This window comes from Elephas maximus, chromosome 3, assembly GCF_024166365.1.
Source record: "Elephas maximus indicus isolate mEleMax1 chromosome 3, mEleMax1 primary haplotype, whole genome shotgun sequence".
NCBI classification, from domain to species: Eukaryota; Metazoa; Chordata; class Mammalia; order Proboscidea; family Elephantidae; genus Elephas; species Elephas maximus.
In genome coordinates, this window is record NC_064821.1 from 102,738,087 (window position 1) to 102,882,265 (window position 144,179).

The window sequence follows — 144,179 nt, forward strand, 5'->3', positions numbered from 1 at the left end:
GCTCCAAACTTACCCTTGTAAATTGTCATTGGAAGTGGGTTGAGAGGGAAGGAGAAGTGGCATGTGGTGGTGATGCAGCAGGTGCCAAGCAAACACTGAGCCAGGCACCTACACGTATAAGCCCGTTACCTTCTCACGGACATTCTCTGGCACAGGTATTACTGATTAGTTGATAGGAGAGGAAGCAGTCCCAGGAAAGTGAAGTCATTTGTCTAAGATCTACCTGATTTGATATTTTCTCATATCACACAGTATTTTCATGCGTTATAAACTAACTAGCCAGCTAAAGAGCCAACCTACAAACACCTAACACCTCCAAGTGGTGTTAAGCCTGAGGCCCGCAAGCTCCAAAATGTGAGGTAGTCTGACCTGTGAAGTCTGGATCAAGTCACTTAGGCTCTCTGGGCTCCAATTTCTTCATTCATAAATGAACTAGGACAAGCATATTCGCTAACAGAATGTTGTAGGAATCACATCAGCTACTGCATGTCAAGGGCTTATAAGAGGTCGCAGTAACGAATAGGGGCTATTATTATTGCTCCTGTTACTGCCCTTTTTGTTAGTGGCTTGATCTTACTGAGCTGTAACAACCTCATCTCCAGAACCATCCAACTGGAGTGCCCTCTGCAGAGTAAGTCTGAGCGCTGCTAAGCAGGTCTGCCCAAGGCTGGCTTGTCTCCCCAGCCTGCATTTCCTTCACCTGGGCTTCCGTCAGATTTCTGTGTTCGGATGAGGCCGTCCAGCGTTACTCTGCAATCTGTTCTGAATATTAAATAAACTTCTCCTGCTCCCGGATGAGCTGTCACGTGTGGAAATACCACTTTATGCCTGGACTATTTTTTTTTTATGGGTGGCTAGTAGGGTCACTCCAGACCCAGATCCTATGAATCACAGGTAACAGGTTCAAACTGTGAGGCTGCTCTGGGGACTGATCGTGTGGAATGATCAGCTGTTGTACTTGGACGTGTTTATGGCCACTCTGAGCACCACACAGGATCAGCTTCCAGGTCATCATCATTGGGCAGGGGGGACAGCACTATGAAGGGACAATGAGCAACATGTGAACAATACTACGGTTTACAAAGCCCACTTCTACCTGATGGTTGGCTCATTACATCCTCAAAACAACCCTAAAAGGTAAGGATTATTAAAAATATTTGCCGTGAGACCACGGGCAAGTGACTTCACCTCTCTGAACTTTAGTTTCTTCAATCTGTAAAATGGGGATGTTGTGGGGATTCAATAAAAAGGAGAAAGGGGAAAAGGAGGAGAAAAAAAGGAAGATTGATAGTTAACTGTCATAGTATGAGCTTCCCCCAACAGCAGGCTCTGAGAGAGGGACTAGTGTACAGGTAGTTTGCTTGGGAGGTGATTATGGGAAGCACAAGTGAGGGAGTGGAGAAAGTGAGACTGGGAAGAGACAAAAGCCACATAAAGCATGCATTAACGGGTGGGTTACAGCAATGGCCAACTGGGACTTGGTCCTACAGGGGACTCTCTGAGAAAACTATGGAACACACCCCAGAATCATTCCATCGGAGGATGGGGAAGCAGATGTACTGTGTGCACTGTCCGTGCTATCTGTGTGAGTGTGGGCAAGTTACACAGTCCTGTGAGTCCCCATTTCCTTGTCTATAAACTGGGGAGAATAACCTATGCCTCATGGAGCTGCTGTGAGGATTAAGAGACTAAGAAAGGTTGTGAAATCTTGCCTTAATATGGCTCAATAAACATTAGTTCCCATTCTCCCAGCTCGTCATCTGGAGAATGGGTTGGTGATTCCAGTTCAAGGCTGGTACTATTTCTCTAGACTTAAGTATCAGAATATAGAAATGATAGAAATAAGGAATTCTCTCTAGACCAGGGTCATAATGCCATATGCTTCAATTAGATAATAACACACACACATACACTCATAAGTCAGACCAAAACATGCTCCAAATAAAAGTTTCCCTTTTTCTCACACTTGAGAGAAAACAAATCATCCTCAGTTCTGGGTTGTATCAGATCAGGCAAATCACTCTTTTAGGAAATAACCTCTCTTTAATAATCTTATAGTCCAGACTAAGACGATGCTAAAATATAAGAATCAACATGGGTACAGCATTTTGGACGCTCTACAAAGCATATTCATGCTACTTTATCTAAAAGCCACAGTAACCCTTGGATGTAGGCAGTGTAAATATTATTATCCCATCTTCTCAAAGAGAAAATAAGACTAGTGATGTTGTTCTACAACATCACAGGGGAACAGTCATGGAAAAAATTAAAATCAACGTGTTTGTTTCTGTACAAAACCATTTTACTTTAAAAAATATATTTCCATCAACAGAATCCTTAAATAGAACACTCATCATCTCCAACCTACAAAAACATGATTATGCTTCATATACTGGTCAAAATTAATAAGTGGTTTTACTTTCTTTATATCCTTAAAAAAAAAAGGAAATTTGATTTTAGACTAGTGCTGCCCAAGGATGATGTCCCAGGCCCCTTGGAGTCTGTGAAGATGGCACTGGGAGTCCACCAACAATACTATTTCAAAGAGCAAAACTAAAACTTTTCTATTTTCTCTCACATAATAAGGCCATCCAGACTAATTAAAATCACAAATTACTTTTATTTTGGCAATGCCAGAAATCACATGATGATCAGAGGCCCTGATTGGTCTTTGATGATATCACAGAAATTCTGAGACCTGGAAACAGGACCACACTGACTTAGACCCAGGCCCGGCGATCCCAACCCCTAAGCAGCCAGCACAGAGATGGACCCTGATTGTGAGTGAAGAGACACTCCAGCTTGAAGACAGAGAGAACTTTGTTGTGTAAAACTCCTTGTGCACAGACCCAGGTAGTGTGAAAGGAGTCCTCGGTGATGTAATGGCTGGGAATCACTGGCCTAATTTTGAAGGTTATGGTTTTCTGATGGAAGTTAAGGGGCAAGGTGTAAAGGGGGTAGAAAAAACACAGATAGGGTTTTCTTTCCAGTAATGAAGTGAGAGGTATTTCTCACCACAGATTAAATAACTCTCTGTTGTTGTTATTGTTAGTTGTCAAGGAGTCGATTCTGACTCATGGCGACCCCATATGTGCCGAGTAGAACTACTCCAAAGGACTTTCAAGGCTATGACCTCTCAGAAGCAGATAGCCAGGCCTGTCTTCTGAGTCACCTCTGGGTGGATTTGAACCACCGTCCTTTCAGCTAGTAGCCCAATGCTTAACAGTTTGCTCCACCCAAAAATATACTTTGAGGTGATTAACAGGAATTTTATTCTTCACGTGTGTGAATATGCTTAAAATGCTTTTAAATAAGGAAAAAGAGGGCATTGGGTTTGCCGTTCACAAGTGAGGGGTGAGGGGAAATCAGTACTTCTCATTTCCTTTATGAGACTTGTCAACTGAAATGGCGGTAAACAGATGAAGAGCACAGGCTTTGGAGTTAAAAGACGAGGGTTTGAATTCAGTTCTGCCATTAAGAGGTCAGCTGCGCTGGACACACATGTAATATCTTTAAGCTTCCATTTCCAGATAAAAAATGGAGATAATATCTCTCCCTCTCCAAACAATCTGCTATTGCAGAAAGAGCACTAAATTACAAATCAATAAATCCTTCAGTTCTAATCCCAGTTCAGCCAGTTGCTTGAAGTGCATACTTGGGTAACTTGCCTAATTCCTCCAAGCTTTAGTTTTCTCCCCTATGAGTAACACCACTTGCCAATCTCTAGGTTGGTTTTGAGGATACGAGATTCATTCAAGTTAAAAAATACCTTATAAATGATAAAGCAATGATGTTAATGGAAATTTAGTATCACACCAACTTAAAACTTATGCTATATTATTTTTGCTCAAATGAAGCCTCATTTCCGATCATATCTTCAAGGAATTATCTTGTTTCTTTGCCCACTGAAAGAGGGTAAATGTAATGAGTTTTAATTCCAGGTCTGCTACTTATTGTGATAGACCCTCCCATCATGCGGTAGCCATCCTCGCTTATGCTGGGTCCTGAGAAGTCCAAGCCAATCAAGATCTTTCCATCCCCTGTCATAGTGTTGCTTCAAGGGTACTCATTACATGGTACAATTAGTGTTGAGGGTTCAATAGTTGTGAGGTAAGTCACTTTTCCCACCTGGATGTGGATCAAGTAACATGTAACTCACAAGCTACTGGCTGCCTTCTCAGTATCATCAGGGAAGAGGGAAGCCAGAGCTAAGAAAATTACAGAGGAAAGGAGCCATTGCTCTGATGATAACCACGATCCTTTGGATTAAATTATACCCTAAGCTAACACAATTTTCTCTTAGGTGGGGCCATTAAGTTCTCTTGACTGAGTTTGGGGTTTTCTGTTCTTCCAAGCGAAACAATCTTAATAAACATACTGTGTAATCTTGGGCAAGTTTCATTGCCCTTCTAAACTTCAGTTCCTGATCTATAATATGGAGATAACAATACCTATCATATTACAGGGCTGCAGTGAGGTTCGATAACACTAGAAAAATGCTTAGCATAGTGCCTGGTACAAAGTAAGCATTCAATAAATGGTAGCTAATTTTGTTGTTTGGAGCTCTAGACATTGTGCTAAATGCTTTAAATATATCATTTTACTTAATCATTGCATCAAACTCTGAGGTAGAATTTGTTACCACTTTACAAAGGAAAAAATGAGGGTTAGAGAATTTAAGTGACTTTTCTAAGGTCCTACAGCTATCAAGAAGCAGAAATTTCATAAAGTATGATCGTCTTTTTGTTTGATCCTTTGACCAGATGATTGATGTTGAGTGTGGGATGTCAGTAAAATATTAATTGAATGCCTACAGTGTGCCAAGAACTGCTAGATGCTAGGGATATAGCAATAAATACACACAGTCCCTACTCTCTTTGAGCTTAGTTTGAGTATACAGTCTTACAATTATCTGGATTATAGAAGAGATTAGATTGAGTTTCTGCCTTGTCTTTATTACTACATGCTCGTAACAACTGAGCCCAGCCAACATCTAAATCTTACCGGCACAGAGAAAAACTGACAATACAGAACATACAGAGAGGTTGTTTCCATATAAGATGTAAATATATGTATATGTACTGCTTTGGAACTGCCATTTCATTTCTAAAACCTTGCGCTGAAATGTAACATTTCTTTTGGTGTTATTGATTCCATGGGTTAAGGAAAAAAATCACCACCACCACCCAAAAAAACAACAAAAAAACTTTTTCATACCTACTATAAAGATATTATTTCTGTATTATCTCTGCTCTTTCTGACATGATGTCAACTTGTATGTTTTCCAGTAAGTCTCAACAACACAATTAGATGTGACAATGGGATGGAAGGGAAAATAGACTAGGGTTTCCACTTTGCCATTTTACTAGGAAATCTGCAGGGAAGTCTAACGGTGCATTTTACTGTTTACCTCCAGGTGACATTCTCAAAGTGTCTTTACATGTTGTCGAGTGCCTCTTACAAAACTCGTCACTAGGAGTGTAAAGAATGACTGTGTGGAGAACAGTTAATCTGAACCTTCTCCTTCCAAGTGTTGTCTTGCACACCGATCAAGAAATACCTTACAAGCAATCTATGTAGTAAGTCCTGAAATACGGCTCTGAACCCATCTTCTTAACAACTAGGTAAATATTTTGTCTAAGGAAATTCAACAGTGCCAGGACACATTCCAGATGAGAGCTCACAGGCTCTCACAGGTAGGGAGAGACTCTAACCCTGCCTGGCCCCAGGTTTTTCATGTCAATTTTGATAGAAGCATTGGAGCGAGAAGGGGCCCTAGAAAATCATCCTCAGGGATGGATTACCCAGGAAGCAAGGTAAGCACATGCTTAGGGCATCAACAAAACAGGGGCACCAGTTGTCCAAGCGAAGAACCCGAGATGCCAAGCAGACAGGACACAAGGAAAAGCAAGCACACAACAATGATTCAAGAGGCTCCATTCATTATCCTTATAATGCGTGGAAGTAGATATTGTTTGGCAGCTTGTGATGACATCATTGAAAAATTTGTAAGAGCACAGAATAAAAAGAAATGTTTTTAATTATAACATGTTAAAGATGAAAGATCTAAAAATAATTTATTGTAATATTTGTTTTCTGATGATTAAATTTTCTTTTATGACATCTTCTCATTTGCAATTATAGCATTTATTACAAAACAAGCATCGAAATTGAAGTATGAGCTATTTAAAGCAAAATTGGTAAAGTCAATTTTTCATTGCAGGAGATCAACAGAATTTTACACTGATTGTTGAAACAGTTCAGTTCACGGACTCATTTTCTTTGCTGTAGAATATGTGGAACATTCTTTTTATAGAAAATGTGGTATATAGTAAAAAATCTTAGTACCTCATAACCACTAAAAAATTTATAATCCAGTTCATCTCATTCCGCTAACATGGCATACACCACTTTTGAGTTCAATCGCTAATATTATAGTTGCATTTAAAAAGAAGTTACATCATGGGTAGCTAAGACACACCCTACACCAATCCTGCCTCATCAATATGTAGAGGTCAGAATTCACAACACACAAAATGGAGGACAACCTAACAATAATGCGAATCACGGCTTAGACAAATTGACACACAACCCCAACCATCACAGGTTCCATATACCTTCTCTGCACAGTCTCACTCAATCATTGTGTGTGAGTCACAAAGACCATGGCTAGAAGGGCCACATTAAGGAATTCATTACACTGAACCTGCCTTAACCTGGAACTGATCATCCTGCAGACAACACAAGTGGTCTCCAATTTTATGAGACTTCTACTTGTATTGAAGCCATACATGAAGAAGCTAACAAATAGTTGATAAGCCTTTGTTCCTTTTGATAGCTTAGACTTAGATACGTGACAGTAATGAAAAACGGGCAGCTTCGTAGTCTAATAGACCTCACATTGCTCTTTCTAAGAGACCCTGGGTATATTATTTAACCGCTCTAAGTCTGTTTCTCATTGCAAAATGAGAATAACACCTATCTCATAAGGTTGTGGGATAAATGAAACCAACACAGGGTCCAGCTTATAGTAGCAACTCTATAAAAGGTAGTTTCCTTCCTGTTTAATTCTCTAAGAAAATATTTACTTAATGTAATGGTTTCAAGAAAAGCGTCCCTCTTAGGAATGTAGCCTAAACATCACTAGGCCTCACCAGTTTTGGAATACAAATATTATTACTATACATAACACAGTAGTAATTTCTGGATGTCCCTGGGAATGTTCCCTGTGCCACTTCTCTCATCTTCCTCCTGCTCCTCTGCTGATGTCTGCTGCTCAAGGAGAACATGGGGGCAGCATCTTGCCCCTGCCTCTCTGGTGGTACTCTCGACAAAAACAGGGTGTTTTCTTCCATGAGAATCCCTGAGATTTCCAAACTGCAAAAAACCTTGAAGAAGCCAAGATGACCCGGCCTTCTGTTAAGAGTTCACTACACCAGAACCATACTGTGTTTACATGGAAATGCCCGTCCCCCTATTTTCTTACTTTGTCACTTGGGCCACAAACAGCACTACTTGTGCTTCCCCATGAAAACAACTTCTTCAGCTTCTACCTGTCACATTTTTCCTTCATAATCCATGGGTGAGGACTGGGGAATTCTCTATCCCAAGGGCCCCCTTTCACAGAACCCCACCCAATGCAAACCAAATCCTGCAGATGCCTTCAGACTGTCGGTTTCCCAGTTCATCGTAGCCACCTAGACTCTGAAAAGCAGTTTAGATGGGACCATCTCTACAATGATAATTACTGTACCTTCTTATTTCTCATCCACTAGGGGCTGTCTTCCAAATCAAAAGTATGAGACAGAGTAAAATGTATAATATAAATTTATTCTGTGATATTTTCCTCATTGAAGATATTTTAAAACATTAAAATACATCAATATTTCATGGAAAAATACATAGTAAAAGAATTAAGATAATATCTATAATATACATGATTTGACCCTGAGTATCTTTTTTTTTTTTTCATTTCAAACACCATTTTTTAAAAAGTAACATAACATGACAAGGATTGCTGCATTCTTCATATACCCTGTGTCTCATAAAATGTAATTCAGTTGCTAGTTCTTTTCTCAACTATGTGTGTCAATGGTATTTGCTCCTGCTTTTCAACGGGAAGAGTATTCATTTTCTGTTTCTTAACAGTGATATTTAAGTCTTCTTTCTGTGATTCTTCAAGAAAATGCTTCATGCTGAGTCTGAATAGTAATCGAGGGTCTGGTTCAGAAAGTGGTGGGCAATTACAGATCTCTCTAATTTTAAGAACCTATAAAGAATACAATTTAAAAAATACAAATGTGTTAAGATTATTTCAGTAATTCATAATATGGTCTATGTAAAACAAATATAACACAATCTGTGGTTTTAAAATACATGGTACCTTAGTTACAACACATAAAAGAGAACCAGAGACAAATTCATGGTAAATAATTATATTTTCATGATTTGCTCACATATATTTAAAAAACAACAAGCATATCTGCAGTGACTGCCCAAATACTCTGCTGGGGATAAACAAGCCTTCTTGCAGATCCTGCCATGGTTTCAAACTCAAGCAGAACCTGAGAACCACCATCCACATTAGAAAAGATCTGAAGATTCTGTGAGATATTTTTTCAAGAAAAGCAAAACAATGGAATATAGATATCTGAGCTCACTAAAAGAAGACACACATAATAACTGGGACGGTTTGAGGCGGACCTTACGCAAATAACCTAGAAGGGTAAACAAATCAAAACCATGATAATTTTTACCTCCAGGTAAAAGAAAGTGCTGCATGGAAAGAAAAAGTAATCACAGTAGACTACATGGCTCGGTTGTGACTAGTGTTTACGGCTCTGAAAACAATGCATCCTGTAACGAAAATCACAACTATATTCGGAAGGGGGATAGCAAGATGTGTGTGCGTAAGTTGTGATAGTGATGAGAGAGCTTAGTTCTCATCCTCTACAATGGAAGATAGATAATGCCTAAGACTGAAAACCTGAAAAGCAGTAATGTAAGCACATTATGTAGACAGAGTAGGAAATACCAAAAGAGTCATGTAAAAGAGTTGAAAATGGTTATCTCTGGGAAGTAGGAAAATAGAGGGCAGGGTAGGAAGACTGATACTTTAATATCAGTCTTAAATAACAATGGAGAGCAGCTGTCAGGAAGGCCTACCAGATCTTCCGTCGCCCAAAGTTCGGAGACACGCACCCCAGCTAGGTACACATTGATCAGTAGCCAGGGTCCCTGCCCCCGTGCAATTTACTTTTGTATTTCCCTATTATTGGGTATTTGAATTGCTTCCATAGCTTTGTTTTATTTGGCTTTTATAAATTACCCTACTGTGAAAATCTTTGTCTAAAATAAAAAGATCTTAATTTTTAACTTCTGTTTGGTTTACCTGAAGTATATTCTCTAAAATGAATGACCTAACCAAAGAGTAAGAACAGGTGTATAATTTTTATTACATAGAAACAGACTGCTTACTACCTGAAAAGGCTTTACCAATTTATATGGCCATCAGCAATACAGACATACCTGAGTTATTCACAACCAGGTAAAACAAGATTTCATAATTTTTATCGAGACAACCACAGAATTTCAAAGCTCAGACTCCACAGAAATCATCAGCTGAAATTTACAGATGAGGAAATTGAGCCCAAGAGAGGTTAAGTGACTGGCAGAGTACAAAGAGCTGTCTCGGACATCAAAAAGCTGGGATTAGAAACCGCATTTGTTAATGCTTTCTGCACAACATGCCTTCTGCTCTAATGATTTTTCGCACCACATGATACGGTTCTGGGATAAATCTTTTACTATATAAATGTACTTTGGAAATGTTTGAGCTATGTTTCTTTACTTGTTAGAAAAACTATACTTTCTTCATGAAGGGTTTCTATCAATATTTCTTCATATGTAAACTGTTTCTCTCCTTTATCTAGCAAGAGGAATCCCGTTACAAGTCATATGTGTTTCTATCAAAGGTTCACCTATTTTGCCCAGTAAGCTTTTATTAAATATCCTGGTTAAATTTTTTTTTCTGCTTTTTTGCTTAACTTTCCATATTGATTTTGTTACATTTTAGGGTGCCAACGTGTTTTTATTTTTATAAATTCAAGCCTATCTTACTGAACGTATCTTCACTGAACAAAAGCAAAATTTTTCTATTGTACAGCTAGAGTACACCTTTCCATTTCCTTTGACTTTCCTATTAAACTTTGTGCACTGCACATAATAGGCACTGAGTAAATGCATGCTGAATTTTAAACAAATATTTATAGAATAGCTATGAATAAATCATTACGGTAAATGTCACTGGAAAAACACTCTTAAGAGTTTACAGTCTAATAGAAAGCAGGCACGCACTCTCAACAGCAAGAATATGTGGTTCTGAGAATCCAAAGGAAGATTTGGGGTTAAATATGGAATTTGCCAGCCACGTAGCATGTAACAATTCCAAAGGATTCCAACTAGAAGTGAAAGGAACTAACATGTACTGTTCACTTTCTACGTGCCTTGTTCTGGGCCAGGTATTTTACGTGTTATCTAAAGTTATGATGTGAACCACTTTTGAAATTCTGAGCCTGGTATAGAATTTTTACCATTAAAGTGTCTCACAAGAAAAGGAAGGAAAGAAAGAAGAGAGGGAGGTAAGGAGGGAAGGGCGGGAAGGCAGGTGAGGGAAGGAGAAAGGATTGATTTTACTCACACAAATACATAAAACACCTAGGAGATATTAACCAGTTGCTGTCAAGTCAGTTTTGACTCATGGCAACTCCATGTGTGTCCGAGTAGAATTGTACCACATAGGGTTTTCGATCGCTGATTTTTTGGAAGTAGATCCCCAAGACTTTCTTCCAAGGCATCTCTGGGTAGGCTTGAACTTCCAACCTTTCAGTTAGCAGCTGAGTGTTAACCATTTGTACCACCCAGGGACTCCCAGGAGATATCACCATCTCAAGTATCCCAATTTTACAGATGAAGAAAAGTGAAGGTTAGATTAGGCGAATTCCTCAAAATTAAGTGCCTGGGTAAAAATTAGAATCCAAGACTCCTAACTAACCCCCTGCTGTTTTTACGATACTACTGCCTATGGGCATCCCTTTCCCGTTATCAATTGATAACGCGCTAAATATCTGTAAGGGAGTAGGATTGCTATCCAACTTCATTGCCCAATTCCTCTATTTTTAACCCAGTATTACCTTACTTACCTTTCCTATTATTACACATCATGCAATTATTTAACTAATATTCACTAAGCATCTCAGTAACTGTCATAGTCCCTAGGCATACAGCAGTGAACAAGGTCCTTATATTCTAGGGGAGCAGAGAGACAATAAGATACCTAGTTAAGTACATGAAGAAACTAAACAGTAAACTGTTAGAGAATGGCGGCATGGAATGAAGCCTATATGATTCTGGGGGATCAGAGAAAACCTCCTAAGGGAGGTGATATTTGTGTAAAGAACTGACTAAAGAACATTCCAGGAAAAGAAACCAGCAAGAAGAGGAAATGTAAAGAGGAAACAAGCTCAACATGAAAGACCAACAGACAGCCTGTATGGTTGGACCCAATGAAAACCAGGGGAGAGTGATACATTATAAAGTCGAAGAGGTAGGCAGTAGCGAAATTATGTGACTTCTTACGGCTGCTAACCAAGAGGTCGGCAGTTCGAATCCACCAGGCGCTCCTTGGAAACTCAATGGGGCAGCTCTACTCTGTCCTATAGGGTTGCTATGAGTTGGAATCGACTCAACGGCAGTAGGTTTGGTTTGATTTTTGGAAGATCATAGTAAGGAGTTTGGGTTTTTAATCTAAGTTAGTTAAGCAATCACTGGAAGTTTTAAGCAAAGGAACGACCTTAAAAAGGTCATTCTGGCTACTGTACTGAAAATGGACTGAGAGGGTTTGAGGTAAAAAATGAAAGCAGGAAGATTAAAACAGGAAATGACTACAGTAATCTAGGGGAGAGATGATGATGACTTTTACTAGGGTAGTCACAGTGGTGATAGGAGAAGCGAGCAGATTCCTAGTGCACTGTGGAGACACCTGACAGTATTTCTCATGGGTAGAATATGGAGGGAATAGAAAGAGGAATTAGAGTTGTAAATTTCCTCATCTATTACTTTTGTTATGCTACCCATGCACCTGAGGATAAGGTACCTGCTCATAGTGAATGATTACTGTAAAGTAGTATTGTACTGTTTACTGGTTAATGACCCCGGTCTGTAAGTTCTTTTAAAGGTGTTGCTCTTATCAAACTGTCAAGACAAAATCATTTATGTTCATAAAATGAATTATATAATTAACAATGTCCCTTTCTATATTTTGAACCTAGAATTAATTTTTCACTGAACAACTGATTTTTGAACTTTTGAAAAAAATTCTCTGCAGTAGATCCCCATCGGGGCTAGATGTCTTTTTCTTTGCTAATTTGTTATGACCCTTTGGGTTTCTAACAGCGTTGTTTTCATTTATTTACATCTTACCTCTTTCCAAAATAAATCTGAGGAGGTTCCTTCTAGTTATAATTTCTACTTCTAGCTGGAGCCACTTTGGCAATTCACAAATACAAGCACGCTTTAAGTACTTCTCATTCTGACCTGGACTACTGTTGTTGGGTGCCATCGAGTCGATTCTAACTCACAGCAACCCCATGGAACAATGTAGAAGTGCCCCATAGGGTTTTGTTGGTGGTGATCTTTATGGAAGCAGATTGCCAAGTCTTTCTCCCATGGAGCTGCTGCCTGAGTTTGAACCGCCAATGCTCCAGATAGCAGCCAAGTGCTTAACCACTGCACCATCAGGGCTCCTTTAACACCATCTAATTAAAAATAACATTCTTGCAAGTATTTTGGTTTTCTTGTAAGTTAGTTATTGTAGTTCTTCTGCTGATCCTATTTCCATTTTATTCTTTGTGTTATTAACTGATCCAATGATCATCACTTTGACTAAATTTCCCAAAGAATCAACTATTGTCATTTTGCTTATTTCTACTTAGTTTTATTATTTATATTTTCCCTGTTCGGGGCACTTGTTATACTTCTCTAATTTCTTTTCTCATTTTCCTTTTAGACAATTAAATTGATAAAATTTGCTTTAAGTATAGGCGTGGCAGGAACTCATGAAAATATAACTATTATAAAATTTACTGATTTTTAAGATATTTTCTTATTGTTTATAGATTTCTCTCTTGCCTTATATGTACAGAATTTACTTTTCACGTGGCTGACCATCTTTTAATTTTTGTTATATTAATTTTACTGTGTTCTGACAACTTGAACTACATTTTTATTTTTGTCCAAGTTTTATGACCAATATTTTTATGAGATGCTTATGTGCATTTTAAATGAAAATATACACTTTTTTCCTAGTGTTTCATTTTGATGTCAGTTAAATTTTATTTTTCATTTTATTCATCTCTGTTTTTTGTTAATTTCTTACTTGATCTGTGGTTTTCTAAGAACGGCACAGTGCAAGCTATAATTCACAAATATATACGAACAACTAACTATCCATTTTATGTAATTCCTGATCTCCAATGGCTTTTGGCTACTGAGTACTTCACTGACAAACTGTTCTATGTGTTCCATTTATTAAGGGATCTTTCCATCTTAAAAGAAAAAAAAGTTGATTTGACTAGATACCATACAGATACCATACCTAAGAATATTTGTTCCATTGTTTTTCAATTTGTTTGGTTTCTTTCCCCCTAAACTCTTACACTTCTCCCAAGTTCGAAAAGGTCCAAAATCATTTTTATTCTTGTGTTCTTTAAATTTTCTCTTTTAACCCTGGCAACTTGTAAGAACCTGTTTTTGCAAAGAAGATTAAACGTGATAAATTTAAATATCCAGGTATCACCATTTCAGGGCTTCTCATGCAGGATGCTCTGGGAATCTTCTTAAGAAATCCATCTTGAAATTTGTCATCTAAACGAAAAAACTTCATAAAAAAACCATCGTCAAGGAAATGAAGATTATGAATAAATAAGCGAAGTTACTGGTCTTATCACTGTCACATGCAGCTTTATTTCCCTTTATCTCTTCAATAGTCTTCCATTTTTTAGACTGTATTTTGTTGTGGAGTATTTTAATCTGGCTATGCTATGTTCTCTATCTTCAGCATCAATGAGCCTTTGCTTTTTATGGCCTCCACTGAAAGTTTTACTGCGTCTCTGTGTATTTACAAGTTTAGCAATTTTCCAAAATGGATATTTTTACATTTTTAAAGTCATTCTTTTTTCTTTTACCACTTTCAGTGTAGTTAAATCAGACTAATCATGCAAGCTTCAGGTGGCACTATTTCAGTACAAGTTCTTGCCAGCTAGGCTGTCCTTATCAATGAAATAAAACTTATAAATTAGACCTCAGATTTGAGATTTTTTTTTAAGCCTTTTCTACTTTTTAAAGTCTATTTTACTGGGAGACAATGAGCATTTCAGAGGCTCTGTTTTTGATTCTTATTGTTGAATTTAGTTTGGATGAGGGTTGTTGGGCTGTTACTAATTAAGGACAGCGCCCAGAACACAGGAGTCAATAAACCTTTTTAATAAAATTACTAGCATCTTTCTTTTCAGCTCTTTTTCCAACTCTTGTATACTTATATCATTCTGATTTTTAAAAATTCTCTTACCTACCTCTTAAATCTACTCATGAATAGGAGAAAAATCTGGCTGTAATGTCTTTTACTCCAGTAGGGTTGATTTGGCTGCTCTGAGCTCCTTCTTCATAGTTCTATATATGTTCCTCATATGATGCACATTCAGGTTAGCTTTTTGAGACAGAGGAAGACAGTCCCTCGATCAAAACAAGTTCTCAGGTTGCTGAACTGAGTATTTGCAAGGTGCTAAATTACCACCCCATTATCATTTGGTGGCCATAAAAGGGAAAGCCACCTCTACAAAGGAGTCAGATTGTCACCACCTGAACCCACTGATCGACTCTGGCATCACTAAATGTGAAGCAACCAGATATTCAGAGCATCCTGAAGCAAAGCAGTATGAAGCATAGTTGCACAACCTGGAAAATACTCTTGACAAAATTTCAGTTCTGTCAAAGAACATAATTGTACTGGATAATCTTACAACATGCAAGGACAACGTGTATTCAAAGGACTCCTGTACAGGAAAAGAAAGGACTAACAGAAGGGAGTAACACATGAAAGAGATCAGCTCCTATTCTGCTAAGACAAAGGACTGAGCTTTTTAAAGGAAAGTTAAGGGGGGCTGGTTATCGGGATGGGTAAGTGATTTACCAGGTTTGTGATTTAGGGCCATTTTGTTCAGAATGTTTTCTTTTCTTACAATAAGGCCACATGGATCCTTGAAGACCCAGAGGGAGACAAAAGGTTGGGTACCCAGAGATTGTAAAGAATGAGGGAGAAAAAGCTTGGGGAGATGAGGGAAACACTTAATACTCAGATAAACAGATAATTAAGTCCATCGAATCAGTGGTTTACAGTAAGCCTCCAGATACACACGAGTGAGGGGTTTCTTTAAGAAAGGGCTCAGTAAAATTCAACTTTGTCAGTTCGATTTACAGGAATAAAACAAGTTAGAGGACACCACAAAGAAGCAATCAGATAAATTCAAAATGTGGAACCAGATTTGTTCAGCAAGACAAAGACAAGTGCAAAAACAGATAAAACAAAGGAAAGGGGGCACTGTTCTGAGGTCAAACGTAACAACTGACCAAATGACATGCACATGTGGATCTTGATGGATCCTGATTTGAACAAATCAATCATAAAAATATACTTTGAGACAGGGAAATTTGAATACGGACAGAATATTTAATTTTATTAAGGAATTACTACAAATTTTCTTAGGCATGATAATGGTATGATCATGGAAGAAAATGGCACTACTTTCAGAAATGTTTACAGATGGGGTGAAATGCCTGATGTCTGGGATTTGCATTAAAATACTTCTTTAAAAAAAAAAAGGGACAGATGAAGCAAGTGTGACAAAAGTGTTGACACTGCGAATGTGAATGAGTGGGAAATGGAGGTTCATTAAATCACTCTCCACCTTTGCATGTGTTTAAAAACACTCATAATAAAAAATCAAATGTAAAGAAAAACTCTTCCTCCGTGTTCCCTTTTCCTGTCATTTTTGAATTTCCATGATTTTACCCTTGATTTTACATTTATGTCTTTAATTCTAAATACCAATGGCTCACGAGAGATCTAAGTATTTCCTAAAAATGAAACTAATTCCTATATCATGCAGTCTATTTCCAATTCCCTCCATCTAAATTTCTATAGGCAAGCATATACTTTCCAAAAAAGCCTAAGGATTTTAGCATCACTAATCTCAATGCAGAAACTCACTAGCAAAAAATTTAACAGAAATGAATGAAAATAGTAGGATGCTACTTTAAGAGACAGACTAGAAATACAACAAAAATAGTGCTTATGTGACTACTTAACAATAACAAAACAAAACACTTACGTTTATATATTAACTTGATAGGATGATTTTATTTGGTATTTTTCTCTTCAAAGACGAATGATAACAGAAATAAAAACAAGAAAAATTGTGCAACACTTTGAAATTGCAAAAAGTGTACCATTTGGGGTTATTGCTGCATTTCATGCTCTTTGAGCTACTTTAACCGAAAAAATTTACAACTCTGTAAATTATGGAAAACTGATGGTAATGCAGATGATACTTACCCATGGAAGTGAACTGTGTTTGCTGGAATGTAACTGACTACTGCCATATGAATAGATCAGCTTTGCATCTATTTATAGATTAATTTCAGCATTCCTTATTGCCAATACACGTAGTCCCCAGGTTACGAATGAGTTCCATTCCTAAATTTGTCTTTAAATCGAATTTATTCACAAGTCAAAACAGTTAAGTATGGTTCCTATGTAATGTTAACCAAATATTTGTCTTAGTGTATAGCATACAATGTACCTTTCTATGCATAAAAACCAGTAAAGAAACGCTTCCAAACACACCTTTAACATAATAATACAGTAATAATAATAATAATGTTTTGATGCATGTTGCAAAGTAGTGCCCATTTGTTATTACAAACCATTGTACATACCTCACATTTTTAATATAATAGGCTTTACGGGGATTGGTTTGTAACTGAGGGTTGACTGTAAGTCAGGTGTTTGTAACCTGAGGACTGGCTGCATACTTGCGGCTCTTCGAATTCTGTGAACTCGTCGTAACATACCATTGATCCCCTAATCAATTAATGAGGTAAATAAAATTTTAGATGCGTTCATTTTATATTTGTAGGGGTCATAATTTTACCTTAAAAAATTTTATCCTTTATCGCATTTCTTTTCAAAAACTGCAATGGAAATTAGAGTCTGGCTAATTTCTGAAGTGGTCTAAAGTAAACATACATAAATAATTGAAAATTTAAATACATATAAATAATTTAAAAATTAAGCCCACTTTTACACAGCTCAATTGTTCTCTGGATTGATAAGGTAGTACAGAAAGGTTTTCAAACAAAAAAACATTTTATAATCAACCATTCCTAACGTATGAGAATGATGCATTAAAAAATGGCTATATTATTCCCAGTAACAACAAATGTATTTATTAAACAACGCTCACATACATCAGGATTCTATGCACTATGCACTGAGTATAACAGCAATTACTTATTCATAAAAAATAAACTATAATAACATTTAAAAAACAAAAGGAAGGAAAAAAAAACCTAATGCCTGAGAGGCTTTGTGATTGAATTAGAAGCTTCCTTTGAAAATAGAAACCAAGACATTTCAAGGGGAAAAAAATCACCTCCATTTTTTTTAACGTGCTTTTCTAAAAATATCATTACTTTTTTCCCCTTTCCCCCCAAAAGCAATTTTTTCTAATAGCCCATTCATTTCAACCTCAAGTATACACATCACATGCACCATAATGTTTTGTTAAGGTTTTAGACAACGTTACTGTCAGGCTTTCTGGCTTTATATGATTCAGAGGCCAATTCGATTACAGCAGCTGCTATGATATTTGCCTTTTCCTCAACACTCTCCATGTCAGACAAAATGAAATTCTGTAAGGTGAACAGTGTATGTCTGTGTACACTGGCCAACGACATTTCACTTCAATGTTAAACACAAGCATTATTTTCTACTCATGAGATGTCTAATATTAATGATTTATGAATTTACTTTGTCCAATTATAAATGCGTAAGGAATGATTTACACATAAGTTCAAACCCTCAGCTTCCTGAGAGTTTAAAGGACTCGGATTAAAATGCAAGCATTTACAGCCTCCCACTGAGTTATCCTGATAATCTAAAAACTGAATGTAGTAAATCTGAGCACTGAGATTTTTAAGTTTACAAAGAAAGCTGGCATTGAGAGTTCTAAGAACATTAAAAATGAATCCTATTCAAAATTATAATTATAATAACATACCCCCAAACAACTGATAAATCCAAATTAAATGTTTTTCCTATATAGTCTATCATCCTCCATCCCTCTTATCCCTCATGGAGGGGAGGGACAGCAGAGAGAGGGACCTGGGGAGAGAAAACCAAAAAACCAAACTCGTTGCCATTGTGTCGATTTCGACTCATAGCGACCCTATAGTTCAGATTAGAACTGCCCCATAAGTTTCCAAGAAGTAGACTGCCACATTTTTCTCCCACAGAGCTGCTGGTAGGTTTGAACCACTAACCTTTGGGTTAGCAGCTGAGCACTTAACCATTTAATCTAAATGCTTGCCATTTTAAATAAATCTTTCAAGTAAGTTTCAACCCTGGGTTATATACAATTTTCCTTATTCATATTTATCCATATTGTATAAAAATTCTTATAGGAAAAAAAGTTAAATACGGTATCTCTTTGAAGGACAAATTATGGCAAAATATATAAATGTAAAGTCTGAAGAGTGTAACTACAGAGTATAATTTTAAAACCGTCATACTATTAAACATCAACAGGTTGATACAACATCTGTTCTTCAATTTTTTCACCCAAGTTGTTATGGTAACCAAAATATGTGGTATATGTGTTTCCTAAATTTACCCAATTATTTCAAGTAAATAAAATTATAACATACCAGCTTATTAACTACAAATATTATTATTACTACAAACTTATATTATCCTTTTTAAATATTAATAGATGATATTATACTTAGGATTATATTTAACTAGGTACTTATACATGCTTTATCTTGGAATCCACATTAAAAAAACAGCAAGGGTATATATTCTAATTTGGGGGTGTTTTCTTGATTTAGAAACGGAACAAAAACGGAAGTAGTATATTTTCTGAACAATATACACCTACTCCTCACTATCAACATGGTTAGGTTCCAAAAACCATGTCGTTACGTGAAAACTGGTGTTACATGAAAATGGAGGATGACCAGATCAGATCACGAAATGGAGGATAACTATATCATTATATTACTGTCAAATTACATCATTACATTACTGCTAAATTACATCATTACATAATTGCCAAGCCACTGAGAATTACTGCCCATACAAGTTGACACATAACCTTAACCATCACAGCCAGAATTACTCTTGCCTCACACCTGGGTGTTCGTTACTGCCAGATGTATGCCATTAATGAGCAAAATAGTCGGATAGCAGATTTTTTACTATTGTCATAAATGGGAAATGTCAGATAACGAGACAGTCGATAAGTGAGGAGTAGGTGTACTATATTAAACACTCCAAAATTATATGACTGTACTGCTTTGTAGGAGCTGTCAATCATGTTCTTTTAAAACATAAGTCAGATCCTGTCACTCTACCCCTCTGTTCAAAACCCTCACTGGCAACCCATTCCCGAGCAAAAGCCAAAGTCCTTAGAGTGGCTATGAGGTCTCCCTTGCTCCCCTCCCCCTATGCTCCTCTTGCTCACCCCACTCTAGCCACTAGGATTTCCTTGCTGTTCCTTTAATATGCCAGGTTCACTCCTACCATAGGGTCTTGTACTTAATATTCCCTCTGTCTGGAAGGCTCTTTCTTCAGATAGCCATATAGCTTATGCCTTCATTTATTTCAAGTCTTTGTTCAAATATCATTTTCTCAGTGAAATCTTCTCTGACCAACCCTATTTTAAACTGCTATTCTGGCACCCCTTCCCCATCTTTGCTTGCACATTACCTGTCCTTCTTAGCTCCTCCTTTTTCTCCCTAATACTTATTACTTACTATTACACTATATATTAGTGATCTATTCTGTATATTACTAATTTATTGTAATTATTGTCTGTCTCCCTTTCAGAGTAAGCTCCAGGAGGGCAAAGGTTTCCTCTATTTTGTTCATGGCACCTACAACACCTGCAACCTAACACAGAACAGGTGATCAATAAGTATTTGTTGAATGCATAAAGTGTAAATGAAAAACATCTTAAGTGTTGACATGCTATGGTAATAAAGAATGTATTTTGTGATGACAGTCAAGGAATCCAGTGAGAAGTAAAGATATGCAATCTTCGTAAGTCAAATTAAAACGTTGAATTTATCAAAATTTGTGTTCTTATCATAGAACCACAGAATCTTCATTTTTTGGTTCTCCTATGAACCTGATTCACTTACAGGCTCTGTCTTTCTCGTATCAATTAAATGTGGAAACCAACTAATACTGTTACGCTGTCCTGGATCGAGTTCTGTACTATTTCCTGGGTAAATGCACCCGCTCTCATCTTATTACCTCTTTTTGAGTAACTCTGAAATCCTCATCTCTGGCCTAGACTTTTTTGTGCTCTGGTGCTATATTTCCGACTACCTTTGTGATATACATCACTTCGGGCATATTGTCAAGGCAGTCAAAGAACAAGAGCCTTAGGTGGAATATAACATTGTACTCTTTTCAGTTTAAAAAAAAAAAATTAGTCTTTAGTAGTAAAAAGACTCCCACAATTCTATATATTGCCTAAGGACTCACTTTCTTTCATTATAGAAAGTAGACCTATGATAGGGAATTCCAATCTCTGAGTTATGACTATGTATTCTAATTAACAATATCAGTTTCACTTCAACCACTGAATTATTCCCAATATTGTAATAGAGTTTTATCACTTTCAAATTGAATTTAATCACTTGGGGGGAGAAATGTAAGGAATTATATGAGGTTTTGAAATTAAGTTTTTGAACTAGTAAACTTTATTTTTAGAAGAAAAATATCTTCAATAATTTTCATCAACTCCCAAATAACATGTTTCTCCAATCATTTTTCTTCATACTCACTAATCAATTATTATTTTAAAGACTTCCTGAAAGAACTTTTTTTTTTTTAAACCTCCTGAAGAGTCTCAGTAACTTGATGATGAAATGACAATTCAGAATTTAGGAAAGACTTCTGATGAAAGTTGGCTAGTGGAATTTATTATTCAGTTTAAACAAACCGCATACTTTTAGAATTTCACTGAGCAAAAATAAAAAGAAAGAGGATTCCAAGAGAAAAATGTGTGATTATTATTAAAGCCTCCCAGGGTGATGAAAAGGTCCCTGGGCCTTGGGTCACACTAACGCATACAAATCAGTTACTGATTAAACACATAATGTCCTAGTCCTATATTGCTCTTTTAAGAAGAATGATTACTATACATTTTATCAAGTAAATGTCACTGCTATTTCTTTCTCAAATATTTTTTTCCTTCAAATTAAGAGTACAAGTGAAATATACTTAGGAGAGGTATTAAGAACTCATATCCGGCTGTCTGTAATGCAGACGAAAGAAACAAAGAATACCCAATTTACTCCTCTGCTCAAAACCTTCTACTAGCTTCGCATGCTACCTTAAGTAGAATTCGTCATTATAATAGCTTAGAAGATCCTTCATGGTCTGGTTCCTCTACACCGCTTGGAGTTCATCTTGAACATTCTCTTCCTCTCCTACTCCTTTCAGACTCAATGTCTACCTTCCTAATCCCTGAACACACCAAACATACTCACTTAGGTCCTGTGTACTTGCTGCTTTCTCAGCCTGAAAGGCTCTTCCTCCAGATATACACATGACTTGCTCCTCTGCTTTCTTCCAGATTCTGCTCTGTGAGGCTTTGACAATGCTACAGAGTACAGCATCCCTTCTCTACTGCCCAGCTTCCTCAGCTCCCTGCTTATTTTTCCCAACGTGCTCATTATCATTTGACATACTACATATTTACTTGTTTATTATTTGCATTACCTAGAGTGTTATCTGCATTATCCAAGAAAGCAGAGATGTTTTGTTCCTTGCTTAACCACAAGCAATAAAACACAAAAATAGGACAATATCAATGAATATCAATAAACATTGATCAAACGAATGAATGAATGACTCTTGTGCTTGTTTCTTATCCCAAACTAAATGTAGACTAGACTCGTCCTTCAAACCACACACTACTATATTTCTATTTCCCTTATGATAAATTATATTCCTTATTGTATTAATGATTATTTTGTACTTAACACCCTGCTGGTATCAAGAACCATGACTTATTTGAAGTTATACTGAATGATACTTCTACAAATACACCTGGACATGTTGTATACTCCTTTACCAAAGAGCCCAGTACCGATTTTTAAATTGCTAACGAATGTCGTGGTTTCATAACCAAAAGTGAGACAAAAGAGCACATGTAGTATGACTTGGATATGTCTGACATTCATTTTGCATTCAGGTGGAAACCACAGAAAAAGTTTTGAATGATGTTAACAAATCAAAAGATTTTCAGCAGATTTAAAACTGCTTAGGAGAAAGCTGTCTCAGCTTAATGTATTAATGAATTTCTACAAAAAGAGCCAGAGAGCATACATTCCACTATATCTTCATGAAGAAATAAAAAGCCATAAAGCCAACTGATATGAAGGGATACTTCCTAAGAAAATAAATTCAAGCATCACTACAGGGATTAATATCCAGTTGACCCATATCTTTGACACAGCTCATTGACTGATATTTTTTAACAATAAGCTTAATCACTAAGAAAAGATTAAATTATGATCAATACGTTTAAAAAAAAAAAACCAATATGCCTTCCTTGTTTAAGAAGGGAAGGCAAAGAAGAGTTTTAGGCTTTCATCAAATCAGCTAAAATTAAAGGTATGATACTAAAAGGGTTAAACCTTCGCCATCAAGAAAAGTTACAGAGCAATTTCTTCCCCAAGACTGGTAGACAAGGTTTTATTTTTCAGTCAAATCCTTTGAAAGCTCGTGATTAATAATTACAATAATCAACATAGTTGACAGACTAGAACTCTTTCTAGCATAAGAAATAGTAGAATTAAAATAAATGATACAGTAAACACAATTTCTTGCCTTCTATAGCGTTAGCTCACCTGAGGTATAAGTCTATCCAAGTGCTCAGCTCGATTTTCATGAGAAGGATGTGTGGATAACCATTCTGGCAACTTGGGGAGACCTGAGAGTCTATCTACGAACTCCATCTGCTGCCAAAATACTGAACTGGCTCTGACATCCACACAAGCCTAAAACCGAAGTTAATAAAGGCACAAAATGAGTTTAAGTTATGAGGACATTTTTTAAAGTTTACCCACATGTCACTAAAACGAGACCAGTTGCTGTTGAGTAGATTCTGACTCAGGGTGACCCCTGTGTGTCAGAGTAGAACTAGGCTCCATAGGGTTTTCAGTACCTAATTTTTTGGAAGTAGATTGCCAGACCTTCCTTCTGAGGCAACTCTGGGTGGACTTGAAACTCTAATCTTTTGGTTAGCAGTTGAGCATGTTAACCATTCACACCACCCAGAGACTCCTTTATGTCACTACAGATTTTTTTCATTATTTTAATAAAAGTAGAATTTTCTCATTGCTTACAAGGAAAAAAAAAAAAAAACCCTCAATATATGGCATTGTAGAATGAAAATAGAGAACGTTCACCTCCCTACCTCTTCCTCCTCCTACAGAACATATACAATAATCCCCCTCCCCAAACATAACCAACTATGTTCAGTTTTGATGGATATTAAGAACATGTACATGTACTAAGGGCAAAAATCTTCCACACAAATTAAAATTTTCTGTTTTCATAAGGTTTTAAAAGTCTAATCTGTTATCAAACTGCACTGAGGAAATTTTATTCCTAATCTACACCATCAGAATAATTAGGTAGAAGACTTCAAATAAAAATGCATAAAAAATAGACAGCTATGTTTTAATATATACATCAATTTATTCCCTTTTCTTCAATGTACATGCTAAAAAATGTATTTTAAAGTGATTCAAAATACCTTATAAAAGTATTAACTTTTAAAAAAAATTGAATAGCTATGTCTGTGTATGTGCACATACAATTCCATATACACACTCGTGCACATGCCCACACTCATATACTTGCACATGAATACAACATTTCTGGAATGCTATTCAATAAACTGTTAATAGTGACTGTCCTAAGAGTGTAACTAGGGTGTTTGATGAGGGAGAAGGAGCAAGACTTTCACCTCTGAAAAAAGTAAAACATACATTTTTATAATAAAAATTATTTGAAAATCCTACATAAAATGATTTCATAAATATTATTATAACCATGTTTAATTTACTCACATATTTTACCTTAGTCTAATTTCTATAAGAAGTGACTGGCATTTTATTTCCCATCTATTTTGCTTTTGATTAAAACTATTAAGAAAAAGATACACTGTACTGAAATAAAATGTTTTCTCAAAAAGCCTTAAAACAGTACAATCGTGACACTCAAAAAGGCAAATGTAGGACACTACATGCTGATAGAGCTAGGCAGCATCCATGCTACATCTTTTTTTAATAAACACCATTAAAACATTTCCAAATGTTGGGAAAATGAAAAAGAAAAAATGATATGAAATTGAAGTAAGTTTTAGCCAACATCTAAAGCAATATAATTCTTTAACAGCTCTATGTACTCCAAGTTGAAAAGGAACCAAAGCTCTTTGTCCTATTGTACATATATGTATACACATTTACAGATGCATACGAACAGAAATAAAAGATAAAGGTACATAACAAATATACAAGTGTGTGATCCATGTATACACACACACACACGACGGTCCATATATGTGTAAGATATGTATGCAATATATTTGTGTGCTTACGTGTGAAACATGTGTAACACAGAACACGGACATCATACACAGAAATGATTATTTGATGCTGAATTCTAAACACCCACAGGAAGGAATACATCCCTTATTAGCAGGTTGAAAACATTCACAATATAAATACAAATTAAGTATTCTTGTAAAATAATGCATCGAAAAAAAAAGAATTCTAACCAAAATCATAAGGTATTTTTAAAACACCACCCATGTAGCAGAGTTAAAAAAAAAAAACTCTGATAATCGAAAACTAAATATTTCAATAAATACAAATTCATGAATTATGTCATAATATACTTAACAAAAACATATTTATCCGAAATTTCTTTAGCCTAAAAGTGTTAATCAAAAGACAAAATATTTCCCTGTTCAATCTCTAAGAAACACAGCTGAAGGCAATCTTTAAAGCAACATTTGATATGCAGAAATAGATGAAGAAATTAAACTTCCCAACAGACAAAATGTATTCATATTAAGATAAAGGTGTCTTTGTCTATACTTCCTAAATTCAGTTTAAAGATCCAGTAAAGTCAGATAGTTTTGTTTTAAAAATGAATGTTTAATTTATATTGTTCCAACTTCTGAAAAATACATAACAATCATAGACCAAACATGAAAATATTTTTAGAATACATACTCAGCAAATCACAAGCCTAAATTACTTGTCTCAATAAAAAAATATGGCGAAGTAAGAACTATGTGTTTATCAAGTATCTGGAAGTACACAAAGGATGGAAGGACAAAATTCTTTCTAGATAATCTTTCCTTCTTAAATTAGAACCCAAAATAGCCACAGATGGCTAGGGAATATAAGAAAATACGTGTTAATAAAATATATTGGTCCTGGAATACTTTCTGAGGCAGTATACAGGGATAATGGAAAGAGCAACAGGCTTTAGAACTAGGAACTTGTTATACTAACTCATTTAATCCTCATAACAATCTCATGAGGTAAGTACGATTATTAGCTTCATTTTACAGATCAGGAAACCAAGGCCCAGAAAGGTTAAGAAATCTACCGAACATCGCATAGCTAGTAAGTCACGGAGCCAGGATCTGAACCTAGGATTTGAATCTGCCTCTGAAGTCTGTGACACTGGGCCAATAATTCAGTTTCCCTGAGTTTCAGATCCCTTATCTGTGAAAATGAAACTAAGGCACTGGGCCATCAGGATTAAATGTGATACCTTTTGTAAAGCAGCAAGGCTAGAACCCAATACATAGGACACTATTTCTACTCTTCCTTTCCCCTGGAGAGCAACCAGAAACCCAGGATTATTGTAGGACGCTATATTTGGTCGTAAGTGATGATGTCATGATTTTACAAGCAAAGAAAGATTTTGCTTTATTCAGCCTGTAATATCAGTATGCATGAATATGCATTAAGGGACATACTAATTGACAAAGAATTTGCTACTATTCAAATCAGAAACTCAGTGGGATGTGACTATCATAAAGAGTACGGTAGTATAAACTAGCATCCAAAAGCTTTTCTTATAATTTGAACATTTCCCAAAGCTAAAACTACAGAAAAATTTAGAAATCAATCTTGTTGTTGTTTGTTAGGTGCTGCTGAGTCGAGTCCAACTCATAGCGACCCTACGTACAACAAAATGAAAACACTGCAAGTATATCCTACCTGTAGCCAAAACTTTCATTAGAAATGCAAAGATAAAAAAGTATCTCTGAATTTTGCGTTTCTATTTGGTTTTTATTCACTTAGACTCTCCAACAGAGCTCCTGCCAGCCGTCACCCCCTCCAAGAGGTAAATTCTGACATTACCAGTTTGAAATCTTTTTTTTGGAATGGCATTAACACCCTACACTTGTCCCAGTCATTTTGGCATCCTCTCCTGTATTCTACAGAGACATGTGGTAGGTAAAATAATTATCTGAGACAGTACTATGAACACCTGTTTCAAGAGGGTAGCTGGACTCCTAGAGCTAGAATACACTGAGGCTACTATAAGATGAGGTTTAAATGGATCAAAGCAGATGTCAAAATGCTAAGGTCAATTACCCTAGAGTCAATACTATAGAAGACCAGAATTATATCCAGTAAGTTAAAATACAATAGAAAGTTTCATTTCAGAAATGAATGCATCTCTATCTTGGGAGGGGAAACCATAATATCTGTGAGACCTTTGACAAGTTACTTATTTCTCCATCAATTTTTTTTATCTATAAAATGAGGATAATAATGGTACCTTTATCTCGCAGGGTTGCTGTGAAGATTAAAAGAATTAGCACATGTAGAACACTTGGAACAGTACCTAACAGGTAAAAAAATTATTAGCCATCATTATGGCCATTGCTGTCGATATCGGCATCAGTGTTATCAGCACTACTGTCATCATTATCAACATCATCTACCCAGAAACTGGCTTATTTCAGTTTCACAAACTGCCGATGGCATGCGTCATTCATTAAAACTCTATTTTGTAACCCACTTCTTACCTAAACATTTTTCTAGTCAATACTTAGAAATTTCTCCTTTCCAACTGAATGTGACATAGTTTCAAGATGGTTTCAGCTAAATCATCCTCAACATATGCCAATCTCTCACAAAGCAATAACAATAAAAAAAAAAAACACAACAACAAAAAAAACTCTTGACTTACCAAAAATAGTTTATGTGCACCAATATAGAAGAGAAAAGGAAGACTTACATTATTTTGTAGGTTTGATTTTTTTTTTGCACAAGATTTTACATCTTTTGATTGCCAGCATGTCAACTCATCAATCAATATAATAAATTAAGTTTCAAATAATTTTTCATATATTTTCTCTTAGATGATGTTTTATCACAAGACTCAACACTTAGCCCTCATATGATAGCAACTAAAAAACAAAATGAAGACTCTGGGTGACACAATTAGGCCAAAGTAAGACGTTATTCATAATCTATACATTATGAAAGTTTACTTTTTAACACACATATTAAAATGAGATATTTCTTCTTTTACTGTTTTTACCTTCTTAAACAAATCTCTAAGCAAAAAATCTAAGGCATTAACCCAAATAAAATACAAAGGTTGTCTGCTTGCTATGATGAAAGCTCAGAACACTAACCTGGAAGACTTTTGAAACCTGGGTTCTATGCCAGGCTCTGCTACTAACTATATGTTATTGGACAAATCACCTCACCTCTTTGGACCTTAGTTTCCTTCTCTGTAAAAGGAGAAAACGGATTAAGTTATCTCCAATTTTCCTCCCTGTTACAAAATTCTGTGATTCTATAATCTACTATTTTACAAAAAGTTTTAGAACTTTCTTGTCTCTGTGGTACAAGTAGATTTTGCGTATTACCTAATTCTCTCACTAGATGGTGCTATCTACATAGTTATCTGATGCTACTTGCCAAAACCAGCTCGCAGTGTTTCTCAACGGGGGTACTTACAGGCTTTGGGGGCTAGACAATTCATCCCTAGGGAGGGCTGTCCAGGCCACTACAAGGTATTTACTATCTCCTGTTAAGTATCAGTAATCCTCTGCCTTCACAATCACTTTGACAAAACCAATCATACATAATGCCATTCTAGGAGAGTAACATGGCCTGAAGTTTAGAACCACTAAAAGAAAATTAAAATGGTGGAGCAAGATGCCAAAGTTAGTAGACATTCCCATTTACTCCCCCAGCAACTCACTCACCAAACAATGAATAAAAACAAGCACAGACTGAGGTCTCAGAACTCCGGACAACAGCTAAGGTGTTAGAGAGTCAGAGTGAGTCGTGAAGCAGGGAAGAGGAGGAGCTGGGACAGCACAGAAGCTGGAAGAAACTGCCTGCTACCATCTGGACCACTCATCACAACCATTCTGGGAACACAGAAAGGCAGCTAATTTGAGAAAGCTGTAGCCCAATTTTTTAAGGTGGCACAGACTGCTGGCCACACAACTGGGAGAGGGCAACGGGAGACCATGGCATTGCAAGAAAGTGCTTTTGAATCTTGCTGACACCTGAGATGAATGGGCACTAGGACTGGGAGGAACTGCAAGGACAGGAGGGTAAGGGGAATACTTTGGACAGCTACCTGCTCACAGTGAGACACCATTGGAAAGCATGAGCAGGGGTGCCCATGAGAGAAAGACAGAGAGCCCCCCACCTTCACCACAGGAAAGTTGAGCCCCACCACTTACATCAGCATCTGCAACCAGATAAAACTCCTCCTGAGCATATGTACTGAATTCCAGATATCAGACAACCAGAACTCCTATATCAGCATTGAAAAAAAACCTAAGGGTAAGAGTGCCCTCCAGTGGTTCTCAGGAGAAAATACTAGGCCCACTGCTTCTGGACTGATTCTGACTTATGGAGACCCTGTAGGGCAGAGCAGAGATGCCTTGTGGGGTTTCCATGGCTGGGAGCCTTTGCGGAGGCAGCCTGCCAAGCCTCCTCCTGTAGAGTGGCTGGTGGATGCAGATGCTAGCCTTTTTGGTTGGCAGCTGGAAACCTGGCTGCTGGGTCACCAGGGCGCCAATCAGAAAATTTTCCAATAAAAATTGGAATAAAAAATTTAAAGTTAAAAAAAATGGTCCAAGTTCAACAAAAAATATTAAAAAAAAAATCACATGAGAAGATGGACCAATAAAGAGCAAAACATGTTGAAGAGGAAATTTCTCCTAGGGAGCCCAGACTAATGGAATGAATTGAAATTTCTCAGACTATAGTGCTAAATATGTTTAAAGAAAGCAAAACGCACACAGAAAACTAGCAAAACAAACAGAGAAACAAAATGAGAGACTCAACAAGGATATTAAAAAAAAAAAGAAAAGAAAAGACAACAACTGGAACTGAAGAAAAAAGGAACTGAATTAGAAAAAGCAAGAGAAATATTCAATAGAATCAAATAGACCAAAGACAGAATAAACGAACTAGAAGGCAAAATAACTGAACTTATCAAGTCTCAAGAGAAAAGAACAAAGAAAAGTAAACAAGCTCAAATGGAAATATGAGGCTCAATTAAGAAATCCAGCATTAAAACTATTGGAATCCCAGAGTAACATGGTAACAATAAAGACACAGAAAAAATTTTCCAGAAGATAATCAGAAAATTTCCCAGACCTGTACACAGAACCAAGGCCACAAATACAGAGAGCTACACAAACCCCAATTGGGAGAAACACATAAAAAGTTTACACCATATTCTAATAAAATTCTTGAAAACCAAAGACAAGGAGAGAATTCTGAAAGCAACAAGAGAAAAGTGCAATATAACATATGAAGATTTTCATAAGAAATACTGCACATTTCTCCCCAGAAACTCTAGAGGCCATAAGACAATGGAGCAACAAATATAAAATATTAAATGAAAGCAATTACCACCAAGAATTCTTCACCCAGAAAAGCTGTCATTCAAAAACTAAGGGCAAATCAAGACATTCTGAAACAAACAGAAGCTCAGGAAATTTGCCACTACCAGACCACCTTTGCAAGTATTATTCAAGGGAATACTTCAAACGGAAAGGCAAGAGCATTAAGTACATACTCCTATCTACACCTGGGGAAAAAAATTAATTAAAAAATGACAGAGAGATCTCAAAGAAAACCCAACAACATGGGCAATCATAAGGACCAAGTGTCTTAGTTATCCAGTGCTGCTATAACAGAAACAGCAAAAGTGGAGCTTTAACAAAGATATATTTATTCTCTCAGTCTAGGGGGCTAGAAGTCCAAATTCATGAGGCCAGCTCCAAGGAAAGGCTTTCTTTTTCTGTTGGCTCTGCGGGAAGGTCCTTGTCATCACTTTTCCCTGGTCTAGGAGCTTCTCATCACAGGTAAGCCAAGTCCAAAGGATGTGCTCCCTTCCTGGTTTTTCATTCTTGGTGGCATGAGGTCCCCCTGTCTCTCTGCTCACTTCTCTCTTTTATTATGTGAAAAGAAGCTGACTCAACATACAACCTAATCTTGCAGATTGAGACCTGCTTGATTAACATAACTGCTTCTAATCCTGCCTCATTAACATCATAGAGATAGGATTTGCAACACATAGGAAAATCACATCAGATGACAAAATGGTGGACAATCACAAAATACTGGGAATCATGGCCTAGCCAAGTTGACATGAATTTTGGGGGGACACAATTCAATCCATAACATTCCATCCTCTGGCTTCCCAAAATTCATGTCCTTGCCACATGTAAAACATATTATTCACCCCATCATATCACAGCAAAAGTCTTAATTCAACTCCAAGTCCAAAATCCAAAAATTCCTTTTCATCTATGAAACCTAGAATACGAGTTATCTGCTTCCAAAGTACAAAGGCAGAGCAAGCACAAGCTAGACATTTCCATTACAAATGGGAGAAGCTGGAGGGAAAGAAGGGATAACAGGCACCAAGCAAGTCAGCAGACCACACTACCTTAACTCTCGAGGGCTGAAAATAATCCTCTACTCTGAGACCATTTAGGCAACAGTCCTGCTCTCCAAACTCTGAATGTTGACCACTCTCCAGATTTTGGGAGGAGGTCCTTCAGCCCTGGGCTTTAGCAATGCCTTCCAGGCCCACTGGGACAGCAACTCTGCTCCCTCTGATTTGGGCAGCCCCATTCTCCTAGTCCATCTGAGTGGCAACCCTACCCCTTTGGCCATGGCAGGCTCCTTCTTCTATCCTTTGGGCATGGCAGCCCTGTCCCCTCAGCTATGGGCAGCAGATCTGGCCCCAACCCGCTGGCACTCGCGAACGGCAGCCCTGCATTCCAAAACTCAGTCGGTAAAGATATGACTGTTTGAAACCTAGGAGGCTGTGGCCCCACTCTTTGAAACCCCAGCCCTACCCTTTGAGACTGAGGCAGTTCTGCTTCCTGGTTTCTTGGCCTCTCGGCCCCTCAGGCCTTTTCACCTGCATCTGCCCTGCTGGGGAAAGCGTTGCAAAGCTCTCTAGCTCTACCGATAAGTGCCTAGGGGTACCCCACTCCACCAGTAAACCTCAGCCAAAAGGTACTCAGCTCTCTTGCTCCATGGGTCGGCAAAGCTAGCTCCACCGATAAGTGCCCAGAGGCACCCCACTCTGTCAGGAAGCCTCCTGCAAAAGGCACTCAAGCTCTCTTGCTCCAACAGTTGGCTCCTACGCTGTCTGGTTCTGCTGCTGTCGTTTCTCTGCTGATGCTTCATCTGCAGTGTCTTCAGTGCTACAGCTCTCCTACTTCCTTCTGAGTCCTCGCCAGAATTGTCTCTGATATCCGTAATTCTACCAACAGTCTGTTCAAGGCAATCTAGGCTTTTAATATTAGGTACTTTAAAACTCTACCAGCCTCTACTCATTCACAGTTTCAAAACCACTGCCACACTTTAGGTATCTGTTAGAGCAGCACCCCACTGTTCTGGTACCAAATTCTACCTTAGTTATCTAGTGCTGCTGTAACAGAAATACCACCAGTGGATGGCTTTAACAAAGAGAAATTTATTCTCTCACAATCTAGGAGGCTAGAAGTCCAAATTCAGGGTGCCAGCTCCAGGGGAAGGCTTTCTCTCTCTGTTGGCTCTGGGGGAAGGTACCTGTCACCTATCTTCCCCTGGTCTAGGAGTTTCTAACTGCAGGAATCCTGGGTCCAATGAACACAGGCCCCTCCCAGTTCTTCATTCTTGGTGGCATGAGGTTCCCCTGTCTCTCTGCTGGCTTCTCTTTTAATATCTCAAAAGATACTGACTCAAAATACAACCTAATCTTGTAGTTTGAGTCCTGCCTCATTAACATACCTGCCTCTAATCCTGACTCATTAACATCATAACCAAAACCAAAAAACCAAACCCACTGCCATCAAGTTGATTCCAGCTCATAGCGAATTTACAGGACAGAGTACAACTGCCCCATAGGGGTTTCAAGGAGTGGCTGGTGGATTCAAACTGCCAACCTTTTGGTTAGCAGCCAAGTTCTTAACGACTGTGCCACCAGGGTTCTAATAACATCATACAGGTAGGATTTACAGCATATAGGAAAATCACATCAGATGACAAAAAGGTGGACAATCACACAATACTAGGAGTCATGGCCTAGCCAAGCTGATGTAAGTTTTGGGGGAGCACAATTCAATCCATAACACCAAGTATATGATATTTTCAGGGAACAGATTCAGTAATTAAATTCTGCAAACAATACAGCATCAAGTTTGTAAGAAATAAGTACAAAGCAAACATACCAAAAACAGATTGCATATTTATGTTAATGGAGACACACCAACAGAAATGGGTAAGGGAAGAGCATATCAGGAATAGATTTATTATCTTAAGGTTGTATGTTAACTGTTGTTCATATGTTAAATGTTCTTGCAAATGTAAGTTCTGTAAGGTAGCATATGTGGTAACCACTAAGAAATTACCAAGAAAAAACATTCAGAAGAAAAGAAGAAAGCAAAAAAGGCTCATCACCAGAAAACAGCCAAATACAAACAAAAACAGAAAAGTCAGAATAAAAAAGCAAAGAAGACACAAAACACTCAAAAAACAAATAGCAAAATGAGTAAAACAGACACTTCATTTTCAGTAATAACCTTAAATGTAAATGGTCTAAATACCCCACGCAAAAGGCAGAGAGTGGCAGAATGGATTAAAAAAAAAAATATGATCTGTTCTTTTACTGTCTACAAGAAACATACCTGAGACAAAAGGACACAAACAGACTGAAAATAAAAACATGGAGAAAAATATTCCATGCAACCAGTCAATGAAAAAGAGCAGGGGCGGCCATACTGATATCATATAAAGTAGACTTTAAATCAAAACCTAGTACAAGAGATAAAGGACATTATATAATAATAAATGGGTCAATTCAGCAAGAAGACATAACAATTATAAATATATATTTACCTAACAGCAATGGGAGCCCTGGTGGCACAGTGGTTAAGATCTCATCTGCTAACCAAAAGGTCGGCAGTATGAATTCACCAGCTGCTCCTTGGAAACCATATGGGGCAGTTCTACTCTGTCCTATAGGGGCGTTATGAATTGGAATCAACTAAACAGCAATTTTTTGTTGTTGTTGTTGTTTGTTGCTTTTAAAATCAATGCTCCAAAATATATGAAACAGATATCGAGTAATATGAAAGGACAAATAGACAACTCCAAGATAATAGTAGGGGACTTCAACACACCACTTTCAATCACAGACAGAACATCTAAAAAGAGGATCACGAAGGACACTGAGAACTTAAATAAAACCACGAACCATATGGATCTGATGGACATATACAGAACACACCATTCAGCATCACAATAATGCACATTCTTCCCCAGTACACATGGATCACTTTCCAGAACAGGCCATATGCTAGTAAACAAAACAAGTCTCAACAGATTTAAAAAGACTGAAATCATACAAAGCGTCTTACTCTTATCACAACAGTATAAAGGTAGAAATAAAAAAACAGAAGAATTCAAAAGTGAAATTAAAAAATTCCTAGAGTCAAATGAAAATGAAAACACAGCATAACAAAACCTTTAGGACTAAAGAAGTAATTTCTTTTATGAGGGTCAGCACAAAGCTGGTTCCTATAATGTGGAGGTTAAAGATGTCCCAAATGTCCAACTTTTCTAAACTGCTGTACCACTCCATCATCTCTAACATCAATAACCTCTCCTCCACATAGCACTTTCCCTCCTAACTTTGGGTTCCATAATTTTCACCGCAATGTCTCATAGAACTCACAAACTGTCAAGCAAATGGAAGTTGTGGAGGCTGGCAAGTCCCAAATTCATGAGCCAGGCCTTAGGCTAGAGGTTTCTCCCAACTCACGTGGTTGCAGGGGCTGATGAACCCAAATCGGCAAGTCAGACAACACGCTGCTGGCTCACAAAAACTGCGGAAGCTAGTGAATCAGGTCAGATGATAGGCTACTGACTCAAGTTTCAAAAACTGGAGGTCAGATGATGATGAGCTGTATGCAGGATCCAGAGCAAAGAGAGAACTTTGCCAGAGCATTCATATATATTGGATGCAGACCACTGGAAACTCCCCTTCTTTGAGCAAGGCAGTGCAAGGGTGTGACTTGAACAAGGGAGGAAAGGGGGAAGTGTGGTGACCCGAGTCACACCCGCCAATAAGGCAGTGATCAATATATATCCCAACCAAATCTTGCCTCATTGGGCATCTCACCCCCAAATGGGATCATAACCACAGGGATGGAGGCTAGGAGTTACAACACATTACAAAATGGAGGCTAATTACATCAGATCACAAAATGGAGGACAATTGTATCAGAGGATAACTACATCATTATATAACTGCCAAATTATATCATTACATAACTACCAAATCACCGAAAATCATGGATCAACCAGTTGACAAATAACCTTAACCATCACAGAATAGGTTCCATACACCTTAGCTGCATTAGCAGCAAGCTGTCCAATCTGCCTGGTGGGTCACAAGTACCTTATTTGCATAGTCTCACCCAATCATTGTGTAGGAGTCACAAACACTATGTCTAGAAGGGCCATAATAAGTAATTTACTGGACTGCAGGGACACAGCAAAAGCAGTACTCAGAAGGAAATTCATAGCAATAAATGCCAACATTTTAAAAAAGTAAAGATTCAAATTCTTTAACTTAAACTGACAACTTAAATGAATAGAAAAGGAAGTGCAAAAGAAGCCAAAAGCTACCAGAAGAAAGAAAATGATAAAGATCAAGACAGAAATAAACAAAATAGAAAAACAATAGAAAGAATCAACAAAACCAGAAGTTGGCTCTTTGAAAGGATTAATAGACAAACCACTGGCTAGACTTATCAAAAAGAAAAAATAGAAGAGGAAAATAACCAAATTAAGAAATGAAATTGGTGATATTACAACCAATCCAACAGAGATAAGGAAGATCACAACTGATTATTATGAAAAACTGTACTCCAACAAATTTGAAAACCTAGATGAAATGGACAAATTCCTCGAAACACACTACCTACCCAAACTAACACAAACAGAAGTATAAAATTTAAACAAACCCATTACAAAAGAAGAGACTGAAGATGTCATTAAAAAAAAAAAAAAAAAGCCAAGGACCAGATGGCTACACTGGAGAATTCTACCAAACATTCAAAGAAGAGATGACACCAATCTTACCCAATCTCTTCAAAAACATACAAGAGGAAGCAACATTACCAAACTCTTTCTACCAGCATAACCCTGATACCTAAAGCAGGCAAAGGCATTTAAAAAAACAAAAGAAAGTTACAGATCAGTATCCCTTACAAACACAGAAGCAAGTTTTTCAACAAAATTCTATCCAACAGACTTCAGTGACATATCCAAAAGAAATCATATGGTATGATCAAGTGGGATTCATACCAGGAGTAAAAGGGTGATTCAACATTAGAAAATTAATCAATGTACTCTACCACATACATAAAACAGGAAAAGAATCATATGATCACATCAATAGATACAGAAATGGCATTCGATAAAATCTAACACCCTTTCCTGAAAAAAAACTCTCAGCAAAATAGGAATAGATGGGAAATTCTTCAACATAATTAGTAACATATAAGCAAAACCAACAGCTAACATTATACTCAACAGAGAAAGGCTGATAGGCTTCCGTTTGAGAATGGGAACAAGACTAGGATGCCTATTATCACCACTCTTAGTCAACATTATACTGAAAGTCCTAGCCAGAGCAATAAGACAAGAAAGAAAAATAAAAGGTAGCCAAATAGGAAAGGAAGAAGTAAAACTATCTCTATTTGCAGATGACATGATACTACACATAGCTGCTGTTGTTAAGTGCTGTCAGGTTGGTTCCGGCTCATAGCAACCCCATAGAACAGAGTAGAACTGCCCCATAGGATTCCCAAGGTGCAGCTGGTGAATTTGAACTGCTGACCTTTTGGTTAGCGGCCGAACTCTTAATCACTATACCACCAGGGCTCCTTCAAAAATTCCACAAGAAAACTGCTGGAACTAATAGTAGAATTTAGCAATGCTGCAGGGTACAAGATCAACACAGAAAAATCAGTTGGGTTCCTCTACATTATCAAAAAGTACTCCAAAAAAGAAATCAAGAAAATATCATTTACCAAAACTAAAAACCAAACCCAACCCAGTACCGTCGAGTCAATTCTGACTCACAGCGACCCTAGAGGACAGAGTAGGAGCGCCTGGCGGATTTGAACTGCTGACCCTTTGGTTAGCAGCCGTAGCACTTAACCACTACACCATCAGCGTTTCCAATATCATTTACAGCAGCCCCCAAATCGATAAAATTCCTAGGAATTAATCTAACCAGGGAGATAAAAGACTTACACAATGAAAATTATAAACCACTACAAGAATTCCACAAAAATGGAAAGATATCCTGTGCTCATGGATTAAAAACCAAAAAAACCCAAACCCGCTGCCGTCAAGTTGATTCCGACTCATAGCGACCCTATAGGACAGAGCAGAACTGCCCCATAGAGTTTCCAAGGAGCACCTGGTGGATTTGAACTGTTGACCTTTTGGTTAGCAGCCACAGTGCTTTACCACTACGCCACCAGGGTTTCCGCTCATGGATTAGAAGACTTAATATAGTGAAATGTCAATTCTACCTAAAGCGATCCAGAGATACAATGAAATTCCGGTACAAATACCAACAACATTCTCTACCGAAATGGAAAAACTAATGACCAACTTTATACGGAAAGGAAAGAAACCCCAAATAGCCAAAGCAATACTGAAGAAAAAGAACAAGGCAGGGGGCCTCACATTCCTCACACTGATATTAAAACATACTATACAAAAAAAAAAAAAAAATACTGTACAGCCACTGTAATCAAAACAGCCTGGTACTGGTTCAATGATAGACACATAGACCAATGGAAAAGAACTGAGAACTCAGAATTAAACCAAGCCATCTATGGACAATTGATTTTTGACAAGGAGTCAAAGTCCAATCAGTGGGGCAGAAACTGTTTTTTCAATAAATGGTGCTGACAAAACTGGATATCCACCGGCAGAAAAATGAAACAGGGCTTACCTCACACCCAACACAAAAACTAACTCAAAATAGATCAAAGACCTAAATGTTAAACCTAAAACCGTAAGATTCCTAGAAGAAAACATGGGGAGAAAACTATGGGACCTAATCTTTTGTAAAAATAGGATAACAAATGTCATGAATTGACATGGATTGTGCCCCCCAGAAATATCTGTCAACTTGGCTAGGTCATGATTTCCAGTATTGTATGACTGTCTACCATTTTGTCATCTGATATGATTTCCCTATGTGTTGTAAATCCTATTGCTATGATGTCAATGAGATGGATTAACAGCAGTTATACTGATGAGATCTACAAGGTTAAAAAAAGGGTAGATAGTATATTAAGCCAATCTCTTTTGAGATATAAAAGAGAGAAGGGAGCAGAGAGACAGGGGGACCACATACCACCAAGAAAGCAGTGCCGGCAGCACCCCGTGTCTTTTGCACCCGGGTTCCTGTGTGGAGAAGCTCCTAGTCCACAGAAAGATTGATGACAAGTACCCTCCCCCAGAGCTGGCAGAGAAAGCCTCACCCTGGAGCTAATGCCCTGAATTTAGACTTCTAGCCTACTACACTGTGAGAGACTAAATTTCTCTTTGTTAAAGCCATTCCTTTGTGGTATTTCTGTCATAGCAGCACTAGATGACTAAGACAACAAATATTACAAGTGCACGAATAGAATAAGACAAAATAAATAAATAAGACTGCATAAAAATTAAAAACCTATGCTCAATTAAAGACTTTATTAAAAGAGTAAACAGGCAAACTACAGACTGGGAATAAATCTTTGGAAACCCTGTAAGTGTCTAATCTCTAAAATCTACAGAAAACTGCAACAACTCTACAACAAAAAGACAAACAACCCAATCACAAAATAGGCAAAGGACACGAACAGAATCTTTACCAAGAGGACATCCAAGCAACCAACAAACATATGAAAAGATGTTTATAATCATTAGCCATTAGAGAAATGCAAATCAAAACTACAATGAGATACCATCTTATCTCCAGTTAAAATAGCACTGATTAAAAAAAAAACGAAAACAGGTAACAAACGTTGGGGAGGATATGGCGTGACTGGAACTCTTATCCACTGCTGGTGGGACTGTAAAATGATATAACCACTATGGAAAACAGTATGGTGCTTTTTCAAAAAACTAGAACTACCCCTATGATCCAGCAATCCCACTCCTAGGTATATACCTTAAACCAAAAAACCAAACCCATTGCCATCAAATGGATTTTGGCTCATAGCGACCCTACAGGACACAGTAGAGCTGCACCATAGAATTTCCAAGGAGCATCAGGTGGATTCGAACTACTGAACTCTTGTTAGCAGCCATAGCTCTTAACCACTACATCAGCAGGGTTTTCCAGGTATACACCTTGAACCAACCAAAAAACCAAGCCCATTGCCATCGAGTTGATTCCGACTCATAGGGGCCCCATAGGACAAGGCAGAACTACCCCATAGAGTTTCCAAGCAGTGCCTGGTAGGTATGAACTGCCGACCTTTTGGTGAGCAACCATAGCACTGAACCACTATGCCACCAGGGATTCCAGAATATACCTTATAGACCTAAAAATAATGACACAAACAGACATATGCACACTTATGTTCACTGCTGCTTTATTAGCAATAGCAAATGAATGGAAACAAGAAAAGTGCCCATCAACAGATGAATGAATAAGCAACCTGTGGTACATACATACAGTGAAATACTACGCAACCATAAAGGACAATGATGACTCCCCACAAAACATAACATGGATGGACCTGAAGGACATAATGCTAAGTGAAATAAGTATGTAAGGACAAATATTGTATGATCCTGCTTTTATAAGAAGACAAGAATAGATAAACAGAGACCAATGTTCATTATGGTTATCAGTGAGAGAAGGGGAAAGTATGCTTTAGATCATAGAGACTTGTTATTTTTGGTGATAGGAAAAGTGACTCCAAATATGGATGTAGTGAGCACAACACAACCAAAGTAAAAATTGAGTGTTTGAGCACATATGGATGGGTACAGGCATACTGGTATATAGGTAGGAAGAGGTGTATACATAGGTGAGATAGAAATATCTATAGATACGTTTAAATACAAACATGGGGGCACAGGCACATATTCATTGAACACACAAATACAGATACTCCTCAGACATAACCAAACACCTTTCAAGATTGGTTTTCTGAGTTTGACAGCTTAGGACCATAGTTTCATGAAACAACTCAGTCAATTGATAACATAGTTCACAAAAATCATGATCTGCATCCTAGTGAAGTGTGAGTAGGATCTGGGGGTCTTAAAAGCTTGCAAGCAGCCATCTAAGATACAACTATGGGTCTCTATTCACCAGGAGCAAAACCAGTAAGAAGATAACCAAAAGCTCAGAGAAGAAACATGAGCCATGGCCCTATCTACCCTGAGACCAGAAGAACTACACGGTGCCTGCTACCATCACTGACCATTCTGACTGAGGTCACAATTGATGGTCCTACATAGAATAGGAGAAAAACGTGCAGCAGAGCTCAAATTCTTAAAAAAAAAAAAAAAAGGCCAGACAAACTGAAATAGCAGAGAACAGAGGATTTCCCTGAGACTATCACCCAGAGACGCTCTTTAAACCTAGAACCAAGCCTATCCTGAGATTGCCTTTTAGTGAAATAGCAGAGTGGCATACAAAATAAGGGTTATTACCCTTAAGCTCGGTACACTACCGTAAGTCCCGGGTTATAAACGTTTGACTTACAGACAACTTGTACTTGCCCTTTAACATTATGTAAATTTGCCCTCACTTTCCAACAACTGAACCAACCCCCACTAGCAACAAATTCTTTATCACAATCACCTTCACTTGCTGCACGTGCAGCTTTGAAATCATTGCACTCAAACCAAACCAAACCCATTTCTGTCAAGTCGATTCTGACTCTTAGCGGCCCTATAGGAGAGAGTAGAACTGCCCCATAGGGTTTCTAAGAAGCACCTGGTGGATTCAAACTCCCAACCTTGTGGTTAGCAGCTGAACTCTTAACCACTACACCACCACAGGTTCCCGCTGCAATAAAGGCAGGCTAAATAAGAACTGTATGCACCTGTTCCAACTCACCTACAAATTCTTAGACATATGAACAGATCTCGTTTTTAACCCAGGGACTGCCTGTACTTAAAAACCACCCGTATGAGACCAAAAGGTCAATAATAACTCAAAAGCAAAGATGAGAAGATAAGTGGGCAGGGAAACTAGAGTACTGGAAATGGAACAAAGAGAACACAAAGAGAATGGTGACACATTGTGAAAACGTAACTAATGTCACTAAATTTTTTGCAGAAATTGTCAAACGGGAGCTTAACTTGCTATGTAAACTTTCACCAAAAACTCCATATTACTGGGAAAAAAAAGATAATTGGTTTCCTTTTCATATTTAACTTAAGAAACAGATACTCCAAAAAAAACCGGGGGGGGGGGTCGTTGCTTGTGAAATTAAATGTGCAAAAGTCATTTCTGTAAACGGCCGTGAAGTGCCAAAGCCTTTCAGCGACAAATGAATATGCACGCCCAGCAAAATCGGATACTTAACAGGACATCTTTTGCAGCTGATAAATGGACAAGGACGGTTCGTAATTCTGTGCATAAATACACACCTCACTCCTACCATTGTTATACTACCCTATATAAAAATCTGATAATTTATATAATGATAATATAAGTACCTTGGTTCTACATGAAAAATTAAAATAAGCACAAAAGTATAACTATACAAAGGAAACATGCTCCCAGCCAATGGGAGGGTAGAAGGAGAGAGCACCCTAGGGAAAGCGTGTTTTGAAAAAGGCCTTATGAGAAAATTGATTTTAGTAAATTTTCCATAGTCTAAGTTTGACTACCCGGCTTTAAAAGCTTAGAAATCTAATGGAGTAGCACAGGACCAACAGATTCATCTCTTAGGAATAGCTCCCACTAAACAAGCTCACAAGACTGATATAAAATCAGAATGCCAACTTATTAATTTACAGTGATAACACTAACTGCCAAAACTACCAAGGGCACTGGACATCTGTGTCCTCAAGTCAGTACATACTCTCCATTCTAGGCATACTACAAGGGAAGCAAGGCGACGATCAGAAGGCTGCCGAGTAAGGAAAAGGAGAATTATGTTACATGATTTGAATATTAAATGGCAAGGTGGCAAGAGAGTCTGACAGATTAAAAAAAAAAAGACACAACCACAAATAAAAATCAAGCCTAAGATGTCCAAAATAACTCTGTGGTAGGTGCTGTAATTATTTCCGTCTTTCAGAACAGAAAACAGATGTGAAGAGGTTAAGTGATTTGCCTAAGGTCACGTGGAGGACAGGAGTACAAATACAGATCTGTCTGACTCTGGAACCCAAAGTCATAACCATTACGTGAAATAAAGTTTAACCTCCTTAAAATTGTTAACAAAGTAGTCCCTGACTATCCTTTGAGTTTTATCTCTTACTATTGGCCCTCTTGAACTTCGGCTACATTTTAGCCATACCGAATTTTCAGTCCTGGAGTAAGTCACTGTTCCTCTTGACTGTGAACGTGCTGCCTGCCACGGCAAAGTCTACCCCCACCAACACCTTCACCAGGATAACTCTATTTTTCTTTCAGATTTCCACTATAATTTCTTTCTCAGGGAATAACCCTCTTATCCCAAGACTAAGTTAAATGACTTTTCATGATCCCTAGAAAAGGTTTTATGTATGTATCTCTGCTTTATACCTCCCATGAAACCTTTGATATCATTATCATAATACTGCAAAACTTTGTTAAAATTATTTACTTAATGTCTCTTTCTTACTTGGAGCCCTGGTGGGACAGTGGTTAAGAGCTCTGCTGCTAAACAAAAGGTCGGCAGTTAACATCCACCAGCCGCTCCTTGGGACCCCTATATGGGGCAGTTCTGCTCTGCCCTGTACGGTCACTATGAGTCAAAATCAGCTCCAGGGCAATGGGTTTTCAAACTTAAATTGTGGCCTCCATGAAAGTATTGTGTATCTCTACATCCTGGTAGATGCCAGGCACACAGTAAATTATCTGCTGAATTGATAAATTAAAATCAAAATAACAGATCAGAAAAGAGCTATGTGTATCCATGTAAAGAAAGAACAGCACTTAGTTCTCTAAGATTTGTCTTCTGATTGACTGTAGTAACAAACATGAAAAAAGCTGTGTCAATTAGAAGCCGGGGGTTAGTCAGGCAGAAACTGCAAAGTCTGGAGGCCAAATTGTGCCTGCTGTCCTTTTAAGTCTTGCCTTAAGAAAGTGGATATACTGGCTTACTGGATCTGATTCAGATTTGTGGCAAGGTAGAGGATGGAACACGGGGCATATGATTGGAGTCAAGGAAACCGATGATGAGGATGGTGCAGGAAGGCCAGGTAAAAGATGCCTGCCTTAGAGATGAAAAAATATGGAGGTACGTTTCACAGACAGAACTGCCAGGACTCGGTGAAAAACTGGATGTAAACGATAAAGGAGAGGAAAAAACGGAGGATGACTTCAGGCTTTCTTCCAAAAGCAACTGAATAGAAGGTGATATATTTACTTGGAAAAGGAAGACTACACTAGAAACAGGTGTAGGAGAAATCAAAGAATATTGAACATATTAGGTTTGAAGTAGGAAAGGAGAAATAACAGGCACACATTTGGATACAAAAGATTAAAAGACGAGAGCTCTAAAGACTGAACTCTATAAGTCCTATTACTGTTCCTGTCCCACAGATAAGAAAACTGAGGAACAGAAAGGATAAATAACTTGCCCGAGATCATACAACTAGTATTCTCTCTGGCACAGGAGTTCTCGAACTTAGGTAATCTATTTCTAGCGCTCACACTCATTACCTGCATATTCTATTGCTTCTCTGATAGTTAATTGATACCCCTATAGTACAGGGACCACAGAAAGGTTCAGTACTTGGTACTCAGGAAAGATTGAGGTATGCGGTTCATAACAGAGAATTAAGTGACCATCTCAAAAATGAATGGAAAAAAATTTCCATCTCACTCCTCCCTCCCAGCCCCAAAACAATGACAGCCATCTTTACAGGATTTTTCTGCAGGTACTTAAATGGCCACAGAGAAAAGGCTTATATATACATTCCATTTGAAAGTTCTCCCAAAGAAAAAGCTAGCTCACTACCCTAATAATCTTATAGTGAAGCCCATTATCCAGACCTATGCACACAAAGCTGCTTAGTTGCTTCTCATAAAATATAGACAGACAATTTGGATTACGGTACCAGAGCAACCGGTATTGGGCTTGCTCCCCCACCATAAATAACTAAAAAACTAGACAAAATATATGAGGCAAATATTTTCTGGTACTGGACAATAAGCAGGACAAGACTGTGATCCATGAGAGAAAAGAAACACGTAAGGCTATCCCGACATTTGTCCCTGCTTTCTGCCTGGGGCAGTTTCTAATCACAACACAGCAAAGTAGAGCTGAAGCAGAGCACAGCAGTGCTAGCTGAGCAATGGAGCTAGGAAACAGGAGTTTAGGGGTACAGAAGTGGTTGGAATTTGTGGGGTACGGTATCAGATATAAGTAGGCCACCCCAGAAATTGGTATAGAAGTTCTTCGGAGGTCCTTGGTTGAGGGCTAAGCTGCACATGCAGCAGAATGAAACTCTGCTAAGCCAAACACAGAGTGGTACTAAGAGCTAAATAAATATGCCACATATCACACAGGGATAAGAAATACTGGAGTTGAGCCTAGCCAGAATAGAAACCTCACTGAGCACCTCAGGCAATCAGTTAAGACCAGTAAAGGGTATGACTTAGGACTAAAAACCACATGCTAGAATACAGACATGCCCTATATATATAAGGGGTAACAAAAAAGAAAAAAAACAGGTGAGAAAGAGGTCAGCTCTAGCAAAGAAAGAAACCAAGACTGGGTCAAAAGGACCTACTGTCTGTCAAAACAAAACTCAACACTTTTTAAAGGAAGATAAGTCTCCCCACAGCATGTCATCCACAATGTGTAGCATAAAATGAAAAAATCCTAAATATGCAAAAAACAAAACATGTTCTATGAGCAAGAAAAAAGGAAATCAATGGAGAAAGCCTTTGAGATAACCCGGATGTTATAATTATCAGACAAACCAAAACCAAATTCATCCATTTCAACTCCTGGCGACCCTACAGGACAGAGCAGAGCTGCCCCACAGGGTTGCCAAGGAGTAGCTGGCAGATTTGAGCTGCTGGTCTTTCGATTAGCCATGGAGCTCTTAACCATTTTGTCACCACGCTCCAATTATCAGACAAGAACTTCTAAAAAACTATTACAAATATATTCAATATTTAAAGAACATAAGAGGAGATGGACATACATGAATGTACTTAGTCTCTGAATTATGGCGTATTTGAGTTATGATGAACCGCACTTACAACCATCTGTGTGTTTTTTTTTGGGGGGGGGAGCCGTACATCTGACATGTAGAGATAAATGAAAAAAAAAAAAAGGGTGAAAGAGGGAAAGGTAAGTATACTGTTATAAGGTTGTTATAGGTGAATCGTTATAAAACTGAGATTAAAAATGCGAAAATAACACTAGATCATTAAATGAATTTTTACAAAGGCACAGCTAATATGTCATAGAATACTAAAAAGTAATCACTTCATCCCAAAGAATGCCAGAAAATAAGAAAAAAGGAACAAAGAACATATGGGACAAATAAAAGTCAAACAGAATGACAGATTTACACAGAACCATATAAATAATTACATTATGTAAATGGACTAACACTCAGGAAGACCTAACTATATAACGTTTATAAAAGAACTCTAGTAAATATTAAAGAAAAGATAGGTTAAAAGCAGAATGATGGAAAAATATACTGTGCAAACACTAATCATAAGAAAATAGGAGTTGAAATATTAATATCAACATGGACTTAAAGACAAGCAGTATTACCAGAAATAAAGAGTATTTTATAATGATAAAAAGATCAATATTCATCGAAAAGATAAAACAATCTTAAAAAGGTGTGTAACTAAAAAACAAGTATCAATGTATATGAACCAAAAACCTACAGAACTAAAATGAAAAACAGACAAGTCCACAATTAAAGATTTCAACACTCTCCTCTCAGTAATTAACAGATTAATAAGAATGTCAGTAAGGAAAAAAAAATTTCCCCAATTTTAAAAAAGGCATCTAGGAAAAATCTATGGCGAACTTCACGTTCAGTGTCGACATTATTCCCCCTAGGATCAGAAACTAGGCAAAATGTCTGCCCATACCACTTCTAGTTAACACTGTACATATTGTTAGCCAGTGAAATAAGGCAAGAAAAAATATAAGGTATACAGATTTTTTTTTAGGAACAAATAAAACTGTCCTTATTTACAAATGATATGTTAATATAGAAAACCTTAAGAAACCTTTAAAAAAAACCTAGAAATAATAAGTGAATTTGGCAAAGTTGCAGGGTGCTTGGTCAATACAGAAACATATCCTATAAAAATTAATTGTATTTCTATATACTAGTACCAAACAATTAAAAAATCAAGTCACAATACTATTTATATTAGCATCAAAAACACAATACTTAACAACAAATTTAGTAAAATATATGTAAGACTATAAGCTGGAAGATATCAAACATGGCTGAGAGAAATAAAAGACCAAAATGACTGAAACGATACACCAGGTTCATGGATTAAAATACTCTATTTTAAGATGTCAATTCTCAAATTGATTCACAGATTTAATCAAAGTTCCATCAGACTTTTATTATAGAAATTAATGAGCTGATTCTAAAATTCATATATAAATGCAAAGGATCTAGAACAGCTAAAACAATTGTGAAAAAAGAACTGGAGGGCTCCTCCTACTTTTGGGTTTCAGGCATTACTATAAACCTACACTACTCAAGAGAGTGCGGTGCTGATATAACATTAGACAAAAATAACGATAAATCAAAATAAAATTCAGAAATATACCCACAGATATACAGCCAACTGATTTACAAAAACAGCACCAAAGGAATTCAGTGAGGTAAATAAAGTCTTTTTAATAAATCATGCTAGATAAATATATTTAAAAACGAACCTTGTCCCCTATTTAAAACCATACCAAAATAATTGAGATATATCATAGATATGAAATTCAAAGCTAAAACTAGAAAGATTCAAGAAGGTAACACAGAGTACCTTCACAACCTGGGAATACGCGGAGAGTTCTTGTTGTTAGTTGTCACCGAGTCGGTCCGTGACTCATGGGAACCCCGTGCACAATACAGTGAAATGCTGCCTGGTCCTGTACTATCCCCATGATCGGTTGTGGATAAAAGTCTTGTGATCCACAGGGTTTTCACAGGCTGATTTTCAGAAGTAGATCACCAGGCTTTTCTTGCTAGTTCACCTTAGTCTAGAAGCTCTGCTGAAGCCTATTTGGCATTATAGCAACACACAGACAAGTGGTGACTGCTTATGAGGTACACTGGCCAAGAACTAAACCTGGGTCTCCCACACGGAAAGTGAGAATTTCTAACACTGCCCTCAGAGAGTTCTTAGGACAAAAAAGTACTACACATCAAAGAAAAAAAATAAACTGGACTTGTTAGTTACCGTTGAGTCAATTCCAATTCATGGCTACTCCATGTGTGCAAGGCAGAACGGCTCCATAGGGTTTCAAAGCAGTGACTTTTTGGAAGCAGATCACCAAGTCTGTCTTCCTCTGGGTGGATTTGAATTGCCAACCTTTCGGCTAGTAGTCGAGAGTTTAACGGTTTGCGCCACCCAGGAGCCAACAAGATAGACCTAAAATTAAAAACTTCTGCTCATCCAAAGGACATCACTAATAAAATGAAGAGGCACGCCATAGACTTATCTGACAAAGAACTTATACCTAAAATACATAAATAACTCCAATAATTCAATAATAAAAAGACAACCTAATTTTTAAAAATAGCAAAGGATTTATCTGGGTACCTCACAAAAGAAGATACACAACTGGCCAATAAGCACATAAAAAAATGCTCAACACCATTAGTTATCAGAGAAATCATAAAAAAAGCCACAATAAAATACCACTTCATATGCTAAAAGGATAAAATCAAAAATACCTGGAGGCAGAGCCAACATGGCACCTGGACAGATGCACCATGCCATCCTCTGCAGCAAAGACCTGAAAAACTAAATAAAACAGATACAAACATCAATACTGGAACCCAAAGCATCAAATAAAGAATAAAGATCTAGATCAAATGCCAAATGCAAGAAGAAACTAATGGAAAACGGAGAACAAGAGAGAAACGGAGTGGAGATCCCTGCCAACTAACATGGTACAGTGTCTCCATCTTGGAACACAGCCAGCAAACACCCCGGACAGGGAGCATGGAAAGGCAACTTCACAGAGCTCCCAACAGAAGACAGAGCACCCAGTAACCAGACAAACACAGTTTCCCATCCCTCAGCCTTCTGCCCCATCCGTCACCTTCCCATCACTGCCAGGCCCTGCTGTACCTCCACAGCTAGAGCGTCCAAACCAAAAAAAAAACCAAACCCGTTGCCATCAACTCCAACTCATAGCAACCCTACAGGACAGGGTAGAACTGTCCCAGAGGGTTTCCAAGGAGCGCCTGGTGCATTCAAACTGCTGACCTCTTGGTTAGCAGCCACAGCATTTAACCACTACGTCGCCAGGGTTTCCCTAGAGCATCCAGTTGTGAGAATTTTTTATTTCTTTATGTTGAGGTGTAATCCATACTGAAGGCTGTAATCTCTGATCTTCATCAGTAAGTGCCTCGAGTCCTGTTTGATTTCAGCAAGGTTGTGTCATTTGTGTATTACAGTTGTTAATGAATCTTCCTCCAATCCTGATGCTACATTCTTCTTCATATAGTTTGGCTGTTCAGCCTACACACTGAATAAGCATGGTGAAAGGATACAATCCTGACGCATCCTTTTCCTGATTTTACACCACGCAGTGCCCCCTGTTCTGTTTGAACCATTGTCTCTTGATCTATGTACAGGTTTCTCATGAGCACAATTAAGTGTTCTAGAATTCCCATTCTTTGCAATATTTTCCATAATTTGTTATGATCCACATAGTTGAATGCCTTTGCATAGTCAATAAAACAAAGGTAAACATCTTTCTGGTATTCTCTACTTTCAGCCAAGATCCATCTGATATCAGCAATGATATTCTTTGTTCCATGTCCTCTTATGAATCCAGCTTGGATTTCTGGCACCTCCCCATCGATGGTACTGCTGTAACCGTTTTTGCATTATCTTCAGCAAAATTTTACTTGCATATTATATTAATGACATTGTTTGATAGTTTCCGAGTACCAAGCATATAATAAGTAACACATAATAAATATTAAATAGTGGCAGAATGGATGGAACTGAATTACGGTGTAGCGAAGAATATTGAATATACCAGAGACTGCCAGAAAAACGAACAAATCTTTTTTGGAAGAAGTACAGTCAGAACGCTCCTTAGAAGCGAGGATGGCAACTTCGTCTCACATACTTTGGACATGTTATCAGGAGGGATAAGTCCCTGGAGAAGGACACCATGTTTGGTAGAGTATGAGTGAAAAAGAGGAAGACCTTCAAAGAGATGGACTGACATAGGGGCTGCAACAATGGGCTCAAACATAGCAAAGATTGTGAGGATGATGCAAGACCAGGCAGAGTTTTGTTCTGTCGTACACAGAGTCACTAGGAGTCAGAACCGACTAGACAGCAACTGACACAACGATGTTGTTAGTATCCAAAAAAGTGACAACACAGAAAAATGGTACAAATATAATAGTTGAGGTTTTTTTTTTTCCTCTTTTCACAGGAATTAAATACTTGTATTTCAGAGATGGCATTTTTGTATCGTAACTGCATCACAACAAAGATAATACCTATATCACTATGTGTTCATGACTTAATATCTGTAGCAATCTCCTTCTCCTTTGAACTATATAAGGCGTAAAATCACAACCAGCAAAAGGTCACCTAGTCTGCAACACAATTCTATTTGCTGTGCTTTAGAAAATCAAATCATAGCTTTATCTTCCCAGACACATTCTTTAAAAAAATATACGGTTTGTATAATAGAAATAATTAAAGGAATATGGATATTTCTTTACTAACTGATCTAATTTCAATCTTACTTTTTAAATAAAACAGAAAATATATTTTCCATTTTAAATAAAACAGAAAATTTTGGGATAGCTTATCGAGTCACCCAAAAACACAAAAATGGCACTTGATTACTCAAACCAGTAATTCCCAAATCTCCCTGTGTATCAGAATCACTTGGCAACTCCGAAACACATTTAGATTCTGAGCTTCATCATAAATCTACTGATTCAGAATTTCTAAGTGTGGAGCCTAGAATACATATATATATATATATATTTAAAGCTACCCAGAAAAAAACATAACAGAAGGCAATCAACAAAAGAGGAAATAAGATAGCTAATAAAAAGAAACAATATACTCACCCTTACACTAAGCTAAGAAAATATAAAATTTAAAAGCCATGAGTTAATATTTTTGCCCAAATTAACAAAAACTTAAAAGACTGAAAACAGTGAAGTATATACAATAATAAAGGCATTCCCATATGTTGTTCGTGAGATTTGCTACTAATGTTTTAAAATAATTATGGGGCATCTTTTAAAAATGAAAACACCAGCAACACTACTTACAGAAATCTATTCTACAGAAATAAAAAGTCTGAGGAGCATAAGGATATACACAGAAGGATGCTTATTTCAGAATTATTTGTAATAACAACAGTGAATAAACTAGAAATAACTCAAATGTTCATTAATAAGGAAATCATTGAATCAATTAGAACTATCCATATTATAGAATATTACGTAGCTATAAAAAAAAAAAATTTTTTTTTTTTTTTTATTTAAGACTGTCCCCCTCATGTCTGTCAGTTTGTCGTACTGTGGGGGCTTGCGTGTTGCTGTGATGCTGGAAGCTATGTCACCGGTGTTCAGATACCAGCAGGGTCACACATGGAGGACAGGTTTCAGCTGAGCTTCCAGACTAAGACAGACCAGGAAGAAGGACCCAGCAGTCTACTTCTGAAAAGCATTAGCCAGTGAAAACCTTATGAATAGCAGTGGGACATTGTCTGTTATAGTGCTGGAAGATGAGCCCCCCAGGTTGGAAGGAACTCAAAAGATGACTGGGTAGAGTCGATTTTAATGACATGGATGGAGTAAAGCTTTCGAGACCTTCATTTGCTGATGTGGCACAACACAAAATGAGAAGAAACAGCTGCAAACATCCATTAATAATCGGAACCGGGAACGTACAAAGTATGAATCTAGGAAAACTGGAAATCGTCAAAAATGAAATGGAACACATAAACATTGATATCCTAGGCATTAGTGAGCTGAAATGGACTGGTATTGGCCATTTTGAATGGGACAATCATATAGTCTACAATGCTGGGAATGGCAACTCAAAGAGGAATGGTGTTGCATTCATTGTCAAAAAGAACATTTCAAGATCTATCCTGAAGTACAACGCTACCAGTGACAGGATAATATCCATACACCTACAAGGAAGACCAGTTAATACGACTATTATTCAAATTTACCCACCAACCACTAGGGCCAAAGATGAAGAAATAGAAGATTTTTACCAGCTGCTACAGTCTGAAATTGATCGAACATGCAACCAAGATGCATTGATAATTACTGGTGATTGGAATGTGAAAGTTGGAAACAAAGAAGAAGGATCAGTAGTTGGAAAATGCGGCATTGGTGACAGAAACAATACCAGAGATAGAATGAGAGAATTTTGCAAGACCAACGACTTCTTCATTGCAAATACCTTCTTTACCAAAATAAACGGCGACGATACACATGGACCTCGCCAGATGGAACACACAGAAATCAAATTGACTACATCTATGGAAAGAGACAATGGAAAAGCTCAAAATCATCAGTCAGAACAAGGCCAGGGGCCGACTGTGGAACAGACCATCAATCACTCATATGCAAGTTCAAGCTGAAACTGAAGAAAATCAGAGCAAGTTCATGAGAGCCAAAATATGACTTTGAGTATATCCCACCTGAATTTAGAGACCATCTCAAGAATAGATTTGACACATTGAACACTAATGACCACAGACCAGACGAGTTGTGGAATGACATCAAGAACATCATCCGTGAAGAAAGCAAGAGGTCACTAAAAAGACAGGAAAGATGGAAAAGACCAAGATGGACGTCAGAGGAGACTTTGAAACTTGCTCTTGAGCGTCGAGCAGCTAAAGCAAAAGGAAGAATTGATGAAGTAAAAGAACTGAACAGAAGATTTCACAGGGCCTCTCGAGAAGACAAAGTAAAGTATTATAATGACATGTGCAAAGAGCTGGAGATGGAAAACCAAAAGGGAAGAACATGCTCGGCGTTTCTCAAGCTGAAAGAACTGAAGAAAAAATTCAAGCCTCGAGTTGTAACAGTTAAGGATTCTATGGGGAAAATATTAAACAACGTAGGCAGCATCAAAAGAAGACGGAAAGAATACAGAGTCATTACACCAAAAAGAATTAGTCGATATTCAACTATATCAAGAGGTGGCATATGATCAAGAACTGATGATACTGAAGGAAGAAGTTCAAACTGCTCTGAAAGCAATGGCAAAAAACAGGGCTCCAGGAATTGATGGAATATCAATTGAGATGTTTCAACAAACAGATGCAGCACTGAAGGTGCTCACTCGTCTACGCCAAGAAATATGGAAGACAGCTTCCTGGCCAACTGACTGGAAGAAATCTATATTTATGCCTATTCCCAAGAAAGGTGATCCCACCGAATGTGGAAATTATAGAACAATTATCATTAATATCACACGCAAGCAAAATTTTGCTGAAGATCATTCAAAAATGGCTGCAGCAATATATCGACAGAGAACTGCCAAAAGTTCACGGTGGTTTCAGAAGAGGACGTGGAACCAGGGATATCATTGCTGACGTCAGATGGATCCTGGCTGAAAGCAGAGAATACCAGAATGATGTTTACCTGTGTTTTATTGACTATGCAAAGGCATTCAACTGTGTGGATCATAACAAACTATGGATAACACTGTGAAGAATGGGAATTCCAGAACACTTAACTGTGCTCGTGAGGAACCTGTACATAGATGAAGAAGCAGGTGTTCGGCCAGAACAAGGGGATACTGATTGGTTTAAAGTCAGGAAAGGTGTGCATCAGGGTTGTATTCTTTCACCATACCTATTTAATCTGTGTGCTGAACAAATAATACAAGAAGCTGGACTGTATGAAGAAGAACATGGCATCAGGACTGGAGGAAGACTCATTTACAACCTGCGTTATGCAGATGACACAACCTTGCTTGCTGAAAGTGAAGAGGACTTGAAGCACTTGCTAATGAAGATCAAAGACCACAGCCTTCAGTATGGATTATGCCTCAACATAAAGAAAACAAAAATCCTCACAAGTGGACCAATGAGCAACATCATGATAAATGGAGAAAAGATTGAAGTTGTCAAGGATTTCATTTTACTTGGATCCACAATCAACAGCCACGGAAGCAGCAGTCAAGAAATCAAAAGACACACTGCATTGGGCAAATCTGCCGCAAAGGAGCTCTTTAAAGTGTTGAAGAGCAAAAATGTCACCGTGAAGACTAAGGTGCACCTGACTGAAGCCATGGTATTTTCAATCACATCATATGCATGTGAAAGCTGGACAATGAATAAGGAAGAGTGAACAAAAGTTGACGCGTTTGAATTGTGATGTTGGCAAAGAATATTGAATATACCATGGAATGTCAGAAGAACGAACAAATCTGTCTTGGAAGAAGTACAGCCAGAACGCTCCTTAGAGGCAAGGATGGTGAGACTGCGTCTTACATACTTCGGACATGTTGTCAGAAGAGATCAGTCCCTGGAGAAGACATCATGCTTGGCAGAGTACAGGGTTAGCAGAAAAGAGGAAGACCCTCAACAAGGTGGATTGACACAGTGGCTGCAACAATGAGCTCAAGCATAACAACGACTGAAAGGATGGCTCAGGGCCGGGCAGTGTTTCGTTCTGTTGTGCATAGGGTCGCTATGAGTCAGAACCGACTCGACAGCACCTAATAACAACACAACAACCAATTAAAGACTGTATGGATTACACCTCAATACTGTATGGATTATACCTCAATTAAAGAAAACAAATTCTTTACAACTGGACTAATAAGCAACATCATGATATATGGAGAAAATACTGAAGTTGTCAAAGATTTCATTTTACTTGGAGCCACAATCAATGCCCATGGAAGCTGTAGTCAAGAAAATCAAACAGCATACTGCGCTGGGCAAGTATGCTGCAAAAGACCTCTTTCAAGTATTAAAAAGCAAATATGTCACTTTGAGGACTAAGATGTGCCCTACCAAAGCCATGGTATTCTCAATTGCCTCATATGCATGTGAAAGCTGGACAATGAATAAGGAAGACTGAAGAAGAACTGATGCCTTTGAATTATGGTGTTGGCAAAGAATACTGAATATACCATGGACTGTTTTTGCCAGAAGGATAAACAAATCTGTCTTGTAAGATGTACACTCAGAATGCTCCTTAGAAGCAAGGATGGCGAGGCTTCATCTCACGTACACTGGACATGTTGTTAAGAGGGATCAGTCCCTGGTGAAGGACATCGTGCTTATCAGAGGGTCAGCAAAAGAGAGGAAGACCCTCAATGAGATAGACCGACAGAGTGGTTCCAACAATGGGCTCAAACAGAGCAAGGATTGTGAGGACAGTGTTTCATTCTGTTGTACACAGGGTCACTATGAATCTGAACTGACTTGACTGCACCTAACAACAACAACATTTACAATTTTAAAGAACTCTGGTGGTGCAACAGCTAAGCGTTTTGTTGCTAATGGGAGAGAGCTCCACCAGCAGCTCCACGAGAGAAAAATCTGCAATCTGCTCCCTTAAAGATTACAGCCTAGGAAATCCTATGGGGCTGCTATGGGTTTGAATCAACTCAATGGCACACAACAATAACATTAAAAAGATTAAGTTAGGAACTTCCTCTTCTAAGGGCGATGGAGTAGCTTGTAGCAGACTAATGTTCCTGCCAAAAACAATTGGAAAATCTGGATAGCCATAGTCTTTTAACTCCCACCAAATGACTAGGTGGGCCTATGCCAATGAGGCGCTTGTGGCCCACCAAGAGGATTGGATAGCTTGCTAATAGTGTAAATATGATGCATGACACCCTTATGTGGGTGGGTCCATGCAAGTAAGGTGTATGGAATCCTAACAAGGGGTGCTCAGTTTTGTCATCCTACTAGGCTTAAAAGAGAGGGAATCCCAGAGCAGAGGTGAACCTGACTACCACCAAGAAGAAGAGACGGGGACGGAATACGTCCTTTGGATCGAGGATCCCTACACTGAGGCCCTCCTAGACCCAGGAGACAGAGAGAGAGCTGTTACACCAGAAAAGACAAGATGGCAAGAAGCAGCAGCAGAGAATTGGAGGGCAGCAGATGCAGCAGACCCAGAAGATTGGCAGAAGTCAGCAGGGTGAGCTTCCCAGCCCATTGAGAAAGAGAGTTAAGGGCCTTCATGCATGAGGCTTGCTGGCAGAGTGGGTACCTCTGGGCACTTATTGGCAGAGCTAAAGAGCTTTGTAACATTTGCCCCAGCAGGGCGGAGGCTGGCTAAGGGGCCAAGGGCCAGAGAGAGGCCTGTCTGCAGGCACGGCTAAGAAAACACTGTCCTGACCGAAGAACTGTATCCTGAGTCATTTATGATCCTGAATTGTAACCTGTTACTTCCCTAATAAACCCCATAATCATGAATATTATCTGTGAGTTCTGTGTGGCCACTGCAATGAATTACTAGACCTCACAGAGAAATAGAGAGTGCTGCGGGAAGGATGGTTGGCAGTCAGAATTGGTAAGAAAGTAGGAGCGAGAGGCATGTCTGACCTCCACTTCACAGGAATCAGCCTTGGGGTGTCAGTGTTGATGTTGATAATGATTCTCCCTCCCCCGTGTAAAGTTGAAGGAGGTCAAACACCACCACGCCACCATTTTTACATCAAGACTCAGCTCAGGCTTGGCCCTGCCTGATTAAAGAGATCTGTTCTACTCTAGTTGCTACCAGACTACAGGGAGAACACCCTCTGAGGGAAGAAAATATCATTCAGGGCAACTACAACTGTGTCAGTTTCCCAGTGCTCCATAACACAAATACCACCAGTGATGGCTTTAAAGAACAGAAATTTACTTTCTCACAGTTCAGGAGGCTCAAAGTATTGAATTTAGACCATCAGCTCTAGAGGAAGGTCATTCTTTATTTCTTTCAGCTTCTGGTAAAAACCAAACCAGTTGATGCTGAGTCATTTCCAACACAAGGAGACCCCATGTGTCTCAGAGTAGAACTGAACTCCATAGGGTTTTCAATGGCTGGTTTTTTGGAAGGAAATCACCAGGCCTTTCTTCTGAGGCACCTCTGAGTAGACTCAAACCTCCGACCCTTTGGTAAGCAGCTAAGCATGTTAACCATCTGCACCACCCAGGGATGCCTCTGCTTCAAGTAGCTGCCAGCAATCCGTGGAGTTCCTGGAATTACAGATTCATCTGCTTCCACGTTCAGGTGGCATCTCCCCCTATGTCTGAACTTCCCTTTATAAGACAACACTCAGAAGGGTTTAGATTTAGGACCTACTCTACTCCAATATGACCTCATTAACATAACAAAAGAAAAACCCTATTTCCAAACAGGAGCACATTCACAGCATGGGAGGGGGGCTTGCTTAGGATTTCAACATCTCTTTTTTTTTTTGGAGACATAATTCAATCCATAACAAACTTTATATGTAACGTCTGACATTCAGTCAAAAATGAACATGCCAAAAAAAAAAAAAAAAAGACCAAGGCAAATATAAACAATACAAACAGACTCAGAGATAATCCAAATATTGGAATTAACAAACATGAACATTAAAAAAAAAAAAAAAACTGTGACTAACATAGTCAAGAAAATACATGACAAAATGAAGAGTTTCACCAGAGAACTGGAATCTATAAAAGAAAATCCAATGAAACTATCAGAATGGAAAAATACAATAACTAGAATTCAAAATTCAAAGATGAATTTAATGGCAGAATGGACATAACTGAAAATAAGATTAGTAAATCGTAAGACAAATCAGTACAAATGTACATGATAAAACATGGAGAGATAAGGACAAAAAACATAAAAAAGAATGTAAGAGACATATGAACGTCTAACAATAACAAGAGAAAAAAATGGAGCAAAACAAGAACCAATTATATGCTGTCTACAAGAGATACGCTTTCAATATAAAAACTCATTCTTCAATCAAATACATGAGACCAAATGGGCATCTCCTGGCCAAAAGCAAGATGAAAAGCAGGAAGGGACAGCAACCGAACAAATGGGCACAGGGAACCCAGGGTGGAAAGGGAAGTGTGCTGTCACACTGTGGGCATTACAACAATATCATAAACCAGTATGTGTATAAATTTTTTAATGAGAAATTAACATAAGCTGTAAACTTTCACCTAAAGCACAAGAACAACTATCTATCTATCTATAAATATGTATATACCCATAAACTTAAACAGTTTGAAAGTAATGAGCAGAAAAAGATCTACTGAGCAAACAGTAACACATGGGAAAACCGGTGTGCCTAAATTAAGGCCAAACAAAACATACTTCAAGGAGAATTATTAGAAATAAAAAGTTATACCTCATAATGATAAGAAGAGGATATAATATAATCCTAAATGTGTATGCACCTATTACAAAGCTTCAAAATACATGGGAAAAAACCTAACATGACCAAAAGGAAAAACAGAAAAACCCACAATTATAGTTGGAGAGTTCAAAAACTTTTCTCTCGGTAACAAGTAGACCAAAAAAAAAAAAAATCAGAATATACAAAATCTTTGTAACACTATAAACCACATTAACCTAATTGCTGTTTATAAAATATACACCCAACAACTACAAAATACACATTTTGTCTAAGTGCAATGGAACAGGCACCAAGATAGACCAAGTGCTGTGCCAGAAAACAAGTCTCAATTGATTTTAAAAGACTGAAATCTTACAAAGTATTTTCTCTGACCACAAAGGAATTAAACTAGAAATTAGCAACAACAAAACATCTAGACAAGCCACAAGTATCTGGATATTAAATCTTCACTTCTGAACAACCTACAGATCAAATAAGAAATCACAGAAGAAATTACAAAATATTCTGACCTACATAATAGTGATAATACAACATATCAAAATTTGTTAGATGGAGCTAAAGTAGTGGATAGTAGGAAATTTATACTTTTAAATGCTTATATTAAATAAGAATGTCTAAAATCGATGATTTTAAGTTGTCACCTTAGAAAACTGGAAAAAGATTCAATTCAACCCCAAGTAGAAAAATTGGATTTCATAAAATTCAAAACTTTTCTCTTCAAAACGCACCCTCAGAAAAACTAAAAAGCAAGACACAGAATGAGAAAAAAAATACTTGCAATACACGTATCTGACAAAGGACTTGGATCTGTATATATGTAAAGAATTCTCACAACAAGAAACAAACCTAATTAAAAAATGGGCAAGATATCTGACCAGAAAATTCACAATGGACAACAAATGGCCAACGAGCAGATGAGAAATGTGTGCTACGGCATTAGTCCTCGAGGAAACACAAAAATGTAGAAGGCAAAGATTTTTTTTTTTTTTTAAAAAAGCAAAAGCTCTATGTTGCTTACAAGAAGCATACACATAGGGAAACAGAAAGTTTGAAAATAAATACCACCAATAGAAAGTTGCCATAACAATATTCATAAAAGAAAAAGTAGACTTTAGGTAAGGAACATTACTAGAGATAAAGCCAGAATTCATAATGAAAAAAGATCTATCCACCAAGAACATCTAATAATCTTAGGTATGCATGCTAAAAACAGCTTTAAAATATATTAGGCAAAAATTCATAGAATTAAAACGAGAAACAGAAAAACATACAACCATATGGAAAACTAACAAACCTCTCTTTATAACTGGAAAAAAAGCAGAGAAAAAAGTTCACCAAGAAAATAGAAGCTCTGAATAACAAAATTAACAACTTGACAAAATCGACTTATATAGAACAGCGGACTCACAATGCAGAATTCACTTTTAAGTGTACACCATTTTAAAAAAATGTAATCATTACATCCTGGGCCATAAAGCAAGACCCACCAAATTTCAAAGGTTTCAAACCACTCAGTCCATTCTCTGACCAAAGTGCAATTAAGCTAGAAATCAAAAACAAATTTCAGAAACTAAGCAATACACTTTTAAGTAAGCCAGGAGTCAAAGAAGACCTCACAATAAAAACAAGAAAATATTTTAAACTGAAGAAAAATACAACAAATCAACACTTGGGAGATGACAAGTAAAGACACTCTTAGAGGAAAATGAATAGCCTTAAGGGTCAACATTAGAAAAGAAAAAGGGCTTAAAATCAATGATGTAAGTGTCTATCTTAAGAAGTCAGGAAAATGAAAACCAGGGAAAGGAGGCACAGGAAATAATACAGATAAGAGTAACTGATACAGAAAAAAAAAAAAAAAAAACCATAGAATAGAGAAAAAAGCAGAGCCAAAATATGGTTTTTTTTTTTTAAAGATTAACTGAAAGTCTAACAAAAAAGACAAGGTACAAATCAAATATATCAGAAACAAAAGGGACATTTAAAAGATATCTGTAGGATGCAGATATCCTCCAGACGTTAAAAATATAATGATACCCATTGCCGCTGAGTTGATTCCGAGTCATAGCGACCCTATAGGACAGAGCACAACTGCCCCACTGGGTTTCCAAAGAGCACCTGGTGGATTTGAACTGCTGACCTTTTGATTAGCAGCGGTAGCTCTTAACCACTACACCACCAGGGTTTCCAAAAATATAATGAGTATATTAAAAACTTCCTACTGATAATTTTGGAAATTAAAAATGAAACAGTTAAGTTTCTTGAAAAACAAAAATTATAAAACTGAAACAACAAACAGAAAAATTTGAATAATCCTACATCCACGAAAGTGATTGAATGCATAATTAAAAATTATCCAGTGAAACCTATAGGCCCAGACGGTTTTACCCAGGAATTCTCCAAACATGCAAGAAACCAGGAGGCAGAAACTGAAGAGACAAGGAACACAAGAAGCAGAGCTGCCACAGTCTCAAAGGATATGGCCATGACCTCTGGGGTTTCAAAGGGTGGAGCCATGGCCTCTGGTGTTTCTAATGGTGGAGCTGTCACTCAGATGGCTTTAGGAGAATGCTACCCCTAAAGCCCAGGGGGCAGAGTTGCTACCCATGCGGGCCTGGAAGGTGGAGCTGAAGCCCAGGGCCAACAGACTGCCACCTAGAATCTGCACAGTATGGCCAATACCTAGAGTCTGGAGGGCAGGGCCACTGTGTAAATGGTCTCAGAGAACAGGGGGTTATTTTCAAGACATGGGGGCTACTGTAATGTGTTCTGCTGACTTGCCTGGTGCCTGTTATGCCTTCTTTCCCTTCAATTTCTCCCATCTGTAATGGAAATGTCTAGCTTGTAGGAGTTCCACCATTATACTTTGGAAGCAGATAACTTGTATTCTAGATTTCACAGATGAGGAGGAACTTTAGATTTTGGACCTGAAGTTGAATTAAGATGTTTCCTATGATATGATGGGGTGAATGTTTTACATACGGCTAGGACATGAATTTTGGGGGGCCAAAAGGTAGAAGATTATGGATTGAATTCTATCCCCCCAAAATATCTGTCAACTTAGCTAGGCCATGATTCCCAGTATTGTGCAAACTGTCCACCAATTTGTCATCTGATTTGATTTTCCTGTATGTTATAAATCCTATCTCCATGATGTGTCAATATGGGATAAGTGGCAGTTACGTTAATGGGGCAGGACTCACTACGAGACTGGACTGTGTCTTAAACCAAACTCTTTTGAGATATAAAACAGAGAAGTGAGCAGAGAGACAAGGTGACCTCAAACCACCAAGAAACAAGAGCCAGGAGAATAGTGTGTCCTTTGGACCCACAGTCTTTGCGCAGAGAATCTCCTCAACAAGGGCAGATTGATGAAAAGGACCTTCCCCCAGAGCCGACGGAGGGAAAGCCTTCCCCTGGAGCTGGCACCCTGAATTCAGACTTCTAACCTCCTAAACTGTGAAAGAATAAGTTTCTCCTCATTAAAGACATTCATTTACGGTATTTCTGTTATAGCAGCACTAGATGACTAAGACAGGGTCCAAGGCTATAAATCTTCAAGGAAGCAGACTGTCCCATCTTTCTTCCACAGAACACATCATTCTCCCTCAGACTGGCTGTTGGGTTCAAACCACCAACCTTACAGTGAGAAGTCAAGCACTTTTAACAACTGCACCACCAGGGTTCCTTGACAAAATTAGGTTTATTTCAAAAACAAAAAGTTGACTTTACATTACAAGAAGAATCGATGACACGATCCATCTATATGCTGCCTACAAGAGACACACCTTAGACTTAGAGGCACAAACAAACTAAAACTCTAAGGATGGGAAAAAATATATCAAGCAATCAACAATCAAAAAAAGCAGGAGTAGCAATACTAATTTCTGACAAAATAGACTTTAAATTCAAATCTACCACAAAGGATAAGGAAGGACACTATGTATTGATTAAGGGACTATATACTAGGATACAACCATATTAAATTATTTATGCATCCACTGACAGAACTGCAAGATACATAAAACAAACTCTAACAGCATTGAAAAGTGAGATAGGCGGTGCCACAATTATAGTAGGAGACTTCAACACACCACTTTCAGTGATGGGCAGAACATCCAGAAAGAAGCTCAATAAAGACACAGAAGATCTAAACGCCACAATCAACCAACCTGACCTCATAGACATATACAGAACACTCCACCCAACAGCAGCCAAGTATACTTTCTTTTCCAATGCACATGGAACATTCTCCAGAATAGACCACATATTAGGTCACGAAGCAAGCCTTAGCAGAATCCAAAACATCAAAATATTACAAAGCATCTTCTCTGACAATAAGGCCATAAAAGTAGAAATCAATAACAGAAAAACCAGGGAAAAGAAACCAAACACTTAGAAACTGAACAATACCCTGCTCAAAAATGACTGGGTTATAGAAGACATCAAGGATGGAATAAAGAAATTCATAGAATCCAAAGAGAATGAATACACTTCCTATAAGAACCTTTGGGACACAGCAAAAGCAGTGCTCACAGGTCAATTTATATCAATAAATGCATACATACAAAAAGAAGAAAGAGCCAAAAGCTAAGAATTATCCCTACAACTTGAACAACTAGAAAGGGAGAAACAAACTCTCAGGCACAAGAAGAAAGCAAATAATAAAAATTGGAGCAGAATTAAATGAAATAGGAAGCAGAAAAACAATTGAAAGAGTTAATACGAAAAGCTGGTTCTTTGAAAAAACTAACAAAATTGATAAACCATTGACCAAACTGACAAAACAAAAACAGGAGAGGAAGCAATAACCCAAATAAGAAATGAAATGGGCAATATTACAACAGACCCAACTGAAATAAAAAGAATCATATCAGATTATTACAAAAAACTGTACTCTAGAAGAAATGGATGAATTTCTAGAAACACTCTACCTACCTAAACTAACAAAAACAAGTAGAACAACTAAATAAACCCATAACAAAAGAAGAGATTGAAAACGTAATTGAAAAACTGCCAACAAAGAAAAAATCCCTGCAGAGTTCTACCAAACCTTCAGAGAAGAGTTAACACCACTACTACTAAAGGTATTTCAGAGCATGGAAAAGGACAGAATACTCCAAACTCAGTCTATGAAGCCAGCATATCCCTGATACTAAAACCAGGAAAAGACACTACAAAAAAAGAAAACGACAGACCTATATCCCTCACGAACCTAGATGCAAAAATGCTCAACAAAATTCTAGCCAATAGAATACAACAACATATCAAAAAAATAACTCACCAGGACCATGTGGGATTCATTCCAGGTATGCAGGGATGGTTCAACATTAGAAAAACAATTAATGTAATCCATTACATAAATAAAACAAAAGACAAGAACCACATGATCTTATCAGTTGATGCAGAAAAGACATTTGACAAAGTTCAACACCCATTCATGACAAAAAGTCTCAGCAAAAATAGGAATAGAAGGAAAATTCCTCAACATAATAAAGGACATTCATACAAAGCCAACAGCCAATATCATCCTAAATGGACAGAGTCTGAAAGCACTCCCCTTGACATCGGGAACCAGACAAGGATGCCTTTATCACTGCTCTTACCGAACACTGTACTGGAGGTCCTAGATAGAGCAATTGGGCTAGGTAAAGAAATAAAGGGCATCCAGATCGGTAAGGAAGAAATATCTCTATTTGCAGATCTCATACACAGAAAACCCTAAAGAATCCTCAAGAAAACTACTGAAACTAATGGAAGACTTTAGCAGAGTGTCAGCATAGAAGATAAACATACAAAAATCAGTTAGATTCCTCTACACCAACAAAAAGAACATTGAAGAGGAAATCACCAAATCAATACCATTTACAATAGTCCCCAAGAAGATAAAATATTAGGGATAAATCTTACCAGAGACGTAAAAGACTTATACACAGAAAACTACAAGACACTACTGCAAGAAACCAAAAGAGACTTACATAAGTGGAAAAACATACCTTGCTCATGGATAGGAAGACTTAACATTCTAAAAATGTCTATTCCACAAAAGCCATCTGTAGATACGACACAATTCCGATTCAAATTCCAACAACATTTTTTAATGAGATGGTGAAACATCGCCAACTTCATATGGAAGGGAAAGACATCCAGATAAGTAAACCATTACTGAAAAAGAACAACAAAGTGGGAGGCCTCACTCTACCTGATTTTAGAACTCATTATACTCCCACAGTAGTCAAAACAGCCTGGTACTGGTACAACAACAGATACATAGAGCAATGGAACAGAATTGAAAATCCAGACATAAATCCATCCACATATGAGCAGCTGATATTTGACAAAGGCCCAAAGTCAGTTAAATGGGGAAAAGACAGTCACTTTAACAAATGGTGCTGGCATAACTAGATATCCATCTGCAAAAAAATGAAACAAGACCCATACCTCATACCATGCACAAAAATGAACTCAAAATGGACCAAAGACCTAAATATAAAATTTAAAATGTAAAGACCATGGAAGAAAAAACAGGACAACGCTAGGAGCCCTAATACATGGCATAAACAGTATACAAAACATTATTAACAATGCAGAAGAGAAAGTAGATAACTGGGAGCTCCTAAAAATCAAACACCTATGCTCATCCAAAGACTTCACCAAAAGAGTAAAAAGATTACCTACAGACTGGGAAAAAGTTTTTAGCTATGACATTTCTGATCAGCATCTGATCTCTAAAATCTACATGATACTGCAAAACCTCAACGACAAAAAGACAGATAACCCAATTAAAAAAATGGGCACGGGATATGAACAGACACTTCACTAAAGAAGACATTCAGGTAGCTAACACATACACGAGGAAATGCTTACAATGATTAGCCATTAAAAAAACAAAAAACCAAACCCAGTGCCGTCGAGTCGATTCCAACTCATAGTAGAAATGCAAATCAAAACTACAATGAGATTCCATCTCACCCCAACAAGGCTAGCACTGGTCCAAAAAACACAAAATAATAAATGTTGGAGAAGTTATGGAGAGACTGGAACACTTATACACCGGTGGTCGGAATGTAAAATGGTACAACCACTTTGGAAAACGATGTGGTGCTTCCTTAAAAAGCTACAAATAGAATGACCATACAATCCAGCAATCCCACTCCTTGGAATATATCCTAGAGAAATAAGAGCCTTTACATGAACAGATATATGCACACCTATGTTCACTGCAGCACTGTTTACAACAGCAGGAAGTTGGAAGCAACCAAGGTGCCCATCAATGAATGAATGGATAAATAATGGTATATTCATACAATGGAATAGTACACATCAATAAAGAACAATGATGAATCTATGAAACATTTCATAACATGGAGGAATCTGGAAGGCATTATGCTGAGTGAAATTAGTCAGTTGCAAAAGGACAAGTATGTATGAGACCACTATCATAAGAGCTTGAAAAATAGTTTAAACAGAGAAGAAAATATTCTTTGATGGTTACGAGAGTGGGGAGGGAGGGAGGGAGGGAGGGAAAAGTGTTTTCACTAATTAAATAGTAGATAAGAACTATTTTAGGTGAAGGGAAAGACAACACACAATACAGGAGAGGTCAGCACAACTGGACTAAACTAAAAGCAAAGAAGTTTCCTGAATAAACTGAACGCTTCAAAGGCCAGCGTAGCAGGGCCAGGGGTTTGGGGACCACGGTTTCAGGGGACATCTAAGTCAACTGCCACAACAAAATTTATTAAGAAAACATTCTGCATCCCACTTTGGAGAGTGGCATCTGGGGTCTTAAATGCTAGCAAGTGGCCATCTAAGACACATCAATGGGTCTCAACCCACCTAGAGCAAAGGCAAATGAAGAACACCAAAGACAGAAGGTAATTATGAGCCCAAGAGACAGAAAAGGCCACATAAACCAGAGACTACATCATCCTGAGACCAGAAGAACTAGATGGTGCCCAGCTACAACTGATGACTGCCCTGACAGGGAACACAACAGAGAACCCCTGAGGAAGCAGAACAGCAGTGGGATGCAGACCTCAAATTACTGTAAAAAAGACTAGGCTTAATGGTCTGACTGAGACTAGAAGGACCCCGGAGGTCATGGTCCCCAGACCTTCTGTTTGCCCAAGACACGAACCATTCCCAAAGGCAACTCTTCAGACGGGAACTAGACTGGACAATGGGATAGAAAATGATACTGGTGAAGAGTAAGCGTCTTGAATCAAGTAGACACTTGACACTATGTGGGCAGCTCCTGTCTGGAGAAGAGAGTAGAGGGCAGAGCAGGTCAGAAACTGGCCAAATGGACATGAAAACAGAGTGGAGGGAAGCAGTGTGCTGTCTTATTAGAGGGAGAGCAACTAGGAGTATGTATCAAGGTGTATAAGTTTTTGTATGAGAGATTGACTTGGTTTGTAGGCTTTCACTTAAAACACAACAACAACAAAAAGAATCATTATAATTCACCACATTACAGATTAAAGGAGAAAAATCATAAAACCATCTCAATAACTGAAGAAAATGTATTTGATAAAACTTAATAATTGTGATTTTTAAAAATCTCTTAGGATATTACAAATGGAAGGGAAAATCTTCCACCTGATAAAAAGTATGTATAAAAAAACCTATAACACAATACATAGGTGTTAACTTTGATGAAGTGTAAGATAGTACACAATTCTGGGGAAGCCAGCACAACTTGTCAAGGTAAGGACATGGAAGCTCCACAGATACACGCAAACTCCCTGTGGGACTGAATCACTGGGCTGAGGGCTGTGGGGACCATGGTCTCGGGGAACTTCTAGTTCAACTGGCATAACGTAGTTTATGAAGAAAATATTCTACGTTCTACTTTGGTGACTAGCATTTGGGGTCTTGAAAGCCTGTGAGCAGCCATCTAAGATACTCCACTGATCTCACCCCTTCAGGAGCAAGGGAGAATGAAGAAAACTAAAGATACAAAGGAAAGATCGGTTCAAAGGACTAATGGACCACATCTACGATGGCCTCTGCCAGACTGAGTCCAGTACAACTAGGTGGTGCCCAGCTACCATCACTGACTGCTCCGACAGGAATCACAATAGAGGATCCTGGATACAGATGGAGAAAAACATAGAACAAAGCTCTAACTTAGAATAAAAGACCAGACTTACTGGCCTGACAGAGATGGAGAAACCCCAAGAGAATGGCCCCTGGACACCCTTTTAGCTCAGTAATGAAGTCATTCCTGAGGTTTATCCCTCATCCAAAGATTAGACAGGCTCATAAAACAGAGACTAAAGGGTCACACCAGCCCACAGGCAAGGACAATAAGGCAGGAGAGAACAGGAAAGCTGGTCATAGGGAACCCAAGATCAAGAAGGGAAAGTGTTGACATGTCGTGGGGTTGTTAACCAATGTCATAAAACAGTATGTGTACTGTTTACTGAGAAGCTAGTTTATTCTGTAAACCTCATCTAAAGTATAAGAAATAAAAAAGCCTATAACATAAATCATAATTAATGGCGAAACATTAAATTGCTATCCCCTAAGATAAGGAAAAACACGAAGAAGCCCACCATTAATGTGGTACTGAAGTTTCTGGCCATTGCAATAAGGCAAAAAAATATATACAGTAAAACCTGCGGAAGCTAGAACCTGTGTAAGGTAGAAACCTGTCAGAGAATGAAAATTCAAGTATTTTCCACTAAACAGACAGCAACGAAAAAGTTCAAAAGCAAAAAACTGTGAGACCTGGGAAAACAAGGCAGTCCCATCGAGTTCCAGCTCTCACAGTTTCACTTGTATATATAAGGACTGGAAAGGAAGAAATAAAGCTGTCATTATGCACAGATAATATGACTGTGTATATATACAAAATCTTAAACCATCTACATAGAAACTATTAGAATTAAGTGAAATTAGGAAGGTTGCTGAATACAAGGTAAATTATAAAAATCAATTGTATTTCTAACAAATTTATTTTTAAAATGATACTCTATATAACACCAAAAAAAAAAAAAACCCAACACTTAGCAGTAAATCCAACAAAAGATGTATAAGTTCTACACATAAAATACTTCAAAATATTATTGATAGAAGATAAAGAACATCTAAATAAATGGACAAATTTATCAAGTTCATGAATTCAAAGACTCAAGAGTGTAGACACTAGTCAACTGTTCCCAGATTGATACATAAATTCAGTGCACTCACAATCACAATCACAACCCCATGCCTGTTTTTCCATATATATGTAAACTGACAGACTGACTCTAAAATTTATACGGACATGCAAAGAACCAAGAACAGCCAAGCCAATCTTGTAGATCGACAACATCAGAAGACAGAAACTATCATATATTGAGACTTATTACAAAGGTATAGTGATTCAGACAATGTGGTATTGGCTAAAAGATAAGACAGTCCAAAAGAACAGAATGAACAGACCCCCACATGGACCTTTATGACAAGCGACATTGAAGCATAGTGAGGAAGAGATGACTCCCTTCAAAAAACGGTGCTTAGTCAAAGATAATACATATAGGAAAAAAATTATTTTGAATATGATAAATTAAAAAGTAGTACAATGAATATTCTCAATAATATAATATAAATAATAATTTACTGACACAGGAAAAAGAATTCTTAACCAGAAGACATAAACCAAACATCATAAAGAAGCATTCTGGTAATTTGTAACATATCAAAATTAGGAAATTCTTCATCATGGCCCATTATTTGGGAACTCTTACTCTATTTTTTTTTTTTTTTTTTTCCATCATGGCCCATTATTTGGGAACTCTTACTCTATACAGTGATAATTCACTTAATCCTATTTACATAGCATTCAAAAAACTGCTTTTGCTTTTGTGAATGAGTACTATTTCAATTAATGAAATTAAATTAATAGAACTTATGAAAGGTTCAAAAAATAATGATTTTTAATAATTTTTAATTACTGAGAGCTCAATAAAGAATCAAATAAAACAAAGATTTTGAATTTAACATTTAAAATAGCACTGTTTATATTCACATTTGAAAATGCAGTTTTATTTCTAACATTAAATCCTACTAACAATACTCACTTACCATTGGTGGTTAAAAACAGCAGCCAGTCATGAAGTACCCTGTCAAGTCAGCATAAACAAAGCCAGCTAAAATAAGAGTAATGGCCAAGAGCTGCTCTCTGAGGCTAATAATAAGCCATCTGCTGCAGAAAAAATAAACTGAAAAATATACAGTAATAACCCTGTTCTTCCATACACAGTAAAAATTCTGTTCTACCATTTATTTTTCCACCACTAGTCTGTCAGTTTATCATATGTTGGTGGCATGTGTCTTGCTCTGATGCTGGAAGCTCTGCCACCTGTATTTCAAATACCAACAGAGTTGCCCACAGTGGACAGGTTTCAGCACAGCCTCTAGACTGAGAAAGATGAGGAAGAAAGGTCTAGCAACTGACTTCCAAAAATTAACCAAGGAAAATCCTATGGATCACAAGAGAAAATTGTCCGATATAGTGCTGGAAGATGAGATCCCTAGGTTGGAAGGCACTTAAAATATACAGTGGCTGCAACAGTGGACTCAAGCATACCAACAATTGTAAAGATGGCGCTGGACCAGGTAACATTTTGCTATGTTGTACATGGGGTTGCCATGAGTTGGGGCTGACTCAACAGCCACTAACAACTGTAACAACCACCATTTAAACAGTAAAAACTCAGTTTGTTCAGCCAATTTTCTCCAACTGGGGAAAAACAGCTACACATACATCATTTTATTTACTCAAAAAGCCTCCTTAGATCAAAGAAACAGGGGACAGGAGTGAAATAAAGATAGCATTAGCTTTCCAGAGAGCACACGTTAAAAAAAGGAAAGGGGATTAAATATCTATATTTTTAAAATCCAATTTATGTATTTCATGTCTGTAATTTAAAAAATTATATACGTAAAAAATTATTTCCAGTAAAAGATTAAGACTTTTTAATATAAGCTGAGAATTACTACAATTGTATGTACTTCTGTCTACAGCACAATCCGACCTCATATGTAGAAGGGAGTTAAATGCGTATCTTTAGTCATGCATTCTTTCAAGATTCATATCTTTAAACTTCTACAGACTAATGAAAATTGTACAAAGGGTCAACACAGTCCAACTCTCATTCTCTGCCCATGTCAAACACCAAGACAACAGAAACGTATCTTTAACTTACTATGTAGAGGACAATGTGTATTCTAAACTATTAAAGCACTTTACCTTTGCAGCAAGTAGTAGTCCAATTTTGTCAGCCTCAGCCTCCAGTGTTCTACTGTATGGTCTAGCAAACATAAACTAAGAAGAAAAAGGAGAGAAAAGCTCCATTAAGGCAGTTTATTTCATCAGAAAAGGGGTAACAAAATGAGATTTGTTTTTACTAATTTCATGGATATCTAGGATAAAGTTTTTATATTCTCTATTGTTAACATTTAAAGAACTCCATGGTATAAAACGAAGTACAGCCTTTATTTCCTCCATCAGAGATTAATACTTTAAAAAGATGGAAAAAACATGCCCACAAACTTTTGGACAATCTGTAGTATCATAAACAGTTTATTTCCATTTTCCCAATTATAATCTCCACCTACTACGTAGAGGTCTTCCTAACAAATTTTATTGATGCAGACTTTTAATACAGCCAACGAACATTTTGATCTTTTAAAAGATAATTGAAAATTAGAGGTATGTAATAACACTACTAGAGGATTCATTTTAGTTAAAAAATTAACCATACACCAGAATGTTATTTCTTTGATAAATTATCTTAATTTCCTCTTTTTTTCCTACTAACTATTGACTAGTTAGGAAAATGAGATTTTCTTCTGATTTCAATGAAAAAATTACAAACATATATTCTAACTTTAATTTTTCTAATAAGTTCTATTTATGTGAATGCTTTCCAGTTAAACTCTAATTTTCAATAAGTACTAATACTTTGTAGTACATGGATCAATAGGCAGGATCTCTGACAGAAGAGTTATTAATTGGGGTGGCAATTTTTCAAAGGTAGCTACATGTCACCGATAGCTAGAAATAATATAATCAATCTGAACCGCAATATACGAGCATTAGATATTACCTTCTTCCTTCTTAATCACATCTGGTTTAGATTAATGAAGTATACTATAAAGTGTGTGCGCTCCCCATGGGCAGTGTGCAGGTGTCCTATTAAGTCTTCTGATAATATTCTGACTTAAAAACAGGCTTTAGAAGAAGAGAAACTTGACCATAGTCTGTTGGGATAACTCAGTCAACTGGCGTAACACAGTTCATAAAGATAACATTCCACATCCTAGTTTGATAAGCAGTGTCTGGGGTTTTAAAAGCTTGGTCTCTACTCATCTGGAGCAAGAGAATGAAGGAAACCAAAGACTCAAAGAAGAAACAGTCCATACGAACCACGGCCTCTTCTATCCTGAAACCAGAAGTAGATAGTACCTGGCTACCACTACCAACAATTCCAACCAGGGATACAATACAAGGTCCAGGGTAGAATGCAAAAAAATATAGAACAAAATTAAAATAGAACAAAATTTAAATCCTAAAAGAGGCCAGACTTACTGCACCAATAGACTAGAGGAACCCCCAAGACTATCGTCCGAAGACACTTTGAACAGGGATCTGAAGCCACTCCCAGGGGTCACCTTTCAGCCAAATAATAGACTGTCTTACAAAATAAACAATATCACCCATGAGTAATGCGCTCCCTTCAACAATCAACTATATGAGACCAAAAGTCAACATTTACCCAAAAGCAAAGATGAGAAGGCAAGTGGGGGCAGGGATGCTAGATTAATGGAAACAGAACAAGCTGAATGGAAATAATGAGAGTACGGACACATTGTGAAAATTATAACTAATGTCACTGGACAATTTATATAAAAATTGTTAAATGGGAATCTAATTTCCTGTGTAAACTTTGACCTAAAATACGATCTAAAATGTTAAAGAAAAAAAAAAAGAGAAACTTAGGTTTGAGTCCAAACACTGACACTTTTTAACTATTAACCTTGAGCTAACTGCTTAAACCCTCTAAGCCCCATTAGCCTCATACATAAAATGGGACTAATAACAGTATCAACCTTCTAGGTTTGCAGAGAGGATTAAATGAGCAAATAATAGTAATAACTCATATGACTTAATTTGTGCGAGGTACCGTACTGTGCTAAATGCTTTAAATCAGTGGCTCTCAACCGGGTGTACTTTTGTCTTCCACAGAACTTCTGGAAATATTTGGAGACATTTTTGATTGTCACAACTGGGGGAGGGAGGGCTACTGGTATCTAGTGGGTAGAAGCCAGGGATACTACTAAACACTCTACAAGAAAATGATATCCCCTCCAAGCAAAGAATATCCAGTCTAAAATACCAAAAAGTGCTAAGGTTGAGAACCCATAAGCCTGCTTTAAATGTATCATTTAATACTTACAAGACTTTGAGTTAGCCAGTGTTTTTATCCCAATTTTACAGATGAAGAAAACAAGGCCTATAGAGGTGAAGTAAACTGCCCAAGTTTTGCAAAATTTTGGTCTAATAGAGCCTAAACTCAAACACAGGTCCATCTGATCAGGACTGTATTCTTAACGTCTGTATGTAATAAACCTATGGTGTTTATCCCAGTATTTGGCACATGGTAAGCACTCGATAAATATTACCTACTAAACGTTAGCTATTACTAGTAGCTCTCAAAACCTTACCAGTTGGAGCTCTATGAGGGCTACTACACTATACCCAAATCTTTAAGATTACAAAAATGACAACCTGCAATGGTGAAGTAAGGGTCCCTAGCTGTTGTACTCTCTTCCTTCCTCTGACAAATGACTGTAAGCAATTCTCTTCTCTATTGTCTTCACAGTTAGCATTCCCTTCCGCCATCCAATTACAGTGAGCAAGGCTTTCTAGACAGAAAAACAGCTCCTTGTCACCAAAATTATGGGGGGGGCGGAGAGAGGGGGGAAGGCTTGATTTCTGCGAAGAGTTCCAACGTGTAATTCCTACTTTACTTTCAGTATTATTAAATTGAATAATTATACCAAAGTAGCAGGGTTCATCAAGTATTTCGAGAATGAAAAAGAACTACAAGTTATCTTTCTCATAACCAAATCTGATTCTATTACAGAAAAAGCAATCTATTTATAGGTAGGGAAAAGACTATGTTAAGCCCTTTGACTGCTCAGTGGGTCCGTGGCAGAAAAAAAATTCAAAACATGAAATCCTATAACCTATGCAGGAGCCTTGGTGGTAAAGTGGTTAAACGCTCCGCTGCTAACCAAAAGGTTGGTGGTTCAAACCCACCAGCTGCTCCAAACCCACCAGCTGCTCTGAGGTGGAAAGACAAGGCAGCCTGCTTCCATAAAGATTACAGCCTTGGAAACCCTATGGGGCAGTTTTACTCTGTTCTATAGGGTCGCTATGAGTCAGAACAGACTCTACAGCACTGGGTTTTGGTTATAATGTAAGCAATAATCATTCTTTCTTTTTCCTTTTAAGAACCTTTACTTCAACATAAATGAAGCCAAACTGAATAAAAGACAGTTATCCGATTTCAAAAGCAATTTGTCTGAAAGAATTTTGCACACTAGATTTAAACAGCACCCAGATGGCACTCTGATGGGTGCTCCACAAATCATTAAATAAACAAATAACAGATTGTTCCTAAATAACCAAACCTCCCAGGACAAGAAGAAATATTTGAAGAAAAGTACAAAATAAAATAATTACTCATGGTTAACAAAGCAACTATCAAGACGACAATACTTACATTCAGTAGTACAGTGTTTTGAGCAAACTGAGAGACTCAATAGATTGTAGGGGATGATTATCATTACACATTTGCACTATAAACAAAAGCTAACAAAAACCTGGTAAGATGGCCCTCTCAATATTTTCCACGCACTGTTTAACTGGGAGTAAGAAAGAGGGAAGAGTGTTACAGCAGCTTCAGCCAGCCATGTACCCACAAAAGTTTACAGGTTATAATGGTTCCCTGTCAAAATAAAAATACTTACTATAAGTATTTCAGGGAAGGAGGGCTCATTCAGTTAGTACACCACAGTCACTATAAGAAACAGAAGTGGAAAGTAGGACGGTAAAATGACAGAAGGAAAGGAAGGATTGGTGACTGGGTTTTCTCTCTGAAAGACTGATAACTATACACACACACACACACACACAAATTATAAAAAGCTGCAAGCCCTTCTAACACATCTATATCTACTATTTGAGAGATGTAGTATTTTGTAACTTGAATGTTGATATATAAGAATATCTCCTAAAAATGAGAAAACATAAGACACTAAAATTAGTGCCAGTATTTCATGATAAAATGTGAAAACATCTCTGGTTATTTGTTGTTTCAGAGTAACATTAAAACATCTTTACCACTCAAGTTATTATCTTCAACTTACCTCCTGCAATTTAGACTGCATCCACTGGCCCAAAACTGCCAAACTATCCCGAGGACAAATGGCCCAAATCATTGTAAGAAAAATCAGACCTAGGAAATCCAATAAATGAACAAAGCTAGCCTTTTCTGCCTGAGAAGAGTAAAAATAATGAAAATTAAATTTAATGAATGTAGACAGTTTATGCTTACACTTTTTAGTTCATCAAGTGTAATCACAATAAACAATTACATGCATTTCGCTGACCTTGACCAACTAAGATTGCAAGCTCTCTTTTTTCCTGTATGTTTTATCCTTTCATGGTCTATCTTCCCTTGCTTACATGCTTATATATACACACATTCATTTAACTAACATTAATGAGCCACTTAGTATGAGTCAAATACAACAGGTTCATTAACCTACAGTTTCTTATATTAACAAACATAACAATCTTGTGAAATAAGTACAATTATCCCTATTTTAGAGATAATGAAACTGAGATGGATAGAAGTTAAGAGAGTCACCCAAGTTCACACAGCTATTAGTAAAAGGCCCAGGAATCAAATTCAAGCAGTTTGTTTCTAATATAGTTGTTATATCTTCATTAAAATAAAATAAACATGCTTATTATACTCATGTTTATTTATTATTTATTTTTATTATTATACTCATACTTTTGGATAAAAACTAAACACTACCCAACATATAAAGTAGTTAAAACATCGAACAACTTCCAGATTCCATGTACCCCTCCATTCAGAGAAAGAATGGAATTTTATTTTAAATAAATGTCTTTTGATCATTAAAAAAAAAAAAAATTTTTTTTTTTTTTTATTGATTTTGATCTTAGTGACCCAATAAATGGAGTATGATCCATTTTATGCAAGTCCGCGTTTTACAAGTCTGGTGTTTCACACCAGAGAACCAGGACCTATGAATTTTTGTATTCACTTATAGCAGTAACCAAAAAACTTTTATTTAAAATAATCATTTTGAGTAGTAATATATAAGTTTAATTCATTGATTTGTTGTTTATCATTAAAGTTAATTAATAAACAATGTAATGCTGATACTGATATATAGCAGCTATTACATGAATGTATGAAATATGGCTGAATTTTAAAAAAATCTAGACCACTTTTAACAACATAATCTGCTCACAAAACATATTTTGCTATATAAGAACTGCATGTCATGAAAAACAATTATGGTATTATTTTAGCTTGAAAGACTGAAGCTAAAACAATGAAATCATTATAGAAGAGCAAACCCTTGTTAGTATCTGTTAGAGAATATAATTGCTATTACACAGTTTTAGAAATTAGAAATAAACACTCAAAAAAATCTGTATGTGTGGAAAAGATAAAGAAAATTACATAAAAGACAAAGTGATTAAATAAAAATTGAGACTCCAACAAGAGAAAATATTATGTTGATAATGTCTAACACCTCTGCCAAAGAAATATTAATACTATCTTCTATTTTTTAGACTGTTATTTTCTTTTTATATCTCATTTGGTTATTGATCTTATACTGACGAGATGAGAACAATAAGCTGAATATGAGGTACAGAATTAAATGCCAGAAAAACAAATGTATGGAATAATAACACTTTATATGCTGATATTAATTGACTTTGCAGTTATGAAGCCATTATTTGAAATTAGAGTACATATAATGACATTATCTTAACTGCTTAGAAGATCTGTTCTTGTATAAGTTTAAGAAAAATATATTTTAAATTTTCTTGAAACTCAAGAAATGAAGGGGATAATAACTATTTGTGCTTGGGAAAAACACAACTTTGGCCCACCTCATCTTATTAATACTCTAAGGAACAGGTAGAATTTGAGATGACTTTTAGGAGGGATTATTAACACCATCACTTCCATTTAAAGTTAATATTATTTGCATTTCCAATTTAGTATCTTGCAATCTCTTCATTATTTACCGTCATGTTTTCAGTTAAAGAAATAAACTTCTCCCTAATTATGTGGATGTAAGAGCCAGTCGTATTTTTAATGAACAATAATAATCTAGTCAGAAATTTAATTATAAGAATGCGATATTACTATTTAAGTGAGCAAATTAGTTTTCTTGCTAAACAAATACATGTTGCTTTCCTGGACCCCTACCAAGTCAAACAGACGTGTATTCACAGGGGCATAAACCAACCTGTATTCCATGACCTATAAGAAAAGCGCTGCCAACAATCAGGTAAACGTGGTAAAAGAAACGCAGGACTCGTATACAGAAGAGCTGGGTTGAGGTCCCAATTCTGCCACTATGTCACATTGGTCATGTTACTTAAAGCCTTTTTAAACATCATTTTCCTCACATATAAAATAGGGATAAGAAATACATACCTCATGAGGTCGGGATTAAAATTATGAATGTGAGTGTACATATTACAAAGCTCAGCAAACTGTAAAATGGCACGATATCATTATTATTACTCTGCATTAATTATATATGGCAAGTCATTCTAGACATTCTTAAAGAAGCTCCAACCTATCCTTTGAGAATGAATAAAAAGGCAGGAAAACTGATTTACTATTTAAATAGTAATATCACCTCCTTACAATTAATTTTCTGACTAGATTACAAGTATGTTATTAATTATGGAAAGTTTAAAATCTAATTTGAAATAATTAGAGGTTGAGAATAATTACTTTTTAAGCAAGAGACAGGTGATAAAAATGGTATTTAAGGGAAACACATTATTCAGTATCAAGCACTAAAACTCATAAAAATTCCCAAAATTGGCCAAGGACATTATTTTAGGTAACAGGATAATGCAATTCCTAAAAACTAAATTTCCATCATTTAAAAGAAAAAAAGAAAACTGAAAAGACTCAGTTCTTCAAAAGATTTAACTTGCTAACTTCAAACATTATTTCAATAACTGAACATTTTAGGTACTCACAGCATGCTCAAGTACTGCATGAGCTATTTCATGGCCCAGAAGGAAGGAAAGTTGATGAGTATCAGTTACACTATTTAGAAGCCCAGTGAAAACAAACACTTGTCCATTCTGCACCATAAAGAAAACAACGTAAGCAATTAGAACACCATAAAAAACAAAGATATTAAATTTAACACTAAAATTAGTTTGAGAACATTTACTTACTGGAAGCACAAATGCATCTGTACCTGGCTTATCAACCACATGAATAACCCAGTTGATCTCAGAGATCCCCGGGATATCTCCATTGCATTCAATCAGATGACAAAACACTTCTTTAACAGTCAGGTATCTTATGTCCTTCTCAGTTAGCATATTATTTTTAAATTCTTCCATACACTGAAAGGGTAAAAAGAAAAGAGTTCTTTATTTTAAAAGCATTATAGCTCTATGAAATTGTTTACTTTGCTTCATGGAGAGTTATACAGCTACTTAGTACTGAACATTTTAATTAATTAACTAAACACTTTAATTTCTCAAATTTGAATTATTCACACAAGGACAATGTGGTTTCTCATAAATGGAATAAATTCAAATAACTAAGATTATCCAAACAGACTGGTTGAAATAAAAATTTAATTCATCTTTTCCATTAGCCTATAAACAAATAAAATACTTTAATATTCTTTCTACTTTATTACATACTTTATAAAACAAAACAACACTGTCTAGAGAACATAGAAGATTCCACATAAGTAAAATAAGAAAATTATTTTCATAACCTGATGAATAGAAAAACACCCTACACTTAAGAAGATTAACTTTTAGAAAAGATGTTTCATTAATTTTAAAGTGTTTTATTCATACAGATTGAAATCACTGACATTTCAGAACTAATGAGGTATTATTTTTTCTACTTGATGCTGATCAAGACTAGCCACCGTATGTTGTTGTTAGGTACTGCTGAGTTGGTTTTGCTCACAGTGGCTCTACGTACAACAGCCACCATAAGAAGACATTTTTTCTCAAGAAAGAGAGGTCTTTTCTAGTATACTGAGAAAATTAAAGATGTTCTGGAAAGGTTACTTTAATTTTCATAAACTATATTTCTTCCACATACAAATCAACAAGTTTGTAACCTTCTTCCTTGAAATGTATTAAAAATACGTGATTTTGTAGAGCATGGATTTGAAATAGTCTTTGTATCAATTAACATTTTTAAAAGCAGTCACCAATATAAAACTACCTGAAACAAAAAATTATTATTAACCCTTCTGAAGCATGTAAGATAAGGTTACATATAATTATGGTACTTTATAATATCCCCATAAGAACATGTATTTAACTTTTCATATTAAGCAGGTTTTATACACTTGTAGGTTAAAAAATAAAAATATATATATATACATTTATGTGTGTGTATACACACATACACAATTTAAACTCCTTATAAGATAAATGAATTTAACATTAGGCCTATCTCAACCTTTCCAAAATACTTTCCTCGAACTTGCCTTTGACTAGGCAATACTCTAAGAAACACTTCCAGTCTTTTTACAGACTCCACTGGGACGGACTGGTCTTATCTTCATTAAAAACAATCTTTTTAGTGAAAAACCATCATAATTTCTTTAATGTTAACTTTCCATTTGGAATGAAAAGATGTATCTAATGGTGCCAAAGCTGTCAAATGAGACTATGAGATGTCATTCAACAAATATTAACTGAACACATTTTATATGTGCTTGCACTGGAGACAGGATGATGACCTCTGTTCTCAAGAACTCCCTTAGTGGTACAAAATGTTTAACTATCCGTGGAGTTAAGGCTTTTGAACTCTAATTTTATTTTATCTTCAAAAAGCATAAAAAATTGCCAAAATTGATGCCGGGCAAAAAAATACCTTATTTGGCAATATTACTTTCAAGGCATAAAAATTCAAACTACTGATCTATTTATTCAACAAATATATAATAAGCACCCACTAGGTGCACTGTGGAATGCCTCAGTGGTGCAAATGGTCAAAGCACTCAGCTGCTAACCGAAAGGTTAGAGGTCTGAGTCCACCCAGAGGTACCTCTGAAGAAAGGCCTGGTGATCTGCTTCTGAAAAATCAGCCACTGAAAACCCTACGGAGCACAGTTTCTACTGTGGCACACACAGGGTCGCCAAAAGTTGAGATCGACTTGATGGCAACTGGTGTTTTACATGTGCACTGCGCTAGTACTTCAGAGAAAATGATCAATCAGACAAGGTTCCTGCCCCCATGGAGCTTAGTCTAACAAGGCAGACAGACCAGCAAATGATAAGTATACAAATAATTATTATGTTACCCTCATGATAAGTACCTTGAGGGAAAAATATAGAATGCAAGGGAAAATATAACAAAGAGTTCTAACTCGTCTAGCCAAGCACTGGGTGCCATCGCAGATGAGCTGATTCACAGTTAAATCTGTATGAAGGAGAGCCTAATGCTGCAGCCCAAACTAGGCAGATAATCAAGGAAGACTTTCCTGAGAAAGTGATATTTAAACTAACATATGAAAAGCAGGAGTCAGCTGGGTGAAAGGAAGGGAAAGCAATGTAGGCAGTGGGAATACTGTGTGTGAAAGGTCCAAAGCCTACTGGAAAAAAAAAATGCTGAAGGCTAAAATAAAAAAGCAGTGCATCTTTCACATTTAAGAAACTTTCCTGTGTTGAATCTATTATTCAGTAATCTAACTAAAAACAATTCTTACTTACTGCTTCATATTCCAGTTCTGATAAATATCTGAAATGTTCTTTCCCCAATAGACGCAGCTTGCTCCTTCCTGTGATTGGACTCACTTCCAGGTGAGTAAAATAAAACATTACGAATAGCAATCCAAAAGTACTCAAACCAAGGAATAACTTCCACTTATTCCTCCTCACACTTTCTTTAAATAGTTCCTTCTTGTTAGGAGGAAGTGCCTGCCACCATTTCCTTATGCCCCTAGAGCAAAAAGAAAATTCCAAGTTCTGTTAATAGCATCAACACATATTACCAAACTGAAATGCTTACGTTAGAATTTTGTCATCAAATACCTTGAATTTTTGTATCTATCTGCAGAAATGGCATTTTCAATTTATAAAATTCTTAGCTAAACAATGAAAAACTAATCAACCACATAGAGCTACAGGTAAAAATTCTAAACACTTATTTGAATTTTCTTCAACTATCTTAAAAGTAAACACTATGTGAAGAGCTACTTTATGATGACTGCAATTACTTCTAGTTAACATTTATTGACTGTTTACTTGCAAAGTACTTTTCTAATTGCTATACGCATGTCCTCTCATTTAATCCTCATGATAACCCTACTATAAATGAGGAAAATGAGACACAGAGAAGTTGGGCAAATTTATCCGAGGTCACACAGGTACTAAGGGAACAATCAATTGAAGGCCAATTCATTCCAGACTTTGAGCACTTAACCACTACTTGCTTAGAAGGGATGAACTGCCCACATAAACATCTGAGGGGGTTTTCAATAAACCTATACCTTTAGTGACTAGTCTTCCCACTGTTCAACAGACTGCTAGCACAATGTGCCAATGCTTCAACAAGATACGAGGGAAACCACCTCAGCACTGATTTAGAAATAAATATTGCTCACTAGCAGAAGCTCCACCATCTTCTCTAGAACACGAAAAAGGAGAGGTGGTAAGAACATGAGCACTATAAATAAGGAAATGGAGGATTTTAGCTTCTTAAAATATATTAATTTTGTTAGGTGACACATCTGAAATGTCTTTAGGGAATGTTTCAACCTAGAACAATATGAACTAAGATATGAAATGTACTTACTTCCTTTTTTAAATTTTTATATGATTTATTATTATTTATTTAAAATGTATATAAACCACATTCTAAAAAGAAATTGTAGGTAACTGACAATATTAACAACAAAAAAAGAGTAAAAATAAGTAAATAATTAAATGGGATGAAGGAGCCCTGATGGTACAGCAGTTTAGCGCTCAGCTGTTAAAGGTAGGGTGATTCGAACTCACCAAACATTCCATGTGAGAAAGAACCCATTAGAAATCAGAAAGAGCTATTGTACCAAGAAACTAGGATGAGTTAATTACTTAAATTGGAAATAATGTAGCTGTATATTTTCTAGGTGCCAAAGCCAAATCATAAACAAGAACACTGTAAATTACAAAGGAGAAGTTCCTGATTTTTGCTAAAAAGTAAATTGGACTGGCTAGTATGGAAGTTAAGAAGGGTCCTGATAGTCATCAAACACAAAAAAGCTGTATGAGAAGACAATAATTAGCATTCCTCAAGGATCAAATAAGACAACACAGGATTAACTGTAGAGGAGCAGGGAGCTAAGTTAAATATAAAGTACTATTTAGCTGTAAAAATACTAGTTTTATAAAGGACTACCAAGAGAAAATAACAAAGATTTGTTGGAAATAGAACTGAAAAAAATAGTATTAATGGTTTAAGGGCTAGCTTGGTTAGGAGTGACCCTCTTCTTAAATGAGCACCGTAATATCCTCCATTTTGTGATTTGCTGCCTCAAATTTCAAACTAAAAAGGACTGCTTGTAAGTAACGTTCTCCTACATGAGTTACAACCAACATTTCTGATTCTTCTTATAGTCATAAACATAATATCAATTTTTCTTCTATAAACTATACATAAGAATAAATTTTTAAAGATCACATTTCTACACTATAAAGAATATGCAGTAAATTCTCAAGATTATTAAATCATATGTAACAAAATTGGGTAGAATCTACTGTTTAGAAACTTAATTTTGAGCGAAATGTTGCGGGGGGGAACTAACAAGTCTTCTTTCAAAGTACAGCTTTACAAATAGCTTTTCATAAAAAGTTTCTTTTTTTAAATGTACCTTACCTGCCTACAATGATCGCAAATAGTTTCTGCACAGGCTTAAGAATGATCAACAAGAGAGGGACTGGAGCAGCTTGAAAACATGGCGAAGTGTGGAAACTTCTGATCTCTCTCGTGGGAAAACAGTTTAGAGGGTGCAATACTGAAAAGGCCGGAAGTACTGCAACTTCATTTAGCAGTACCCGTCTTGGGGAAGAGTTATTCCAAGCAGGACATTTGCAGGTAATCCTCCAACTGTCCATACTTCTGGTACTCTTGAGGAATCCTGTTCTTTTGTTATTAAAAGTCCTACAGAAATGAAAGTTTCCAGGCAGAAAAGTAAAACTATCACACTGATTTACTCTCAGCCCCTGATACTTATTTACTATATAGTTCATTTGTACTCGATGACAGCCCGGTGAGCTCACACTTAATGTGTTACATTTTCTCCAATTGGCCAGTGAACTAAGTCTAAAGAAAACATAATTTCTCGTAGCAGACTGCAGTCCACAGATGAACGCCATCTTTCTTTTGCTTGGTTATCTGTAATGCAAAAAAAAAAAAACTATAAATATCTGTGGAAAATATTTATTTACCAAACTTGGAAAACAACTTATAAAATGGTATGTCAGCTGTTCTTCCTTTAACACATCTCAGACTAAATTACCTTATATTCCTCCTCATCTCCCATAAGCAATGCTTTTCAGCAATACAAACCAAAGGGCAGTATATATAACCATTACCTCTACTCTACAATGGAAAATTTTGAAACTTCACAGTTTTTTATTTTTAGTTGGGAGCAGTCTTTTTATTTTAACAGCTAAATTATCTGAGAAATAAGAAAGGGATTACATAAAAACAACAGTAAAATTTTATCCATTGGCAGTAACTGGGGAAACAGGTATATAATGAAATGATAAAATCTATCTTATGAAATATATTTTCTTAAATACAAATTTATTCCTTTCAAATATAAACCTGGGACTTCTGACTAAGCTCAAGATGGAGTAACAAGAGAGGAGGGGCCAAGATGGCAGAGTAGCCAGATGCTCCCTGTGGTCCCTCTTATGACACAGACCTGAAAAAACAGGTGAATCGATTATATATAACAATCTAGGAGCCCTGAACATCAAAGGCAAAGATGAGGAATTGGATTGAGTGGCAGGGGGAGGGAGGGTCAATTCAGAAGCAGCACGGAGTTGAAAGACCTGACCCAGCGGGAATTGGCACCTTGCAGGCTGGATCGGCTGCCATGCACCGTGAGGCAAGCAGTGGTGCTTGGGACACGTTTTCACATGAAGAGATACTGAGTGGAGGAGAGTCTGCTCAACCCTCCAGAATCAGCAAGAAGCAGCACTCAATCGCCAAAAGGCAAGTACATACATCTAATCTACTGTGAGGTTCAAAAAACACCCCCTTTGGTAAGAAACTCTCACCCGTGTAACCGCCTCTCCCTACTCTGCACCGGGTCCTGGGCCAGCTTCACCTCACTAGGAGCAAGGAAGAATGAAGAAAACCAAAGACACAGGGAAAGATTAGTCCACAGGATTAATGGACCGTAACTACCATAGCCTCTACCAGACTGAGTTCAGCACAACTGGATGGTGCCTGGCTACCATCAATGACTGCTCTGACAGGGATCACAATAGACGGTCCTGGACAGAGCTGGAGAAAAATGTAGAACAAAATTCTAACTCACAAATAAAGACCACGCTTACTGGCCTGACAGAAACTGGAGAAACCCGCAGAGTGTGGCCCCCAGACACCCTTTTAGCTCAGTAACGAAGTCACTCCTGAGGTTCACCCTTCAGCCAAAGATTAGACAGACCCATAAAACAAAATGAGATTAAAGGGGCACACCAGCCCAGGAGTAAGGATTAGAAGGCAGGAGGAGATAGGAAATCTGGTAATAGGGAACCCAAGGTCAAGAAGGAAAAGTGCTGACATGTCATGGGGTTGGTAACCAATGTCACAAAACAATACGTATACTAAGTGTTTAATGAGGAGCTAGTTTGTCCCGTAAACCTTCATCTAAAGTACAATAAAAAAGAGAGGGAAAAAAAAACCTAACGGCATTCTTTAACCAGATGGAAACACTAATCATTAACTTTATATGGAAAGGAAAGAGGTCCCAGATAAGTAGCGCATTATTGAAGAAAAAGAATAAAGTAGGAGGACACGCACTACCAAGGCACAGAACCTACTATACAGCTACAGTATACTCAAAACAGCCCAGTGCTGGTACAACCACGGACACACTGACCAATGAAACAGAATGGAGAAACCAGATATATGTACAGATGTTATCCAATCATTGACAGTGCTGTACTACAGGACACATTTTGAAATGTTCTTTTTGGAGACAAATGGTATGCCATTTCAACTTGTCATTCCCGGAATAGTAGACCATATCATTGTCTGATTTAAATGGCCAATACCAGCCCATTTCAGCTCACTGGTATTGTTAGGTGCTGTCACTCATAGGGACCCTAGGGATAAAAGGAAGAAACACTGCCCAGTCCTGCGCCATCCTCACAATCATTGTTATGCTTGAGCCCATCGTTGCAGCCACCATGTCAGTCCATCTCGTTGAGGGTCTTCCTCTTTTTTGCTGATCCTCTACCAAGCATCACGTTCTTCTCCAAAGACTGATCCTGATCCCTCCTGATAACGTGACCAAAGTATGTGAGGCGTAGTCTTGCCATCCTTGCTTCTAAGGAACATTCTGGTTATACTTCTTCCACGACAGATTTGTTTGTTCTTTTGGCAGTCCAAGGTATATTCAATATTCTTCGCCAACACCACAATTCAAAGGCATCAATTTTTCTTCGGTCTTCCTTATTCATTGTCCAGCTTTCGCATGCATATGAGGCAACTGAAAACACCATGCCTTGGGTCAGGCACACCTTAGTCCTCAAGGTGACATCTTTGCTTTTCAACACTTTAAAGAGGTCCGCTGCAGATCTGCCCAGTGCAATGCGTCTTTTGATTTCTTGACTGCTGCTTCCATGGGTGTTGACTGTGGATTCAAATAAAATGAAATCCTTGACAACCTTAACCTTTTCTCTGTTCATCAAGACGTTGCTTATTGGTCCAGTTGTGAGGATTTTTGTTTTATGTTGAGGTGTAATCCATACTGAAGGCTGTGGTCTTTGATCTTCATCAGTAATTACTTTAAGTCCTCTTCACTTTCAGCAAGCAAGGCTGTGTCAACTGCATATCACAGGTTGCTAATGAGTCTTCCTCCAATCCTGATGCTCTGTTCTTCTTCATATAGTCCAGCTTCTCAAATTATTTACTCAGCATACAGATTAAATAGGTATGATGAAAGGATAAAACCCTGAGGGACACCTTTCCTGAGTTTAAACAATGTACTATCCCCTTGTTCTGCTGGAACGACTGCTTCTTGATCTATGTACAGGTTCCTCATGAGCATAATTATTCTGAATTCCCATTCTTCTCAGTGTAATCCATAATTTGTTATGATTCACACAGTTGAATTCCTCTGCATAGTCAATAAAACACAGGAAAACAACTTACTGATATTCTCTGCTTTCAGCCAAGATTAATCTGACATCAGCAATGATATCCCTGGTTCCACATCCTCTTCCAAATCTGGCTTGAATTTGACAGTTCCCTGTTGATGTACTGCTGCAGCTGGTTTTGAATGATCTTCAACAATATTTTACTTGCGTGTGGTATTTATGATATTCTTCGATAATTTCTGCATTCGGTTAGATCACCCTTCTTTGGAATAGGCATATATATGGGTCTCTTCCAGTTGGTTGTCCAGGTAGCTGCTTCCAAATTTCTTGGCATAGATGAGTGAACACTTCCAGCGCTGCATCTGTTTGTTGAAACATCTCAGTTGGTATTCCGTCAATTCCAGGAGCCTTGTTTTTTGGCCAACGCCTTCAGTGCAACTTGGACCTCTTCTTTCAGCACTATCGGTTCCTGATCATATGCTACCTCCTGAAATATCTAAACATTGACCAGTTCTTTTTGGTACAGTGACTCTGTGCATTCCTTCAATCTTCTTTTGATGCTTCCTGCCTCGCTCAATATTTTGTCCACAGAATCCTTCAATATTCCAACTCGAGGCTTGAATTTTTTCTTTTAGTTTTTTCAGCTTAAGAAATGCCGAGCATGTTTTTCCCCTTTGGTTTTCTACATCCAGGTCTTTGTATATGTCATTATAATAGTTTACTCTGTCTTCTCAAGCCACCCTTTGAAATCTTCTGTTCAGCTCTTTTACTTCAACATTTCTTCCTTTTGCTTTAGCTACTCTATATTCAAGACCAAGTTTCAGAGTCTCTTCCAACATCCATTTTGGTCTTTTCATTCTTTCCTGTCTTTTTAATGACCTCTTGCTTTCTTCAGGTATGATATGTCCTTGATGTCATTCCACAACTCATCTGCTCTTTGGTTATCAGTGCTCAACTCGTCAAATCTATTCTCGAGTTGGTCTCTAAATTCAGGTGGGAAACACTCAAGGTCATACTTTGGCTCTCATGGACCTGTTCTAATTTTCTTCAGTTTCAACTTGAACTTGCATGTGAGTAGTTGATGGTCTGTTCTGCAGTCGGGCCTTGGCCTTGTTCTGACTGATGATATTAAGGTTTCCCATATCCTCTTTCCACAGATGTAGTTGATTTGATTCCTGTGTATTCCATCTGGCAAGGTCCATGTGTACAGCTGTCATTTATGCTGGTGAAAAAAGGTATTTATAATGAATAAGTCATTGGTCTCGAAAAATTCTATCACACAATCTCCTGGCATCTTTTCCACCACCAAGGCCATATTCAAGCTGTCATTCTTGACACAGTAAACCATATGACTATCCGATTCAAAATGGCCAATATCAGTCCAGTTCAGCTCATTAATGCCTAGGATATTGATGTTAATGTACTCCATTTCATTTTTAATGATTTCCAATTTTCCTAGATTCATACTTCGTACATTCCACGTTCCAATTATTAATACATTTTTCAGCTATTTCTTCTCATTCTGAGTCGTGCCACATTAGCAAATGAAGGTCCCAAAAGCTTGATTCTATCCAAGTCATTAAGGTCAACTCTACCTTGAGGAAGCAGCTCTTAAGCAGTCGTCTTTTGACTGTCTTCCAACCTATGGGGCTCATCTTCTGGCACTACATCAGACAATGTTCCGCTGCTATTCACAAGTTTTTCACTGGCTAATTCTTTTCAGGAGTAGGCCACCGGGTTCTTCTTCCTACTCTGTCTTAGTCTGGAAGCTCAGCTGAGACCTGTCCGCCATGGGTGACCCTGCTGATGTTTGAATACTAGTGGCATAGCTTCCAGTACACAGCAACACACAAGCCACCACACTACAACAAACTGACAGATGTGTGGTGGCAACAAGACATACATACATAAATAGGCATCCAGATTAAAACGAACTAAAACTGTATTTATTCCTAGATAGCATAAAAATGTATACGGGAGACAGGATGGAATCTACAAAAAAGTTACTAGAATTAATAATTGACTTTAGCAGGGTGGCAGGATAAAAGATCATATACAACAACAATTGTGTTTCTACATACAAACAAGTTATATAAACAAACAAAAAGCGTATATACTCTGTAATTCCAGCTCTATAAAACTGGTTCCATTAATAATCAGAATGTGGAATGTTGGAAGTATGAATCGAGGAAAATTCAAAGTTGTCAAAATGAAATGGAACACTTGAAAATCAACACCCTACGCAACAGCGAGCTGAAATGGACTGGTATTGGCCATCCTGAATCAGACCAACACATGGTCTACTATGCCAGGAATGACAAATTGAACAGGAATAACTTGGCATTCACTGATAAAATGAACATTTGAAGATGTATTCTGAAGTACAGCGCTGTCAGGGATAGGATAACATCCCTAGGCCAGTTAATATGGGTATTATTGAAATTTATGCACCAACCACTAATGCCAGAGATGAAGAAATTCAAGATATTTACCAACTTTTGCAGTCTGAAATTGATCAAACATGCAATCAAGATGTACGATAATTACTGGTGATTGGAATGTGAAAGTTGGAAACAGAAGTATCAGTAGTTGGGAAATATGGCCGTGGTGAGAGAAATTATGCAGATCATATGATATGCAAAACCAATGACTTATTCATTGCAAATACCTTTTTTCAACAACATAAGCAGTGACTATACACATAGACCTCAATGAACAGAAAACACAGAAATCAAATTGACTACACCTGTAGAAAGAGATGATGGAAAAGCTCAACAGCATCGGTCAGAACAAGGCCAGAGGAACTGAAGAACAGACCACCAACTGCTCATATTAAGTTCCAGTTAAAGCAGAGCAAAATTAAAACAAGTCCATGAGAGCCAAAGTACGACCTTGAGTATATTCTACCTGAATTTAGCGACCATCTCAAGAATAGATTTGATGTGTTGAACACTAATGAGCAAAGACTAGATGAGCTATACGATGACATCAAGGACACCACACACGAGAAAAGCAAAACGTCATTAAAAAGAAAGAAAAGACCAAAATGGATGTCAGAACAGACTATGAAACTTACTCTTGAACATAAAATAGGATAAGTGAAATGAAGAAATGATGAAGTAAAAGAGCTGAACAGAAGATTTCTAAAGGCAGCTCAAGAAGATAAACTATTATAATCAAATGTGCAAAGACCTGAAGTTAGAAAACCCAAAATGAAGAACATGCTCAGCATTTCTCAAGCTGAAAGAACTGAAGAAGAAAATTCAAGCCTCGAGTCGCACTACTGAAGAATTCTACAGGTGAAATATTAAACGACACAGGAAGCATCAAAAGAAGATGGATGGAATACATAGTCACTGTCCCAAAAATAACTGGTCAACATTCAACCATTTCAGGAGGTAGCATATGATCAAGAACCAATGGTCCTTTCACCAAAGAGGACATTCAAATAACCACCAAACACAGGAAACGATGGTCATCATCATCATCAACCATCAGAGAGATGCAAATCAAAACAACAAAGAGATACAATTCTACTCGCTACTAGGATGGCTAAGATAAAAATAAATAAATAAATAAACAGAAAATAACAAATGTTGGCAAGATGTGGGGAAATTGGAAACCTTATTCATTGCTGGTGGGAATGCAAAATTGTACGGCCACTGTGGAAAACAGTGTGGCAGTCCCTCAAAAAACTAAGACGAGAACTACCACATGACCCAGCAATTCTACTCCATATACCATACCTAAAAACTTGAAAGCAGAGACTCAACAAGAGACATGTACGCCAATGTTCACTGCAGTACTAATCACAACAGCCAAAAGGTGGGAACAACCTAAATGCCCATCAACAGATGAATGAATAAACAAAATGTAGCACACACATACAACGGAATACTACTCAGCTAGGTGGAGAAGTGATGTCTTGATACATGCTACAGTATGGATGGAGCTTGAGGACCTTAGGATAAGCAAGATACACCAACCACAAAAGGCCACAAATTGTATGACTTCAGTTACCTAAAAAAACAAGAAAAGGTAAATGGATAGAGAACAAAGTTTATTAGTGGTTACTAAGGTCAAGAGGGAGGGGAAAAAAGGGGGTTGATGGTGATGGAAAAATCACTTTAAGGGTAGAGTGACACAGTCAATTATTGTAATAAGCTGTACACCTGTAAAAAGCTGAACTGGCTAAAGTTCTGTGATAGATATATTTACAATGACACACACACACACACACACACAAACACAAAAAAGAGTAGCTGCTGAGGCTGCTTATGTATCACCAAACACCTCATGGGATTTGGTTCCTTGGTTTGGAAGTTTCCAGTCATGGTTTCAAGGGATATCCCAGTTAATATGCCTAATAACGTGTTTAGTGCTTCTGTTCTATGTCCTAGTTTGGTGTGTACTTCCTGGGGTCTTAAAAACTTGCAAGTGGCCATCTAAGGCAAAATTGGTCTCTATTCACCTGGAGCAACAGAGGAAAGAGTCAGGAATAAGAAGATATGGGATGTGTGGCTAATTGCCTTCATGAACAACTGCCTCCCTTGCCATGAGGCCAGAAGAACTGGATGGTTTCCAGCTACCTACCATTACGGAACACTTTGATCAAAAAGAATCCTGATCAAAAGGGGGGAAATCTAGAACAGAATTTCAAATTTTTGCCTACTATAGACTTTCTGGAGCCGTGGAGGGTAGATGAACCTGAAACTACTGCACTGAGGTAATTTTGAAACCTTAAACCAAAAATATCCCTTGAAGTCATCTTAAAACAGAATAATTTAGCTTAACTAGTGAAAAAGGTCTGCCTTAAGCATTATGCTCTTTTACAAACTATCTATATAGGATCAAACTGACAAAAGCAACTCAAATGATTAGGTAGGAATCTTAGGGGGCAGTGAGTTTAAGAAAATGAGGGAGGAAAAATTCAGAAAAGGAAGGAGATAACAGTTATACAACTCGAAGAATGCAATCAGCTTCATTAAATTATACACGTAGAAACTGTTGAACTGCTGCATGTTTTGCTGTGCACATTCTCAACAACAAAATAAATAAAATTTAGAAGGGGGAGAAACAAAGAATTTATGTGACAACCAGAACAGAATCAATAAGAATGTTGACACATCGTGAAAAACATAATCAATGTCACTGAATAATTTGTGAAGAAACTGTAAAATGGAAGCTTAATTTGCTGTTAAACTCTCACCCACCAAAAACACAATAAAATAATTAAAAAAAAAAAAAAACAATGGTATACTGAAGAAAGAAGTCCAACCCACACTGAAGGCACTGGCAGAAACCAAGGCTCCGGGAACTAACGAAATACCAATTGAGGTGTTTCAAAAAATGGAAGCAATGCTGGAAGTGCTTCACTCATCTATTCCAAGAAATCTGGAAGACAGCTACCTGGCCAACAGACTGGAAGAGATCCATATACATGCCCAGCCCAAAGAAAGGTGATCTGACAGAATGCAGAAATTACCAATGTTATTAATAGCACATGCAAGTAAAATTTTGCTGAAGATAATTCAAAAACGGTTGCAGCAGTACATTGACAGGGAGCTGCCAGAAATTCAAGCTGGACTCAGAAGAGGACTTGGAATGAAGGATATCATTGCTGAATATCAGGTGAATCTTGGCTGAAAGCAAATGCTAGAAAGATGTTCACCTGTTTTTATTAACTATGCAAAGCCATTCAGCTGTGTGGATCATAACAAATTACAGGTAACTTTGAGAAGGATGGGAATTCCAGAACACATAATTGTGCTCATGTGGAGCCTATACATAGACCAAGAGGCAGTCATTCGAACAGAACAAGGGGCCACTGCATGGTTTAAAATCAGAAAAGGTGTGCATCAGGGTTGTATCCTTTCACCATACTTATTCAGTTGTATGCTGAACAAATAATAGGAGAGGCTGGACTATATGAAGAAGAATGCTGCATCAAGATTGAAGGAAGCCTCATTAACAACCTGTGATATGCAGATAACACAGCCTTGACTGCTGAAAAAGGCAGAGGACCTGAAGCACTTACTGATGAAGATCAAAGACTACAACCTGCAGTATGGATTACACTTCAACATAAAACTCCTCACAACTGGACCAATAAGCAACATCATGATAAATGAAGAAAATATTGAATTTGTCAAGAATCACATTTTACTTAGATCCACAGTCAATAACCAAGGAAGCAGCAGTGAAGAAATCAAACATATTGTATTGGGTAAATCTGCTGCAAAGGATCTCTTTCAAGGGCTAAAAAGCAAAGATGTCACCTTGAGCACTAAGGAGCACCTGACCCAAACCACTGGTATTTTCAATCACCTCGTATGCATGAGTAAGCTGGATAATGAATATGGAAGGTTGAAGAAGAATTGATGCCTTTGAGTTAAAGTGCTGGCAAAGAATATCGAATATACCACGGACTGCCAGAAAAATGGACAAATCTGTCTTGGGAGAAGTACAACCAGAATGCTCCTTAAAAGCAACGATGGCAAGGCTTCGTCTCATGTACTTTGGGCATGTTATCAGGAGGGATCAGTCCCTGGAGGACATGATACTTGGTTAAAGGAGAAACCAAAAACCAAACCAAACCCACTGCCGTCGAGTCGATTCCGACTCATAGCGACCCTACAGGACAGAGTAGAACTGCCCCATAGAGTTTCCAAGGAGCGTCTTGGTGGATTTTAACTGCCAAACTTTTGGTTAGCAGCCGTAGCACTTAACCACTACGCCACCAGGGTTTCCAGGTTAAAGGAGAGGGTAAGTGAAAAAGAGGAAGACCTTCAATGAGATGGACTGACACAGTGGCTCCAACAATGGGCTCAAACACAGCAAGGATTGTGAGGATGACCGGGCAGCGTTATACACAGGGTCACTATGAGTCAAAAAAGACTTAACGGCATCTAACAACAACAACATAATATAAACTGTAAAAAACGTAAATTAACCTATAATGACAGAGATCGGTGATTGTCTAAGGATAGGCGGAGGGGTAAGGAGGAGCAAGGGGAGGAATTACAAAGTTTTAGAAGTAATGAATACGTTCACTATCTTGATTTTGGTGTTGGTTTTGCAGGCGTACACATGTCACAACTTATCAAAACATACATTTTAAATATGTGCAGTTTACTGTGTATCAGTTATACTTCAATAAATCTATTTGAAAAAAAGATACTAAAAACAAAAACAAATGCAATGTACGAACTCTGATGGAATCCTAGTTTGAAAAAAAATCAGCTTTAGAAGACAACTGGGACAACTGCAGCAACTGGAATATGATTTGCTTCTATTTTAGGTAGTTATTGTTTATTTGGAAACGCTGGTGGCATAGTGGTTACAAGCTACGTCTACTAACCAAGAGGTCAGCAGTTTGAATCCACCAGGTGCTCCTTGGAAACTCTGTGGGGCAGTTCTACTCTGTCTTATAGGGTCACTATGAGTTGGAATCTACTCAACGGCAACAGGTTTGTTTACTTCCTTAGGTGATGAGATATAGTGGTTATGTAAGTGAACATCTTATACCTAACAGATACTTGCTAACATTACCTTTTTATGATAACTATAACTTATTTTTAAATTGTACAGAAAGAGTACACAGAGAGGGAAAGAGAGACATAAAGCCAATATAGTAAAATGTTAAGTCACTGACTGTATCTAACTGCTAGGTATACATGTGTTCATTAATTTTTTTTTTTAATTTTCTGGTGTTTCAAAATCATAATAAAAGTTGAGGAGAAAATAAACCAAATTCAAGCTCAGCTAATACAATATTATCTAGAAAAATGTTTCAGAATAACAGTTTTAATAAACATATTATCTCTATATGAAACTATCTGAAAATTAATCAAATTTTTTATATAGTTCATACATTCTGCCCTTGCACTTTTAATGCATGGTGTGAATAAAGGGCATATTAAGTGTTTACTTAGTGGTTATGAGCTACATCTGCTAACCAAAAGGTCAGCAGTTTGAATCCACCAGGCACTCCTTGGGAACCCTATAGGGCAGTTCTACTCTGTGCTATAGGGTCGCTATGAGCCAGAATTGACTTGAAGGCAATGGGTTTTTAATGGGTAAGTAAACAATAACTCCAAGGAAACACTTTTTGAATTATTTTCAATTTTAAATCAGTAGAGAGCAGGCTGATATATACTAAAAAAAAATTTAACAAGACACTCTCTCATTTTCTTTTCTGAACGAAGCTGAAAAGTAGTGATTTAAGCTTGGAAATCATTTCAAAATTAGTATTTGACCCAAGAATCAGAGAAGGAACCGGAATACAATATTAATTTTCTTTCTGAAACCAGAAGAACTAGATGGTGCCCTGCTACCACTACCCAATGTTTTCATCAGGGTCACAACAGATGGATCCTGATAGAAAGAGGGGAAAAATATGGAGCAAAACTTCAAACTCTCAAAGAATCCACTGCACCTGATGAGACTGGAAGAATCCCTGAGACTACTGGCTTCAGATACTCTTTAAACCTTGAACAGAAACTATCCCCTGAAAACACCTTTGAACTAAATAGCAGGTTAGGTGAAAAAGTAAAGAGTTTCTGTCTTGAGAACTGCGCTCTTTTAAAAATTACCTATACGGGACCAAGTGTGTAACAGTTTCTCTAAAGCACAGATGAGAAGTTTGGGGGCAGTGAAACTAAATTAATGGAAGTGGAACAACTAGGATGGAAATAATGAGAGTGTTGACACAAACTGAAGAATGTAAACAATGTCACTGAACAATGCATGTAAAAATTGAATAGGAGCCTATTTTGCTGTGTATTTTCTCTCCAAAAAGACAATAAAACATTTTTTAAAAACTATCTGAGGGGGCCAAGATGGCTGACTAGGTAGAAGCTACCTCGGATCCCTCTTGCAACAAAGACTCAGAAAAACAAGTGAATCAATCACATACATGACAATCTATGAACCCTGATCATCAAACACACATCTAAAGACTTGACTTGAGTGACAGAGACTCAGCCTGCACAGGCAGGCTGCACACTGACGCGGCTAACGAGAGAACGAGCAACCACGGGGAAGCAGCAACTGTTTACGGAGCCTGGAGCCAGCGTCCCAGTCAGAAAACCTTGGCTCCGGGCTTTAGACTGGGAGCAGGGGAGCTGGGCATGGCTTCCTGAGACAGCGCAAACACGGGACGCAGCCCTAGCCCCCAGAAGTGACCTCGGGAGAAGCCCAGCCAGTGCACACAGGCAGCACAGTGACGCAGCTGACAGGAGGAGAAGTCATCGGGAGGCAGTGACTGGTCTTGGAGCCTGGAGTGCAGCATCCCAGCCAGGGAACCTTGGCGCTGGGCTTTGGACTGGGAGCTGAGGAACTGACCACGGCTTCTGAGACAGCACAAGCACAGGACACGGGCCTGACCCTCAGGGGCAATCTCGACCCAGCCAATGCACACAGGCTACACACCCCTCAGGAATCTCAGATAAAACAGTCATCACCAAGCAAGATAAGTAACTTTGTCTATATTCCTGGGTGCTATTCTCTCCTATCTATCTGATCCCTCCCCTCCCCTACTCAGGCCCAGGCGGCTTCATTAACATTAGAATTTCCTGGGCCAGAGAGTGAAGTGCTCTGCAGGTTTTTTTTTTTTTTTGTCTTTTCCTAACCCATTCCCTGGCCTGAGAGAAGCAGCTACAAAAAACCCAGGGGCCAAAAATCCTTCCCTGACTTCCCGAAATTGGACTAAAAATACAGAACCAGCGCCAAGCATATGAGATCCAAGATCTTGGGCTTTCATCCCTACAGGGAACAAGGTGGCTATTATAATGCAAAGGCAATTCTGATAGTGATCTGACTGTAACTGTTTTAGCAGATTACTGGAAAGACAAGTTTCCCAGGTCTGATATCTCTAGCTATTAAACAGAGCCCTCACTGACCCAAAACAGGGAACTGAGGGCTGAAGCTTCACCCAAACCACCTAGCCTCCTGCCATAGAGGTCTGAGGATAGTGACACCTACCAATCTGTAGAGGTACATGCATTGGGTGCCTAAGGTACAGCTGCAGAGCCCACCCACCAAAGTGCTTTAGGAATAGAGACACACCTACCTCATTGGCACTTAGGGGAAGCCTGTCAGCATCCTGCCCCCCACTCCGGAGTGTGACCCCCTGCTGCTACTAGAATCTGGTACACACAACTATCACCACTACTCCTCTAAGTGAATAGGTAAAAGTCTACACCACACACTTGGTAACCCAAAATCAGATTCTACTCAAGAGTAGTGAATGGACTCTTAGGCTTATATATCTGTTAACAGCCCAAACCACCTGGTAATAGGACATAAGCGATTCAAAAGGTGCAACAGTCAAGACGGCGCAATCTAGTAGCCCATCTACGTATATAGAAAGAAAACAAAACAAGATAAGACTCAGTGAGCAAATATAAAATAAATCATTACAATATCTTATAGATGGCTCGGAGACAGCAGTCAATATCAAACCACATAAAGAAGCAGACCATGATTGCTTCTACAACTCCCCAAATTAAAGAATCAAAATCTTTCCCAAATGAAGATACAATCCTGGAATTGCTAGATGCAGAATATAAAAAACTAATTTACGGAATGCTTCCAGACATCAGGGATGACCTCATAAATGAAATAAGGCAACCTACAGAAAAAGCCAAGGAACACACTGACAAAGCAGCTGAAGAAATCAAAAAGATTATTCAAGAACGTAGTGGAAAAATTAATAAGCTGCAAGAATCCATAGAGAGACAGCATTCAGAAATCCAAAAGATTAACAGTAAAATTACAGAATTAGACAACTCAATAGGAAGTCCGAGGAGCAGAATTGAGCAACTGGAATGCAGAGTGGGGAGCTGGAGGATAAGGCAATCGACACCAATATATTTGAGGAAAAATCAGATAAAAGAATTTAAAAAAATGAAGAAAACCTAAGAATCATGTTGGACTCTATCAAGAAGAGTAACTTGCATCTGACTGGAGTTCCAGAACAGGGAGGGATGACAGAAAATACAGAGAGAATAGCTGAAGATCTGTTGGCAGAAAACTTCCCTGACATCATGAAAGACGAAAGGATATCTATCCAAGATGCTCATCGAATCCCATTTAAGATAGATCCAAAAAGAAAATCACCAAGACATATTATCACCAAACTTGACAAAACCAAAGACAAAGAGAAAATTTTAAAAGCAGCCAGGGATAAAAGAAAGGCCTCCTACAAAGGAGAATCAGTAAGTTCGGACTACTCAGCAGAAACCATGAAGTCAAGAAGGCAATGGGATGACATATATAGAGCACTGAAGGAGAAAAACTGCCAGCCAAGGATCATATATCCAGCAAAACTCTCTCTCAAATATGAAGGTGAAATTAAAACATTTACAGACAAACACAAACTTAGAGAATTTGCAAAAACCAAACCAAAGCTACAAGAAATATTAAAGGAAATTGTTTGGTCAGAAAATCAGTAACATCAGATACCAGCACAACACAAGGTCACAGAACAGAACATCCTGATATCAACTCAAATAGGGAAATCACAAAAACAAATTAAGATTAATTTTAAAAAGAAAAAAATGCTCAAAACGGAATCACTGAAGTCATTACGTAAAAGATCACAATAATCAAAAAGAGGGACTGAATACAGGAAGCATAGAACTGCCATATGGAGAGGAAAACAAGGTGATATACGACGATACAAGCTAGGTTTTTACCTAGAAAAATATGGGTAAATATTAAGGTAACCACAAAGAGTTCTAACAATTCCATAACTCAAAATAAAAACCAAGAAAAACATAACGACTCAGCAAACATAAATTCGACTACTATGAAAATGAGGAACACGCAATTTACAAAGAAAAATGTTTCAGCACAAAAAAGTAAGTGGAAAAATGAAATTGTCAACAGCACACACATAAAGGCATCAAAATGACAGCACTAAACACGTACTTATCTATAATTACGCTGAATGTAAATGGACTAAATGCACCAATAAAGAGACAGAGAGTCTCAGACTGGATAAAGAAACACGATCCGTCTATATGCTGCCTACAAGAGGCACACCTTAGACTTAGAGACACAAACAAACGAAAACTCAAAGGATGTAAAAAAATGTATCAAGCAAACAATAAGCAAAAAAGAGCAGGAGTAGCAATATTAATTTCTGACAAAATAGACTTTAAAGTTAAATCCACCACAAAGGATAAAGAAGGACACTACATAATGATTAAAGGGACAATTCACCAGGAAGATATAACCATATTAAATATTTATGCACCCAATGACAGGGCTGCAAGACACATAAAACAAACTTTAACAGAACTGAAAAGTGAGATAGACACCTCCACAATTATAGTAGGAGAGTTCAGCACACCACTTTCGGAGAAGGACAGGACTTCCAGTAAGAAGCTCAATAGAGACATGGAAGACCTAATTGCTACAATCAACCAACTTGACCTCATAGACTTATACAGAACACTCCACCCAACTGCTGCAAAGTATACTTTTTTTTTCTAGTGCACACGGAACATTCTCTAGAATAGATCACATATTAGGTCATAAAACAAACTTTTGCAGAATCCAAAACATCAAAATATTACAAAGCATCTTCTCAGACCACAAGGCCATAAAAGTGGAAATCAATAACAGAAAAATCAGGGAAAAGAAATCAAATACTTGGAAACTGAATAATACCCTGCTCAAAAAAGACTGGGTTATAGAAGACATTAAGGAGGGAATAAAGAAATTCATAGAATGCAACGAGAATGAAAATACTTCCTATCAAAACCTCTGGGACACAGCAAAAGCAGTGCTCAGAGGTCAATTGATACGATAAATGCACACATACATAAAGAAGAAAGAGCCAAAATCTTAAACAAATAGAAAGCGAGCAACAAAAGAACCCATCAGGCACCAGAAGAAAACAAATAATAAAAATTAGAGCTGAACTACATGAATTAGAGAACAGAAAAACAATTGAAAGAATTAACAAAGCCAAAAGCTGGTTCTTTGAAAAAATTAACAAAATTGATAAACCATTGGCCAGACTGACTAAAGAAATGCAGGAAAGGAAACAAATAACCCGAATAAGAAACGAGATGGGCCACATCACAACAGACCAAACTGAAATTAAAAGAATCATATCAGATTATTACGAAAAATTCTACTCTAACAAATTTGCAAACCTAGAAGAAATGGATGAATTCCTCGAAAAACACCACCTACCTAAACTAACACAATCAGAAGTAGAATAACTAAATAGGCCCATAACAAAAAAAGAGATTGAAAAGGTAATCAAAACACTCCCAACAAAAAAAAACCCTGGCCCGGACAGCTTCACTGCAGAGTTCTACCAAACTTTCAGAAAAGAGTTAACACCACTACTACTAAAGGTATTTCAAAGCACAGAAAATAATGGAATATACCTAACTCATTCTATGAAGCCACCATATCCCTGATACCAAAACCAGGTAAGGACACCACAAAAAAAGAAAATTACAGACCTATATCCCTCATGAACATATAGATGCAAAAATCCTCAACAAAATTCTAGCAAATAGAATACAGCAAGATATCAAAAAAATAACCCACCACGACCAAGTGGGATTTATACCAGGTATGCAAGGCTGGTTTAATATTAGAAAAACCATTGATGTAATCTACCATATAAATAAAACAAAAGACAAAAACCACATGATCTTATCAATTGATGCAGAAAAGGCATTTGACAAAGTCCAACACCCATTCATGATAAAAACTCTCAGCAAAATAGGAATTGAAGGAAAATTCCTCAACATAATAAAGGGCATCTATACAAAGCCAACAGCCAACATCACTCTAAATGGAGAAAGCCTGAAAGCATTTCCCTTGAGAACAGGAACTAGACAAGGATGCCCTTTATCACCGCTCTTATTCAACATTGTGCTAGAGGTCCTAGCCAGAGCAATTAGGCTAGACAAAGAAATAAAGGGCATCCGGATTGGCAAGGAAGAAGTAAAATGATCTCTATTTGCAGATGACATGATCTTATACACAGAAAACCCTCAGGAATCCTCCAGAAAACAACTGAAACTAATAGAAGAGTTCGGCAGAGTCTCAAGTTATAAGATAAACATACAAAAATCACTTGGATTCCTCTACATCAACAAAAAGAACATCGAAGAGGAAATCACCAAATCAATACCAGTCACAGTAGCCCCCAAGAAGATAAAATACTTAGGAATAAATCTTACCAAAGATGTAAAAGACCTACACAAAGAAAACTACAAAGTACTAGTGCAAGAAACTAAAAGGGACCTACTTAAGCGGAAAAACATACCTTGCTCATGGATAGGAAGACTTAACATAGTAAAAATGTCTATTCTACCAAAAGCCATCTATACATACAATGCACTTCCGATCCAGACTCCAAAGACATTTTTTAATGTGATAGAGAAACAAATCACCAACTTCATATGGAAGGGAAAGAAGCCTCGAATAAGTAAAGCATTACTGAAAAAGAAGAAAGTGAGAGGCCTCACTCTACCTGATTTTAGAATCTATTATACAGCCATAGTAGTCAAAACAGCCTGGTACTGGTACAACAACAGGCACATAGGCCAATGGAACAGAATTAAGAACCCAGACATAAATCCATCCACATATGAGCAGCTGATATTTGACAAAGGCCCAGCGTCAGTTAATTGGGGAAAAGATAGTCTTTTTAACAAATGGTGCTGGCAAAACTGGATATCCATTTGCAAAAAAATGAAACAGGACCCATACCTCACACCATGCACAAAAACTAACTCCAAGTGGATCAAACACCTAAACATAAAGACTAAAACGATACAGATCATGGAAGAAAAAATAGGGACAATGTTAGGAGCCTTAATACAAGGCATAAACAGAATACAGAACATTACTAAAAATGACGAAAAGAAACCAGATAACTGGGACCTCCTAAAAATCAAACACCTATGCTCATCTAAAGACTTCACCAAAAGAGTAAAAAGACCACCTACAGATTGGGAAAGAATTTTCAGCTATGACATCTCCGATCAGCGCCTGATCTCTAAAATCTATATGCTTCTGTTAAAACTCAACCACAAAAAGACAGACAACCCAGTCCAAAAGTGGGCAAAGGATTTGAACACGCACTTCACTAAAGAAGATATTCAGGCAGCTAACAGATACATGAGAAAATGCTCTCGATCATTAGCCATTAGAGAAATGCAAATTAAAACTACGATGAGATTCCATCTCCCTCCAACAAGGCTGGCATTAATCCAAAAAACACAAAATAATAAATGTTGGAGAGGCTGCGGAGAGATTGGAACTCTTATACACTGCTGGTGGGAATGTAAAATGGTACAACCACTTTGGAAATCTATCCGGGGTTTTCTTAAAAGTTAGAAATAGAACTACCATACAACCCAGAAATCCCACTCCTCGGAATATACCCTAGAGAAATAAGAGCCTTTACACAAACAGATATATGCACACCCATGTTTACTGCAGCAGTGTTTACAATAGCAAAAAGCTGGAAGCAACCAAGGTGTCCATCAACGATGAATGGTTAAATAAATTATGGGATATTCACACAATGGAATACTACGCATCGATAAAGAACAGTGACGAATCTGTGAAACATTTCATAATAGAGAGGAACCGGAAGGCATTATGCTGAGTGAAATTAGTCAGAGGCAAAAGGACAAATATTGTATAACACCACTATTATCAGATATTAAGAAATAGTATAAACTGAGAAGAACACATTCTTTTGTGGTTACGAGGGGGGAGGAAGGGAGGGTGGGAGAGGGTTATTTACCGATTACTTACTAGATAAGAACGACTTTAGGTGAAGGGAAGGACAATACTCAATACACGGAAGGTCAGCTCAACTGGACTGGACCAAAAGCAAAGAAGTTTCCGGGATAAACTGAATGCTTCGAAGGTCAGTGGAGCAAGGGCAGGGGTTTGGGGACTATGGCTTAAAGGGACTTCCAAGTCAATTGGCAAAATAAATTCTATTATGAAACCATTCTGCATCCCACTTTGAAGTGTGGCGTCTGGGGTCTTAAATGCTAACAAGCGGCCATCTAAGATGCATCAATTGGTCTCAACCCACCTCGATTAAAGGAGAATGAAGAATGCCAAGGTCACACGATAACTATAAGCCCAACAGACAGAAAGGGCCACATGAACCAGAGACTTACATCATCCTGAGACCAGAAGAACTAGATGGTGCCCGGCTACGACCGATGACTGCCCTGACAGGGAGCACAACAGAGAACCCCTGAGGGAGCAGAAGAACAGTGGGATGCAGACCCCAAATTCTCATAAAAAGACCAGACTTAAAACGTCTGACTTGGACTAGAAGAATCCCAGTGGTCATGGTCCCCAAACCTTCTGTTGACCCAGGACAGAAACCATTCCTGAAGACAACTCATCAGACATGGAAGGGACTGGACAATGGGTTGGAGAGAGATGCTGATGAAGAGTGAGCTACTTGTATCAGGTGGACATTTGAGACTATGTTGGTATCTCCTGTCTGGAGGGGAGACGGGAGGGTAGAGAGGGTTAGAAACTGGCAAAACGGTCACCAAAGGAGAGACTGGAAGGAGGGAGCGGGCTGACTCATTAGGGGGAGAGTAAATGGGAGTATGAAGTAAGGTGTATATAAGCTTGTATGTGACAGACTGACTTGATTTGTAAACTTTCACTTAAAGCACAATAAAAATTAAAAAAAAAAAATTATCTGAGTAGCTAGTAAGGTTCTTCATAGGTTAAGTGGTGTGGGAGCTACTGATGCAGCAAAAAATACAATCCCTCCCCTCACAGAGTTGAGGAGTAAAATAAACACAAGTAAAAATATCAGGGGATAACAAAATACAGTTCCACATTAAGTGCTACGTACTGTATGAAATTTAAAAAATGAAAATTCATGAGGGGTACGATCACTCAGTAAGGCAATTATTTATTTTTCTTATGCCATTTGGGCAGATGTAGAAAGACAAAAAATTAGGAAAAAAAAATTGTTTCAAATGGGGAAGTACATAAGGTTTAAATATATATAAATCTGTCACTAAGAAGTCAAACTACAAAAACAACACAAACCCTATCTTTTCTTTACTTCAAGTCTTATGATTTACTGTAGTAAAGCTCTAAATTCTCGTCCAACCATACCTTTTTATAAGTGCATCTTGCATCCTCAACTTAGGGGATGAGCCTAGACTGCCATGCTTACCCTTAGCAACCTCTGCCACTGAACAGAGTTAAGACTAGATATCTAACACTGAAAAGATTTTTGGTAAGACAGCATCAGGCACAGGAATATAAGAACATGTACAAGTGAGTGCTACAGCAGCACAAAGCAATACACAAGCAAGACCTACAAATTAAAAGCTTTGTAAAAGAAGTAAATCTACAAAAAAGGGCTATGAAACATATATGTCAAAGGAAGGTAAAATGACCAAGCTGCCAGAAAGAAAGAGACAGAAGAGAATAAAACTCCCCTGTTCCCAAGAGACCTGTACTTCCTACATCTAATTCAGATTCTGAAGCTTTCTGTTTATCCTTAAAATAATTCCACCTTTTCAATGTTTTTGTATCTTGCAAATAAATGATCTCTATGAGATTACATTTGATTTTACTTGGATCCACAATCAACACCTACAGAAGCAGCAGTCAAGAAATCAAACAATACACTGCACTGGGCAAATCTGCTGCAAAAGACCTCTTTAAAGTGTTAAAACAAACAAAAAAAAAGCTGTCACTTTGAGGACGAAAGAGCACCTGACCCAAGCCATGGTATTTTCAATCGCCTCATATCAATGTGAGAGCTGGACAATGAATAAGGAAAACTGAAGAAGAATTGATGCCTCTGAACTATGGCGTTCACAAAAGAGTACTAAATATACCATGGACTGCCAGAAGAATGAACACATCTGTCTTGGAAGAAGGACCGCCAGAATGCTCCTTAGAAGTGAGGATGGTGAGACTTTGTCTTACTCTGGATACGTTATCAGAAGGGACCAATCCCTAGAGAAGGACATGATGCTTGGTTAAAGTAGAGGGTCAGCAAAAGAGAAGAAGACCCTCGACAAGATGGACTGACACAGTGACTGAAACAACGGGCTCAAACAGCAATGACTGTAAGAATGGTACAGGACCAGGCAACACTTCATTATACACAGGGAGGATTCCACGGCACCTAACAAGAGATTACATGGTATAAAACAACAGTTACACATTCGTTTCATATACAAGTTGATAACATTTTAATATTATACATGTTGTTTATTGGGACTAGTTGAGAGTTCCTTTTTTACTTTGCAAAGTCAAATTTCCCAACTCCCAATACTGAATCGATTTCAGAGAACTGGATTATCTCTACAGTGACATTAGCATCCAAAAGATCTCAGCCCACATTAAATCTATCACGTCACACCATACACAAAACTAATTCAAAATGGATCAAAAACCTAAATATAAAACCAAAAACTATAAGAATCATAGAAAAAAATATGATCAATGTTAGAGGCCCTAATACATGGCATTAACAGGATACAAACCAAAACTAACAACACACAAACTCCATAAGATAAGCTAGGTAACTGGAAACTTCTAAAAATTAAACACTTATGTTCATCAGAAGACTTCACCAAAAGGATAAAAAGAGAACCTCCAGACTGGAAAAATTTTTTTGGCTATGACAAATCCGACAAAGGTCTAATCTCTAAAATCTACAGGAAAATTCAACTCAAAGACAAAAAATCCAATTAAAAAATGGGCAAAGGAAATGAACAGACACTTCACCGAAGAAGACATTCAAGCGGCTAACAGACACACGAGGAAATGCTCCTGATCACTAGCCATTAGAGAAATGCAAATCGAAACCACAATAAGATACCATCTTACCCTAACATTACTGGCAGGAATCAAAAAAACAGGAAACAACAAATGTTGGAGAGGCTGTGGGGAGATTGGAACTCTTATGCACTGCTGGTGGAAATGCAAAACGGTACAACCATTTTGGAAAATGATACAGTGCTTCCTCAGAAAAACAGAAATACCATATAATCCAGCAATCCCACTCCTAGTAATACAGCCTAGAGAAATAAGAGCTGTCACACGAACAGGAATACGCACACCCATGTTCATTGCAGCGTTGTTCACAATAGCAAAAAGATGGAAACCACCTATGTGCCCATCAACAGATGAATGGATAAACTATGGTACTACACACAATGGAATACTACGCAACGATAAAGAACAATGATGTATCTGTAAAGCACCTCACAACATGGAAGAATCTGGAGAGCATTATGCTGAGTGAAATAAGTCAATCAAAAAAGGACAAATATTATATGAGACCACCACCATAAAAACTCTTGAAAAGGTTTATATACAAAAAGAAACAATCTTTGATGTTTACAAGGGATGCGAGGGAAAAACCCTAAACAGACAATAGGTCAAGTGGTACTTTGGTGAACAGTAAGACAGTACACAATACTGGGGAAGCCAGCACAACTTGTCCAAGGCAAGGACATGGAAGCTCCACAGACACATCCAAACTGCCTGAGGGGCCAAGTTACTGGGCTGAGGCTATGGGGACCAGGGTCTGGAGGAACATCTAATTCAATTTGAGCAAAGGAGAATGAAGAAAACCAAAGACACAAGGAAAAGATTAGTCCAAAGGCCGAAAGGACCACAACTACCACGGACTCTACTAGACTGAGGCCAGTACAACTACACGGTGCCCAGCTACCACTGACAGCTTTGATGGGAATCACAACAGAGGGTCCCAGGAAGAGCTAGAGAAAAATGTAGAAGAAAATTCTAACTCACAAAAAAAGACCAGACTTACTGGCCTGAGAGACTGGAGAAACCCCAAGAGTATGGCCCTCGGGCACCTTTCTAGCTCAGTAATAAAAACACTCCTGAGGGTCACCCTTCAGCCAAAGATGAGACAAGTGCATAAAATAAAATGAGACTAATGGGGTACACCAGCCCAGGGGCAAGGACTAGAAGGCAGGAGGGGACAGGAAAGCTAATAATAGGGAACCCAAGGTAGAGAAGGGGAAGTGCTGACATGTCATGGGGTTATTAACCAATGTCACAAAACAGTATATGTAAAAATTGTTTAATGAGAAGGTAATGTGTTCTGTAAACCTTCGTCTACAATAATATTTTTAAAAAATTATTTTAGAAAGCTTTGCACAGGAGAGGTATGTCTATATTGCTTGTGTCCTAAATTGCTGGGTACTATTTATTCCAAGGAAACCCTGGTAGCCTAACAGTTAAGTGCTACGGCTTCTAACCAAAAAGTCAGCAGTTCGAATCCACCAGGCGGTCCTTGGAAACTCTATGGGGCAGTTCTACTCTGTCCTATAGGGTCGCTATGAGTCAGAATCGACATCACAGCAATGAGTTAATTTATTGAAAGGAGCCCTGGTTGCACAGTGGTTAAGCACTACGACTGTTAACTGAAAGATCGGAGTTCAAATCCACCAGACGCTCCTTGGAAACCCTATGGGGTAGTTCTACTCTGTCCTAAGGGGGTCCTAGGAGTAGGAATTGACTCGAAGGCCATGGTTTTGTTTTTTGGTTTTTTTGATTTATTAAAAATATCCGGTAGTTTTAAATGAGAACATCAATCCCTGGGAATCTCTTGTGACTAATGGATGTGTGAAAAAGAGAGACAAAGGTTCTCCAAAGCCCTTGCTACATAAACATGACAAAGGTGAAGGTAGACTGTAGGTAAATGAGATATGAACAATCAAAAAGTACCTCTAGGCAAATGTGAATAAAGACAAAAGGATGTTTGGTATAAACCTGGGGAATAAAAGTAAAAAAATTATCATTTCAATTCTACCTCCTTTCTGGGATCTTTGGCTTTAGTTCAGGGCCACCATTTTGTCCTGTGAATTACTGCACACCCTCTTAACTAATCTCTCTGCCTTATCTCACCACCACTCCTATTCCACACTAAAGATATAGCAATCTTTCTAAAATGCAAAGCAGAAATGGAATCTTACCCCCACAATTCACATAGTACTACACTGCTAAATACTATGCAGCCATTTAAAATATGAAGTGGATCTGTATCCTGACAAACGTAACTGATTTCTAAAAGTTAGTGCTACTCTGTTTACAATAGCAAAAACATGGAAGCAACCAAGGTGCTCATCAACGGATGAATGGATAAATAAATTATGGTATATTCACACAATGAATACTACGCATCGATAATGAACAGTGAGGAATCTGTGAAACATGTCATAACATGGAGAACCTGGAAAGCATTATGCTGAGTGAAATTAGTCAGTTGCAAAAGGACAAATATTGAATAAGACCACTATTATAAGAAACTGAGAAACAGTTTAAACTGAGAAGAAAACATTCTTTTGTGGTTACGAGAAGGGGGAGGGAGGCAGGGTGGGAGAGGGGTATTCACTAATTAGACAGTAGATAAGAACTACTTTAGGTGAAGAGAAAGACAGCACACAGTACCGGAGAGGTCAGCACAACTGGACTAAACCAAAAGCAAAGACGTTTCCTGAATAAACTGAATGCTTCGAAGGCCAGCATAGCAGGGGCAGGGGTCTGGGGACCATGGTTTCAGGGGACATCTAAGTCAATTGGCATAATAAAATCTATTAAGAAAACATTCTGCATCCCACTTTGAAGAGTGGTGTCTGGGGTCTTAAACGCTAGCAAGAAGCCATTTAAGATGCATCAATTGGTCTCAACCCACCTGGATCAAAGGTGAATGACGAACACCAAGGACACAAGGTGATTACAAGCCCAAGAGACAGAAAGGGACACGTGAACCAGCGACTACATCATCCTGCGACCAGAAGAACTAGACGGTGCCCGGTTACAACTGATGACTGCCCTGACAGGGAACACAACAGAGAACCCCTGAGGGAGCAGGAGAGCAGTGGGATGCAGACCCCAAATTCTCATAAAACCAGACTTAATGGTCTGAGACTGGAAGGACCCCGGTGGTCATGGCCCCCAGACCTTCTGTTGGCCCAGGACAGAAACCACTCCTGAAGCCAACTCTTCAGACATGGATTGGACTGGACAATGGGTTGGAGAGGGATGCTGGTGAGGAGTAAGCTTCTTGGATCAGGTAGACACTTGAGACTATGTTGGCATCTCCTGCCTGGAGGGGAGATGAGAGGGTGGAGGGGGTTAGAAGCTGGCAAAAAAGACACGAAAAGAGAGAGTGGAGGGAGAGAGCAGGCTGACTCATTAAGCGGAGAGTAATTGGGAGTGCGTAGCAAGGTGTATATGGGTTTTTGTGTGAGAGACTGACTTGATTTGTAAACTTCCACTTAAAGCACAATAAAAATTATTTTAAAAAAAAGTTAGTGCTGCTTGTTCAAACTTTGTATGGGGGGTTGGCGAGTGTGTGACCAAGTCAAATGTCTAAAGCAGCACTATATAAAAGAACTTTCTGCATGATGGAAATATTCTGTATCTGCGCTGCCCAACACGGTAGCCCCTCCGTGGAGCTAGTGAGCACTTGAAACATGACTGGCACAACTGAGGAACAGAATTCTTAATTTGCTAATTTCTGTTAGTTCAATGAACATATGTGACTAGTAGCTAACACACTGGACAGCAAAGGTCTGTGGCGTCCAGGCAGGTGTCTAGGACAGTAAAGCCATTCAGATGTAAACACAGACCCAGGCCCATCTAAAGGGGGTGCTACTTCTCAGCAACAAATCTAACGGAATTTGACTTAGCATTGCCAAATGTTTCAAAATTTTCAAGGGAAGCCAGAAATTCAGATTTTATGTGAAATTTACCAATTTAAAAATATTGGCAAACAATTAAAAAAAATTTTTTTTTTACCACCTTGACCAAACATCCACAGAACTTATTCAGTTTTTGACCTCTGAATTACATGATACTCGTTCATTATTTAGTGAGTGCCTGCTCTGTGCCAAGGAGCCCTGGTGGCACAGTGGTTATGGGCTCAGCTGCTAACCAAAAGGTCAGCAGTTCAAATCCACCAGCTGCTCCTTGGAAACCCTCTGGGGCAGCTCTACTCTGTCTTATAGGGTCACTACGAATCAGAATCGACTTGACAACAGGTTTTTGTTGTTGTGGTTGTTATGTGCCAGACATCATTCTGGATGCTAGGGTTATCACAGAGAACAAAACAGACAACAATCTTTGCTCAATTCACAAAAAGAGTAATGATAAAGCACTATAATATTTTTTAAAATTAACAGATTCTAAAGGAAGACACACCAAACTATTCAAAGTGGTTATTCTGGGTGGCAAGATACTGGTCATGAGGGATTTATTATTTCCATCCTACATATTTCTGTGCTGTTTCGATTTTTACAGGATACATTACTTTTTGTAGTTACTTTTGTAAGTTCCAAAACCAAAAAAGGTAACTATTTTTGTGTGTAATTTCTACTGATTTTCAATAAACTCCTTGATGTAGAAACCAGACTCTTCATGATGCTGCCTATCACTACTTCTCCAGGCACCACCTCCCCCAACCCCGTCACTCATTCCCAAACTCCAGACCACCGATTTACTCACACCCCTCAGAAAAGAAAAGCTCTCATCTCTATGCCTATGAACATCTACCCGCACCATATGCCAAGTAAGCTCCCATCCATCTCTCATGACTTGCAGGGAAAAATAAAAAGGTATTCTGGCACAGGAGGTATAAGCAAAAGCCCCAAACACTATGCGTGGATAAGTAAAAACATTATCATTTATATCACCAACAATCAAGTGTCAGTTTAGAAAAGCACTCAAACCCATTACTGTCCAGTGGATTCCAACTCATAGCAACCCTAGAGGTCACAGTAGGACTGGCCCATGGGGTTTCCATGGCTGTAATCTTTACGGAAGCCGAATGCTGCATCTTTCCCCCGGGAGCGGCTGGTGGGTTCCAACCACCTTGTAATCCCTGGTTTATCCTTAAGAAAGAGTAAAGAAAGGGGAAAGAAATCTACTTACACATTTTCAAAGAGCTAATCATCAGACTACACAGAGCATAAGAAAAACAATTAGGGCTGACATTCTCTTCAAAGAACTTTGGTAGGTCAACAAACATAGCTGGCAGACTTCTAGGATTACTAAATTAATGATGTGAGAAAAATTAACAATTTGGATTGTTAGCCTCTAAGAACATTTCGGATCCTTAATCCTTTAAGTAGCATCTCAGAAACGAGCAAGTGCAGCACTCACTGGCACTAACAGCTGAAGCCTGGAAGACAATTTTAACAACTCTGCTGAAAATGACTCTCTTCTCTAGTTTCTATGGAAACAGCTGTCAGGTTGGCAAAAATAGGACACGCACTTTAAAATAATCATTCGAACAAAATACACACATGACGCAAAGCTTTAAAAAAAATAAATTAGAAGGCAGCAGACTGGGTTCTTAAGCTTCCAAATGTCAGATCGTACCCCTTCACCACGACTGAGAATGACGGATGTGAACCTAAATCCTTTTCGTGAGGGTTACCCGGCACTGGTTGGAGCTCCTATAGTTGATCAACCCCAACATTCCAAATCCGGTGTTTTCACCTCCCTGGACTAAAATTTCTTGTTGAGGACTGCAAGCCACAATAGAATGGTTGCTCCGTTTTGCATATTTAGTTATAAAAAAGTGGTTTTTGTAAACAAGTTTAAAAAGAAATTATTAAAATTCGACAGAAATGTTTTTCCACTTTTCACTGCCTAGTTCAGGCAGGAAAATTTTTATTTTCACGACCTTCACAGAAAGGACGTAAGAGAGACTGATTCAGATGACTTAAACTGCTAGAAGGGGTTTTCCACAGGTGAAGATGTGACAATGAGGGACACAATGCTTCGTTAACTAAAAAAAAAAAAACCTATTCTTTTTAGAAAGCCATTAAAGAGGAAGAGAAAAGGCTCAAACAGGCGGGGGGGGGAGCTGAAAGGGAGGGCTTTCTTGCTGGAGGATAACAGAACAGAAACTTTGCCAATCTGCAATGCCCGTCCCGCCAGGGAACTGAGCTTCCCGCAAACCAGTCCGAGAGGGGAACGAGGAGGTACGACTACGGCTTTATGATTACACACTTCTTCCTACTAACCCCTCTCCCCGGACTCAACACGCCCCGCTGTCCCCACACCGGCCCGGGAAAGCCCCTTGCCTCCTCCTCGCGCCCTCGTCACCCGCCCCACCCCGCCCGGTCTCCAAGGGTCCCCGTTCCTCACCCTAGCTTCCCTCTAAGTTCTTTCCACCCCCACTCCCGCATTCTGGCCCGACCCAACTCGGAAAAAGACAGCAAAAGCCTCAACTTGAGCACAGACCCTAACGGCGGCGAAAGCGACGGCTCCGTGCAGACCTGTGCGCAGGCGTACGCACCACCCCAGAAGCCCCGCCTCCTCACTTCCTGCCCTCTCCTGGCGCCTGGCTACCCTTTGCTCCGCCCACACCGGGCAGGCAAAACACCCGCCCAGAGTTGTCCTCGCAGTGGGCCTCGGGCCCTGAGCGGACTGTGGCGCTCTGGCTCCCCCTCGTGGTCGGAGAAAGGACGTGGCCCTGGGGCTGGACTGCTTGCTTCGGCACGAGTTACGGCCTTGAAACCTGTGTTGTCTACAGAAAGATCCAGGAAAGCCTGTGCCCGCTGTAGATGCTAAGACAGTACTGGCCAAAAAGAAAGAGACTCGAGGGCTGCCAGAAGATTAAGGCTTCTTGGTTCTGAAGCTGCTCTGATAGAAGTAGAATCTTTGGAATGTGGAAACGATCTACTTTCAGATGACTTCTGGAGTGACATATTTTACCTCAAATGCCTGAAAATAACTGGCTAAAAACAACATGTATAGTATGCTTCATTCATCCCACCAGAAAGGCACTCACTGAGCATCAACTGCATTCTAGGTGCCGTGGATTCAGCAGTGAACAAGACTAAGACCCAAATTCCACGGACCTTATATTACATTGAAGGAAGATAGACAATGAAGTAAAATAAATAGACAAGACTATCAGATAGTAATAAGTACTACGGTCCCATTTTAGTTTACTTTACATTTATATTCTATGCATACTAAAAATTCATCTTGGAGTACATACACATTATGATCAATTTTAGGTATCTTTTTTAGAAGGCTTATAAGTGATTTTTTCTTTTATTTTCCTCATCCGTAATTTGTCTTTTACCTTGAAAGGAATATCCTGGAAGACCACTGACCACTGAACATCTAAAAACTTCTCTGAGATGGCAGGTCCCTGAATCTTCATAGGACTTATCTCTCACCCTCTAGAACACATGTGTCTTACCAAGGTTTCTACTGTCCTAGCTAACCCTTGCTCATCCTGTCCGATTAGCACAATGTCACCAAAGTAATAAATCAGTGTGATGTTCTTTGGGATATCCAGGTGGTACAGATTTTTTGGGGGGTGAAATGATGACAGAGCTAGTACAACAGCTGTGATGGGGATATTACCTGGTTAAAGTCTGTGATAGTCTACAGTCCTTCTCCTGGATCCATCCGGTTTCTGAAGGGGGAGACTGGCAAATTAAATGGAAATATAATGGGGACCACCACTCCTGCGTCCTTTAGTTCCTTGAGTGTGGCGTTAATCTCCACCAACCCCTATATCCCCACAGATACAATGCTGGTTTTGATTTACTACCTTGGTTTGGTGGGTGGATATAGATTCAGAGGCTTCTACTTGGCCTTCTCCACCATTATAACTCAAGGTCAAGGATGCAATGTAGAGACTGCTCCATCTACTCAATATATAATTCCAATTATGCACTCAGGGACTGTGTAAATGACCACTGGTCGGGCCTGTGGACCCATTGCAAGCTGGATATTATCCAGTACTCTGCTTATCATGTGACCCCTATAAGCCTCTTTTCTTACAGAGAGGCCACAATAACACTTGACTCTTTGGATAACAAGATCCTCTCTGACACTGTGAAACATCTGAGTATTAACAAAGGGCATATAGTCAGCTAAGAAAATGGCTTACAGGAAAATCGTTACAGTAAATACTGTTTCAATGTTTCAGGGTCCTTCATTCTAGGGGCCTGGCCACGTCTTGAGTGAATGGGTTTCAGAACTGAAAATTGACTCAAATTTGGGAATCAAGCAAGGAACATGACTTTTTATTGGGGTAACCACCCTTAGGGAATGTGGCCTTAATGATGTGGATGGAGTCAACCTTAATATTGACCTTAATGATGTAGATAGAGTCCAGCTTTCGGGACCGTCATATGATGATGTGGCACGACTCAAAAGAAGAAATAGCCACAAACATCCATTAATAATCAGAACATGGAATGTACGAAGTATGAACCTAGGAAAATTGGAAATCATCAAAACCGAAACGGAACACATAAACATTGATATCCTAGGCATTACTGAGCTGAAATGGACTGGTATTTGCCATTTTGAATCAGATAATCACATGGTCTACCATGCTGGGAATGACAAACTAAAGTGGAATGGCATGGCATTCTTCAGCAAAAAGCACATTTCAAGATCTATCCTGAAGTACAACGCTGTCAGTGATAGGATAAAATCCATGTGCCTACAAGGAAGACCAGTTAATACAACTATTATTCAAATTTATGCACCAATCACTAAGCCAAAAATGAAGAAATTAAAGATTTTTGCCAACCTCTGCAGTCTGAAATGGATCAAGCATGCAATCAAGATGCATTGATAATGACTGATAATTGGAATTCAAAAGTTGGAAACAAAGAAGAAGAATTGGTAGTTGGAAAATATGGTCTTGTTAATAGAAAGGATGCTGGGGATCGCAGGATAAAATTTTGCAAAACCAATGACTTCTTCATAGCAAATACCTTTTCTCAACAACATAACGGCAGCTATACATGTGGACCTCACCAGATGGAATACATAGGAATCAAATTGACTACATCTGTGGAAAGAGACAATAGAAAAGCTCAGTCTCATCAGTCAGAACAAGGCCAGAGGCTGCTTTGGAACCATCAGTTGCTCATATGCAAGTTCAAGTTGAAGCTGAAGAAAATTAGAACAAGTCCACAACAGCCAAAGTACAACCCTGAGTATATCCCACCTGAATTTAGAGATCATCTCGAGAATAGATTCGAAGCATTGAACACTAATGACCGAAGACCAGACAAGTTGTGGAATGACATCAAGGACATCATACATGAAGAAAGTAAGAGATCATTAAAAAGAAAAGAATGGAAAGACCAAAATACATGTCAGAAGAGACTCTGCAACTTGCTCTTGAATGTAGAGTAGCTAAAGTGAAGGGAAGAAATGATGAAGTAAAAGAACTGAACAGAAAAGTTCAAAGGGTGGCTGGAGAAGACAAAGTAAAATATTATAATGAAATGTGCCAAGACCTGGAGTTAGAAAACAAAAAGGGAAGAACACTTTTCAACCTGAAAGAACTGAAGAAAAAATTCAAGCCTCGAGTTGCAATATTGAAGGATTTTTTATGGACAAAATATTGAACAAGGCAGGAAGCATCAAAAGAAGACGGGAATACACAGAGTCACTGTGCCAAAAAGAATTCGGTCAACATTCAGCCATTTCAGGAGGCAGCATAAGCATATGTTTAAGAACTGATGGTACTGAAGAACAAGGTCCAAGCTGTACTAAAAGCGTTGGCGAAAAACAAGGCTCCAGGAATTAAAAAAATACCAATTGAAATGTTTCAGCAAAAGGATATAGCACTGGAAGTGTTCATTAGTCTATGCTGAGAAATTTGGAAGAGAGCTACCTGACCAACCAACTGGAAGAGATCCATATTTGTGTCCATTCCAAAGAAAGTTCATCCAACAGAATGTGGAAATTATCTAACAATATCATTAATTTCACATACAAGCAAAATTTTGCTGAAGATCATTCAAAAGCAGCTGCAGCAGTACATTGACAGGGAACTGCCAGAAATTCAAGCTGGATTCAGGAAATGACCTGGAACGAAGGATGTCATTGTTGATGTCAGATGGATCCTGGCTGAAAGCAGAGAACACCGGAAAGATGTTTATCTGTGTTTTATTGTCTATGCAAAGGCATTCGATTGCGTGACTCATAACAAATTTTGAATAACATTGAGAAGAATGGGAATTCCAGAACACTTAATTGTGCTCATGAGGAACCCATACATAGATCAAGAGGCAGTCATTTGAACAAAACAAGGGGATGTGGTTTAAAGTCAGGAAAGGTGTGGGTAAGGGTTGTATCCTTTCACCATACTTATTCAATCTGTATACTGAACAAATAATCCAGGAAGATGGACTATGTGAAGAACGTGGCATCAGAATTGGATGAAGACTCATTAACAACCTGTGATATGCAGATGACACAACCTTACTTGCTGAAAGTGAAGAGGAGTTGAAGCACTTACTGATGAAGATCAAAGACTACAGCCTTCAGTATGGATTACACCTCAACATAAAGAAAACAAAAACCCTCACAACTGGACCAATAAGCAACGTCATGGTAAATGGAGAAAAGATTGAAGTTGCAGATCAAGCCCCCTTGGTTGCCCCTCTGGCCTTGCCAGTTGTTACAGTAACTGGAGCCTCCAAACTTCTGGGGGTTAAAATCACTGCCTGACCTCTATTACTTTGGGATCCTATCATCCCCATGGATATTACAAAGCCCAGCTCTGTGGTCACCTCTCTAACCACCATCCCTGGCCTGCAGAGGAGGCCATCTCTGAACTTCTTAATGATGCTGGTGACCCTCTCACCAGTGCATTCCTAATGGCCTTAGTGAATGGTGAGTCCTCTGGATCTCTCATGGAACATAATCTGCTGGTTGGCCTTCTGGCTTCACATGATAAATTCATTCCAGTAAGCTCACCTCTCTTGGTCTCTTCTTTTCTTCCTCTACTGTCTGCCAGGGAAACTCAAGCATTCGCTCTGCACGGACCATCACTTTCTCCCAAATTCTAAGAGCCACCTAGCAATAAGTTTGCCCCATCTCCTAGGGTCCTTGCCAGGGTCCCATTTCTCCAAAAAGTGCCCCAAATCAGTGAATTTTTGTTTAGCCAGTTTTATGTTCCTTCCCCCTTGATCAAGCTCCCTCAACAATGTATTCCCAAGAGTCCTCCTAGCTCCTGCTGGTACATGAGAGCTAATTCTTGCAGTTTCTTCATGTGCAATCTCTTTCCTCCCTTAATAGACCCATCCAGGTGATACATGGATATAAGCCTAGTTATCTTCCTGGCAGGAGCTCTGGTGGTGCAGTGGTTAAGTGCTCAGCTGGTAACTATAATCTTGGAGGTTCTAACCCCCAGCCACTCAAGGGAATAAAGATGTGGCAGCCTGCTTCAGTAAAGATTTACAGCCTTGGAAATCCTATAAGGCAGTTCTACTCTACCCTATAGGGTTGCTAAGAATCAGAATCAACTCAATGGCAGTAGGTTTGATTTTGCTGTCTTCCTGGCAGATAATTAAGAGAGCAAGTGAGGGCAGCTTCTGAGGGGATGCTTGTTGCCTAGTTTTGAGAGGGCTCTGCAATGCCTTTCCATGTGGGAAAAGTGTTAGCTCTTACTAAGGAGGAGTCAGCCATCTTTGCAAACTCTGAGGTCTGCAGAGTCCAAATCCTCAGAGATCCCATCCAATTGTCCCATCCCATGTCTTAAGGTCCTAGGTTTTCCCAACCAGGGCTCAGGCCTCCATTGACTAAGCATTTAAACATCTGTGAGGCTTCATGGGAGTCCTTGAGTTGTACAAAGAGCTAACATGCTCAGCCTCAAACCAAAAGTTTAGAAATTCAAGTCCACATAGATGCCTGGCAATATACTTCCGAAAAATCAGTCATTGAAAATCCTATGGACCACAGTTCTACTCTGACACCCATGGGGTTACCCTGAGCCAACTCAATAACAACTGGTTGGGGCTCTGTGACTCTTGCCATCAAATCTTGTATCTGCTCCTCTGCCGTCCCACTCTTCTACTCCAGAAGTGAAGAGCCTCTTTTTTTCAACTGTAGAGACCCTCTGACTCACACACTCAGCCTAGAACTGTTCATTAATGGCCCTCAGTTTCTCATTATCCTACTGCAGTGTGTCAATACAATTTTGTAATAACCAGCCAACTTGACTTTTTTTTCAGGCATTTTTCCCCCCATATCTGTCAAATGCCTGAATCATCATACCTGAAATAGCATTTCCCTCCTCTGGGACATTTTCCCAGGTCACCACCACTGAAATCTTCTACAATTGGGTCACTGTCTCATGCCAGAGACTATTCACACTTCACACACCATTCAGAATGGAGTCCTCTCTGCCAGCTGGGCAGTTAGTGAGCCAATCTATAAAACCATCTGTAGTGGGTTGAATAGTGTCCCACCAAAATTGATGTCCACCTGGAACCTCAGAATGTGACCTCAGAAATAGGGTCTTTGCAGATGAAATTGAGGTAGGGACCTCAAGATAAAATCATCTCGGATTAGGGTGAGCCCTAAATCCAGTGATTGGTTTCCTTCAGGAAAGGACACAGAGAGACACAGGGAAGATGGTCATGTGAAGACAAAGGGAGAGATGGGAGCTCTGCTGTCACAAGCCAAGAAATGTCAAGAGCCACCAAAGGCTAGAAGATACAAGTAAGAATATTTCTCTGGAGTGTTTGGAGGGAGCATAGCACTCTGAATACCTTGTTGTTGGACTTCTGGCCTCTGGAACTATGAAAGAATAAACTTCTCTTGTTTGAAGTCATCCAGTTTGTGGTACTTGGTTATGGCAGCCCTAGGAAACTAATAGAGGGATGAAAACTACAGTGGATGCTGTGCTGTACCACCATATCCCCATTCAGGACTGAAGCTCTCATTGTGGCAGCTGCCCTCTTCCCTGGAGACTGCCCTTGGCTGAAGACACCTAGCACACCCAACAAAGTGCCTTCTCCATAGCCACAGCCTGCATCTAATGGCTGGGCCATCTGGGAGTACAAAGGCCCGGTCCCTGTACGTCAACCGACCACCCCAGCACCAGAGCTCTCCACTGGGTTGGCTGAGAAGGTTCACTTCGTCTGCCCAGTCCCTACTCATTTATAGGTTTTCTTCCTGAGGACACACCCCAGGAATCCTGCACAGACGTATTAGTCTCAGAGTCTGTTTCCAGGAAACCTAACCTAAGACTTCTTAATTTTCTCCAGAAGTGAAAGCCGCTTTGATACAGAAAGACTTTCATTCATACCTCCTATAGAAAGTGCTGGAAGCTGAATACTGAGTTAAAGGACAGAACAATTCTGGAGAACTACGAGGCATGACTTGTTTTATAATCTGATTTAGAAAAAAACTCAACAAATAATAAGACTCTCTGCTGATTTAGATTCAGATCGAGAATCAAGTGAGATGGCCATAGGATTTGAAGGTCACATATTTGGTAGACTGCAATGTATGGGCGGTACCTTGCCTGAAGGGGCCTTTCATTTTTCTTGACTATGTGCCAGGCATGACTGTTTAAAATGTTTGAAATAACTGATTTTGAATTTGTAATCACCTCAACATAGAGAAAGTCAGTGTCTTCATTTACATCTTTGCTGTTGTTAGTTCCCATGGAGTTGGCTCTGACTCTGGAAGCCTTATGTATGTATTAGAATGAAATGTTGCCTGCTCCTGTGCCGTTTTCATGATCGTCGGTATGTTTGAGTCCATTGTTGTGGCTGTCATGTCAATCCATCTCATTAAGATTTTCCCGCATTTCCACTGGCCCTCTACTTTATCATACGTGGAACCCTATCTATCACAACAGAACATTACATTCGAAAAAGTCCAGACTTACTGGACTGGTTGAGGCTGGAGGAATCCCCGAGGCTATCACCCTGAGATACTCTTTAAACCTTGGACCAAATCTATTCTGTGATGTCCTTTTTTTAGCCAAATAAGACATTGGCTCAAAAAATAATCAATATCATCTCTGACTACTGTGTTCCTTTAAAAAAAATTATCTATATGAGACGAAATGGTCAGCATTTACTCAAAAGCAAAGACCAGAAGGCAAGGCGCAGGAAAACTAGATTACTGGAAAGGGAACAACCAGAATGGAAATAAAGAGAAAGTTGACACATTGTGAAAAATATAACTAATGTCACTGAACAAATTGTGTAGAAATTATTAAATGGGAACCTAATTTGCTGTGTAAACTTTCACTGAAAACACAGTAAGGTATTTTAATGAAAAAAAATTACATCTTCTGCTCCAACAAAAATCAGCTTTGCATTTTCTTCATCCATGTTTGATTTCTTGAACTTTCTTCTGTCATTCCAGCCCTTCTTCTTCCTCAGCGAACATGAACAGATCCGTCATTTTAAAATTATGCTTTTGCTTGAGGACAGTGGTCTCATCATGTTCCAGTGTGTTCTTTTTATAAATTCTCATTCTAACTGTTGTGCTTTTGAACACTTTTTTAAGTGTCAGTGCAAAGAATTACTTCTTTATTGCACAAGTAAATTTTAATACCACAGAAAAGAAAAATAGAAAATTACCCTTAACACCACTACATAGAGATAACCACTATTAACACTTTGATGTGGACCTCTCTTGAAATTTGTTATAAAAGATTAAAATTACTTCAGATATTTAAAACTTTGATAGGACAAAATGTTCCTAACTGTTGTTTTAAGGTACATTTCTTTAATTCCTAATGAGGTAAATATTTTTTATGCTTTTGGGTCATTTGGATTTCTTCTTTAACAAATTCCTGTCATGCCCTTAACCCATTTTTTAAAATAAATTATTCATGGTCTCAACCCACCTGGATCAAAGGAGAATGAAGAACACCAATGTCACACGACAACTAAGAGCCCAAGAGACAGAAAGGGCCACATGAACCGGAGACTTACATCATCCTGAGACCAGAAGAACTAGTTGGTGCCTGGCCACAACCGATGACTGCCCTGACAGGGAGCACAACAGAGAACCCCCTCAGGAGCAGGAGATCAGTGGGATGCAGACCCCAAATTCTCACAAGAAGACCATACTTAATGGTCTGACTGAGACTAGAAGAATCCCTGCGGTCATGGTCCCCAAACCTTCTGTTGGCACAGGACAGGAACCATTCCCAAAGACAACTCATCAGACATGAAAGGGACTGGACAGGGGGTAGGAGAGAGATGCTGATAAAGAGTGAGATAGTTGTATCAGGTGGACACTTGAGACTGTGTTGGCATCTCCTGTCTGGAGGGAGGTTGGGAGGATAGAGAGAGTTGGAAGCTGGCAAAATTGTCACGAAAGGAGAGACTGGAAGGGCTGACTCATTAGGGGGAGAGCAAGTGGGAGTACGGAGTAAGGTGTATATAAACTTATATGTGACAGTTTGACTTGATTTGTAAACGTTCACTTGAAGCTCAATAAAAGTTAATATAAATAAATAAATAAATAGTTCAGTTTTTATTGATTTGTAAGCATTTTTTAATATATTTAAGAACTGTCTGTTATTTATGTGGCAAACATTTACCCTGCTTGATGTTTGTCTAACTTTGTTAATTCATGTACACATATAAAGATATTTTTAATTTTGATACAGATAAATCTGTATATCCATCGTTTTTTATGGTTTCTGCCTATGATGTCATATTTAAAGTCTGTCACAATCACAAAAATACATATTTATCAAGGTTTTCTTCTAGTACTTTAATGATTTTATTCTTTTTAATTTTTTTTTTTAATCGTTAATATACCAGGAATTTATTTTGGTGTAAGATATGAGAGAAGCATATAACCTAAAATATTTTCTGAAGATTAGGCCAGTGGGGCTTTTACAAAGACACATGCATATACCTTTCCTACAGTGAGGGTCACCAAGGTAATTAACTTTAATCATACGCTAAATTCATATAAGTACTGACATATGTTTCTGGACTTTCTCTTTTGTTCCTTTGGTCTGTCTGCCTGGCATTAGTGTAATATGATTCTAATCACTGTAACTTTATAACATAGCTTTTATTTTCAAATAGTTTATGGCTCTTTTTACACCTTTGACCTTCAGGAGGAAGTTTAGAACTATTTTTCAAGTTGCTTCCCCCCAAAAATGCACTGGGATCTTGATTTTGTTGTTGTTTTTAAACTTGGATTAATTTGGAGGAAATTTATATCTTTGCAATGCTGACTGTATCTATCCAGAAAACTGGCATGTCTCGCATTTACTCAGATCTTCTTTTACATCTTTCCATAAAGTTTTACAGTTTCATTATATGAGTCAAAGTTGTATGTTTTTTAAAAGGACAATAAACACTGATTTCTTAGGATTACAGTATCTTGGATCTGGAAAAAAAAACAAAAACTTGTTGCGGTGGAGTCAATTCCGACTTATGGTGACCCCACATATTACAGAGTAGAACTGCTCCACAGGCTTTTCTTGCCTGCAATCTTTATAGAAGCAGATCGCCAGACCTTGCTTCCATGGTACCACTGGGTAGACTCGAACCATCAATCTTTAGGTTAGTAAAAAAAAAAGAGAGTAAACTGCTTGCAGCACTGGAAGGACCTTAAAAATCATCTTGTCACCCCCATCTGTTTTACTGAGTCCAGCACTCAAACAACTAAAGACATGGGGTATATTTTTAGTGTTTTATAAAGATTTTTTTTTAATATAATGATCATACTATGTGTATTTTCTGTGACTTCCAGTTTATCACTTAAACCACATTTCTTGCAAAAAATTCTATATCGATACATATACCAAGCCCAAACCCACTGCCATTGAGTTGATTCGAACTCTTAGTGACCCTGTAGTATAGAGTAGAACTGCCAAGGCCATAAATCTTTACAGAAGCAGACTGCCCACATCTTTTTCCCACAGAGCGGCTGTTGGGTTCAAACTGCTGATCTTTCAGTTAGCAACCCAGTGCTCAACCACTGCACCACCAGGGCTCCTTTAGATCAACTTAATCCATTTTATTCACCGTATGGTGTTCTATGGAAAAGCTTTTGCATCATTTAATCTATCATTCCCCTATTAATGGACATTTATCTAATCTCTATTGATTTGCTATCAGAAAGAACCCAGTTTACAACTTAAATCCTAACTAAAATCCAAAGTCCCTAAAATTCTAGAGCACACAACCACTTCCTGCAAAGTGCCCCTCCTCAAAATAACCACCAGGTGACACAATGTCTGTTCAAAGAGAGGCATGTCTTTGGCTTTCCGCAGTATCCTTCAGTTCTGCTCAACAAACGTTTATCGAATGCACATTATGTAGTAAGTACTGGACATTTTTAATACAGTAATTTTGATACAATATTTATGGAGTGCACGCTATATCTAGGCACTGTGTAGGACCTGAGACTTCAGGGAAAATTCTCTACTCCGCTTCTGAACTCCAGCAATTCCCAAAGTAAAACATGGGTCACTGCATCAAGGTACCCATTTATTTCCTCTCTCCTTAGAGCATTTTTGTAATTGAATTATGCTTTGGGATGGAGCTCATCATTTGGTCTTCCAATGCTTACTTCCTCTAGCACCTCAAGATCACAGATTAAAAAACACCATACATCTTGGCTGGGAACAACAAAACTAGCAACAGTGAGGATTTTTCTTCCACAGCCATGAAACAAGCATGAGGTTAAAATATTAATTAGCTATATATTATAATGCCCTTGTGGGAACTGATGACATCTGGAATCAGAAGCCCTGGATTTGGTACACATTTCTACCACTTATGGGCAAATCACTACATGTTCTCTGGATCTCTGTCTTCCTCCCCTAAAAAACAGGAATAATAGCACCAAGTTCATACTCATACGATAGGAGGATTGTCTGAGATCTGATGTGTGATCTACTTGTCAGATATATTGATCACTGGCTCTTCCCTCCTTGAAACCATTTCTTATCTTGGATTGCAAAATTGCCCATGCTGTACCAGGTTTCTGGCTTTTTTTTTTTTTTTTTTTTGCAGTATCTTTTGCAGGCTTGTTTTTTCCAAACTAATTTTTAAGCCATGGAGTTCCTCACTGCTGGTCCAAAGCTCTCTTCTCTAGTCTGGTCTTTCTTCCTTGGTGATCTTAGTTACACCAGTAGCTTCACTTACTTTCTGTGCTACCCAAAAACCAAACCCACTGCCGTCAAGTTGATTCCGACTCATAGCGACCCTGTAGGACAGAGTAGAACTGCCCCATAAAGTTTCCAAGAAGCGCCTGGCAGATTCGAACTGCCAACCTTGTGGTTAACAGCCGTAGCACTTAACCACTACACCACCAGGGTTTCCACTTTCTGTGTTAATGACTCTCAAATGTATACCTCCAACAGAACCACTGATACATTTATCCAGCTGCCTACAGAGCATCTTTGACGTCTCCCAGACACTTCGAATTCACCACCACCAACAACAACTTGTTTTTCCTCTACTGACCCTACCCTTTACCCAACTGCTTAATCAAAAATCCTGGAAGTCATTTTTGACTCTTCTCACTTCGTTGACCTCCTCTGCCTGACCACTTTCCAACTATTCACAAAGCATAATCAGTTTTCTCCCCTATTTCTCTAAAACCCATTCACTTCTCTCCATCCCCATGACCACACCTTTTGTCCAGGCCACCATCTTCTCTCATTTGAAATATTACTGCAACATCTTAAGTGATGTACTTGTCTCTAGCCTTATTCTCTCACAATTCATTCTCCCCGTTAAAGCCAGGGTGGTCATCTAAATTAAATAAAATTATGTCATTTCTCCCTTTTGGAACTCTTTAGTGATCTCCCATTGACCTTTAGATATATAGTGCAGATTCATTAATATGACTTACAAAGCAACCTATAAGCTAGACCTGATGGTCCTCTCCAGCCTTATCTTTCACCTCACACCCTCTCCTACTGTATACACCAACCCTGGTGAATGTTTTACTCTCTCTAATGTACAGTGCTCTTTCTCGTCTTTGGGCATAGTAGATTGAGGTGGCTCTAGTTTTGGTCTACTCTGGATGGTTTCCCATCAGTCTTAGTGTGACTCTTCTTTAGGACTTCCCCTCTATCGCTCTGTGCTGTCTTGGTGGGGCTGTTGAGAATGGTATCCCACCATCCTGATACGGGATGAACCCATGACCTAGGATGCCAGTCAAAGTACCTTCTCTCTCTGGCCATAGCAATTGGTTCAGGCCTGGGCATATAGACCAAACAGACCAATCAGACCAGTATCACAGTTGGACAATGAAGGAGATAAAGTTCCTCTATGTGACTCTAAAATTAGGAGACTGTGAGTCTGAGGCTGTTGGTGGCCATCTTGCCCATGATGAGGAAAAACTGGCCTAGGAAACGAAGCCAAGCCAATTGCAGAATAGAGATTTAAAGGCAGAAACAGATACCTGAGCCCTTGGATCCAGCCATGCTAACTTGACTTTCCAGTTACATGAGTCAACAAATTTCTTTTTTGCTAAAGCTGGTGTGAGTTGAGTTGCTGACACATGCAACTGAAATAGTCCTTTCTAATACATTCAGTTACTGCTTGTCTGGTTTCCTCCTCAATCCATTTTCCCTTCCTCTTTTTCTTATACCTGACAAACTCTATTTATTCTTCAAATCAGCTTAAATATAACTTTCCCAAGCGGATCTTCTCTAAACTGACCCTTCACCTCAACCCCAGATTATATCAGTTCTCCCTGGTGGATGTTCTCACCAGACCGTGTATTTCCTAATCATAACACTCACCCCACATGATTGTAATTACCTGTTTAATTCACTCCCTCCCCACATGTGCACACACACATACTGTAAGATCTTCAAGGGCAGGAAAAAAATCTGTTTATTGCTATATTCTTGCAATAAATATGTGTTCCCTTTGTACTACTAGCATCTTGATGCAACACAGTCTGTGTCTAGTGTCTATTCATTCACTGATAGCTTTGAATCTTCATTTTTCAAAATTATGGTACAATGAATTATGATTAAGCGTAAGTGTTTCTATCCGGCTACTACAAAATTGTAACACGTCCTGACAATGTTTTTAGTATAAAAACTAGTAATTGTTTCTTCTTAGGGATTTCTTAATGAAATTAAAATATATTTTTTAAAGCTCCCCAGGCTGATCAAGGGGAATACTTTGAAGAGAGTAATTATATTCATGGAGGATGAGGATTACTGCTTTAATAGTACTTAGCTGTCTGATTAGACTAAAAAAAAAAAAAAAAAAATTTTTTAGACTAAAGAAAGGGAAAACCCAGTTTGCTGGCTCTTTAAGCATTTTTGAAGATCTGGATTAAAGTCTAAATGATACGTTACCTTGAACTGCCCTTCTTTAAAATAACTCTTGCTTCTCCTGAATATTAAAGTGAATTAAGATCATTGTGGAAAATGCAATAAAAACAGCTGGAAACAACAAAAAGCCCTAGTAATCCTGTTGTGGACCCTCTGTCTTTTCTTTCTGTCTGTATCTGTAAGTAGATGTCAGCTCAATCCCTGGGTCCTTGCCCCAGGGACACCTCACCATTTCTGACCCTTACCTTCTCATAATCCTTCCTCCAGGATTCCTCATTTCCTTGTTATGGGTGTTCCCTTTTCATCTCACGGACGCAAGGATATGCGTTTTTCTTGATTCCTACATGGCACTCTTGTATAGGAGACTCCTACTAAAAGTTTTAGGTAAAGGCAAGGAGTTAATGTCAGTTCTATCCATCGTTCACTCATTCAGCAGACATAGCCATGAAGATAAATGTAGTCGTCGTGTGCTGTCGTGTCAATTCTGACTCATGTGACAGAGTACAACTACCTTGTAGTGGCGTAGTAGTTAAGAGTTCAGCTGCTAACCAAGAGGTTGGCAGTTTGAATCCACCAGTTGATCCTTGGAGACCCTATGGGGTAGTTCTACTCTGTCCTATAAAAAAACTGTAAATCGGAATCGACTCAATGGCAACGGGTTACAGGTAATTTTTACAGAAGCAGACCTCCAGGTCTTTCTCTCGAAGAGCAGCCGGGTGGGTTCAAACCCAGCTTCTCAGTTAGCAGCTGAATGCCTAACGATTGCACCGCCAGGGCTCCTTTGAAAAATAAATAGAATACTAGAATCCTCTTTTCTCAGCTCCCTCAGTCACACGTTAGGGATTCAGTCTCCTTCCAAGTGATCCTTTCTCTTCTCCAACCCCCTGCCCTCCACCCAACTGCAAAAACTTCCTTCCCACTTTTTTATGCAAAGCAATGCATTGTCTTCAGCCCCTCGCCCAAGCAAAGTGCCATCCTTTGAATAGCCATACTGTACCACACCATACTGTACTACTCCAAAGAAGAGAACTCCAAATAAGAGACCGTCCTGCAGGGGTTACCCTTTAGTCTGCACCAGCAGATGCTGTAAAAGGAACAGAATGGAGCAAGGACGGATAAGAATTATATCATTATCATATATCATTCCACTTCAAGACTTAAAAAAAAAAAAAAGGGAGAAGGAAAAGAAAGATAAACACAATTACAGTCAATTTGGATTTAAAACAACAAATTTGGGATTGAAAATACCACATTTATTCCCATTTTTCTTTTTTAAAATGGAATGGGGTCATTATGCAATTTTGTAACTTTTTCCTCATCCCTTAAAAGACCTCAAAGATAATACCATAATTGATAAAAGATTCACAATCTCTTATCGACAAAGCCAAAAGATCTGAAATCTGAAAGCTTTTTTGAAAGATTGGTGCAAACTCATTTGGCAGCAAAGCTGGACTATTAACCTGAAAGGTTAGCAGTTCAAATCCACCCAGCAGTACCACAGAAGAAAGGCCCAGCAATCTGCATTTTCATAAAGATTGCAGCCAAGAAAACCCTATGAAACAGCTCTACCCTGTAACACAAGCATGTTAACTGCACCTACCAGGGACTCCTAATATAGTAAAGCTATTAATTTTTTGGGTAATATATTGTACTGCTTGTGTTTTCCTTACTTATTGGTTTGCTATTTGTTCTATTCATAAATTATTTAAATGTGTTCCATATTGCTTTTCCTTAAGAAACGTTCGTGGAGTTCTAAGTAGCTTTATTTTTCTTCCTTGTGTGCTTGCTTCTGAATGTTATTTTGAGTGTTGAGATATGGGTAAAAACATATGAAATCTACTTCCTTCAACAGATGTAATCCCAGATGTTAAAGAGAGATAAGCGGCCCTGTTCAAACTCTCAGGCCAGGGCTAGCCCTTCTGAGAGATAGCTACACACCATCTTATTTTATCCATCCAGTCCAAAAATCAAACCAAACCTGTGCGTCAAGTCGATTCCAACTCACAGCGACCCTTTAGCGACCCTATAGGACAGAGAAGAACTGCCCCATAGGGTTTCCAAGGAGCAGTTGGTAGATTCAAACTGCCGACACTTTGGTTAGCAGCTGAGCTCTTAACTACTATGTCACCAGGGTTCCACCCATCCAGTCAACCAGTATTAATTATTGAGTTCTTGCTATGTTGCAGGCACTAAGCTACATGCCGGGAATTCAGAGGTGAATAAAATAAACAGCTTCTCCCTTCATGGAGCTTTCATTGGGCACTGCATATTCAAGTTTAATACAACCAGGAGCCATGTTGGTGTAAACAATTAGGCAGTTGGCTGCTAATCAAAAGGTTGTCAGTTCAAACCCACCCAATGTGTCTGTGGGACAGAGAGCTGGTGATCTGCTCTTGTAAAGATTACAGTCAAGAAAACCTTATGCAGCAGTTCCCGTGTGGTCTCTCTGAGCTGAAAACAACTCGATGGCACACAACATTTACTTAAAGCTTACTGTGTACCAAGCAGTAATGTAAATGCTTTACATGGACTAATGTATTTACTTATCTCGGCAGCCCTATGAGGTAGCCATATATGATTGTCCCCATTTTACAAGTTAGGAAACTGAGGCACAGGACAGTTAAGAAACTTGACCCAAGATCACACAGAATTTGCACCAGTCGGCTTACATTTCCCACAGCCAGATCACAGATTAGTCACTTGAACTGTCTACCCAAACCCTTTCCTTTTTCCCAGATAGTTGCCCCCAAACAGCAGGCAGCTAGTACACAATAATGGTTAACAGCAGCCATACTGGCTTACGTGAGGCGGCTGTATTGGTCTCAGGTTTGCTCCACCAACTCTCTGCTCCCTGATCTGCTCAGTGGTCCCGACTTTCTGACTCTCAAGTGCTGGGGGTTTTCTGAGGTACAGTGCTAGTTATCTTCCCTTTTCTGTCTGTAACCTTTCCCTGGGTGACCTCTCATCTAACGTACCCAATTCTCTCCATCACCACCATGACCCTCTGCACCTACCTTTATCTCCCACCTGAAAGAAAAAAGGCCTTCTACTCTTTTCTTCCCTCTGCTCTTTTCCTTCCCAGTACAGACTCCATACTGAAGCCAGAGTGATCTTTTTAAAACACAAATCTGATCCTGTTACCTCCTACTTTAAAAAAAAAAGAAACAGTGCCAGATAACAGGGAGTTGAGAGTCCTGGGACCACTAAACAGACTTAGCCACATCCAGTATGGGACTTCGAGGACACAAGGCTTCTAAAGAGTTAAAGTGATCTAGTTAGGACTCTATGTCCCTGTCCTTACAAAGAGACTCCTTGGTAAAGTGAGCTGCCTGATGTTAAACCTATGGCTAATGTACTCAGGCTGTCACTCTGTATCATTTCTCTTTCCCTTCTTAAACATCTAGATTTGGCCTCCTTGATCAGCATGAACTGGACAGATTTTGAATGAAACTGAGAAATATGGATTGTTGCAGTCATAGAGCACACAGTCTCCTGTTTTCAGTGTAATTCCCTAATGGTGAAAAGGCCTAGTGTCTTACCTGTCACCACCCTTCCACCAATTCCTTTCCAGAGCTCACCATAAAAAGCAATAATGAAACCTCTGATGGTATTTAGCTCTGGCAGAGTTTTTTTCTGGGTGAGAGATTGGTTCCAGGAGGGAAATTACAACTGGAAGATGTCTACCAGGGTCAGCTATTGACTGCAAAAGAAATCTGTTAAATTCCCAAATCATCCCTTAAGGAATTTCATTGAGGTCCCTGAGTGTAAGCCTCTCCATTGTATCATCCCCAGTACTTGGCAAACCATATGATTCTTAACCCTGTGGTGTCATAGTGGTAAAGGCACAGGCCCTGGAGGTGGGCACCCCTGGACTGGAATTCCAGCCTGACCCCTTACCAGCTACATGACTCTGGCAAGTCACTTATTTATGCCGTGGTTCCTTCATCCGCAAAACAGGAACAACAGAACAAACTTTATGGGCATGTGAAATGAATAAGATAATGATCGTGGGGTTGTTAACTGAAGTGTGTACTAACTGTTTGATGAGGAGCTAGTTTGCTCTGTGAACCTTCATCTGAAGTTCAACTGAAAAAAAAAAAAAAGATGAGATAAAGCTTGCAGAACAGTGTTTGGTACATAATTTGTGCTTGATGAATGGAAGTCACTGGTATCAATTCAATTTAACGTACATTTCCTGAGTGCTTATTAAGTGCCAAGCATCCTGTGTAACCAATCTACCCTATGTGGGATACAGGAATAATTTTCCCAAGAGTCCATTTTCCTTCTTGGAAAAAGACTTTTGTTTAAAAAAGGGGAAGGAGTAAAGGATGTGTGGGAAAGAGCTCTTTTGTAACTAAATACAAAAATGCACCCTGGCTTGCAACTTTACAAATCACAATGGGGCAGTACAGCATATTGATTAAAAGCATGGGAGGCAGCAGAATAATCTCGCCTCCCACCCCAAAGATGCCCAAATCCTAATCCCCAGAATTTGTGAATATGGCAAAAGGGACTTTGCAGATATGCTTAAGGTTATCCGCCTGGAGATGGGATAACCTTATCCTAAGTACCTAGGTGGGCCCAATCTAATCCCTACGAACAGTGAATCTTTCTAAACTGTGGTCACAAAGAGACGTGATAATGGAAGAATGATCTGAGAAATGCAAAGTGAAAGGGCTCCTTGGAGGATGAAGGAAGGGGGCCATGAGTCAAGAAATACAGACAGCCTCTACAAACAGGGAGGAGCCCTCAGCTGACAGTCGAACAAGAAAACAGGCATCTTAATTCTGTAACAGAATGGAACAGAATTCTGCTAACAACTTGAATGAGCAGGAAACAGATTGTCCCCTAAAGCCTCCAGAAAGGAATGCAGCCCTGCGGGCATCTTGATTTTAGCTCAGTGGGACCTACAAAATTATAACACAGTAAATATAGATTGTTGAAGCCAGCAAGTTTGTGGTAATTTGTTACAGTAGCAACAGAAAACTAATATACTCTGGTTTTAATTGTAAAAATTACAAGAGGCAGCATAGCATATTGTTTAGCAATATGGACTTGGGGGCCATTTTGCCTGAGTTTTAATCCTAGATCTATTAACTGTGTGACCCTGGGCAAGTCATTTAACTTCTCAGGGTCTCAATTTTCTCATCTATGCATACTCGTTAGGGTGAAAGACTATACTAAAATAAAAGATTTTACAGAGACCCAGTAATAATGTAGTTTAAAAACAAACATTTATTTCTCTCACAAAGTTGAAGGTGAGTGTCCCACTTTGGTGGGCACAGGAAGCTCTGTTTCTTACAAACCAGCTGGGCTGCAGCTTTACCTTTGTAAATAGGTGGTTTCCAAGGTTCCCCTGGTCAGCACTTGAGGCAGGAAACAGAAGTCCAGGGGCAGAGGTGTTCCCTTAAGAAAGGGGAGGAGAAGTTCTGTTCACATTCCAGAACAGGTTTCCCCAGGTTCTGGTGGGGCCTTGCTGTAGCTCCACAAGAGCGATCTTTTACTAAATGCGCACTGAATTGTATATGCTTTTCATATCTTATGTCAAATCCTTACAGCCCTGTATGTTAGATAAATGTTAGAAATTTTACAAATAAGAAAACCGGGGCTCTGAAAGCCTAGGTAATTCCAAATCCCATACATTTTATATTTAAGTAAAATATCTCTCTCAGTTAAATGATATTGTAAGGCAAAAAAAAACCAACCACAACAACTTAAGAACAGAAATGATCAGGAGAAAAAAAAAAAAAGATAAACAAAAGATTTAAAGAGTGATACAAATAGAACAAACATCAGACAGGACAGAAGTCAGGGTTCTGGAATTCTAGGGTAGCTCAGCCTCTAGCTGCAGGACTTGGGTAAGTTCATTCTCCTCTCTGGGCCTCAGTTTCCTCATCTGTAGAATGGGGATCTTGCACTAAATGACCCACTAAAGACTCTTCCCAAATCTGACATTATGTGATTCTATTGGGAAAATAGGAAACCCTGGTGGTGCAGTGATTAAGTGCTACAGCTGCTAACCAAAGGGTCGGTAGTTCAAATCCACCAGGCGCTCCTTGGAAACTCTATGGGGCAGTTCTACTCTATCCTGTAGAGTCGCTATGAGTCGGAATCAACTTGACGGCACTGGTTTTCTGGGATTGGGAAAGTAGTGAAGCAAAAAATATGTAAGCAGAAGAAAATAAGTAGTTTTAAAAATTGCTCCAATTAAGGAAATAGCAAGAATGGAGGAAGCCTGGTGACCTCAACAAGGAAATTGGCTGAACAGCAAGGTTCAGCAGCCAAGCTGCAATCAGACAAGCTAAGACCTGACTTGCTGGCCATGCCTGCTCTTCACATTCCTTTCAACGGCAGCCCCAGGCCTGAGCTGAAAGCAGTCACCCCTAAGTTTTGGGGGGAATCCTGGAGGTGGAGGTTAAAGGCCTGAAGATAGCTGATTCTGGCACTCCCTGACTTCAACAGCGGTAAGCTAAGTTTCAAAACAGAAACATGACAGACTTACTGGTCTGTTGGAAATGGGAGGAACCCCCGACACTATGGCCCTAAGACACCTTCCTGACGTAGAGCTGAAGCCATTCCCTAAGACCACCTTCCAGCTAAACAACAGACAAGCCTATAAAATAGACACTAACACCCAAGAGAAAAGTGCTCCTTAGAACAATCAACTATACAAGATCAAAAGGGCAACATTTACCCGAAAGCAAAGATGAGAAGACAGGAAGTAGAAGAATATCAGGATGAAAGGAGACAGGAAACCCAGGGTGGAAATGAGGAGAGTGCTGACTCATTGTAGAGAATGAAACCAAGGCCATGAAACGCTTTATGTATAAACTATCAAATGGGAATCTAATTTGCTCCATAAATGTTCACCTAAAACGCACGCGCGTGCGCGCGCGCGCACACACACACACACACACCCCCCAGCTCTTCTTTGGAAGAACTGAGTAAGAAAGGTGTGTCTAACCTGAAAAACAAATATTGCATTAGGCTGCTTGGTGCACAGGACAACAGCCAAAGACAAAGGTTCAATCTGCCTTTGGCACATGGACGATGTGACCATGAGCTTCACCAGTTACTCTACCTCTTTGCACCTGTTTTCTGATGTTGAAACACATATAATAATCTATGCCCTCTATTACACTACAAACCCAAACCCATTGCGTTGAGTCAATTCGGACTCACAGTAACCCTACAGGACAGAGTAGAACTGCTGTATAGGATTTCCAAGGAGGGGCTGGTAGATTCAAGCTGCCGACCTTTTGGTTAGCAGCTGAACTCTAGAGGAGAGGAGAAATTTTAGGATATACGGAACTCTCACTACGTATGCAGGCTGCTCTCTGGCTGCACTTACTGCTGTGGAATTGTTAACATGCTCCTTCCTGAATCAGGGCAACCCCACGCACAATGGAATGAAACGCTGCCCAGTCCTGCATCATCCCCATGATTGGCTGAGAATCGGACCACTGTGATCTATAGGGTTTTCACTGACTGATTTTCAGAATTGATCGTCAGGCCTTTCCTCCTAGTAGACTTAGTCTAGAAGCTCCGCTGAAACGTGTTCAGCATTAGGGCAACAGGCAAGGCTCCACATGGCTGTGCACGAGGTACGTTGGCTGGGCACTGAACCCAGGTCTCCCACATGGAATAGTCAAAGATGACAGCAGGGAGTTTGTTTTGATTTCTGGGTTTTCTCACCCGCGAAATTAAATATTCACTGTAAAGAAGTTCCTGACCAGGATTGACTCTGCCAGCAGCTTTTCTTCCCCACAAAGTAGCTAGCCTTTTCTTTCCAGTTTGAAGGCAGGCTTGCTGAATTTGAATTTCAAAAGACATGACTGGGTGGAGGGCCAGAAACCATCTTAAGACCTGATATCAGTTGATCTCAGTAAAAGGGAGAAGGCAGGGTTCAACCAATCATGTTAAGATTAGCCAATGGTTGATCTTCTATAGCTCTCCCTTCTCTTCTTTTTATGGAGCCCTGGTGCAGTAGTTAAGAGCTCAGCTGCTAATGAAACGGTTGGCAGCTGGAATCCACCAGTCACTCCTTAGAAACCCTATGGGGCAGTTCTACTCTGCTCTATAGGGTCACTCTGAGTTGAAACCAACTCCATGACAACTGGTTTGGTTTGGCTTCTCTTTATAAGCCTCATTATACCTAGCTTTTTCAAGCCATATGCTTTTTTGGAACCATAATGGTCTTTTATATGCATATAGTATAATTGCTGAGAATAAACCTATGTTCAAATTTTCCTGACTTTTGATTATGTTTAACAAAGGTAAGCATGCTACCACTGAACTAATGCCTCTCAGACTGTTCTAGGCCCTTATAATCAATTACCTAATTTAATCTTTGCAATAGTGAGATTAGTAGTTTCATTTAACAAATGAGGAAATTGAGGAGAGTTAAGTGAATTGCTTGCCCAGTAGAGCAGAATTTGAACTCAGGTTTGTCAAGACCCGGGCTATTTCCAGCAAGTCAATGTCTCAAAGGAGATTACTCATTGCCATTGAGTTGATCTTGACTCACGGCAACCCCACAGGGCAGAGTAGAACTGCCCCATAGGGTTTCCAAGGAGTGGCTGGTGGATTTGAACTGCCAACCTTTTGGTTAGCAGCCAAGCTCTTAACCACTGCGCCATCAGGGCTGTCAAAGAAGGTTGCATGTATGTACGAAAGTGTTTTGTGAACGATCAAGTGCTATAAAGTACAAGGCTTTATAGTCCAGACTTAATGCAGAAATTTAAGTTATCCAGGAATGACACTCTGATGGGGGAGGGACGGGCTTTTTCAGGGAGCCTCCCACTTGACAGCAATGGGCTTTTTTTTTTTTCCCCCTTTGTTCAACTGCCCACTCAATTCTTACTTAATCTGTTTATCTCTACACAGGCAAGTGATAGTTTTTTGAAGTGGTTCTTGAAACAATGGCAGTGTGGTGTAGAGAAAAGAATACTAGGCTAGGAATCAAGAGACTTTCTAGTTCCAGCTGTGCCCCTGAAACATTAATCTTGATCTTGAGAAACCACTCACCCTTTCATCTGTAAAATGAGGGGTTAGGTCAGAGTTAACTGCCAAGGTCCCTTTAGCTATGGCACTTCAGTGACTCAGGGAGTGGAAAGCACCTGGGAAGGCCATTCTAACCTCAGGCACTTCTGCTGTCCTTCCCACTGAGGGAGAGCCAGCCCACTATTAAGCCTGAGAGGTCTGGGGTCTGAAGCAAGAACTCAAATGTTTGGAACCAGAATGTCCACACATACAACTTTACAAACACATACCAGCTACAGCTGCTGCAAACCTAAGGCAGTGAGGCAGTGACTGAGTGCTTTTTGTTGTTAGCTGCCTGCCCCACGACGTTACAGCCTCAGAGGTAGGAACTGACCGTAAAGTAGGGGTAGGAGGAGGGGCATAAGATGGAGTACAGGGAAGAAACTGAAGTCTTGGATCTACCTATTTGCTACTTTTGGCTAATTCGTTGTTATTGTTGTCAGCTGCCATACGGTCACCCCCTGACTCATGGCGGCCCCATGTGTTACAGAGCAGAACAGCTCCAGAGGGTTTTCTTGGCTGTAATCTTTATGCAAGCAGATGGCCAGACATTTTCTTCTCAGAACTGTTGGGTACATTTGAACCACCAACCTTTCGGTTAGCAGCTGATCACAAACTGCTTGTGCCACCTGAAAGGAAAAAAACCTGTTGCTGTTGATTCCGACTCACAGCGACCCTATAGGACAGAGTAGAACTGCCCCATAGGGTTGCCAAGGAGCTCCTGAAGGACTCAAACCGACACCCTTTTGGTTAGCAGCAGTAGCAATTAACAACTATGCCACCAGGGTTTCCTTTGTGCCCCCCAGGGTCTTTAATATGCCGGAGTCCCTAGGTGGTGCAAACTATTAACACTTTTGGCTGCCAACCAGGTTTGAGTCCATCCAGAGGTGCCTTGGAAGAAAGGTCTGACGATTTACTTCTGAAAAAACAGCCATTGAGAACCCTATGGAGCACAGTTCTACTCTGACACACTAGACAGCCATGTTGAGGGCAACTGGTTTTTAACTGGTACGTGATATGCCCAACACCCCCTCCTTTGTACATGCCTATTTCAGCACCTATTGCCGCACCGGTTTTCCAGTAATTGTAGTAACTCGTTTATCTATAGGCTCCCCTGCCCAGTGAGCTGTTAATATACCTAGATTTACAGAAATGAATAGTTGCAAGAGGAAATACTCGTAAAGGAGACAAGAGGCTAGTTTTTACAGCTGACGGGAAACAAAAATTTTTTAAAGCAAGTTCCTGGTAAACATCTTAGAAAAGCCTGCCCACAGCCTGAGCATAGGGCCCACTACAGACTGGCTGTAATTCTTAGGCAAAGTCATTAAACTCTTTCAGAGCTACCTTACTTTGGAATTAAGCAATCTGCCCAAGAGCTAAGTGGAAATAGTACCACCTACTTCGGAGTAGGACTGGGATTCAAAGGAGATAAGAGCTCGTGAAACTAAAAGGTTTTACTTCTTCATTGGTGAGCACCCTCATTTAGAGGTAACCAAGGGCTGCTCCCCCACACCCCCACCCAGCAGCTAATTCTAGCCTCTTCCCTCTGGCCCACCTTTCTGCAGTTTGAAGTAAGGACATCTCAGAAAATAATCAGTATGGCAATATGAAATACCCACACCTGCAAGAGGGTTAGAATTTGAAATAAAAAAACCTGAGTCATGAGAAATTAGAGGAGACCAAAGTGGTATAAAATCTGGTGCACGTTTTCACAAACTTCATCTTTTGGTTTGTCTTTTCCATATTTTATTAAATTCATGTTTTGTTTTTTTTTTTTAAAAATCACAGCAACATTATCAAAGACAACATATGTACAAACATTCTATAAAAGAAAGATTACTAATATCCGCTGTAATAAGGGTGCTGTTTTTTTAATAAGGGTGAGCTGAAGAATTGACGCTGAGTTTCGGGGGCAGAGTCTGCCCTCAAACAGAAACATCTAAATTGTATTCAGGCAGCTGAAACTTTTTTTTTTTTTTTTTTTAGCTGAAACAGGATTCTTTCCTGATGACAAGCATATGTGGTGGGTAATACAAACGATGGTAAATGGGGCTACTACATAGGCCCAATTAACAAAGTCCTCTTTCCATCAGGAAGGCCATGATACAAGTGGAGCTAATCAGAGACCTTAAGGCCAAGCCAGTAAAAGCACAGTTTCTCATCTGCACCCATTGAAACCTTCAAAATCGACTCCATCACTTGCAAACAATGCTTGCCTGGGTTGTCATTCACTGGCTTCTCGTACATAACCAATGCCACCCTTTCTTTAACTCTCGGAATCAGGTGTCTTGTTGGACCGAAAGGGAGGGAATTTTAGAAAAGTTTCTAAACAGTATTTACTAAACTTGGTGGTGGGGAGGGCAAGAGATTTCGGAGAAGAAATATCTCCTTTGGGCCAAAATCAAGAAGCGTTACTCACTTCAATCTGGGACGATGCTGAAATCCGGTACCCCGCCTCACCCCCTGTCCCGCCCAGTACCTACAAGCTCGGTTCCTTATTCAACTCCCCCAGTTCCTTGATTTCCACTTTCTTGTACTTCCCCGACTTCCTCCGGTTACTGATCACCAGGACCGCCACCCCGGCGACGAGGGCAATCACGACCACCACGATGACGGCGACCAGGCCGGCCGTGAGGCGCCTCATGGAGAACCGGGGGGGCTTCTCGTCCAGGTAGTAGATGAGGGTCCGTTCCACTGCCAGAGGCTCGCCGCGCACGCGCACGTCGAAGGTATCCGGGCCGGAGAAGAGCGGCTCGCCCTTGACGTCCCTCTCAAAGTAGTAGGCGGCGTCCGCGATGTCCACGTCGCCGGGGGCCTTCTGCGACGAGTTCTGCTGCAGCTCAATCTGGATGGTGGGCTCCTCGTAGTGCACGGCCGCCACGAACCGGGGCTGCAGCAGGTAGCGCTCGCGGAAAAGGCGCCGCAGCTCAGCATCCAGGTCCGTGTGGTTGAAGGCGCGCGCGGCCGGGCGGTGGCGCAGTTCGATGAGGATGTGGTGGGTGCGCACCAGCTCGTCGCAAAGCAGGTTCTGGTCGCCCTTGTCAGTGCGGCGCACGCCCACCGAGTTGACGCACCAACACACCGACGTCTGGTTGCACTGGCGGGCCTTAAAGCGGCCCTCTCGGTCGCAATCCGGGTCATACAGGCCGTCGTTGTCCACGATCGCGTGCTCGCTCGGCCGCACCAGCCCGCGCCCCCCCTTGGGCCGTTGCATGCGCGCCTTGAGCAGCAGGCACTTGGAGGTCAGCGTGGAGCAGTTGACGTCGTGGTTCGTGCCGATCGCCTTGCACCGGCAGCGGCCGCTCTGGCTGTCCCAGCTGCACACGGTCATCTTGTTGGTGGGGCACGTGCAGCTGTCCTGCGCGGCCGCGGGGCCCGTCGCCGCTGCCAATAGCAGGAGCAGCGGCAGGAGGAGGGCCCGAGCCCGGGCCATGATGGGGCCGAGAGGCGCGGACGGGACGCGGGCAGGCGAGGCGCGGGAGCTGGCCTGGGCTCCGGCTCCGCGGTCTAGGACTGCCTCCTGGCGTCTGCCGCCCGGCCGCTCCCTGCGCCTCTTATACTCCGCCCGACCTGTCCGGCTGGTTCGGCCGCCGCCTCACGCCTGGTATCTGGGTGACACATCCTGCCGCCACCTCCCCCCGGTCCCCACGGAAGGCTGAGCCAGCCCTGCGCCGCCCGCGATAGAATCAGGGAGCGGAGGCTGGTCCCGCCCGGACCGAAAGCCAGGGAGAGGAAAACCGATACTCACCTGCAGACTGCGGGGAACCGTCCCCCGCCCGCCCGGCCACGCCTGGGGACGGACCCGCCCTCGGCGCGGCCTCCCGCCGAGGACCTCAGGCCTGGAGGCTGCTCTCTGGGGCTGGAATTCTCAGACATTTCTTTGGAAAGTATGGTTCGGACAGTCTTTTTTTTTTTTTTCCTCCAGACTTTTTCCTTCCTTTTTCTCTCTCCTTTCATAATCTCTCACCCTCCCATAGAGGTCCCTGGGTGGCGCGAACGGTTTGCTCTGGCTACTAACCAAGAGAGGTTGGCATTCAAACCTACTCAGCCGCACTGCAGAAGGAAGGCCTGGCGATCTGCTTGCGTAGAGATTATAGCCAAGAAAACACTATAGGGCAGTTTTCTCCACAGCAAGAGTTTAGTTCTTGGTTTTATACCCAACCCCCTCCTCAAGTTCTTTCACTCCCTCTCTTCTCTCCCCAGTTCATAATAGCAAACATTGATATAGTTTACATTTCATAAACATCATCTCATCCTTATGGAAGCCCTGACAGGTATGAACTACCTCTCAGGTACATTTTAGAGGTGACGCTTCTGAGACTTAGAGTCGGGCCCAAGATCACCCAGAGGGGAAAAGCTATTAAGTAAGTTTATTTCCTCAGATTCCTAGGAGGGGTCTTTGGTACCTGACGTGGCTGATTTGGGACCTTACATAAGTGTTTGTGGAAACGAAGTAGTGCAGAATCTTAAGAAAGGTCAGGGAAGCAGTTCTGTCACCATCTTATGGGTAAAACCAGATGTCCTTGTGTCCAATGTTTTAAATTTTCTGTTAATCACTTTTTTTTCTCTCCCCTTCATACACACACACACAGCCCCATTGCCGTCCAGTCAATTCCTACTCATAGCAACCCTATAGGTCAGAGTAGAACTGCTCCCATGGGGTCTTTAACCACTGTGCCACCAGGGCTCCTTACACGCACACAAACATGTAATATTTATGTATATATTGAGTGCAAGGAGAGGAAAAAGAACAAAGTCTTTAAAAGAACCAGCAAGATTATAAGTTGTTTTTACAATTTTATTCTAAAAGGCCAAATCATTGCTTGTCTTTTTCTGTGTCCCACGCAGTAGCTGAACCACTTCAAATAGTGAAAGAATGGAGTCTGTGAGAAATTGCTTGTCTGCCACTGTGTGGCTGTTTTAATGGGATGGTGGAATTGCAATCTCTTTTTGAATCATTGAGAAAGTCTGGGGTTTCAAAGCTGTGGTAAAATTAACAATAATTAAAAAAGTGGTAAAATTAACAATAATTAGCAAAGTATAATTATTCCCAACTCCTCCATCAAAGCACATTTTATATATTCAGCATTTAACGAGCACCAGCAGTAGTCAGAGGGTGCGGCTTAGCACATGAAAGCCAACCCAGCCTTGCCTCATTCATTTTCAAGCAATTCCTCAGACAGGTAGATGGAAATACCATTATTCTGCCTTTACAGGTAGAGGAAACGGAGATGTGTAAGGGACAATTTCTTACCCATAAACGTCTGGTATTATGGCCATACTCCTCTGCTCTGTTCCCACTGTCTCTGCTCAAGCCCTCCTTGGACCCATAGCCTAGTCAGGCTCCTATTCCTTTTTTCAACACTCAATCCACTCTGCTTCAGAGCAGAATTTCTAAATCACAAATCTGTGCCCATCTCTCTGCTAAACACCCTTCAAGGGGGGCTCTTGACTCTCAGGATAAAATTCATACTCCTGAATTGGCACATAAGTCCATTTACGTATGACCTTGGACAAGCTACTTCCCTGTGCCTTAGTTTCCTGTAAAATGGATAATATAAATATAATAATGGTACCTACCTTACAAGGCAGGTGTGAAAATTAACGTAGACAAACCACTGAGAACGGTATCCTAACAGCATCTACACAGAGTAAGCAGTGAGTAGATGCTTGCTGCTGTCATCAGCATATTGCTCCTGCCAACCTTTTCCAGCCTTCCTCTTGTTTTCAAGCCTTTGTAAAGTCATCTACCTGGAGTGTCCTTTTCTTCACCTATTTGGTGCGTAATTGTGTTTTCCTATTCAACTCTTATGTCACCTCCAGGAAGCCTTCCCTGATAAGTCCCTCCCTGTTGTACTAAGTGGGATACTCCCTCTTTATGCTTTTCCTAGTTCTTTGTACATACCAGAACAGCAACCACTAACTTGTCTGGGCTTGTACTCGCATCTGTAAAATTGGGACAATACTATCTATTTCATGGGTTATTCTGTGAATCAAATCTGAATTGATGAGATAATAGATGTGTACACTTTGTAAACTGTAAGACACCGTAAAATTGTTAGATTGCGTTTTTACTTTTAAATATCTATCCTGGCACAGTGGTTAAACATTTGGCTACTAATCAAAAGGTTGGCAGTTCATAGCAAGCAGCCATCTAAGATGCATCAATTGGTCTTTACCCACCTGGAGCAACAGATAATGAAGAACACCAAAGACGCGTGGTAACTATGAGCCCAAGAGACAGAAACGGCCACATATCCAGAGACTACATCAGCCTGAGACCAGAAGAACTAGATGGTACCTGGCTACAACTGATGACTGCCCTGACAGGGAACACAACAGGGAACCCCTGAGGAAGCAGGGGAGCAGTGGGATGCAGACCTCCAATTCTCATAAAAAGACCAGACTTAACGGTCTGACTAAGACTAGAAGGACTCCGGAGGTCATGGTCCCCAGACCTGTTAGCCCAAGACAGGAACCATTCCCAAAGCCAACTCTTCAGACAGGAATTGGACTGGACTATGGGATAGAGAATGATACTAGAGAGGAGTGGGCTTCTTGGATCAAGCCGACACATGAGACTATGTGGGCGGCTCCTGTCTGGAGGAGAGATGAGAGGGCAGAGGGGGTCAGAAGCTGGCCAAATGGACATGAAAATAGAGAGTGGAGAGAGGGAGTTTGCTGTCTCATTAGGGGGAGAGTAACTAGGAGTGTATAGCAGGGTGTGTATAAATTTTTATATGAGAGACTGATTTGATTTGTAAACTTTCACTTAAAGCACAATAAAAATTCAAAAAAAATGGCCAACAGTTTAAATCCACCAGCTGCTCCTTGGAAACCCTATGGGGCAGTTCTGCACTGTCCTATAGGGTCACTATGAGTTAGACCACTGGATAGCAATGGAAACGGGAATCCTGTTTTCTCACTTTTAAAGCTACTGACCATGTAGCCATCATCCTCTACAACTGACAAGAAAATAAAACAAAAACAAAACCAACTGCTGGAGAATTGATTCCAACTCCTGGCAACCTCACGTGTGTCAGAGTAAAACTGTGACCTTTTGGAAGTAGATTGCCATAGCTGTCTTCTGAGGCGCCTCTGGGTGGATTTGAACCTCCAGCCTTTGTGTTAGTAGTCAAGTGCTTAATTGTTTGTACCACCCAGGGAGAGCCACTCACTAGGTCCCAGACTGGCAAGAGGAAAGCTGATGGGGGAAGGTTCTCAGGCCTAAGGAACATATATGATGATGTTGCTGGCTACTCAGCTAGGACAGCTGCAGATGGGTGTACTTTATTCAGTCGGGCCAGTGCCCTGGAGTCTCCAAACCTCTGCCTCATACATTCATGTTAGGTGCTGGGAGGACAAGGATAGAAGGAGCATGGGGCTAAAGAGCTACTTACTAGCCCCAGCCTCTATATCCTCTGTGGGAAGACAGAGTGAACCAAAGATAATCTTAGGGACCTCCCAACCCCAAACCCCCAGCTCCCCACTTCCTTAAATTGTGTAGCTTTGCAAGACTTTCACCAACAGACATGCAAACTCTATGATGAATTCATTAAGCACAGACATAGCTCTGATTCTCCCTTCTCTCTGGATGTTTCCTGCCTAGGTCTGCAAAATATCACATGTTGGCTTTATCTCTGTTTTATTTAAATATTAATTTTAAAATATTTAACAAAATAATTCCGTGAACTTGAGTTTGCCAAGTGTATATAAGGGGCAGGAACAACATCTGAACATTGTAGCCCCCAATAAACCAAACCAAACCCAGTCAAGTTGATTCTCACTCTTAGAGACCCTATAGCCCCGGCTCTGGCATGTATTACCAGTACCAGCTCTGTGGCGTCAGTTCTGACACATGGTGGCCCCATGTGTGTCAGAGCAGAACTGTGCTCCAGAGGGCTTTCAGTGGCTAAGTTTTTGAAGGTAGATCACCAAGCATTCCTTCTGAGGTGCCACGGATTGATTTTCAGTTAACAGCTAAGCTCATTAATCATTTGCACCACCCAGAGGCTCCCTGGCATATATTAGGCACCCGATGATGGTTACTGGGTTAATTAATATTGACTTGCGCCCAGAATGTTATAGCATCAATATTCTCTCCTAGGAGTGTTCATGCATGTGAAAGCAGGACAATGAATAAGGAAGACCGAAGAAGAATCGACGCCTTTGAATTGTGGTGTTGGCAAAGAATATTGAATATACCATGGACTGCCAAAAGAACGAACAAATCTGTCTTGGAGGAAGTACAGCCAGAAAGCTCCTTAGAGGCAAGGATGGCAGGACTGCGTCTTACATGGTTTGGACATGTTGTCAGGAGGGATCAGTCCCTGGAGAAAGACATCATGCTTGGCAGAGTACAGGGTCAGCGGAAAAGAGGAAGACCCTGAACTAGGTGGATTGACACAGTGGCTAAAACAATGAGCTCGAGCATAACAACAATTGTAAGGATGGCTCAGGACCGGGCGGTGTTTCGTTCTGTTGTGCATGGGGTCACTGTGGGTCGGAACCAACTTGACGGCACCTAACAACAACAACAACAGGAGTGTTCATATTAACCATTTCAGTTCTTCTCTCTCAGTCCAGTTCTCACCACCCATGCAGCCATGTACATATATCACCACCCTGACCTACTCTGCAAACACCCAAGTACAAGGGAGACTAGGTAATGCCCTGAGTGTTGTTTTTGCTTTTATGCTGGATCCCATACTTTTGTCGTCTTGGGGCCATAGGGAGGATGAATGTGGTCTGATGCAGCCAGGAGCAGCCAGGGATTCTGTACGCAAGCAGTGTGATGTGCTTGAAAGAAAAGGGACTTTGCATCCCTTGAAACTTAGGCTCAAATCCCTGCTTTGTACTCCTCAGTGGGGTGTGGTTTTGAGCAAGTTATTTCACCCTTCTGAAAACACAGTTTTCTCAGTTGTAAAATGGGGGTAAGAATGCCTACATTCCCCCATTCTCAGAAAAGGATGATTCCCTCCTTGATATTGAAAGCATGCTTTTCCCTCCATTGAACCTCATACTTCACTAGCTCTTCTCATGCTGTTTTATAAACTGTTGTTGATTACATGATTCTCCCTGGCAACAGACCAGTGCCAACACAGCAGCTTTATATTAAAGGGTGTGATTTATAAAAACAGAATGCAGAAATAAAACTGTGCTTAAGAAAAAAGGGGAATATTTACCATCCAGATTTATTTTAAGGATTCAAGATAGTGCTTGGCACATATAGTAGGTACTCATAATCTTAGCTATCATTATCAACCATCTCAGGAATGTGAGAATGCTTTGAGATCATTAAAGGGTTCTGCACAAAGCCTGTGATAGTGGGATGGCTGAAGGTCAGGTCCCAGCAGCTGGTGCTAGAGCGGAGGGCTGTCCAAAGGCTCCCACTAACAGCCTGTTTCCTGTAACCATCCCCCAACTTCCAGGAGGCAAGGAATACCTAGAATATCTAGAAAAAGTGCATTGTTACACCCATTATCTCCCCAGGGGAGTAGGCAGAAAAGGGAATGTGTTATTATCCCTACTTTACAGATGAGGAAACAGAGGCCTTGGGAGGGGAAGGGAAGGACTTGCCCATGGTCACATGCTTATAAGTGGTGAGGCTGGACCTAGAATCCAGGTCTTCTGACAGCAACTGTGTACATAAGTTAAAGATTGGTAGAGGATTGAAGGTGCGAGAGAGGTTAGAGGCTCCTGTTCCTTGGGTTTTCCTTTCTTTTTTTGTTTTCTTTCTTTCCCCTACTTGTATGAATATTTTTAGAAAGTTCCAGTTTCTGGAAGATTGAACAAATAGCTAACTGTGTGGAGCATAACAGTGGCCCCACAACCTGAAAACCCCACAACTTATCCATTAACCACCAGTTCCTCCTTTCCTTAGCAAGTCTCCTAGGTAGTTTTGGAGTGGAAGTGGTCACAGTTGCTTCTGTTCTGCTGTAGGAAAACAGCCTGAACTTGAATTCTTCACTGCCACTTATTAGCCAGTGACCATGGGCAGGTCCTTCCCCTTGGCCTCCTTTTCTGTATAACAAGGATGCTGGTTACCTCTTATAGCTCCATGAGGATCCTGTGGCGTAGCATCTACAAAGCTGCCTGACACTGTGCTGGGAAGAGTCTTCATTCTTCTTTCTGGCTGGCCACTGTCAGCCTGTAGAGACAGTGGGCAGTGCTGGAAGAGAGTCTGTATAGCTCTTGCTCCTCAGAGGGAGGTTGGAGCCGCACAGGAACCAGAATGCAGAAATTACAGAGAAAGGTCGGCTATGGTGATGGTTAGCTCCGGAAGGAAGGAGGGCTCAAGAAAGGAAACAATGAAAGAATGAGAAGTGAGCCCAGAGACTGGGGAGTGGGTGTGTGGAAAATGGGATAAGCAAGGGGTACATAACTGTATCTTCAGTGTTTCATTTCTTTAAAAATGTGACTCAAATATTGCAAAATATTAGAATTGAAAAGAGCCAGGTGACGAGCATACACTCTGCGTTTTCTTCTTTGCTTAAAATGTTCATAGTAACACGTATACATTGCTGGTGGAAATGTCAAATGGTACAACCACTTTGGAAATCAATTTGGCACTTCCTTAAAAAGCTAGAAATGGAACTACCATACGATCCAGCAATCCCACTCCTTGG

At 39.1% G+C, this 144,179-nt stretch overlaps 2 protein-coding genes across 8 annotated transcripts; both read right to left on the reverse strand.

Annotated features, from left to right (window-relative positions):
- Positions 1–7,826: 7,826 nt before the first annotated feature.
- OMA1 (OMA1 zinc metallopeptidase) lies at positions 7,827–110,765 on the reverse strand. Of its 7 annotated transcripts, none has more exons than XM_049879385.1 (9): positions 110,667–110,715; positions 81,934–82,452; positions 79,788–80,016; positions 77,271–77,444; positions 77,067–77,174; positions 74,162–74,290; positions 69,975–70,049; positions 23,263–23,412; positions 7,827–8,269 (listed from the first exon to the last, which is right to left on the reverse strand). In XM_049879385.1, the coding sequence occupies exons 2-9, from the start codon at positions 82,431–82,433 to the stop codon at positions 8,057–8,059; spliced, it is 1,578 nt and encodes a 525-aa protein (XP_049735342.1). In that variant the 5' UTR covers positions 82,434–82,452; positions 110,667–110,715; the 3' UTR covers positions 7,827–8,056. The 7 variants fall into 7 exon arrangements, with proteins under 7 accessions (XP_049735342.1, XP_049735344.1, XP_049735345.1 ...); XM_049879387.1 differs by lacking the exon at positions 110,667–110,715 and adding an exon at positions 110,583–110,660; XM_049879388.1 differs by lacking the exon at positions 110,667–110,715 and adding an exon at positions 85,450–86,598.
- Positions 110,766–135,285: 24,520 nt separating this feature from the next.
- On the reverse strand, positions 135,286–137,269 carry TACSTD2 (tumor associated calcium signal transducer 2). The gene has a single exon (XM_049879394.1). It carries the CDS (start codon positions 136,982–136,984, stop codon positions 136,031–136,033), a length of 954 nt encoding a protein of 317 aa, XP_049735351.1. The 5' UTR covers positions 136,985–137,269; the 3' UTR covers positions 135,286–136,030.
- Between the last annotated feature and the right edge of the window lie 6,910 nt (positions 137,270–144,179).

Excerpts from the sequence above, each read along its gene's own strand:
- OMA1 (XM_049879385.1), bottom strand. The coding sequence starts at position 82,433 with ATGGCGTTCATCTGTGGACTGCAGTCTGCTACGAGAAATTATGTTTTC. Across the intron at positions 77,175-77,270 it reads CAGATGCATTTGTGCTTCCA|AATGGACAAGTGTTTGTTTT; the intron begins GTAAGTAAATGT and ends TTTATGGTGCAG. Across the intron at positions 8,270-23,262 it reads TGGATAGACTTATACCTCAG|GTTCTTAAAATTAGAGAGAT; the intron begins GTGAGCTAACGC and ends TATTCTTTATAG.
- TACSTD2 (XM_049879394.1), bottom strand. The coding sequence starts at position 136,984 with ATGGCCCGGGCTCGGGCCCTCCTCCTGCCGCTGCTCCTGCTATTGGCA.